This window comes from Panthera onca, chromosome E2 (assembly GCF_046562875.1).
Source record: "Panthera onca isolate mPanOnc1 chromosome E2, mPanOnc1 haplotype 2, whole genome shotgun sequence".
Classification (NCBI taxonomy): Eukaryota; Metazoa; Chordata; class Mammalia; order Carnivora; family Felidae; genus Panthera; species Panthera onca.
Window position 1 is genome coordinate 2310118 of NC_138353.1, and position 121787 is coordinate 2431904.

The 121787-nt window shown below is 43.8% G+C and overlaps 2 protein-coding genes and 1 long non-coding RNA gene across 12 annotated transcripts; 2 read left to right on the forward strand and 1 right to left on the reverse strand.

Moving 5' to 3' along the window:
* The first annotated feature begins 7520 nt into the window (after positions 1 to 7520).
* ZNF583 (zinc finger protein 583) lies at positions 7521 to 24059 on the forward strand. 4 transcript variants are annotated; one of them, XM_060652493.2, is made up of 5 exons: positions 7522 to 7652; positions 9162 to 9258; positions 15404 to 15530; positions 15822 to 15920; positions 21022 to 24059. In XM_060652493.2, the coding sequence occupies exons 2-5, from the start codon at positions 9250 to 9252 to the stop codon at positions 22497 to 22499; spliced, it is 1713 nt and encodes a 570-aa protein (XP_060508476.1). In that variant the 5' UTR covers positions 7522 to 7652; positions 9162 to 9249; the 3' UTR covers positions 22500 to 24059. The 4 variants fall into 4 exon arrangements, with proteins under 4 accessions (XP_060508480.1, XP_060508476.1, XP_060508477.1 ...); XM_060652494.2 differs by lacking the exon at positions 7522 to 7652 and adding an exon at positions 7659 to 7800; XM_060652497.2 differs by lacking the exons at positions 15404 to 15530; positions 15822 to 15920 and having other exon boundaries at positions 7521 to 7652.
* On the reverse strand, positions 13295 to 93078 carry ZNF667 (zinc finger protein 667). 7 transcript variants are annotated; one of them, XR_013552434.1, is made up of 6 exons: positions 59793 to 59923; positions 49988 to 50079; positions 47466 to 47592; positions 46053 to 46145; positions 15917 to 16032; positions 13295 to 14265 (listed from the first exon to the last, which is right to left on the reverse strand). XR_013552434.1 is itself a non-coding variant. In XM_078438658.2 (5 exons), the coding sequence occupies exons 2-5, from the start codon at positions 50045 to 50047 to the stop codon at positions 15968 to 15970; spliced, it is 345 nt and encodes a 114-aa protein (XP_078294784.1). In that variant the 5' UTR covers positions 50048 to 50079; positions 59793 to 59923; the 3' UTR covers positions 15914 to 15967. The 7 variants fall into 7 exon arrangements, 6 of the variants coding, with proteins under 6 accessions (XP_078294784.1, XP_078294783.1, XP_060508442.1 ...); XM_078438658.2 differs by lacking the exon at positions 13295 to 14265 and having other exon boundaries at positions 15914 to 16032; XM_078438657.2 differs by lacking the exons at positions 13295 to 14265; positions 15917 to 16032; positions 59793 to 59923 and adding exons at positions 33977 to 36837; positions 92951 to 93078.
* Positions 60377 to 61947, forward strand: LOC132691247 (uncharacterized). Its single transcript, XR_009615639.2, has 2 exons — positions 60377 to 60828; positions 61171 to 61947. It is a non-coding gene; the product is annotated as an uncharacterized LOC132691247 (long non-coding RNA).
* Positions 93079 to 121787: the final 28709 nt, after the last annotated feature.

The following is a 121787-nucleotide window of genomic DNA, read 5'->3' on the forward strand; positions in this document are numbered from 1 at the left end:
TTTTAATAGTACTCTGATGTGTTGGGTCATTTGGATCTATTTTTTATTCTTTGATGTGGTCTCATAATTTTAATTTCTTTGATGTTTGCATTAGATACCTACTGCTGCATAACATATTACCGTAGAACTTAATGGCTTAAACAATGGTCAGCACTTACCATCTCTCACAGTGTCTGTGAGTCAGGGTTTCAGGAGCAGTTTAGCTGCGTGTAGTCAAGATGTCATTTGAAGGCTTAAATGGGGCCAGAATCTCTGCTTTCAGGTGCTCCATTCACATGGCTGGCAAATTGGCGCTGGCTTTTGACAATAGGCCCTGTTCCATTCCATGTAGGCCTCTCCATATGGCTGATTGTTTGTTATTTAGTTTGTTTGTTTGTGAGAGAGAGAGAGAGAAAGAGAGAGAGAGCCCAAGCAGGGGAGGGGGCAGAGGGAGAGAGAGAGAGAGAGAGAGAGTGTCTTAAGCAAGCTGTATACTCAACATGGAGCCTGACGCAAGGCTCGATCTCATGACCCTGGGATCATGTCCTGAGCCAAAATCAAGAGTCAGACACTCAACCAACTGAGCCACCCAGGTGCCCCTGGCTGATTGTCTTTGTGACATGGTGGCTGGTTTCCCCTAGAATAAGTGATCCAGAAGCTACAATGTCTTTTATGGCCAAGCCTCTTACCGGCTGTCACAGAAGTCACATGCCACCATACTCTGTTGGTCGCATAGACCAGACTGAATCAGTGTGGATGGAGACTACACACTGGCGTGAATTCTAGGAGGCAAGGATCTTTGAGGGCCATCTTGGAGGTTTGATTACCACAATTTTTTCATCTTAAGAGCACATGAATGTCTGTCTGTCTGTCTCTCTCTCTCTACATATAATTTTTTTTCAGAGAGAGCTGGGAAGAGGGGGAGAGAGAGATAGATAGAGAGAGAGAGAGAGAGAGAGAGAGAGAGAATCTCAAGCAGGCTCCACACCCAGCATGGAGCCCAATGTAGCACTCAATCCCACAACCCTGGGATCATGACCTGAGTTGAAATCAAGAGTCAGATGTTCAACTGACTGAGCCACACAGGTGCCCCTACACGAACGTCTTGATGCCTCCCCATTCTATCAAATCCACAGTTGCCATGCCAACCACTTCCCGAGAGATTGTCACTCTCCCTGTAAAGTCTCTTGAACCAAAGCACGTGCCGAAAAACTCCAGCTCCCCTCTCCTCTAAACCCAGCTAGATTCATGCCTTTGCCACCATTCCTTCTCTTCACAAAGGGACCACCAGTTATCACATGAATGGGATCAACTATGGGGAGGCCCTGTCCCATATGGCCAAGCCTCTTGTAGGCAAAGAACAACAATGTGGATTCTAACCCTATCTTAGCTTCTTACTCCTTGCATGACCATGACTTTAGGCACCACCCGTAACTCTTTGATATACAATCTATATAATGAAGGAAACAAAACTGTGAGTGTGTTTGTTGTTTTTATTTTTCATTAATGGCAATTGTCCAGGATTAACCCTGTGTTCTGCTGTTACTACTGACATTTCTCTATACTGTTTTTCTGGTTTTAATATTGCCTGTTAACCAGAAGAAAACTCAAATATATTTTCAGTACTTTGGTATTTTAATATTTCAAATACATATTTGTAAAGAAAGTTTTATAGATAATATATACTTGAACCCTCTAATTATTTAAGGGGTGTTTTAGTTTTTTTCAAATTTTCAATTATTTTACCTAGATCTCTATTCATCTTTGGCTACTGTCTTCATAGGTTTTGTTATTATCTTTGTGTCTAAGTCTATTCACTCTAGGATTGTGTGACCTTATTTCAGAGAACTGTGTATTTTTTTAATCTTTATTTATTTTTAGGGGGGAGGGGCAGAGAGAGGAAAGAGAGAATCCCAAGAAGGCTCCACACTGTCAGCTCAAGCCCAACTTGGAGCTTGATCTCATGAACCATGAGATCATGACCTGAGCCAAAACCAAGAGTCAGATGTTTAACCGACTGAGCCACCCAGGTGCCCTGAACTGTGTGTATTTTTAACCAGACTTATGATGAAGTTGTGCAGCTAAACCACCTGGCAGCACGACTTTTTCATACTAGAAATGTAAGTGTTATCCTTGACTTCTCCCCACCTAATCAGATACCAAAGCCCACTGAGTCTACTTTCCATATAGTTTTTCTCTCCTGGTGAACAGAATTTATTTGCTCAGTAGTATAGATTGAATGTTTATGTCCCTTAAAATTCACGTGTTAAAAGATAATCCCAGTGTGATTGTATTAGAAGGAGGGACCTTTGGGAGATGATAAAGTCATGAAGGTGGAGCCCTCATGAGTGGGATTAGTGCCCTTATAACAGAGGCCCCAGAAAGTTTCCTTGTCTCTTCTACCATGTGAGGGCACAGTGAGATGTCTGTCTATGAACCAGTAAGAGGGCCTTTTCTGTATACTGTGCCCTTAGCATCCCTTCATCTGGATGTTTATCTGTATCCTTCGTCATATCTTTTTATAATAAAAGGGAATGGGAAGTAAACTTCTCCTGAGTTTTGTCAGCCGTTCTAGCAGATTAAGCAAATTTGCAGAGGGGGTCATGGGAACCTCTAATTTATAGCTGATTGGTCAGAAGTACGAGTAACAACCGGGGCTTGTGATTGGCATGGTGGGGGAGGGGTAGTCTTAGGGGACTGAGCCTTGAATCTGGGATCTGATACTATCTTTAGGTAGATGGTGTCAGAATGGAGTTAAATTGTAGGACACCCATCTGGGGTTGCAGAATTGCTTGATGTGGGGGAAGAAAGGTCCCTCACATAATCTGCTGTCAGAAGCATACTGAGATGTTCTGTTTGAGCAGTAAAGGAGAAACACAGGAGGAAGAATATAAGTTGTCTTTACAATAATCTAACAAAATATGTTTGGTGCAGTCAAGGCAGTATCAAGAGGGAACTTTATAGCACTAAATGCTTACATTAGAAATAAGAAAAGGTTGGGGTGCCTGGGTGGCTCAGTCGGTTAAGCGTCCGACTTCGGCTCAGGTCATGATCTCACGGTTTGTGAGTTCGAGCCCTGCTTCGGGCTGTGTGCTGACAGCTCAGAGCCTGAAGCCTGCTTCTGTTCTGTGTCTCCTTCTCTCTCTGTCCCTCCCCAACTTGTGCTCTGTCTCTCTATGTCTCTCAAAAAATAAATAAATGTAAAAAATTAAAAAAAAAAAAAAAAAAGAAATAAGAAAAGGTCTTGGGCACCAGGGTGGCTTAGTCATTAAGCATCTGACTCCAGCTTAGGTCATGATCTCATGGTTGGTACGTTTGAGTCCCACATCAGGTGAGCTTGAACCCTGCTTCGGGTGAGCTCAGGTCCCGCTTAGGATAAAACACAAACCCAGGTGAGCCCTGCCTGCCTCTCTCTCTCTTTCTCTCTCTCTCTCTCTCTCTCTCTCTCTCATCCCTCACTCGCTTGTGCATTCTCTCTCTCAAAATAAATAAATAAATAAACAAATAAATAAATAAAAGGTCTCAAGTCACTATTCTGAGTTCCTACATCAAGAAACGAGAAGAGTAAAAATAAACCCAAGCCAAGTAGAAGAAAATAAAAGTGAGGTCTTTTGTAGACATAGATAAGCTCTTTCTAAAATTTACATGGAAAAGCATAGGCTCTAAAATAGCTGAAATAATTTTGACAAAGAATAAAATGGGAGAAACTCCCCAATATCAATGCTTACTCTATTGGTACAAGACAGTGTAAAAATGGACATGTAATCAGGATCATCTAGCATAGACAAAGGGATATACACACAGGTCAATGGAACGAAAGAGAATCCAGAAATAAACTCACATAAATATGCGGAACTAATTTTTAACAGTTGTATTGAGATATAATTCACACACCATGCATTCACCTATTCAAAATGTACAATTTAATGTCTTTTAGTATATTCACGAGATTGTATAACTCACCACAATCTAACTTGAAAGTATTTTTGTTGCCACAAAGAGAAAATTAGTGTTCATTCTTTATCCCCTCTCATCAGCCCTAAGCAACATTAATATGCTTCCTATCTCTACAAATTTGCTTATTACGGCTATTTCACAGAAACAGTCACATACTATATGTGCCCCTTTGTTACTGGCTTCTTTCACATAGTATGATGTTTTCAAGGTTCATCCACGTAGCATATGTTGGCACTTCATTACTTTTATCACTTTTTATGACTGAATAATATGGGCACTTGGGTTGTTTCCACTCTTTGGCTACTACGAATAACGTTGCTATGAACATTTGTGTACTAACATTGCACATATATTTCCATTTTTCTTAGGCATATACCTAGGACTGCAATTTCTGGGATCATATGGTAACTCTATGTTTAAGTATTTGAGGAATTTCTAGAATGTTTTCCAAAGCAGCTGCATCATTGTAAACTCCCACCAGCAATGTATGAGGGATAAATTTCTCCACTTCCTTGCCAACACTTGTTATCTTTGATTTTAGCCATCCTAGTGCGTGTGAAGTGGTATACCACTGTGTTTTGTTTTTTTGTTTTTTTTTTTTTTCAACGTTTATTTTATTTTTTGGGACAGAGAGAGACAGAGCATGAACGGGGGAGGGACAGAGAGAGAGGGAGACACAGAATTGGAAACAGGCTCCAGGCTCTGAGCCATCAGCCCAGAGCCCGACGCGGGGCTCGAACTCACGGACTGTGAGATCGTGACCTGGCTGAAGTCGGACGCTTAACCGACTGCGCCACCCAGGCGCCCCTATACCACTGTGGTTTTGAATTGCATTTCCCCAAGGACTATGAATGTTGAGTGCCTTTTCATGTGTTTACGCAGCATTTGTATATCTTCTTTGGAGAAATGTCTATCCAAATCCTTTGTCCATTTTTATTTATGTATTATTTTGAGAGACAGTGTACATACATAGGGGAGGGGCAGAGACAGAGAGAGAGAATCCCAAGCAGGCTCTGCACTGTCAGCGTGGAGGCTGATGCGGGGCTTGAAGTCATGAACCGTGAGACAACGACATGAGCCGAAATCCAGAGTGGGTCGCATGACTGACTGAGTCATCCAGGCGCCCCTTTTGTCCATTTTTGTATTTGTATTAGTGTTAATAAGTTGTAAGTGTTCTTTATATATTCTGGATACAAGTCCCTGTCAGATATCTGAACTGATTTTTGACATAGGTACAAAAGCAATTTAATGGAGGAATAGCCTTTTCAACAAAATAGTGCAGGAGCCATTAGACAGTCATGACCAAAAAAGAAAAAAAAAAAAAAAAAAAAAAGAATTTTGAGCTCATATTAAAAAAAAAAAAAATTAAATAGCCTTAAATTTGCTCCAAAACTAAGCCCTAAAACAATAAATGTATTGCATCTTCATTGTGACAATTGAAGGCAAAATAAATGAGTCCTCTGTCTCTGAGGAATATATACTTTATTTCTACTTCTCAAGATTATGTAATTAGATTATTACATTAAACTTAGTTGCTGGGCAGACATCTGTTTGCTGATTACTTATTCAAAATTGATAACTGTATTTATTATGCAAATGAACATAAATTTGATTCATTTAGTGACTACTGCCAAGCTTTTGTAGAGGGTTCTGCCAACAGAAGAAGCTTAGGAAATAATGGCTGAAACAAAAAATGTTACCACAAAATTTCAGGCTATGAATACCTAATCTCTTTATATATTTGTGAAATGTGGGAAAGGCTGCAAAAACCTGGAAGTTAATTGACGTGTCTTAACTTACCAGAGGTTTGTCTGTATGGTCTGCAAAAGCAAAGGAGAAGATAAACACAAAAACAACTACAATTTTTGTGGATTGTGTTCCTTTTACTTTTTAAACAGGAACAGTTTTCCAGTATTGCCACCTTGGTGCAATTGTAACAGCTTAGTTCCTCCTTAAAAAAACAAACAAACAAACCAAAAGTACTTTCACGTATTGCTTCACCATCACACAATTTTTATTAAGTTGTAGTTTTCAAAACGATAGATGTACCATTATTGAATCCTACTTCTACACGTAGCCATATTGTTTACATTCAACATTTTATTACTATAAGCAATTCAATTAATATTTTTGGGAATATATTTGCATTTAAAAAACTTCTGGGGCGCCTGGGTGGCTCAGTCGGTTAAGCGTCCGACTTTGGCTCAGGTCACGATCTCGCGGTCCGTGAGTTCGAGCCCCGCGTCGGGCCCTGTGCTGACTGCTCAGAGCCTGGAGCCTGTTTCGGATTCTGTGTCTCCCTCTCTCTCTGCCCCTCCCCTGTTCATGCTCTGTCTCTCTCTGTCTCAAAATAAATAAACATTAAAAAAAATTTTTTTTTAAAAATCTTCCTCAATAGAAAACTTCCCAGCTCATATGCTTTTTGTCATCGGTGACTTTTGTGAGACGAGTTGCATGGAAGCGTTGGAGGCCTAATTTCGGAAGGGTTGAGACTCGAATAGGAGTTAATGAAATACATTCAAAGACATAGGCTGAAGTATAGGAATAAGTGGGTAGATAGAACTGAATGATCTATAAACTTTTTTTCTTTTCTTTTTTAAAAGTTTATTTTTTAAGTAATCTCTACAGCGAAGGAGGGGCTTGAACTCACCACCCCAAGATCAAAAGCCACATGCTCTTCTGACTGAGCCAGCCAGGCGCCCCAAACTGCTATTTCTCTTTATAAGAAAACTGTCACTTCCCAGTATATTAAAAAAAAATTTTTTTTAATGTTTACTTATTTTAGAGACAGAGCACAAGTGGGGGGAGGGGCAGAGAGAGCCGGAGACAGAACGTGAAGCAGGCTGCAGGCTCTGAGCTGTCAGCACAGAGCCAGACGCGGGGCGCCAAAGTCGGACACCCAACCGACTGAGCCACCCAGGCGCCCCAGTGCGTGTGGGTGTGGGTGTGGGTGTGGTTGTGTGTGTGTGTGTGTGTGTATTTAGTGAGTTTCTCCCGTATTAGAAAGTCAGCCACACGAGGGTGGGGATTCTCTTGCGCGGGTTCAGGTGTGTCCCCAGTGCCTGTAACACTGCCGGGCACACAGGGGACGCTCAATAAGAGCCTAATGAGACGAGGAGGAGAGAGAAGACATAAAAGGAACGGAAGTAAGGACACCCGGCACCCGGCCCACCCGCCCGGACCTGCTGACTTCTCCCCAGCGCTCCGGCCCGCACACCCAGTCGACCAGCTCCGCTTCCGTCCCGCGAACCGCTCACCTTGCAAGCCCAACCAGGGAATCGCGCCCGCGGGTCCGTGCACTGCGCGTGCGCACCTCGACCCCGCCCGGCTCGGGCCCCTACGGGGACAGAGGACGGTGCGCCTGCGCACTCGGAGCCGGCGCGTCCAGGCCGGGGCGGGACTCGGTCGGCCTGACCGGGCTGGGCGGGTCCTGGCTCTGGGTCGGAAAGCCCGGAGTTTCGGGAGAGGGGCGCAGACGCCCAGGGGCGGGAGCAGGAGCCATCTGCCAGCCGTCCCAGGATGCCCAGCGCCGCGCGCGGCCTGGACTCCATTTCCCGGCGGCCCCCGCGGCGGGCCCCGCTGCCCGCCCGCGCGCCGCGGCCCCTTTGTGAGCCCGGCGGTCCGGCCGTGAGCGAGGCCCCGCCCCGGCCCGCGGGCCGCTGGGCTCCCGGCGGCCGACGGCGCGCAGGGAGGTGCCGACCCTCGGGGAGGAGGCGGTGAGGATGTCGGGGATGGGCGCGCGCGCCAGCGGGCCTGCGGGGCTGGAGCGGGCGTGCGAGGGGGCCTGTGACCGTGGGAGACCATGTCACAACGTGCGTGCGCCTGTGTGTGCCTGTGCGAGCGTCTGTGACCATGACAGTGACGGTGAGTGTGCAGCTGTGTGTGTGGTCCTGTGAGACGGCGTGAGGTTGTGTGACCTTCTGTTGGTGTGACAGTGCGACCCACTGTGAGGGGACGGGTGCCAGGCGAGCCGCCAGCAGGAGGACTGTGTGGCTCCTGCGGCGGCCGGGTGGGGGTGTTTGCGAAGATCGGGGGGTCAGGGCGAGCCTGAGTGGGACTGGGATGGAAGGGAACGCTTGAGAGAGGAGAGGGGAGCCCCAGCTTCAGGCCTGGACGGCAGATGAGGAGGCTGCTGGGCCTTAGCCCTCTCTGGCACAGAAGGAGGCTCTTTCCCTTCCTCTCCTGGGCTCTAGAGTAGGTGAGGAATAGAAGAGGAGACCTACTGTGTGCTATTTGTGACCATAAATCACTGACATTTACTGAGCACAAGGGATGTGCCAAGCACTAGGCGGAATGCTTCCTGTGCATCATCTCATGATCCTTCCAGCAACTGATAGGGAGTAGGTACCATTTCACTGATGACGAAACTGAGGTTTGGAGTGGTTAGACCTAAATCATGGAGGTTGCAGAGCTCGTGAGTGGTAGACCGAGTATCTGCCGCCAGGTGTTCTGATCCCCAAACCTGGTGGTTCTTACTGTTACCTTATGCTGCTTCTGAGATAATTGCTTTGCTCTCCAAGGCAGAGAGGTTTGGTAGAAAATAACTCATGATTAGGAGTTTCGGTGACTGCGAATGCACAGCCCTCTCGCCCATCTCTTTTTTGAGGAAATTGCTCAGAAAAGTTCAGAGAATGGTTTCCAGGTAGAATTTGTCATAAGCCAGGGCTACAAGCAGAGTGTTCTGACTCTTTGGTCCAGTGTCTTCCAGACCACATGACCCCTCTGATGCCTACTCTGTATAAAGAAGCTTTCCCTGGGGCACCTGTGTGGCCCAGTTGGCTAAGCGGCTGACTTCGGCTCAGGTCATGATCTCGTGGTTCCTGAGTTCCAGCCCCGTATTGGGCTGTCTGCTGTCAGCACAGAGCCTGGAGCCTGCTTTGGGTTCTGTGTCTCCCCCTCTCTCTGCCCCTTCCACACTCGTGCTTTGCTTTGTCTTCATGTCTTCGTGTCTCAAAAATAAATAAACATTAAAAAAATTTTTTTAAAGATGCTTTCTCTGAGGCATTGTTTGTAGCTTTATCTCATTTTGTAGTAAGGGTGGTAACATACTCCCTTTTACTATCATTATCTGATGGAAAGACTAAAAAGTCAGACCTGGATTCCAGTTGGGCTAACTTATTACTATGAAGCCTTGGATTATTTCACTAATGAACAGATTTCATGGGTGAAGAGAAAAATAATCCTTACTTGACAGTGCTATTTATGGTTTCTTTCTCCCTCTCCAGCTCTGTTTTTCCAGACACTGCCCTTCCATTGAGGAGCCTGAAGGAGGTGGACAGAAGAGCTGTCATAAATTCTTAAATTCTTAAAGCCATGTCCAAGGTAAGGAAGGATTTTTTCTCCCTGAGGTGCTTTGTTTTTCAGGTTGTATATGAATATCTTGCTTTTTTCTTCTGAAATTCCCCAGCTAACAAAGTCCCATTCATTCAGTGACCTGGTCCTCATGTTCTTCAATCCATTAAAAGGAGGTCCCCAAAAGCCCAGTGAGCTTCCTTTGTTCCTAAGCCGGCATTTTCATCTTCGTTCAAGAAATAGCTCTGCTCCTCCTGTGGGTTAGGTGTTCTGTTAGGAGCTCTCAGGAGGCAAAAATGCACTCCTTGGAGGGATATGAAAGCCTTCATTATAGGGATTTGATTCATTGAGGTCAAGGTGTGTTCTGATGTGACTACAAGTGTAAAGCTTTCTCACAAACCCAGGTTTAAGAGGAAGGCAAGACAAGGGCTATTGGGGCAATCTTAGTTATAGTACATGACAAGATCTCTTGCTCAGGGTCATTTTGAAGAGTGGAATGTGTTGCTTTGGAGTGTTAAAGTGTGGGTCAGTGAAGGCAGGGATTTTCCCAGGTAATCAGTGGGCTCTGAAGAATGGGACTCCATGGGGGTAATAAGGTCCTGTTTTAGGGACATACTGAGTTAGTAGTGGGCTACAGCCAGGATATTTTAGGTCATGTAGTTAAAATTCGTGAAATTAGTATGGAAAAAAAACAGGACATTTTTTGAAAAAATGAGAACAGGAGAGAGTACTTGAATCTATATTTTAAAATGACTGTATACATCTATAATAAAAACAGTAAATAGTGTGGAATGGGAGCCAGAAGAAACAAATGAAAAGATCAACATATAATGCCCAGAAACAAATACAAGTAAGAATGGAAAGTATTTATTCATTCACTGAACATATAGTTATTAAAGACTTCATGTATACCAAATGCTGGGAATACTGTGTCAAATAAAAGTAGACACTGTCTTTGTTTTCATAGTTTAATGTTTGCTCATTTGTTTATCATGATAATGTAAGTGATGTTATTTTGTTTTTTTTAATGTTTATTTTTTTTGACAGACAGAATGAGCTGGGGAGGGGCAGAGAGAGAGGTGACAGAGGATCCAGAGTGGGCTCTGTGGTGACAGCAGAGAGCCTGATGCAGGGCTTGAACTCCCGAACTGTGAGATCATAACCTGAGCCGAAGTTGGACACTGAACCAACTGAGCCACCCAGGCACCCCCGTGATATTATTTTAAAGTTTTTTATTTTGAGAGGGCGAGAACATGAGAGGAGGAGGAGCAGAAAGGGAGGGAGAGAGGTAATCCCAAGCAGGCTCCACGCTGCTAGCACAGAGCCTGATGCAGTGCTCAAACTCATGAACCATGAAATCATGACCTGGGCCAAGATGAAGTGTCAGATGCTTAACCGGCTGAGCCACCCAGGAGCCCTGTAAAGTGATATTATTTTAAATCAGTGTAGACAGAATGGATTATTCATTTAGAAAAAAGACTCCTTCCTCACCCTTTGAGGTTAGATACATTCTGTAGGTTAAATGTAAAGAGTAAAACAGGTGAACTGTTGGATGAAAATATAGAACATGGCTGTAAACAAGAAGATAAGCCAGAAGAAATCAATTAGAGCAGCACTGTCCAGGAGAACTCTCGGTGATGACTGATAATAGAAATGTTCTACATCCGCATTGTCCAATACAGTAGCCACTAGCTACTGTAGGAACTGAATTTTTAATGTTAACTGATTTAAAATGAAATAGCCACATGTGACTAGTACCTAGTGTATTGAGTAGCACATATCTAAGCTCATAAAATAATAAAGCCAGGATGAAAATTATGGGTGATCTTGTACAAGTCACTTATTTTACAGATGAGGAAAAACAGGCCAAGTGAGGAAAATGACATATCTATGTCACTAGTTAGTGATTGTATCAGATGTAGGAAGTTGTAGTATATGTTGATTGTCAGTATAAATAGATGATGGTGAGTGATGATTTGAAGACGGTGGTAGAAAATCATAAAGGACACTGTGAACAGTGATAGAACACAACATTTCATTCCTTTGAAATCTTCATTGGCTTCTCATTTTACTTGGAATGAAATCCAATGTCCTCTCCACAGTCTCTAAGGCCCTGCATGGTCCAGCTCCTGGCTACCCCATACCTCATTTTCTACAAGTCTTTTTCTCTGCTCCAGTCACACTGGCCAACTAGCTGCTCCGTAGACTCACCCAGCTCTTTCCTGTCTCTGAACCTTTGTATTTGCTCCTCCCTCTTCTGTAACTCTCTTCTCTTAGGTGTTGGCATGGCTTGCTCTCTCACTTTTAGACTGTTGTTCAAACATTACTGCTTCCTTGAGGTTTACCTTGACCATCCTATCTAAAACACCTTTTCACTCTAAATCACGTTCCCTTGTTTCTGTCATAGTATGACTTTATGTTTAATGTCTTTCTCCTGTGTTAGAATATTAACTCCACAAGAGGAGAGACTGTATTTTGTTCACCATTGTATTTCCAATACTTAGAACATTATAGGGAGTAGGCATTCAGTAAATATTTGTCAAATTAATATATAAATGAACAAAATTGTGAATTTCTCATCTGTGAGTGAGCCCAGAGAGGTAAGAGCCAGCTACCTCTTTTCTCCTGCCACTGAATTGGTAATGGAAAAAGCAAAAAGCAGAGGGTATGATGTGTAGAATAGACAGAGCCCATTGGCCCCCCTGGGACCCCATGAATCAGTCTCTGGTGGGAGGATCCAGAAAACCGCATTTCTATTAAGTCCACAGATGATTTTTTTAATGTGTTTTAGTGTTTGTTTATTTTTGACAGATAGGGTGGGGGGAGGGCAGAGAGACAGGGAGACACAGAATCTGAAGCAGGCTCCAGGCACAGAGCCCGACATTGGGCTCGAACTCATGAACTGTGAGATCATGACCTGAGCCAAAGTCAGATGCTTAACTGACTGAGCCACTCAGGCGCCCCATGTCCAAGGATGATTTTAATGCACATTTTTTAAAAGCCTCTCCTAATGATTATATTCAAGTGTGCCTCTTGTAAACAGCATATTGTTGGTTGCAGCTTCATACCTTCCACAGTCCCTGTGGCTGCCACGATTTGGCTGCTGTAAGTGGCCCTGTGTGCTTCCCATGATTCCTTATGCCTCCCACAATCCCACATCTCCCTCAAAACATTGATCTTTTTAAAGGGATCCAGTCTGAGAATATTTGTCTTTTAATTAGTGTTCACTACATTTTCATTTAATGTAATTACTGATGTATTTGTGTTTAAGGCTAATGCTGATGTATTTGTGTGTATAGCCTTGTAGTTTGTTTTCTACTTACTCCCATCTGTTCTTTGTTCCTTTATTTCTCCTTGTTTACCTTCTTCTGGATAAATCAAGTACTTTTTCTTTATTATCTTGTTAATTATACATTATTTTTATTATCCTTTTAGTGGTCACTCCAGGATATTTACCCATATCATTATGTAATTATCTCCTTTCTTCCTTCTGCAATCTTCCTTCTATAGTTACTACTCTTACTACTTTCTGAACAAGATAAGGCCCCATAGTGATTTAACTCCCATTTATTATTATTATTAATTATATTTATAGTTATTCCTCTGGGACTCTTGATTTCTTCTTGATTTTCCTTTCCATCTCTTTCCATTTTCCTCCACCTGAAGAACCATTAGTATTTCTTTGAGTGCAGGTCAACACTTTACTCCCAGCCTGAATTATTTTTTCAGTAGCTCCAATTCTTGCTAGGTCACAATAACATAATTTAAATTTTTTCTGAGGTTAAGTACGTTTGGGGAATCATAGTCTCCGTGGAGAGAATATCTTCTAGGATTCATTTTAAGGAAATAATTAGAGACCTCTATTGAATCTTTAACATACCGTAGTATTATATGAGAACTCTACTGTAATGTTAAATTAGTGAGAATCCCAATTCTGACATCATAGTGAAAAATTAAGATTCGTATAAATGAAAATAAACGGATTAGTAAATAAGGTACAACATATTTATACCACATTATGTTATCAATCCAACAAAAGTGATTTTATAAGTAAATGAATGCGAATAGATAATCAGACATGTCTGTATAAGGAAACATTTGAAGAAATATATACTAACTAAATTTTTATTGTTTCTAGGAGGTAGGGTGACATGGTGGGTAGATGTGGGGATGAGGACTTCCAATTATTTTAACTTTTATAAAAAGGAAAAAAATTCACTGAGGGTAGAAATACTGGACATTATTTGGTAAGTTTCTTTGATGATTACAAATCATATGAAGTTCCTGTTTTATCAAATCAAAACAAATATTAAAATATTTGCAAGATATTCAGGTCTCATTGGCTGAGAGGAAAAGGACAGTCAGCCAGTTGAAACCTAGACTCCTTTAGGATGTGCAGCTAAAAAAATGTCTTTTAAGAACACTGCCTAGCAAAAGCTGCCTCACCTCTGTTTACAGTAGAAATGTGTGTAGAACACTTTTTTTTGCACAAAATATTAGAGTTTGTATTGAAGTGTTTGAGGTTTGATAGAATTGATGCTTGACAGTATCCAGCCCTGTCTAGGGCAAAATTTTTTCTTTTAAGACCCAACTCATGTTCCTTTCCTTCCTTTCTTGAAGCCTTTACTCACTTCCCATATTTCCCTGTAGTAAGAAGTGTTTTAGAAATGGAAGCATGTAAGAACGAGCTGATGTATGTAACTGATGTTTCTTGGAGGCATACTTCTGCTTCCTGTATAGCTTCCTTAACATTGTTGTCCATTACTGGGGCACTAGCCCAATATCGACTCATTTTTTCCATTAAAAATATTTGCATAAAAGCATTGATGTACTTAAATACATCTTCAGTAGGACCATTACACTGCAGAGTCACATTAATAGGAGTGATGTTCATATCTGATGACCACTAAGGCAAGGGCACACACCAGAACTTACCCTAGATGGGATACTGGAGGCCACTGGAGTGCTGGGTATTCCCCTTCAGTTGCTGGGCTGTGGGGAGATCTGGGATTGTCACCACAGGGTTCAGTGCAGTAGCTGTTTACCAACCAATGTGACAGTATTTCAGTATTTAACAGATCAGTTCAGCTCTTCAGATGTGTACCATTGAGTGTATCTATATATCATCCCAATTAAAGAGTCGGTTTTGCTCTGTGACACGCCAAACCAGTGGAGCATATAGCAAACCATATGCAAGCCCTGGTAAGTCTGGAGTAGATTTACCTCATTAGAAAGAATATCCATTTTGAATTTTTAGGAGGCAGACCAGGTCTTATTCCATGGGATAAAGATCCTTAATTCAACGTAGTATTATTACTTGAGAACTACACTGTAACATTTGAAAAACTCTCGCTCATTAGACATGCACAACTGGGTATGTTCCTCTAGTGAGAGCTGTAGGGGTTTTTCACTGCACTTCATTATTACATCTGAAATACTATTTAACAGTGCTTAAAATTAGTATTATTTTGTTTCTGTAAAGAGAAGTCACCATCTTTGAAACTCACTGGGGTTATCAAGAGCTGTTAGATAATCTTTTATGACCCCAGTTGTTCTGTTATGGCATACATTTCTTTAAGTTATATTTTGCGAAATCACTACAGAACTTATTTAATGTATTTATTACCTACATGTTTAATTTTAAGAAATCAATATTATGAACATCAAATACATTTATATATGTTACTCTATTGACATACCTGGAACATTGGCCATTCCATTGAAGAGTTTGGAAAATGTAGGTTTAGACCACATACAACTTAGAGGGCTTAAGTCATGTTCCTGTCTCTTCCTTAAAGTCTTCTTTCACTGTCCTAGTCTATCCTGATTTTCCATATTGAGAAATGCATTAGCATTTAGTATGAATAACATATTTTGCTCTTGTTTATAGTGTTCTGTTATTGCCCATTTTTGTGCTATTAATCTTTTCACCATCAGTAGAGACTATAGACTATGCTAGAAATTGTATGCTTTCCATGACAGAATATTAAAACCAAGCAAGAGAAATCATCTTAGCAAGTGTTTGACATGTGTTGCACAGAACCCAAGATATGGCCTGAAAATTTCACTATATGCACTATTTCTCTCTAAAAGTACAACTTAACTTTTCAAACTATGCCAGTCTGACGTTAGGAACACTAGTTGAGCATAAAAGAATATGTTTATGTCATTTCAGGATTTGGTGACATTTGGGGATGTGGCCGTAGATTTCTCCCAAGAGGAGTGGGAGTGGCTGAACCCTGCTCAGAGGAATTTGTACAGGAAGGTGATGTTGGAGAACTATAGGAGCCTGGTATCACTGGGTAAGGAAGTCTCGCCAGAATTCAGAATCTGCACACAGGGCTGCTTTCCAATGTTTAGGAAGCCTCTGATGTACTTCACTAAATTTCTCTTTCTTGTGCTTCCCAAAATGGGTTGAGTTTTGTAGAACTGGCAGCTTCATTGGATTATTTCTACCACTTCATTTTCCCATTCTTCAGAATACTTCACATCTTCCTATCCTCCCTTCTGTAATGCCCTCATCAACTTCCTGATGACCAAGCAACTCGATCTGCCTTACAGATCTGGCTAATTCCCCTTTTATTTCTTGTAAGCAGGAGTTTCAGTTTCTAAGCCAGATGTGATCTCATTATTGGAACAAGGAAAAGAGCCCTGGATGGTGAAGAAGGAGGGGACAAGAGGCACATACCCTGGTGAGTGAGAATTAGGAAGGTAGAGTCCATTGCAGGGAAAAGCTCAGCTATTCTGAAAGCTTCCAGCGTATAATTGATGTTTCCTGGGTAGCTTTTCTTAAAGGCTGAAGGCCTGGGAAGAAACAGTGAGGTGTCATTAGCGTGAGCTAACTTACTCTTCTTGTATATATTCTCTCATATGTCACTGCATTCTCTAATAACCCTCTCCTGTTCTCTGAGTCCAAACTGGCACTGTCTGCTTGCCCTTCTTTTTTAGTTTTGGCACAAGTTGCTTCATCACATTTAAAAAAATCCAGAGACAACAATGACTATTTTTTTTTCCCCTTTTTAGTCACTCATTCCTTTATATTGAAGGATTCACTGAATTTTTACTTTGAGAAAATAATTCTGCTAACTTCTTGGGGTTATTCAGAGGTTTATTAACCATCAAGGAAAAAAGAAATAATTCCCAGTTACGTTTTCAAGTCTGGGCGACTGGATGGTGACACCATTTAATAGAAATAAGCCAGCAGAATATGTTGGTAGGGGAAAACATGATAATTTGACTTGGGACAGAAGAGTTATTTTTATGAGATGGAGAGACTTTGGAGTGAAGAAATGCAACATGCCACTAGAGTGGGACAGAGGCTTAGAAGAAAAAGTCTGGCATAGAGATGCTAGTATGAATGAATGAGGTCACTAGTCTTATAGCTTGAGAGAGAAACCCTGGTCCTGAGGCCTTTGTGAGTAAGTGGATCTTTGACAACTTTCTCAGTGTTCTCTTTGTGATAAATGGTCTCTACAGTTTCTGCCTTGGGTGAAATTTTACAAATTTTTCTTTTTCTTTTTTTATTAAGCGGTCATTATTGCCCAGCATAGGGCTGGAGCTCATGACCCCAAGATCAAGAGTCGCATGCTCTTCCGACTGAGCCAGCCAGGCACCCCTAAGTTTTTATTTTTATTTTTTAAAGTTTATTTATTGGGGCGCCTAGGTGGCTCAGTCAGTTAAGTGTCCGACTTCAGCTCAGGTTATGATCTGTGGTTGCTGAGTTCGAGCCCCACGTCGGGCTCTGTGCTGACAGCTCAGAGCCTGGAGCCTGCTTTGGATTCTGTGTGTCCCTCTCTCTCTGCCTCTTGCCCACTCACAGACTCTGTCTCTCTCTCAAAAATAAAAAATAAACATTAAATAAATAAATAAAGTTTATTTATTTTGAGAGAGAGAGAGAGAGAGCGTGAGTGAGTGGGGAGGGGCAGAGAGAGAGGGAGAAGGAAAGAGAAAGAGAATACCAAGCAGGCTCTGTGCTGTCAGCATCGAGCCTGACGCAGGGCTCGAACTCCCAAACCACGAGATCGTGACCTAAGCCGAAATCAGGAGTTGGACACTTAACTGACTAAGCGACCCAGGTGCCCCAAATTTTTATTTTTCTAAACATCACCTTTTCATTCACGTTATCAAATTTATTTTCATGAATCTGAACAAAATAATCTTGTAACCCTTTTTATTTTTAGTATCTATAGTTTCCAATTTTAATTTATTTTGTATACCTATTCTTTTTTTAAAAAAATTATTAGGTAGCTAGTTATGAATCAATTTTATTTTTAAAGTCCAGTTTAAGGATTTATTAGTGTTACCACTCTTCTCCAATTCTTTATTTTTTGCTTTTCACTAATTCCATTGTTCTAGTTTTCTGAGATTTATTTTCTTCTCTGTTTTGCTGAAATAAATGCTTAATCATTTCATTTTCTTTTATTCACTAAATGATTAAGGGCTATGAATTCTCCTTTGAATATAACTTTAGCTGTTTTCCAGAGATTTTGATTTTTAGTTTTTGTTATTGCTGTTTCCTAAATAACCTACTTTGAAAAAATTTCTTTTACACAAGAGTTGTTTAAAAGAAAGTTTCTAGTTTTATTGTATTTTGATCAAATTGTTTTATATTTGATCAAATAGGAATTAGTACTAATTCTACTTTCTAACTTTAGGATTTTGTATGGCCAAACATATAATTGGTATTTGTAAATATTCCATAGGTTCCAAGGTTTAAGTCTTTATTTTCAGTGTAAAGAGCTTGTTACATAAGTTTTACTCTTTTTATTATGTTATTAAAGTCAGTCTTTACTTACCTATTTCCATCTTATTTTTTTCTTAATAACTTTATTAAAGAATTACATACAGTAAGTCACATCCATATACATTATACAGTGTGAGGAGTTCTGACTGTTGTATAAACCCATGAAACGATCATTATTATCAAGACATACAGTGTTTCCATCACCCCAAAAGATGGCCTATGCCTCTTTATGTACCATTTTTTCTCTACTGCTGGCTCCAAATGCTATTCTGATCTTGGTCATTTTAGATTAGTTTCCATCTAAGCTAAATGGAACCATACAGTATATATTATGTCTGGCTTATTTTACTCATAATTTTGAAAATCATTCACAATTTTATGTAGATCTCCCACATTTTGTTTTTCCATTCACCTGTTCACAGACATTTAGGTTATTTCCAGTTTTTGGCTATTACAAAGTGTCTCTGAAGCTGTCATTTATAGGACTTTGTATGCATGTATGTTTTAATTTCTCTTGGGTAAATATCTAAAAGTGTAATGAGTCAGACAATAGGAGTATGTTTAACTTTTAAAGAAACTGCTGGTTTTCCAGTGTCTGTACCATTTTCATTCCCAGAAGCAATGTCGAAGACTTGCAGTTGTTCCATATACCTTGGTATTGTCAGCTTTTAATTTTATTCATTCTAATGGTTGTGTTGTGGTATCTCATTATGCTTTTAAGATGCATTTCTCTGATGACATAATGTTGAATGTCTTTTCATGTGCTTACTGACCATATATCTGTTGTAAAGTGTTCAAATCTTTTGCCCATGTTTTATTATTATTTTTTATTCTTGCTGAATTGTAAGACTTCTTTATATAGTCTTAATACAAGTCTTTTGCCATTTATATGTATTGGGATATATGTATGCTAGTTGTGGCTTGTGTTATTGTTTTTCTACTGCTGCCTTTTGAACATCCAGTTTTCAATATTTGTAAAGTCCAATTTATTAATTTGTCGTTTGGTGGTTTTTGTGTCATACCTTAGAAATTCTTGCTACCCCTGAGTCACAAAAATTTTTTTCTGTGTTTTCTCCTATAGTTTTAGCTTTTACATTTACATGAGCTAAATATTGTGTCTTATATGAGGTAAAGAACAAGGTTTTGGTCCTCTCCCCCAACTATTTGGATATACAGTTGCTTGAGTATCTTTTTTTGAAAAGACTTTAACCATTATACTGCCTTGCTGGTAACTTTGTACCAAAAGCAGTTGGTCATATCTACATGGGTCGAGTTCTGAACTCTATTCTATTCCATCTATCTATATATCCTTTCATCAGTACTAGTCTAATTACTATAGCTTTATAGTAACTTTTGATATGAGATAGTTCAACTTGTAAAATCACTTTATTTAAATCCATTTGCATTCCCAAATAAATTTTAGAATGAAGTTAAGAATTTCTACCCCAAAAGCCTGCTAGGATTTTGATTGGGATTATGTGGAATCTATACATCAATTTGGGAAGAACTGATATTCTAATTAATGTCATTTGAGTTTTTTAGTTCATGAGTATGGTGTATTTAGCCATTTATTAGTCTTTTTAATATTCTCTTATCAATGTTCTGTAGTATCCGGTGTAGTGGCTATATATATGTATTTTTTTCTGAGTCTTACGGTAAGTTTTAGTGCTATTATAAATAGAATTCTTAAAAATTCCATTTTCCAGTTGTTTGTTGCTAGTATGCAAAAATGTAAACTGATCTTTATATTTTCTATCTTACGATCTTGCTAGATTTATTTAGTAGTTCTAGTAGTTGTTTGTAGGTTTCTGAGGATTTTCTGCATAGACCATCATGTTACCTGCAAATACAGTTTATTTCTTCCTTTCTGATCTTACAGCTTCTTTTTCTTGACTTGCTGCAATAGCAAGGACCTCCTATATAATGTTGAATAGAATTGCTAAGAGTAGACATACTTGGATTATTTCTAATCTTAAGGGAAAACCTATTCAGTCTTTCACCACTAAATTCATGTTTCTTAGATGCCCTTTATCAGTTTAAGGAAATTTTATATTCCTGGTTTACTAAGAATTTTTATAATAAATAGATGTTACATTTAGTCACATACTCTTTCTGTATCTTTTGAAATGATCACATGATTTTTCCACCTTTAATCTATTAATGTGGTGAATTACATTGGTTTTCATATATTAAGCCAACCTCGCATTGCTGGGATCAGCTATGAGTGGTAATGATTATGCTTTCATATTTTCTTGGATTTGATCTTCAGTAATTTTATTAAAGGTTTTTACATTTATGTTCATTACTACATTGATTTTCTAAACCATAATAGGAATTTTGGTTTTATTATTAATATGGTGAGAAACCACTGGAAAATCTTGAGAATAGGTGATGGGGAAGGTGGCAAATTAAGGCTTGTGGCAGGTTAATAAAATCAAGCAATTTAATACAAAATTACTTTTACGTGACGGCATTTTAGCTTTGGGAGCAATTAAAAATTTAGATTTGGTTGGAGCACTTGGGTGGCTCAGTCGGTTAAGTGTCCAACTTTGGCTCAGGTCATGATCTCACAGTTCGTGGGTTCGAGCCCTGCATTGGGCTCTGTGCTGACAGCTCAGAGCCTGGAGACTGCTTCAGATTCTGGCTCTCCCTCTCTGCCCCTCCCCAGCTTGCACTCTCTCTCTCTCAAAATAAATATACGTTAAAAAAAATTTTTTTTTTAAAATTTACGTTTGGTTGAACTATATCACATAGAAAACTACTGTCAAGAAGACATTTTTTTTAGGCTACAAAAGTTTAGCTATAGCTGCATGTATAACCTAAGGCAACTAACAGTACCTTAGGGTCTGGGGATCTTATGGAGGTGTTTTAAGCCACATTAACATTATGAAATTGGCTTTTTAAAGATAATGGTTGAATGCAAGATAGCCTAAGGCAAGAAAGAAAGGGTGTTTGGAGACTAATATTAATATAACTATAAAATTTTTGTTTCAGAAGTTATCTTCTAATGAACAAATACAAAAGACATTTGTTTTCTTGGTATCTTTTAGATTGGGAGGATGCATTTAAAAACAATGAATTTTCATCAAAGCAAGTTATTTATGAAGAATCATCCAAAGTACTGACAATGGGAAGAAGCCATCTTAGTTATAGCCTTGACTGCCCCAGTTTGAGAGAAGACTGTAGATGTGAGGACTGGTTTAAGAACCAGTTAGGCAGTCAGGAGGTACATTCTAGACAACTGATCACCACTCATGAAGAAATCCTCACTGAAGACAAAAGTAATGAATATACTAAATCTTGGCAAACTTTCCATCAGGATGCAATATTTGATATAAAACAGAATTTTCCCACCAAAGAAAGAGTACATAAGCATGAGCCACAAAAGAGAAACTACCGAAAAAAATCTGTTGAAATGAAACATAAGAAAGTCTGTGTACAAAAGAAACTTTTGAAATGTAATGAATGTGAGAAAGTTTTCAACCAGAGCTCATCTCTTACTCTTCATCAGAGAATTCATACTGGAGAGAAACCCTATGCATGTGTTGAATGTGGGAAAACCTTCAGCCAGAGTGCAAACCTAGCTCAACATAAGAGAATACATACTGGGGAGAAACCTTATGAATGTAAAGAATGTAGGAAAGCCTTCAGCCAGAATGCACACCTTGCTCAACATCAGAGAGTTCATACTGGAGAGAGACCTTATCAGTGTAAAGAATGTAAAAAAGCCTTCAGCCAGATTGCACACCTGGCTCAACATCAGAGAGTTCATACTGGAGAGAGACCTTTTGAATGTATTGAATGTGGAAAGGCCTTTAGTAATGGTTCATTTCTTGCTCAGCATCAGAGAATTCATACAGGAGAGAAACCTTATGTATGTAATGTGTGTGGGAAAGCCTTTAGCCATCGTGGATACCTAATAGTACATCAGAGAATTCATACCGGAGAGAGACCTTATGAATGTAAGGAATGTAGGAAAGCTTTCAGCCAATATGCACACCTTGCTCAACATCAGAGAGTTCATACTGGAGAAAAACCTTATGAATGTAAAGTATGCAGGAAAGCGTTCAGCCAGATTGCATACCTTGATCAACATCAGAGGGTTCATACTGGAGAGAAACCCTATGAGTGTATTGAATGTGGGAAGGCCTTTAGCAATAGTTCATCACTTGCACAACATCAGAGAAGTCATACTGGAGAAAAACCTTATATGTGTAAGGAATGTAGGAAAACATTTAGCCAGAATGCAGGCCTTGCTCAACATAAGCGAATTCATACTGGAGAGAAACCTTATGAATGTAACATTTGTGGGAAAGCCTTCAGCTACAGTGGATCTCTTACTCTACATCAAAGAATTCATACAGGAGAGAGACCCTATGAATGTAAAGATTGCAGAAAATCTTTCAGGCAGCGTGCCCACCTTGCCCAGCATGAGAGAATTCATACCATGGAGTCGTTCTTGTCTCCTTCCTCTCCCTCACCCTCTATGTCCAGTCAGTTGCCAAGACCTGTAGGTTTTATCTCCTAAAAATGCCTTGAACCAGACTCCTTTAATCCATTTCCCTTCCATTATCTTTGTCCAATACACAGTAATCTATTTCATATGGACTATGGAAATAACTTTCTGATTGGTCTCCCTGTATTTACCATTTCCTTTGTCAGTTGCCTACACTGTAGTCAAACTTGTACTTTAAAAGTTTGACGATATCACTTCTCCTTCATTGGTATCCCATAGTTCTTAGGTTAAAGCACACATTCCTCAAAATAGCGTAAAAGACCCCCTGCCCCAGATACCTTGTTCCATTTATACCTTACAAAGTACTGTTTTGTGTCAAAATCCATCTAATTCTTTGGACAATTAAGAACGCCTATTCCAGCATCAAACAGATCTGGGTTCTAATCCTTGCTCTTCCATTTTCTAGCCCTCTAGTTTTAGAGAAACATTTTGTCCTTTGTAAGGTTCAGTCTTATTTATATTATGGGAATAATAATGGTACTACCTCAAAAGTTGATGGGAGAATTAAATGAGAGAATGCATGTAAATTGCTCAGAGTGCCTAGCATAAAGTAATCACTTAATAAACATTACTGTAAAATGAAGAGATATTGTGGTATACAAAGAAGACCTGATCATCTTAGCAGGGATCATCTGAGAAAAGCAGTAGCAGCTCAACACTTAAGAGATTATAAATATTTTTGATTAAGAATAGCAGTCATTGTTCTAAAGTGGTTGATAAGGGCATCTAATACAGTAGCATTGGTGTTAAAGTCCATGATGATACAGAGTAAGATCTGACTTTGTTGGTAAAAACTTCATTAGATATTCAGCAGTTCTAAGAAGCCAGATTTTAAAAATCACTAGTAACAAGTAGGCTTTACTAAGATATATTCAACATTTACACTTAGACAAAAGCAAGATAGGTATTTTTTAAAAGACAAAAAGACCAATAACCAAAGAAGAATAGAAAATAAAATGGAAGTTTGATCCCTCTCCTAATTCCAGGTGGTTGAATTGTATTAAATCTATGTCATTTAAAACTGAAAAGGTTAAGCTAGCTCTCCAAGCTGTAATTCTGAAACTAGAGGGGAAAAGAAAATTACAGATCAGTACTCCTAAACTGGCTGCCCACAGACATTTGATTTGGTAGTCACCGAGTTTAACATGAGTACAAAATAATAATAATAATAATAATAATAATAATAATACCTTTATGTGGGCATGTTTTCCAGTTCTCCACAGTTCAAACCACTCCTTCTTTACATCTGATTTATTGTACACTTTATATTACTTCCTGACTCCTGGAGGCTTTGAATATGCAATCAATTCAGAACCAACTCACACAGCATTACAGGTACGCAGAAAATGGATGAAAAGGAAGACTTGAATAGACACTTTATACTTTTGCAGGGGGAAGACTATTCTAGAGATGTTAGAGGCCCAAAATTAATTTACAGACTCTTTGTAACTAATAGAATCCTGATTTTTTTTTAAGGCTTGAAACACTGTGTGCATGTCAACGCACACACATATACATTCACACAGGGAAACACATAAATATACAAATAAAGGTACTACGTCAGTGGCTTAACAGTATTAATAACATTAATTCTGCTCTACAAAACCAACTCATCCTTTTATCTGAATGTAAAAGTTATTAAAGGACGCTGTAATTTATAATCACAGTGAAAACAATCTTCCTAAACAAGACATGAGATCCAGAAGCCACACACACACGCACAGATTCCAGGTTTTACTGCATAGGAATTTTATTAAGCCTTTATATAGTCAAAGACAGTATAAACACAAAGTTTTTTATTATCAGTATTGTAGATATTACAACATATATGAAATTCATATCCTTAACATAAAAGTGCTCCTACAGATCACTTAGGAAATGACACTACTCCCATGAGCAAAGGATATAAAGAAGCAACAGGTGACTGGTAAGTGACAGAATCTCACTAGAATAAGAACAAGTTAAACGAACTATCCATTTGTCAATATCAAACTGATAAAAAAAATCTGCATTGCAAAAGCACAGAAAAGGAAATACTTCTATGCAGTGATATGAGGAAGTATGAATTTGTACAAAATTTCTGAAAGGTAACTAGTCAATATCAGAATTTTCACTGGGACAATCAGAATTTTCTTTACAAATTTACTTTATTTCCTTATCCCATTAAACAGATAAAACAATGTAAAAGGTACCAAACAAAAAAGATCAGAAAAGAGGATCATCAGTGGATGAGAGAGTTGAACAAATAATAGACAAAAGGGAAGAAAGTGTTCATTCATGAAATGTAGCAGAGGCTGCTGCTATCTGAAATGTTTGAATGATAGGGATGTCAGTAACAAAAGCCACTCTACAGAGGCTGGGGATAATAAGAAACAGTGACAAGACTGTTCAGTGCCTTTCTATGTGGCAGTCAACAGCTTCCTCACTTCACCCTCTGTTCTATAAGTAAATTGAATAGGATCCTTCACACCATCCACAAAAATGACTTCCAGTTAAATAAATTCTTAAATGTAAAATTAGCAAGTATTATAAGAAAATATAGTAGGATATATTTACGAACTGGGATTGAACATATCTTTCTAAAAAATGCTTTAAACAATTTAAAAACAACAGAAGGGAAGAAATTATTTATAATATATAAAGGGAAAGATGTGAGAACACCTATAAGTAAAGGACAACTAAACAAGTATAAAAATGGACAAAGTATAAGAATAGGTAAATCATAGAAGAAATCGGGATGGCTGATAAAGGAGTCCCTGCTTAACCTCACTAGTATTGAGATACAGATTTAAATAATAATATCAAAAAGTGGCAGCTGTTTGGAGAAATGAGTACTCCTCATTGCCATTTTGGAGGCAGTGAAGTTTTTAACATGTTCACTCAAGTCCCTTTGGAAGGCAGTATGATTAGTACATGAAACACTGGAAACAATCTAGAGTTCCATGGGACTTGACTAGAAATATTAGCAGCAGTTTCAAAGAAGGGACCAATGATATAGACATGGATGGATTTGTCTGAAGGACACTGAAGCAGCAAATTTTGCAGATTTGCACAGTATTATATATTTTAAAAACATTTCTAACACATTTAAATAAGTATGCAAATATTTAGAAAGGGTCTGGAGAGACACCCAACTAATAAGTGTTCCTTCTAGGGAGGAGACTGGGATTGGATATTCTGGTCAAGAGGAGATTTTGTGTTCTCTGTAGTATTTGAAGTTCTAAACAACAATGTAAGAAATTTTACCTATGAAAAAGTGAACTTAGCATGAGGGAAAGCTGGCAGGTAAATTAGAACCTTTTTGGAATTTAGAGAATATTAGCTCATCGACTTGCCAGTCCTTCCCAAGCATACAGAGATCCCAGTAACCTTTCCCATCCAGGGAAACTGATATACAGCTACCTGGAATAATCAAGCCATAATCAGATTTTTTAAAAAGTAATCTCTATACCCAACATGGGACTCAACTTACAACCCTGAGATCAAGAGTTTTATGTTCTACCAACTGAGCCAGCCAGATGCCTCAAGCCATATCATTCCTAAATGTTGAACAGACAGTTAAGGATCATAACATATGAAAACTATCAGAATAAGAAGCAAGAGACCGAAATAAACCTACAGTGGGGAAAGTTATGTAATAACAGAAGAAAACAAAATTTATATTAAATTTGAACCTAAGTATTCCCATATTTATGGGAATCTATATTAAAAAAATTAGGTAATACTGTACACCTGAAGTGGATGCAACAATGTTAACTGTACTGGAGTTAAAAATTTTTTAAATTGTTTTAAAGAAAAAAATAGTACAGAAAGAAATCGTCTGTTTTGTAGAAAAAAACAAATCCGAACTCCTAAGAATGAAAAAAATGTTATTGCTGTAATAAACCTAACAGAAGTTTTTAAAGAAAATTCAGGAAACTTTCCAAGCTCATAAATTATAAACAAAAAGGGACATTCAATTAATAGGAGTTCCAAAGAAGTTTACAGAGAAAGGATATCAAATGATTGAGAACCTTTATAAACTGAAGAAAGTTATGAATGTTCAGCTTGGAATAGTTCACCAAGTGTTGGGCTGAATTGGCAAAAACAATTACAATGGGAAAAAAATACATCCAGAAATATGCTTGTGAAATTTCAGAATACTGAAGATGAAACCATCCTTTTCAAAAAGCTTTAAAAAAATGTCAGTGTCTCTAAAAAGAACATTCGAGATACCATTAGCCTCCTCCCTGTCAGCAATATTAGATAATACAGAATGTGCTGCACCTTCCAAGTTACAAAGTAAAATTACTTTGAATCTAGAAGTCTATACCCAAACAACAATAAAGCGTGAGACCAAACACTGATATTCTGTATGTGTAGTTTGCTTCAGTTTACTCTCATTTATCCTTTATTAGGGTACTAAAGGATTAGCTTCAGCAAAATTTGGATGAAACAGGAAGGCGGCAGCAGGAAAAACTTCAATAAACACATGTGATTGGGAAAGCGGTGCTGAGGATGACTAGGATGATGGTTCTACAACAATCAGACCAAATCACTCTAGGCTACAAATCCAGGAACTCAATGAAGAAAATCTTCAGGAAGATTGAAATAGGTTACATTAAGTAGGTACGAAGTTGGAGGATTATAACAATACGGTGAAGAATAAAAGTTTGTTCTTAGGAAGACAGGCAATTATTGGCTTTGAAAAACCATACCAGTTATCAGGTCTGAATATAAAGTCCCCATGAAATGCGGTATGATTTTGGAAAACAGATATGAAAAAATAAAATCCATTTGACTGATACCAGGAAGAGACTCCTCTAAGTGCATACTGGGATAACATCAGACCTATAGAGGAGGAAATGTAATCTTCACACACTGCTTGGCTCCAACTCTTCAGAGAATATTTACACCATGATAATGATTGAGTGCTATTTTATTTCCAACTTTACAATATATAGACAAGTCACTTAAGTTTGTCTCTGCATGTATGTAGGACTATTTACTGTCTACTTAATGTAACAGGCAAAATGTAGCTGACAGATTGGATGGTGGGCGGTTGATGGTAATAATGAGAGATTGAGGAAGGATGAGGGGCAATATTCTCATAGAGGAGATTCAGAAGATCTAATTAAAGTCAACAGAATAAGAAACAGGTTACCTGTATTTCCAGGTAAAATACAACAGAGGAGCTAATATGGTGGGATGAGTTAAATTCTTATCTTTCCTAAGAAATATTACTAAAGAGTCTATAAAGTTGATAAATGGAAAAGCAGCAATTTAGGATTAGGATTCTGACAGAAACCTAATTCCAATTAGCTTGGAAAAAGGAATTTTTAGGACCTGAAATTGAAAGATATAGTGTGTATATGGTGCAGCTTTAGGTGATCACTCAGACTATCAGAGATTAGTTGTTTCATTCTCTGGCAGGCTCTCTCTTGGTGGGGGAAATAAAATGGCCTCTTGATATTAGACTTAAAAGGTCCTGCCAGCTTTTAATCTCAAAAGGAAAATGATCTTTCTCTTAGTCTCCATGTCAGTCAGAGAAGAAAAATAGAATTTGTTCTAAAACAGAATTTGGTTCTCTGGACCGCTCACTAGGTCCATGGTATGGGATACTCTGGCCAGTCTGGGTCAAGTGCACATGCCTCTGGTAGTGGGACTGGATCACTGGATTGACCAGTTCACAAAATTCCCATGGAATGGGGACAAGGTGGAGGGAGGTTGAGAGTCACTTCCCATAAAGAAAAAATTTGGCCTGACAAGGACATTGATCGATTCACTAAGTGTGCGAATATTCCAATATTTGCTGCAGAGTGTGTTTGATGAGGTGGTGCTGCCTCAGACCCTGTAGCAAGGGTTAAGTTAAATTTCCATGGGTGGACTGGACTCGGTACACTGTAAGCTTGTAATTTAGCTGTCTTGCCAGTAATCTTAAAATGGCTGCATGCTAGACAGGACAACCTCAACATCAAGAGACCAGGGCTTGGGTGACTAGTGGTTGAGCCTCATCTCCTGGACCATTCATGCCAGACTTCAGGCGAGTTCCTTTTAAATCCTTCCAAAGAAGGCTTCCTTCACAGGTGTCAGAGGCAACCAACAGCAAGTAAAGCTGTTTACATAAAGGACAGCAGACCTGATCTACAAAGAGGGTTGCCTTCAAGTAAAGAAACTTCATTTCCGCCTCCCCACTCCCCACCCTTCCACTGTGTCTGTGAGTGGTCGAGTGGTACATACCCTTAAGGAGGCAAAATCATACATATTTATGAGGAGACTTTAAATGTATTTACTAGCTCCTGAATATAAAAAGGTGGAACCAAGATGTGTCTCTCCCTTTCTCCTTTCTGAAGCCAAATTAAAGCAACAAGAAACATACATGGGAGCTCCATCTTTGATGAAGTGAAGAAATATCTACAATCCTGAGCCTCAAAATCCATAAGGAAATGTGGCTAAATGTGGTAAGAATCCTGAGAGGAAACTGATGCTGTAATATCAAAGAGTAAAAAATTCTTCCAAAGCAATGTCCTATCTGGAAGGGCAAAAGAAAAGTGTCTTGATTAGGACCACAGTTTTACTTCAAAAAGTCTCACTTTAGAAGCCTCCCTAAATGGTTTACAGTTGCAGAGTGGAAGGGTGAGTAGCTGAAGGGTTTAAGGAGGAAACACTTGGGTTTTGAAAAGCTAACCTATCATATGTCAGAGGGGAGAGAAACTGCCAATGATATGCAGGACTGTAAGGTAAAGAAAGGCTAAATACTTACTACTGAAAGTGTGGGCTACAGACCAGCAGCATCACTTGATAATTTCTCACAATTCCAGAATATTGGGCCCTAATCCAGACCTAGTGATTCAGAATCTGCAGCTCTACAAAATCCCCAGGTGATCTGAATACACAGTAACATCTGAGAATCACCGGGCTAAAACAAATTTCTTGCCAGTCTGGAGCACTGCCCTTGGAAAAATAGCTAGATCAGGAAGAAATCTATTCATTAAAAAAATTAAAAAAAAATCTTTTTTAGTGTTTATTTTTGAGAAAGAGAGACAGAGACAGAGCATGAGCGGGGGAGGGGCAGAGAGAGGGAGACACAGAATCCAAAGCAGACTACAGGCTCTAGGCTGTCAGCACAGACTCTGATGCAGGGCTGGAACTCACCAACCGTGAGATCATGACCTGAGCTGAAGTCGGAGGCTCAACCGACGCTCAACTGAGCCACCCGGGGGCCTCTATTCAAAAATTTAAAAGTCTTTCAGAGACCCTATGGAACAGAAGATTCAGACTTAACAGAACTTCCTTCTAACAAAATTGAATGAAATGACAAAAGAAAAAAGCCAGCCCCATTGAAAAAGTAAAGGGAAGGGCGCGCCCGAGTAGCTCAGCTAGTTAAGCTCTTGATTTCAGCTCAGGTCATGATCTCAGTTGTGAGAGCAAGCCCACATTGGGCTCTGCATTGGGTGTGGAGCCTGCTTAAGAACTTTTCTCTCCCTCTGCCCCTCCCCCAGTCACACTTGCTCTCAAAGAAAAGAAAAAATAAATCGAGACCATCTCACATCACACACTATGAAAAGTTTAATACAGAAACAACAGGGCCACACTAAATGAACATGCCAGGATCTCTGGCACCCTCTGCCCTCTCATAAGACTGGCATAATGGAGAAAAAGTAGGTAGAAGAAATTTTGAAAAACTATACCAGTATATCCCAACTTGCTGAGCAAGATGTAGGCAGCACTGAATGAAGGTACATAAAAATTCATCCAAAAATCCTTCATTCTAGAGTGTTGGTAGTTTGAATAGAAAGGGCAAGTTAAAGATCTATTAGAATTTGCCTATCTTTTTGACCCAGGAACTTCTCCAAAAATACTGGTGAAAGTTTTCAAAAGCATGTACACAAGAATGTTAATTGCAGTTTTTTTTATTCCTACATCCATAGTCATTCTGTTCTTGTTAAATGTGAATTTGAGATATAAACTTCCAGTGAAGATGGAATTATGGGGGAGGGGGGAGGAGGATAGTTTATCATCTCATCTGAAACACTTAAAACTGGACAAAATATATGAAACCTTGGTATCCAAGACACTGGACATCAGGCAATGAGACAGAGATCCCTGAAAAATGGGAAACAAATGAGGTGAGTACTGTGATTTCCCCCAAATAACTGCATGGAGAGTTTCCAGGCTATGGTCTCCCTGAGTTGAGATGGGTCTGGGAGCCAGGGAGATTGACTGAGGTGGCTAGCGTTCTTAGGATGAAGTGCCTGAGAGCTCTTAGAGGAAAAAACACCTAGACATCAGAATCTTTTGTGTAAAAACTCTAGTTTTTACCTGAACACTGATCCAGCATGCATGTGAGGAAACCACTTGAATTACCTGGGAAAAGAACTGATAGAATTACAAGGAGAAATGGACAAATCCAAAATTATAAGAGATTCTGACACACATCTGTCATAAGAACAAGTAAACAGAAAATCAGTAAGGATACTGAAGACCTGAACTATACTATCCAACAAACTTGACCTGACATTTTAAAAACCTTTCACCCAAGAATAGAATATAAATTATTTTACTGCATCCAGAATATTTATCAAAATAGACCATATTCCAGGCTTTAAAACATATCTCAATAAACTTAAAAAAACTCCAGTCATATAAAACACATTTTCTGACTAGAAAGGATTAAATTAGAAATCAGTAACACAAAGATACTTGAAAAATCTCCAAGTAGTTGGACCTAAACAGTAATCCATGAGTCTAAAGAGAAATCAAAAAGGAAAAAAAGGAAGTATTTAAAATTGAGTGAAACTTAGAACACACCATGTCAAAATGTGTGGGATGCAGCTAACACAGTGCTTAGAAGGGAATACACTACACTAAGTTATAAAATTTTGAAAGCTCCCAGTGACTTCAAATTAACACAATTTCCACCTTAACAAATTTCCACATTAGCATTAGCATGTAAATAATAAAATCAATGAAATAGGAAGCAAAAACAGGTCAATAAAACTAATAAATCTTCAGACTGACTACTGAAAAAGGAAAATACACAAGTTACCAATATCTGGAATAGCAGAGGTGACATCACCACAAATTCTACAGTTATGAAATGGTTACAAGAATGTTGTGGACTTCATGGAAATGATTTGAGAACTTAGATGAAATGGGAAATTTTCTTGGAATGATCAAAAGTTTTCTCAAGAACAATCTGAACAGGTCTTTTTAACAAAAAAAAAAAAAAAAAAAAAAAAAGGGAGGGGCGCCTGGGTGGCTCAGTGGTGAAGCGTCCGACTTCAGTTCAGATCGTGATCTCACGGTCTGTGAGTTCAAGCCCCGCATCGGGCTCTGTGCTGACAGCTCAGAGCCTGGAGCCTGCTTCAGATTCTGTGTCTCCCTCTCTCTCTGCCCCTCCCCCACTCACACTGTCTCTATAAGAAAAATGAATAAACGTTAAAAAAAAAAAAAAAGGAATTTGTAGTTTAAGCTTTCCAAATATTTTCAGGTATCTTACGGTTGTTGCTAGTTTAGTTCTGCCATAGTCAGGGAATACAATTTATACAACCAGTTGTTTAAAACTTAAGATTTGTTTTATGGTTTTGGTAAAATGCTTCATGTGTACTTGAATGTATTCTCTTATGTTTTATAAATGTCAACTAGTTAATTTGGTCAATTTTGTTGTTCAGGGGTTCTATATACTACTTGTTCTATTAATAGCAGAGAGACAATGGTGAAATCTCCAGTAATAGTGGATTGAGCCATTTACCCTTTCTGTTCTTTTTTCATTTGTGTAATTTCTACCTCTGTAGTTTGATACATGTACAATTAGGACTGTTATGTTTACCTGGAAATTGATCCTTTTTATGTCTCTTTATCCCTGATTACATTTGTTGTTCTAATGTCTGCTTCATCTGACACTAATATCGTGATTCCAACTTTCATCAGTGTTTGCGTGTTCTATCTTTTCCCCCACTTTTAATTATGTATGCCTGTATATTTAAAGTTTCTGCTAGCATATGCTGGGTCCTGCTTTTCAATTCAGTTGTTTTGCCATCTCTTAACTGGTGTGTTTAGACCATTTGCATTTGCTGTAATTTAAGAAATATATTTGGATTAAAAACCTAACTTCAAGGTTCACTTATTGTTTCCTTGGCTGTGTCAAGCATACTTAAGTATACTGATGAACCTGTTGAAAAGTGTTCATCTGTGTTCATTTCTATTATTTCCATGATTCATATAGTTCCACCTCTGCTCAAATGACCCATGTAGTTTGGCTGCTGTGCATCTTTTTGGTTACAGCCTTGAACATATTATAGTTGTTTAAAATTTTGTCAGTCCAACAGCTGTCACTTTGAGTAGTTCTGGAGTGCTTTGTCACTTGGTGGGGATGGAAAGTGTAGATTATTCTTGTTTTGCATGCTTTGTAATTCTCCCCCCATCCCCGACCCCAAAAGCTAGGAATCATGTGTAGAACCAACACAGGTAAATAGATTTCTGGAAATGGTCATGTCATTCCTTCTGTTAAGCCTTGGATGGGGTGGGGGGAGGGAAGAATTCATTAATACAGACAAGAACTGGACTAGGTTTAAGTCTGGTTGCTGCTGTGGTTACTCTGAGTTCACCAGAGTCTTCAAACATCACTAGTGATTCCTTAGCCTATTTTCCCAAGGGTTTTATCTCAATGTCTGAGTCACCTTCAGATTTAAGTGTTCCCTGACAACTATGGCTCAGAAAATCCAGTTATACTGAAACATTTTCATTCATTTATTCACTCAAGATCTCACTAGTACTTACCACTTCAATGTGCCAGTCACTATACTAAATACTGGAATTTGCCACTCCTCTAATACTCTACAACCTCCTGCCACTATCTTGTGCATGTGTACTTTCTCTCTTTGCCTTCAATAGCCTTCCAACTCTTAAGTGCCTAGTCAGCCTGAGTCCTGTTCTTCCTTTAATATGGTCACTATCTCCAAGTAATCCCTGTTCCCATGTCCTCCACTCACAGTGGAGTTCACCATCTTCTTCTTGGTTATTATCTGTGTCTTTTATATATGTTTGCACATTTTAATATTATGTATTCCCTAGAAAACTCTAAACGTCTGCAGGCAAGTACAATGTCTTATTAGTTTATATTATATATAGTAGGTTTGTGACCATTGATTTGGAACCAATCTCTATGGCAGGTTGGCAAAGAAATTAACAAAGCCAGGGGTGTGGAAGGGGAGGAAGAATAGACCTGCCTCTCCATGAGCATTCTGTTAATTTGTTCACCCATTTGCTCCAAATGTTGGAGATATTTTATGTTTTTACAGTACTATGACAAGTGTAAATGAAAAGTTAACTGTTCTATTATCCTATATGCATGCTTACCCTTCACAAATCTGGATGTTATTTTCTCAGTTGTGGTCAAAGTTAGAATGGCGTAACTCTCATGGTTATACATTTCGCAGTTATCTTAGCAAGATATGGGTGTTTACAAACATGGTTTTTGCAGAATACTCCAACCGTATATAACCCAATAACAAAAAGAACTCTGATTTTATTTCTTACATACTTTGTACAAGCGGGAAACAGGGACTGAAAGCTGTTACATATGGTGATTAGCTGACAGGAAAAGAGACTGGTACATAAATCCAGAGTTTCCTCCCATGTATTAGTCAGCTTGGGCTGCCATAACAAAATACCATATCCTGGGTGACTTAAACAAAAGAAACTTATTCTTCAGTTCTGGAGATCAGGGTGCCACATGGTTGGATGGTAGGGAGAGCTAGCTTCCTGGCTTGCAGACAGCCACCTTCTTGTAGTATCTTCTCATGGCTTAGAGCAAGCTCTCTGGCATCCTTTCTTTTAAAGACACTAATCCTATCATGATGTACCCTCATAAACTCATCTATCCCTAATTATCTCCCAAAGGTCCCTATCTTTAGAGGTTAGGGGTTTGACATATAAATTCTGAGAGGACACATTTAGGGAATGGCGTCTCATTCTCCACCAGTCACTTATTGCACACCACTGTTCTTACATGAAAATACCACTGTTTATTCATATAAATATAAACAAATTTCTTTTCAAATAAAATAGTAACAAATAATTTCTCCCTGCTCTTAAGTTCCCATTCTTCAGTATATCCTGGCTTCTTTTTTCCCATTAGCCTCTCTCAGGCTTGTTAAGATTTTTCATACCATGAAGATTATGTATCTTCATATTCATGGAGACAGTATGATAGTAACTCTACTGATTCACACACATTATGAGTGTTATCTTTATCCACTTGAAGATTCACTCTACTTTTTTCTCACCCACAATTTTCTGTCAGCTGAAAGTAGTACCCTCGTTTGCCCAGGAAATCTCTTATACATGATAGTCTAGTTCTAAGGGACAAACTTAAAACTCTTTCTTCATGTGACCTTAAATAAGGCTCAAAGCCCCATCTATAAATATGGGCTTTGTGGTTCCACTTTGTTGTATGTCACTAATGAAACAGCTTTCTAAATTACACTGCAAATAAAACATCAGTGTCTTATGGAATGAAGAGTGGTCTTCATTAAAAATGATCCAGTCATCTGAACTTGCTGCTTTGAAATTAAGACCTATGGTAACATCACTGCCTCGGTTGATTACAAACTGTCTGGTCAAAGTCACCCTAATGACTTTTGCTCTTTGGCTTTCAAAGTGGGACACATCACCAAGATGGTCCCATTTTTACAAAATTTATGTTATAGACAAAGGCATTTTTCCCATGCCTTGGTCTCTGCTACTTTTATAGCCTCATTCTACGCTTTCACATATTTAAAACAAACTTAGGCTTTTTCCTCAGAATGTGTATTCTGATGTCGAATCAGAGATGAACTCCGACTATATGCCTTCCCACATTTACTACATTCATATGGTTTCTCTGAAGAATGACTTCTCTGATGCCGAATAAGATCTGAGCCACTACTAAATGCCTTCCCACATTCATTACATTCATAGGGTTTCTCTCCAGTATGACTTCTTTCATGTAGAATAAGGGATGTGCGTTGACTAAAGGCCTTCCCACATGTTTTGCACGTATATGGTTTTTCTCCAGTGTGAATTCTTTCATGTTGAGCAAGGTGTGCACTCTGACTGAAGGCTTTCCCACACTGATCACATTCATAGGGTCTATCTTCAGTATGAATTCTCTTATGCCGAGTAAGAGATATTCGATGACTGAAGGCTTTTCCACATTCCTCACATTGATAGGGCTTTTCTCCAGTATGAATTCTCTGATGTTCAATAAGAAATGACTGACGACCAAAAACTTTACTACATTTATTGCATTTGAAAGGCTTCTCTTCAGAATGAATGTTCTGATGTATTTTAAGGTTGGCAGTTCCAGAAAACATCTTCCCACATTCCTTACATTCAAACAGTTTCTTTTTCCTTGTATGAACTTTCTGATGTTGAATAAGGGATGAATGCCGATTACAGACCTTTTCACATTTACTGCATCTGTAGAGTTTCTCTCCATTATGAATTCTTAGATGTAGAATAAGGGTTGAAAGGCGCCTGAAGACCTTGTCACATTTATCACATTTGTAGGGTTTCTTTGATGTGTGAATTCTCTGATGAAGCAAAATGGATGAAATCCTATTAAAGGATTTTCCACATTCTCTGCATTTATAAGGATTCTCTAAATGGTGACTTTTCTGCAGTAGACTCTGACTTAAGGTCTTCTCACTTTCATAGGTTTTCTCTCCAGTGTGAATTCTTTTATGTATAACAAGGGCTGATTTGTTTTTGAAGCCTCTCCCACATTTATTGCATTTATGTAATTTCTTTTTGCTGTGAATCTTCTTATGAAGTAAAAGGGATGACTTTCGAATGAAGTCTTTCCCACACTTTCCACACTGGTGGATATTCTCAACAAAGTGAATTTTCTGGCCCACAGTGAGAGTTGGGTACTGACTCAAGGCCTTCCCACAGTGAAAGGTTTCTTTTCCATTATGAACTTTCCCATGTAGAATAAGAGATGTTCTTTGAATGAAGTTTTCTCCACACTTATCACATTCATGGCTTTTCCTTCCATTGTGAATTTTCTGATGAAGAATGAGGGATGAGATCTGTCTGAAAGCTTTTCTACAATTACTGCATTCATAAGGCTTCTCTCTAGTATGAGATTTCTGATGAAGTTTAAGAGATAAACTTTGACCAAAGGTTTTCCCACAGTCATTACATTTTAAAGATTTCTTTCCTGAATGTACTTTCTTGGGTTTTACTAGGACTGAACTTTTCTTGCAGCCTTTCTTTCCTATGGCAACTTTTTGTGATGCAGAAACTGGTTTCTGATAGCTGCTTTGCCCAGATTTGTTGCACAGAGATGTTGGTAACTTCTTGGTCTCATATTTAGACCTTGAGTCTGAAAGACACCAAGAAATTCAATATTTGTTTTCCTATGCTGGAAAAATGAAGTTTCTGTGCAGTTATTATCAATGATAATTACAATATCAATCATCATCAAACATAATAATAATGATGATAACCAGAAGAAAAACTTTGTGGTATCTTACTGTAATTTTAACATGCCAAAAGGCTTTATAGAAATATTTAGTAATTAAAAATCAGGAAAGCTTGTGATTTGAAATTAATAAATCAAAGTTTTATTTGTAGGATAAATTCATACCACATACCATATTAAACTCCATAGGTTATTCATTAGATGAATGTACTTTTATTACATGAAAGGTCCAAAAAAGGCAGAAGGTAAACTACAAACAGAAGGTAAATTAGTAGTTGCCTGGGGCTGGAGGTGGGACTAGGGTTTAATTGTAAATGGACATGAAGAATTTTATTAGGGTGATAAAAATATTCTAAAACTGGATTATGGTGATGGCTACACAAGTTGTCAACTTTATTAAAAACCACTGAATTATACACTTAAGTGAATTTTACAATATGTACATTACATCCCAATGAAATTGTAAATTTTTAAAATGTATTCTTAAAATCCAATCTTAAAAAAACAAACAAACAAAACACTGGAATTCTGGTTTGCGGTTCTTCATGTAAGAAGCTTGGAAAGCACAACTTTATCCTAACAAGTAAAAAGCTAAACAGATGTTAAAACCAACAACTCTTCTTGGATCCATAAGACAGGGGAGAGTACAAACGGTTGCCTCCAATTTCAGCGGCCTCTAGCCATCCTGTCCCTCCTAAAGGGATAGGGTTTTGGTCGGGGGGGCACTGAGAAACTGAAGACATTCACATTCCAGAGGCAAAGGCTCCCTAAAAGACACACCTCACCCATCACACATCACTAAAGGGCTGTTTACAATAGTTCCTTTTACCTGGTACATCACCGCTGGCAAGTAAAAAAAAAATTACAAGGCATACCAAAAGGCAAATAACACAATTTGAAGAGAAAGAGCAAGCATCAAAATCAGACTGATATGGCAGGGATGCTAGAATTCTCAGACCAGAAATTTAAAATTGATTAATATGTTAAGGGCTCTAATGATAAAGTATACAGCGTATTAGAACAGATGGGCAATGTAAGCAGAGAGATGGAAATTCTCAGAACCAAAACAAAATGTTTGAGATCAAAAACACTTTAACAGAAATAAAGAATGACTTGGACAGAATTCGACACAGCTGAAGAAAGATTCTGAGAGCTAAAGGATTTATTCTATTGGTAAATTAGAATTCTTAAAAATCAGGGGCTCCTGGGTGGCTCAGTCGGTTCAACATCTGACCCTTCATTTTGGCTCATGTTATGATCTCACAGTTTGTGAGTCTAAGCCCTGTGTCAGGCTCTACACTGATGGTGTGGAGCCTGCTTGGGATCCTCCCTCTCCCTCTCTGCCCCTACCCTGCTCATGCTCACGTGCTTTCTTGCTCTCTAAATAAAAATAAACTAAAAAAAAGAAAAAAAAAGAACCCTTAAAACTTGGAAAGCACAGTAAATAAAGACTGAAAAAAAGAGAACAGAATATCCAAAGACCGTGGGACAACTACAAAAAAGTGACAAACGTATTATGAGACTACTAGGAGAAAGAAGAAAGAAAAGAAGAGCAATGAAGAAACAATAAGTGAAGGGAAAAAAAAAAAAAAGAAAAAAACCTTTATTTTTCTTATCATTTTCATTTTAAAGTTTGAGAGACAGAGAATCTCAAGCAGGTTCCGTGCTGTCAGCCTAGAGCTCGACGTGGGGCTTGATCTCACAAATTGTGAGATCATGATCTGAGCTGGAACCAAGAGTCAGACACCCAACAACTGAGCCACCCAGGCACCCCTATTTTTCTTATTCTTAACTGACCTAACAGTAATAGTTTATTCAAAATAATAGCATCAATGTATTCAAAAATGTTTGGTCATCTTTTCATCTTATGTATGTACATGTAATATATACATGCTTATCATATTTATATATAAATGAAATGAATGATAACAATGATACAGGTGATGGGAGGAAGAAATTAGCATTATTTTGTTATTATAAGACACAGTCCCATGAAGTGATATACTGGTACCTGAAAGTGGACTTGGATAAAGGTATACTGTAAACTCTAAGGCAACCACTTAAAAAACAAAAAAGTATAATTGATAACACTGGAATCATATGAAATGCTCGTTTAAAAACACAATAGGCAGAGGGGCGCCTGGCTGACTCAGTTGGTGGAGCATGCAACTCTTGATCTCAGGGTTTGAGTTCAAGCCCCACACTGGGTGTAGAGCCTACTTAAAAATACATAAACAAAAAACAAAATAAAACCACAACAAGCAGAAAAAGAGAAAACAAAAGCAGGAATAAAGACAATAAAAAATACTTATTATGTATAGAAGTAGATATCAATCCAACTATATGAGTAATCACTTTGAATGTCAACAGTATAATTACTGTAACAATTAAAAGAGACTGTCAGGGTGAATTAAAAAACATGGCCCAATTGTGTGTTGTCTGTAAAAAACCCACTTTAGATATAGATTAGACATAGATTAAAAGTAAATGAATGGATGGATAAAGAAGATGTGGTATATATACACAACACAGTATCACTCAGCAATCAAAATGAATGAAATCTTGCCATTTGCAACTATGTGGATGGAACTAGAGGGTATTATGCTAAGTGAAATTAGAGAAAGACAAATATCATACGAGTTCACTCATATGTGGCATTTAAGATACTAAACAGATGAACATAAGGAAAGGGTAGCAAAAATACTATAAAAATAGGGAGGGGGACAAAACATAAGAGACTCCTAAATGTAGAGAACAGAGGGTTGCTGAAGGGGTTGTGGGAGGGGGGATGGACTAAATGGGTAAGGGGCATTAAGGAATCTACTCCTGAAATCATTGTGGCACCATGTGCTAACTTGGATGTAAATTAAACAGTACATTAATAAATTTTTTAAAAAGTAAATGAATGGAGAGAAATATACCATGCCAACACTAATCAAAAGAAAGCAGGAGTAGCTATATTAATTCTAGACAGAGCAGACTTAAAAGCATGGAAAGTTATCATGGATAAAGAGGGGCATTACATAATGAAAGAATCAATTCTTCAGAAAACATAACAATTCTTAATGTGTATATGCCTAACAACAGAGCATCAAACTACAATCAACAAAAACTGTAAAACTGCAAGGAGAAATATATGAATCCACTATCATAGTTATTAAAACACTTCAACATCCTTCCCTCATAAATGAACAGATTGAGCAAGCAGAAAATTCAGGGGAACTCAACCACACCATTTTCAATTGAATATAACTGGCATCTACAGACCACTTCATCCAATGACAGTAGTAGTCACATTGTCCCCAAGCTTACACAGAATATTCCCCAAGACAGACAACATTCTAGGCCTTAAAACACACCTTAACAACGAATAGAAATCACACAGTGCTCTCAGACCACAATGAAATTAAACTAGAAATCAGTAACAGAAAGATCAGTGGAAAATCCCTAAATACTTGGAGGTTAAATAATACATTTTCAACAACACATGAGGGGCATGTGGGTGACTCAGTCAGTTAAGAATCAAACTCTTGATTTTGGCTCAGGTCATTATCTCATGGTTTGTGAGATAGAGCCCTGCATGAGGCCCTGTGCTGACAAAGCAGAGCCTGCTTGGGAATCCCTCTCCCCCCACTCTCTGCACCTTCCCTGTTCATGCACCTGCACTATCAAATTAAAAAAACAAAAAAACAAACAAAAAAAAAACTCTCAAAAGAAATTTTTAAATATTCTGAACTAAATGAAAACAGAAACACAACTTACCAGAATTTGTGGGATGCAACGAAACTAGTGTTTATCCTAGGGAAATTTATAGCACTATATAGCACATTAGAAAAGAACAAAGATCTAAAATGAGGGGCACCTGGGTGACTCAGTCCATTGAGCATCCAAATCTTGATTTCAGTTCAGGTCATGATCTCACAGTTCGTGGGATCACGCCCTGCATCAGGCTGTGCGTGGACGGTGTGGAGCCTGCTTGGATTCTCTCTCTGCCCCTCCCCTGCTGGCGCACACTCGGTCTCTCAAAAAAATAAACTTAAAAAATAAATACATAATATCAGTAATCTAAGTTTCCTTCTCAGGAAAACATTAAAAGAGCAAATCAAATCCAAAATAAGCAGAAGAGGGGCACCTGGGTAGCTCAAGTTGGTTGAGCGTCCGACTTTGGCTCAGGTCATGATCTTACGGTTAATGAGTTTGAGCCCCAAATTGGGCTCACTACTGTCAGTGTGGCGCTCACTTTGGATCCTCTATCCCTCCCCTGCTCTCTCTCTCAAAAACAAACATTAAAATAAGCAGAAAAAAGTAAGAATTACAGCAAAACTCACTGAAATTGAAAACAAGAAATCAATAGAAAAATACAATGAAACTAAAACCTGGTTTTTTGAAAATCACTAAAATTGATAAGGTTCTAGCTAGGCCAAGAAATAGAGAAAACACAAACTACTAATATCAGAAATGAAAGACACGACACAAATACACATTTCATGAAAATTAAAAGAATAATAAAGGAAAACTATGAACAACTTCTATGCCCTTAAATTTGATAACCTAGATGAAAGAGACCATTTTGTTGAAAGGAACAGTATTCCAAAAGTCACACAAGAAATCAGAAAATGTGAATAGGCCTCTATCTATTCAAGAAATTGAATAGATAGTTGGTTAAGCATCCAACTCGGGCTTGGCTCAGGTCACGATCTCATGGGAGTTCAAGCCCTGAATCAGGCTCTGTGCTGACAGGCTCTCTCTCAGCCTCCTGCTCTTTCTCTCCCTCAAAATAAACTTAAAAAAAAAAAAAAAAAAAAAAAAAAAAAAAAGAACCAATAACCTTCCAAAACAGAAAGCACCAGGCCCAGATGCATCTGCTGATGAATTCTAACAAATATTTAAAAGAACTCATACCAATTCTCCATCATCTCTTTCAGAGGACAGAAGCAAAAATAATACTTGATAACTCATTATATGAGGCTACTTTTACCTTAATACCAAAATCAGACAAAGGCAACACAAGAAAAGGAAACTACAGATGAGTACCTCTGATGCATATTAATGCAAAAATTCTAAACAAAATACTAGCAAACTGAACTTAACAGCACATTAAAAAGATCACACACACGAGCAAGTGGGATTTACACCTGGAAAGCAAGGACAGTTCAATATGGGAAAATCAATCACTGTTATACGTCACATTAACAAAATAAAGGACAAAAGCCACATGATGATCAATTGATACAGAAAAAACTTTTGACGAAATTCAAAACCCTTTCATGATAAAAACACTCAACAATCTACAAATAGAAAGAAACTACCTCAACATAATAAAATCCATAATTGAAAAACCCACAGCAAATATCACAGTAAACATGGAAAGACTAAAACCCTTTCCTAAGATCAGAAACAAGGCAAGAATGCTCACTCTCACCACTGCTATTCAACATAGTACCAGAAGTTGTAGCCAGAGCAGTGGGGTTGTTTTTTTAAAATTTTTTAAACGTTTATTTATTTTTGAGACAGAATGCAAGCAGGGGAAGGGCAGAGAGAGGAAGACACAGAATCCGAAGCAGGCTTCGGGCTCTGTGCTGACAGGGGTCAAACTCATGAACCGTGAGGTCATGACTTGAGCCAAAGTCAGACACCTAACCAACTGAGCCACCCAGGTGCCTCAAAAACCAGAGCAGTTTTTTAAAAAAAGAAATAAAAAGCATTAAAAAAAGGAAAAGAAGTGACATTCTGCCTGTTCACAGATGACATGATCTTCTTTGTAGAGAAGCCTAAACATTCCACACAGACATACAAAATGTTTGAACCAATAAACAAATCCAAGCAAATAAAACAGCAGGATACAAAATTAAGACTCAAATCAGTTGTGTTTCTATACACTAACAATGACCACTCAGAAAGGGAAACAAGAAAAACAATCCCATTTACTATAGCATCAAAAAGGATAAAATATTCAGGAATAAATTTAACTTAAGCAATTTGTACATGGAAAACTACAGAGCACTGCTAAAAGTCATCAAAGGTACAAATAAATGGAAAGCTATCCTGTGCATGTGGACTGGAAGACTTAATATTCCACCCAAAGCAATCTACAGATTCAATGCAATTCCTATCAAAATCCCAATGACATTTTTTACAGAAATAGAAAAAAAATTCCTAAAATTCATATACAATGTCACGGGACCCCAAATAGCCAATCTTGAAAAAAAGAAACAAAGTTAGATGCCTCACACTTTCTGATTTCAAAACATACTAAAAAAGCAGGGCCTGTGGCGCCTGGGTGGCTCAGCTGGCTGAGCATCTAACTCTTGATTTCGCTGCACTTATAATCCCAGGGTCATGGGGTCGAGGGTCCTATCAGGCTCTGTACTGAGTGTGGAGCCTGTCTGGGATTCTCTGTCTCTCTCCCTCTGCCCCTCTCCCCAGCTCATGTGCTCTCCCTAAAAGAAAACAAATAAATAATTAAAAAAATCCTTCAAAACACACTACAAATCAACAGTAATTAAGATGATATGGTAGTGGATAAAAGATAGATATAAAGACTAACAGAACAGAACAAAAAGTCAAGAAATATACACTTGCATATCTGGTCAAATGATTTTCAATAAGGAGGCCAATACCACTCAAGAGGAAAGGGCAGTCTCTTTCACAATCAGGGCTGGGAAAACTGGGTATCTACATGTGAAAGAATGATCTTGGACCCTTCCTTACACTTTATATATAAAGGTGTAAGTGGCTCAAGGGGTTGAGTGACAGACTTGATTTCAGCTCAGGCCATGATCCCAGGGTTATGGGATCAAGCCCTGCATCAGGCTCTGCACTGAGCATGGTGGAGCATGTTTAAGATTCTCTCTCCCTCTGCCCCTCTCTTCTGCTCACTCTCTTTCTCTCTCCCAAAAAAACCCTACAAAACCCAAGTAACAACAACACAAAAACTTCAAGGGGGGGGGGGGGCACCTGAGTGGCTCAGTTGATTGGCATCCCACTCTAGATTTCGGCTTGGATCATGATCTCACTGTTTGTGGGTTCGAGCCCCACTTGGGCTCTGTCCTGACCGTGGGGAGCCTACCTGGGATTCCTTCTCTCTCACTCTTCCAAAAGCAAAAATTTTAACTCAAAATAGATTAAAGACCTAAACGTAAAATCTAAAACTACTGAACTCTTGGGGTGCCTGGTGGCTCAGTCGGTTGAGTGTCTGACTTCGGCTCAGGTCATGATCTCGCGATTTGTGAGTTCAAGCCCTGCATCAGGCTCTGTGCTGACAGCTCAGAGCCTGGAACCTGCTTCAGATTCTGTCTCCCTCTCTCTGCTCCTCCCCTGATTGCTCTCTCTCTCTCGTTCTCAAAAATAATAAACATTAAAAATAAATAAATAAATAAATAAATAAATAAATAAATAAAATAAAACTACTGAACTCTTAGAAGAAAACATTGGGGAAAAAGATTCAGACATTAGATTTGGCATTGATTTCTGAGATATGACACCAAAAAACACAAGCAACAAAATAAAAAAATAGGACTACATCTGCATGTCAAAAGGAACAATCAAGAGAGTGAAAAGGCAATCTATGAAATAAGAGAAAATAATTGCAAATCATCCATCAGATAAGGGGCTAATACACAGAATAAAGAACTACAACTCAACAACAGATGACAACCCTATTTTAACAAACAAGCAAAAGACCTGAATAGACACTTATACACATGGCCAATACACCCATGAAAAGATGCTCAACATCACTAATCATTAGAGAAATGCAAATCAAACCCACAGTATCACCTCACACCTGTAAGGATGGCCACTACCAAAAAAACAAAAAATAACAAGTGTTGACAAAAAACTGGAACCCTTGTATACTATTGGTGGAAATGACAAATGGTGCAGCCACTATGGAAAACAGTACGGAGGTTCCCCAGAAAATAAAAAATAAAATTATCATATGATCCAGCAATCCTACCTCTGGGTACATAACCAAAAAAACTGAAATCAGGATCTTAAATACATATCTGTACTCCCATGTTCATTGCAGTATTATTTACAGTAGCCAAAAGCAGAACAACCCAATTATCCATTGATAAATGGATACAAAGAATGTGATAAATATAATGAAGTATTATGCAGCCTTAAAAAAGAAATATCCTGTCACTTGTAAGCTACAACATGGATGAACCTCAAGGACATTATGCTCAGCAAAAAAAAAACCAAAACAAACAAAAACCAAAAAAAAAACCAGTTATAAAAGATCAAATACTGTATGATTCCATTCATACAAAGTATCCATGGTAATCAAAATCAGAGAAATATAAAGAAAGGTGACTACTGAAGGCTGGGTGGAGGGGTGGAGGGAAATTAGTGTTTAGTGAGTATAGTTTCAGAAGTTATTAGAAGATGAAAAAGTTCTTGATACCTGTTGCACAACAATGTGAATACACTTAACTGTACATTAAAAATGGTTAAAATGAACTCAATATTATGAATTTTTTTACAACCAAAAAATTCTTATAAAACTGTTTAAGTAAGTAAAAATAACCTGATAAAAAAAGAATCTATCAGAAAAGAGAATGAGCTCTTGGAAAGTAGTCAAAGTGAACAGTTGTGGAAAAAAAAATTTTTTTAAAAGAATGAAGGAACGATGTGAGCTTGAACATTATCATTAGAAACACTATCATGAGAGAAGGTGGAATATGCTTTCTCTGAAGGGAAATGCTGAGGCAGGGAAGGCTGGGATGAGGGCATTAAGAACTGAGCTTCTGAGACCAGAAACTGGGGTTCAAACCTAGCTCTAATGCCACTTCCTAGCTGGGTTACCGTAAGCAAGTCACTGAACTCCTCTGATCTTCAGTTTCCTCATATATAGACCAGAAATAATAATACCTACCTTAGAGGACTGGGAGGAACCTATACTTAAAGTATGTCTGTTACCTACTAAAGGTTTATTAAATGTTGGTTATTCTCCTTCTAGAGCTTGCACAAAAGAGACTGGAATTTTCTTCTCAGGCCTGGGGCCTTTAAGGTAAGGAAACTGGGAGCTCTCAAATATCAAGAGGTTGCCCCCTCAAAATGCAGGGTGCTCTTACACACAATGGCAATGTACAGGCTTTGGTTCTGTCACTCACCCAAGCCCCGGCGTTTTCTCACTGGCTCCACCATCCAAGGTGCTTTCCCTTTCTCCAATAAGGTGATCACATTTGGTCTCCGAAAGGAAAGTCCTGCATTTGGGAAAAACATCAGAACTGAGCAGGATGTGGATGCCACAGATGCCAGGGCCAAGCCCCATGTCAATGGGAACGGGGGTTTATGACCACAAAGGGTACACAGAAGACGTAAAGGGCAGGCGGAAAAGGAGGATGAAAGTTCAGTTACAGTGAGAGGTGGTGCTCATTTCTAACTCTACAAAGCCAACTATGGTCTTGAAAAGTCAGGCCAGAAACTCCTGAGTCTATTGCCTTTAGCTCCCACTCCCACCTTCTTTGATCTGTTTTGGGTCGAGGGGCTGGGGCTCTGCAATCCACACTTCTTCATCAGCAGCTCCCTATCAGCATCCACCAGCAACTAACCAGCAACCACCACCAGGGGCTCTGCTGGTTTTCATTCTTGTTTTTCCTGCACTCTCAGAACAAGCCTCAGCCTGACTCTTCATGACTGTAACAGACTAGTCAGCATACCTCTCTCTTCCTTCAGAAGTGTGAGTCCCTTCAAGTCCTAAAAACCCCAAACTCTCCCCTTTGTATGCCTAGCCCAAGGACGGTGGTGGCTGCAACCTACAGTTATCATCTATGAATCAGCTGTGTCCACTAGTTACCTTTTAACAGTACCTGCTGATTCCTTTTATTAAATTCTCTCAAAAATTTTGAGGGTGCCCTCAAAAGGTTACATATATAGTTACCATATGATAGCAATTCCACTCCTAGGTATATACCCTGAAGAAATGAAAATACATGCCCACAAAAATATTCATACACGAATGTTCACAGCAGCACATTCATAATAGCTCCAGTTAAAAACTGCCCAAAGGCCCATCAACTGATGAATGGATAAATAAAATGTAGAATATTATTGGCCATAAAAAGAAGGGGGCACTGATACATGCTACAATGCAGATGAACCTCAAAAACATTACGTTAAGTGAAAGAAGTCAGGCACAAAAGTACCACATACCTATGATTCCATTTCTATGAAAAGCCAAGAATAGGCAAATTCATAGAGACAGAAAGTGGATTAGTGTTTGCCTAATCTAAAGGAATTAGTGGGCAAGGAGAAATGAAGAGTGGTTGCTAATGGGTCTGGGATTTCTTTTGGGGTAATAAAAATGTTCTAAAACTGACTGTGGTGATGGATGTACAATTCTATAAATACATTTAAAACCACTGAATTCTATACATTGTATATATATGTGAATTACACATCAACACAGCTGTTAAACAATAAAACAAAACTGTAGTGGCTTCTGTTTTCCTGACTAGACTAATTTATGTCCCACAATAGGCTGGTTGTGGATTATGGTGGTGGGGGGCGGGGGCAGGCCTTACCGAGTGAGACCAGATTCTGGTAGTTTTCCAACATGACGTCTTCATACAGATCCTTCTGAATGGGGCTCAGCCACTCCCACTCTTCCTGGGAGAAATAGATGGCCAAATCCCCAAATGTCACTGGCACCTGAAACAGAAAATCACATGTCCTTTCATCATGGGCTTATGCTTCCACATGGCTAGAGACAACAAGGAACTTGTTCCTAAAAGGGGACATAAATGGTGCCAGGAATCTTTTCAGGAAACATTTCAGGTTCTGAGGCCAAGAGGGGCAGGTATATTAAATAAAATTAAATACAACACAATATGATATGATTTAGCTATTATCAAAGACTGTGTCGGAGCGCCTGGGTGGCTCAGTCAGTTGAGCATCCAACTTCAGCTCAGGTCATGATCTCATGGTTCGTGGGATTCAGCCTATGTCAGGTGGTGTTGACAGCCCATAGCCTGGAGCCTGCTTCAGATTCTGTGTCTCCCTCTCTCTCTGCCCCTCCCCTGCTCTCACTCTCAAAAATAAGTAAACATTAAAAAAAAAAAAAAAAAAGACTGTATCACAGGGGCACCTGGGTGGCTCAGTCAGTTGAGCATCCGACTCTTGATTTTGACTCACATCACGATCCCAGGTTGTGGGATCAAGCCCAGCATCAGGCTCTGCTCTGCATGTGGTGGATCCTGCTTAAGATTCTCTCCCAGGGGCGCCTGGGTGGCTCAGTCAGTTGAGCGTCCGACTTCGGCTCAGGTCGTGATCTCACAGCTTGTGGGTTCGAGCCCCGCGTCAGTCTCTGTGCTGACAGCTTAGAGCCTGAAGCCTGCTTCAGATTCTGTGTCTCCCTCTCTCTCTGTCCCTCCCATGCTCATTCTGTCTCTCAAAAATAAATAAATAAACATAAAAAAAAAAAAACAAAAAGATTCTCTCCCCTTCTGTCCCCTTCCCTGACTCATACACTCTCTAAAAAATAAAGACTGCCACATAAAAAGCATAGCAACTTGGATTTACTGGGCACTGACAAAGGCAAAGCATTTTTCTCAGTACCCTACAGGTACTGACTCATGTTAGCCAGTGACTGGGGCACTGCTGAGAGGATCACAGCAATGTTACAGATGAGTAAACAGGAGGCCCAGAAGGGGAGGTGATTTATGGAAAATCCACAACCAGTGAATGGAGGAGATGGAATTCAATCTGAGCAGCTGGCTTCTGATTCATGCTCCTAACCACATACTCTCTAAAGAGCATGTGACTAAACTACACAGGGCAAAGATTCTTCGTAGATGTAATCAAGGTTACTAATCAGTTGATCTTAAATAGGGAGATTATCCTGGATTATCTAGGTGGGTGATGTAATCACAGGAGCCCTAACAGTGGGGAATTTTCTGTAGCTGGAAGAGAACAGAAAGGAAGTCAGGGATCTCTGAAGCCTGATTTGACCTGCTATTGCTGGCTTGAAAATGGAAGGGGACCACGATGAAAGAAGGAACTGAATATGCTAATAACCAATGAGTTTAGAAGTAGACCCTGAACCTCAGATGGGACCACAGAGCCAAGCGACACCTTTATTTCAGCCTCGTGAGACCTAAGACAGGCCAAGCTGCACTCTGCCTGACCTCTGACCCATGCACGAACTGTGTGCCATAAATACATGCTGATTGAGCAGCCAAGTTTGCAGAAATTTGTTATAACAACAGAGTACAAACACACATAACTAATAGGGCAAAAATGTTTGTTAGAGAAATTGCGTTCAAGGTGTTTACTGTAGAAAATCAGTTCATCATCTAAAGTGGTGAAGCACTGGGGCGCCTGGGTGGCTCAGTCGGTTAAGTGTCTGACTTTAGCTCAGATCATGATCTCATGGTTCGTAAGTTCGAGCCCCACGTCGGGCTCTGTGCTGACAGCTCGTAGCCTGGAGCCTGCTTCGGATTCTGTGTCTCCTCCTCTCTCTGCCCCTCCCCTGCTCACGCTCTACCTCTCAATAATAAATAAACGTCAAAAGAAAAATTTTTTTAAGTGGTGAAGCATGTTTTTTAATAGGAGGCTGACTCACTGGCCTGATTCCAACAAACCCAATCTAAATATAAGATTATGTGGAATTTCTTACACACAGAGAGATTTCCTCCTTGTATATATGGGTTGTACAAGTGAAAACAAAGCAACATTAACAGATTAACTCTAGAGCACAACCTCGAATCTTCCTCTGCCTCAGAGGTCTTGCCTGGGCACCCAGGTCTACCTCGAGAAATCATGGTGGCTCCCCTCTTCTGTCTGAGGAATAGCGCTGGCAGACACCCTGAAGATGCCGAACAAATAGGTGAATGGCCATGGGTACACTGAGAAAAAAGGAGAGGCAGGCACTGAGTGGGTTACATGGGGTGCTAGAGCTCTTATGCTCCTACCCTCCATGGTGATGGGAGGAAACAGAAACAGGTCTTGGATGGGATTCTGTCAGGTAAGACGTTTCCATGGAAGGAAAGCAAATGACCTATGTCTTATAAGATGAAACTTCCCCCCAAGAAGAATCGCTATTTACCTTGGACTTGGACTTCCCTCGTGCAGCAGGCATCCTTTCCTCCCCGCTGAGGGTTCGCATTTGAAGAAGGGCAGAGGGCTGAGAAGGTGGGGCTGGGGGAGAAGAGAAATCATGAGGACGACAGGTCCTTTTGGGTGTTCCCAGAGTCTTTAGGATACAAATCCCCTGGCCCCTCCCCCTGGTTACCCATGCACGTACACGCGCGCACACACACACGTGCATAGACACACACGGAGGGATGACAGAACAATTTCTGCGGCATTCCTGCCCCTTCTCAGGGTTGGGAAAGGGCAATGGCCAATGCTATCTGCTCCTAAGACAACAAAAGTTTCCAGATCAGGAGGCAAATGAGACACGAAGACACCTATCCATTCATTTGGCAAGCATTTGTTCAGTTTCTACTATGTGCCAAGCATGTCCCAGGTGTTGGGGAAAAAGGAGAGTTAAAGCAGAGAAATACCAGCTCCCATGTACTTTACTCCAACAGGAATGGGCAATACAGAACAGTGGGACATACAGAACAGTGTCAGCTGAGATCATTGCTATATTTGGAAAAAAAAAAAAAAAAAACCAGAGGAAGGGGTAGAGTGATGGAGTGGTTGGGAGAGGCCTCTCAGAGGATGCAACATTGAGTTAAGGTTTGAATGTAGTGCGTGAGGCACTTGAAGAAGAACATTCTAGGTAGAGATACAACAGGTGCAAAGACCCTACAGCAGGCACGTGCTTGGTGTGTACAGGGAAGTGAATGGTGTGCTGAAGAATGAGGCGGAGAGTGGTGGCCTAGGAGATGGCTGAGGTCAGGAGAGAGCCATGTCATGAAGACGGTCAGGAGCTCTTGGAATTGATCCTAAGTGTGATAAGACATCACTGAGGGAGCAGGGGTCTGAAGAGTGATAGATCCGACTTAACATTTAACAAAATTTATTGGGTGGCTATGTGGTGAATGAACTGTGTCTGCTGGTGAGGGGTGGAGGGGACACAGGAGCTGAAGAAGGAACTCATTAGGCAGGTATGTGTAAACCCAGCAGAGACTTCAGTGGCCTGGATTAGGCCCCCTCTATCACTCTGAACCTGTTTTTCTACATGTGTGTCATTAGCCACTGGTGACAACTGAGTTCTAGAAATAAGGCTAGTGCCATTGAGTGTTTAATGTTATTTAATTTCAGTTAATTTATTACTAAAGTCATAATAAAATAATAAATATTAAAATAAATGAATTAAAATTTAGTTATCTAAAATTAAACACTGGGGCGCCTGGGTGGCTCAGTTGGTTAAGCGTCTGACTCTTGATTTTGGTGCAGGCCATGACCCCGGGGTGATCAAGTCCTGCATCAGGCTCCACACTGAAAGTGGAGCCTGCTTAAGATTCTCTCTCCCTCTGTCCCCATTCCCCACTCATGCTCTCAAATAAAATTTAAAAAAAAAATTTTTTTAATTAAAAAAATAAATAAAGGGGCGCATGGGTGGCTCAGTCAGTTAAAGCATCTGAGTTCGGCTCAGGTCATGATCTTGCCTTTCATGGGTTCGAGCCCCATGATCTTGCCTTTTATGGGTTGACAGCTTGGAGCCTGAAGCCTGATTTGGATTCTGTGTCTTCCTCTCTTTCTCTGCCCCCACTGTCCCCACTCACACTCTGTATCTCTCTAAAATAAACATTAAAAAATAACAATTAAAAAAATAAAAAATAAAATTAAAAACTAATCTTCAATTTACTGTAAAACTTTGAAGGATGTTTGAAACTGGCTGTGTGAATCTACTTTTCCAATGGTAAGTTTTATGAAGTTTAAATACAGATCAAATAATGTAAATTATGTATCTGAATTGAGGTGCACTGCATGTATAAAAAACACAGATTTCAAAGACTTAGTATGAAAAGAATGTAAAATATCTCATTGGTAATTGTTTATATTGATTACAAGTTGATGCTTAGAATATATTAAGTAAAATATGCTAAAATTAACTGTAATGATTTTTTTAAATTTTTCCAATGTTGCTGCTGGAAAATTGAAAACTGTATGTCTTGCATTACATTTCCACAGGACAAATACTCTCTACTAGAGTCTACACCATTCTATTGCCCCATTTCCTTCATAGCACAAGCTGCCTCCTGAAAACGGCTTGTTTATGTTTATGTAGGAACAATCTCCTTCACCTTAACTTGGGCTCCATGAGAACAAGCACTTTGTTGCATTCACTGTTCTGGGAGCTAATAACATGCCTGGCACAGAGCAGTGCTCAAGAAATTCTTGTTGACTGAATCAATAACCAGTCCAGAATGCTTCCTTGCATGCTGAAATTGGGAGTGGAGTGTAACCATTTTATGCCAAAATCATCTTACAGAGAAACACTTCTAATAGCAGTCATTCCAAGCCCTCTAAACTTGTCTTTTGGAGAAGGCCAGGGTCTAGAAAAGGCAGAAATGGGAGTATAATTTCCATTTTGAAAAATTTGAAATCTAGGAAAAAGAACAATAAAATGAACACCTGATTACTTTTTACCAAGTGTTAACATTTTCCTTTTTTTCTGAAATCATTTCAAAGTAACAGACATGATAGAAGTTCACGCCTAAATGCTTCAGCACACCTGAAGAATACCATCATCACGCCCCAGTGCCAACAATAGGGGATACGTCACAAATTGTTTTTTTCTATGACAAAGGAATAGCAGCATACGGTCTGGAAGACGGAAATAGGAATGTTTCTCTCTACAGATGTTCTTTTTTTTTTTCTCCCTTGAGGGTGGGGTTAGGGAAGATAAATGAAACCAAGGCCATAATTAAGTTTCTAGTTTGAAAATGGTCATGTTTTGATTCAAAATCCAAGTCATTGGGGAGCCTGGGTGGCTCAGCCAGTTAAGTGTCTAACTTCAGCTCAGGTCATGCATGATCTCATGGTTTAAGACTTCAAGCCCTACATTGGGCTTTCTGCTGTCAGCACAGAGCCTGCTTTGGAGCCTATGTCCCCCTCTCCAGATCATTCTCTCCCCCTCTCTCTCAACAAATAAAAAAAACTTTAAAAAAAAAATTACAAAACGCAAGTCAGAAGATGACCTTGTACTGTTTAAGGGAACCTAGCCAGAAGAATGTTTGGTTATTACACTTCTTTTTTTTTTATTTTTATTTTTTTTTATAATTTTTTTTCAACGCTTTTTTATTTATTTTTGGGACAGAGAGAGACAGAGCATGAACGGGGGAGGGGCAGAGAGAGAGGGAGACACAGAATCGGAAACAGGCTCCAGGCTCCAAGCCATCAGCCCAGAGCCTGACTCGGGGCTCGAACTCACGGACCGCGAGATCGTGACCTGGCTGAAGTCGGACGCTTAACCGACTGCGCCACCCAGGCGCCCCTACTCTTCTCTCTTTAAAAGAGAAAAGCAGGGCACCTGGGGGAGCTCCGTCAGTTAAAGAACCAACTTTGGTTCAGGCCATGATCTCAGTGCTCGTGGGTTCAAGCCCCGCATTGGGCTCTGTGCTAACAGCTCAGAGCCTAGAGCCTGCTTTGGATTCTGCGCCTCCCTCAGTCTCTCTTAAAAAATAAACATTAAAAGAGAGAGAGAGAGAGAGAAAAGCAGTAATAAGCAAGAGTAGCAATACTAAGATGAATAAATACAGGGCACTTTTGTGAAGATCATCATTTAATCCTCGCTCCTAACTTGCTGGGGCAGGTACTCTCATTAGTGCCATTTCCAGACGAGGAAAATGAAGCACAGAGAAGTAGGGATTACTTGCCCAAGGTCATATAAGGCTGGGAACTGGCAGAGCCCAGATTCAAGCTGAGGGTGATCCAGATATCCCACTAACCACTCTGGGTCAGAGGGAAGGGCTGTGTCAAACATCACTCTGGAGTCAGACCACCCAAGTGTGATGACTATTTTCATTAGCTGTGTTACCACGGCCACGTTACTGAACCTCTCTGCCCTTTTTCTCCCGTTAAACAAGAACAATACAGAACTACTGAGGTTGTCCTGAGGCTTCACAAAACTTGAACTCAGATCCTACATCTCTCTCCTTCCTCATGCAGGCCTCCTTGCCAGTCCCAGAATTTGCTACCACAGCCCTGCCTCACTTCCTCACTCCTTTCTCTCTTTGTTCCAATCTCACTCTCTACCAGTCTCACCCTAACCTGTCTAGTAACACTGCAACCTGCCTCCCACCCTCCTACCTACCACTCCCAGTCTCCCTTGCCCAGCCCTGACTTCTCTTTTCTCCCCAGCTCTCATTGCTAATGCACTAAGTGTGAGAGAACTAAAAAGGCATACACTGGTCTCTGCCTTCCTCCTTGGTACCACGGAACTCCTAAAACCCTTGTAAATGCTTAAGTGATAAGAACACTAGGAATGTTTCTGGTTTCAATGAGGTGACTCTGGGTGGGCTCCTGGACAGGGTGTGGTCATCAGAAAGACCAAGCCATGAAGAGAAGAAGCCTGAAATTTTCAGCCTCAGACAAGGGGGCCTACCAAAAGTCTTAGATGCCTGAATTCTCTCTGCATTAGACTCCAGGGCAGGGGTGTGTTAAGTGATTTGTGGCCCTTGCCAATTTCCATGGTGTAAACACTCCCATTAGGGCCCCACCGTAAGCTACCAAACTGATGTCGCTGAGCTTACAGCTGGGGAAAGGTGCACAGAACAGGTCTGTGAACGGGTGTGAGCCAGCCCCAGCACTCCGCAGCCACACAGCCTGAAAATAAAGCTCAATTCTTTGCCTGGGAGTTCTCCTACTTTTAATTATCATTCCCAAAGCATAGAGGTAATGCCTAGCTCTGTGGGACACACCCCAAGGCAGTTTCCTCATTATAGAAAACTACTGCTGGTTGGTTCTATTTCGTTTTGAAACATCCACATGACTTTGGCATCCTATGTCATAATAAACCTGAGCCTGTATTAACGTAATCATACTTTAAACTATTTACCAGATCAGTACATCCCTTGGCTTTTTTTCCCTTCCAATTCCTCAAGTACAACAGATTACTGCAGGAAGTGCATCATGTCCATCCTGTGGTTTCTCATAGCTGCCTGAACTCAGCCATGCAACCCAATCTAGAAAAGCACAATCCTTGTCCACAAAACCATTTTCTGTGAGGAGCCCAGCACTGCTGGAGAAGAAAGAACAGCAGTTTGGTATTAGATTATTCCAGATTCAAAGTCTGCCTCTGCCGATTACTGGAGTAAAGAAAACCCACCTCACCATTAGCTGTTAGAAGTTTACATGAGCTACCTTTTTAAGAGTTATTTTCAGCCACAGGCACATGGTAATTTCTTCCCTTCCTTCTCCTCTCACTTTTATCTCAGTTTACACCAAGCATCCCAAAGACCAAGGAAGCCTGAGATCCACTGAAAAGGCTGTGGGTAGAATTCTCACAGAGTGCTGACTGGAGAGAAACTGCCACCACCTCAAAGGAGGATAATTTGGCAACATCTTTGAAAACTGAAGGCACACACCCCCTCAACATAGTAAACCTCATTTCTGGTATTTGTCTTTGGAAGTCCTTGCATGTGGATAAAACGACACACAAGAGCATCCAGTGTGGCAAGACTTATAGGAAGAGGCAGTATGGTCCTGCGGTGAAGGACTTGTGTCTGGAAGCTGTCTGGGTTCAACTTGTAACTCTGCTACCCTTCCCTAGTGTACTCTCTGGGCCTCTGCTTCCTCCGCTGGCAAATGACGCAAGCAACTGACGCCACAGAACTGTTCTGAAGACTAAATGAGTGAAAGCACATAACACACTTAAAACAGTGCCAGTGCTGAACAAACGTAAGTTACCAAGAGATTGGAGACAACCAAATTGCCCATCAATAGGGAAATGGCTAAGTGAGTGTTACGTGAACATGATGCGACACCAGGTAGATCTTAAAAGGAACAAAGTAACACCACATCAGTGCTTCTTCGTTGAGGACAATTTTGCACCCAGGGGACACTTGCAATGTTTGGGGACATTTGTGGTTGTCACAGATGGGGTGGTGGTGGTAGTGCTCCTGGCATCTAGTGGGTAGAGGCCAAGATGCTGTTCAACACCCTACATTGCACAAGATAGCACCCCAAAGCAGAGAACGTCAACTGTGCCAAGGTTGAGAAATTTGCTGTACACGAATTGCGTGAGATGATCTCCATGATGTGATGTAATGACAGTGAAAAAGGAACAGAAAAACCACTTAGAGAAAATGAAATATTGAAAACATAATATATATGTTTGAAAAGGCAGACATGTTCTGGAAAAATAATCATGACATTGGCAGCAGTGACCGTCTCTGAAGAGAGGACCTAAGTTACTTGGTATGGGAAAAGAAAACTCAAAAATTCACCATCTCCCCACCCCATCTGCACTTTGGCATCATGTTTCATGCACATATAACTACTTCTTCAAAGCAACACAAATAAAATCGTGTAAATCCCACACTACCTCAGGGGAGAACAGTACACCTAGCCTGTCTTCTGAGACTCAAACATAGTGTGGAAAGGGCTTGGCAATTTAAATTTAATACAAAGCTAACTTTTTTTTTTTTAACATTTATTCCTTTTTTGTGAGACCCAAAGTGCAAGCAGCAGAGGAGCAGAGAGAGAGGGAGATACAGAATCAGAAGTAGGTTCCAGGCTCTGAGCTGACAGCACAGAGCCTGATGTGGGGCTTGAAAACCACGAATCATGAGACCATGACCTGAGTCAGACAACCAACTGAGCCACCCAGGCGCCCCAATACAAAGCTAACTACTTGATCCTGAAGTGAGGTTGGCAAAAACCAGGATGGGAACAAGTTTCAAAGACATACTGGGCAGCGGCCATGCCTCTCCTCAGGAGCAGACAACTAGGGTTCTTCCTCTCAGCCCCAACATCTCTGTGATCCTGGGGGGCTGTGCTGAGCACTGAATTGGCGGCAGGTCCTAATGTACCTGAGAACCAGGCATTTAATGAGCAATCTCATTGCTTCCCTTCAAAGTCAGCTTTTGCTGTACCAGCTATGAAATATTTGACGATCACCCCTACTCTGATCCTGCCAGTCCCAGAGGCCAAGATAACAAGATACCTTCCTTAAGGACCCTAGTCTAACTGTAACAGAAAATATGGGCTTCGCACAGGAACAGATTTCCTCACTTGTAGGACGGGGCTAGGAACGTCCCTAATGCAGGAAAGCACAGCTGTCAAGACTATCTTGGATAAAATATTGAAAGCACTTGTCACTCATGTCTCCTCCTCTTCCTCTACCAAATTAACTTACCTTATTACTCAAATAAGCTCTCGGAGCTACAGCTCTCAACCTTGTTTGCACATTAAAATGTCTCAGGAGCTTTGTAATAAATATTGATGGCTGTGCCCAACGGCAGACTAATTAAATCAGAATCTCTGAGAACCAAGTCTGGGCACTTCTTTTTATTTTTAAAAAAATTTTTTAATGTTTATTTATTTTTCAGAGAGACAGAGTGCAAGCAGGGGAGGAGCAGAGAGAGAGGGAGACACAGAATGGAAGCAGGCTCCAGGCTCTGAGCTGTCAGCACAGAGCCCGACGCGGGGCTCAAACCCATGAACCATGAGATCATGACCTGAGCTGAAGTCTGGCGGTTCAACCAACTGAGCCACCCAGTTGCCCCCTGGGCATTTCTTTTTAAAGGAGATGCTAATGGGAAGCCATAGTTTAGAACCCTTACCCCAGTGTCTACGAGCCTTGGGGCGGGGCTGAAGGTCTGACCTCTCCCGTAGAAACCCACACCTCAGTGTTGAAGAAAAGCCTATGATGACCTCAAAGCCAAACTCTTGGATTCCCCAACCAAAGGATACCACCAAGTCACTGATGGTGGCCTCTACTGGCTTTGGGACCGAATGAGATGCCCATGGGAAGCCTGGGTATTGATCCTGTGCTTAGTCCCTAATCCCGTCACCCTGCTTTACCCAACAAAACGCTTGCCACTGCTTATCGTAAATTGAACCGTCTTCCTCCCGAATGCCAGTCCCAGATGGAGGGTAACCTGTCTTGTCCGTTGACTAGCACAGCGCCTGACCCATGGCAGCCGCTGGACTACGGAGTGAGTGACTCGGGCAGGCCACAGACACATTCTCTTCTCGGGCAGAGAACATCATCCTCATGTCTTCTCTCCTCCAGCCCCTCGCCCTCTTTCCTATCTGCACACCTTGAGGGAGTCCATGGTGTGCCTTCATCACAGCTCTGACGATCCTGCCCTCCAGGGGACACCCCGCAACGCAGGGACAGGTTTTTGCTTTCACGCGTGGGGGAAAGGGGGCTCTGCTACGGCCATCTGATGGGTAGAGGCCAGAGATAATGCTAAACATCCTACAGTAGGCAGGGCAGCCCCCCTCCCCCCACCGCCCCTACACAAAAATTATCTGGCCCGAAGAATCCACAACTCAAAGAAGGAAGACGCCTGGGCAGACACGGAAAAATCTCCAGACCCCTGTGTTATCAGCAAATCCTGCCCCTCAGGCTCTGCCACCTCCGACCCAGGTTATTGACCCCACAAGCTCCCCCATGGGAGGGACATGTCCATCCTGGAAGACCCTGAGCCGCTGGTCTCCCCTCACACACCCTGCTACTGCCCTCCCAAGACCCGACTATTAAACTCCGGACCTAAGCTCCAACCTGGCCTTCAAGGTTACTTTCTGGGTGGGCCTGAAACCTCTACTCCGAGGCTCAACTTCGGATTTTCCTCCCTCGGATTTTTTCCGGGTGTGAGACCCCTGGGGTGACTACGCTAATCATTAAGCAATTATCGCCCACTGCGGCTTACTTGGGCCAGGCACCCTTCTACTCCAGGCTCACCCCAAGCCCGGCATTAAGAACCGTCCCTGTTTTACAGATGAAACTGAGGGGCAGCGGAGGGACCTCTCCCGGGGTCACACGACTAGGGAGCGATGGAACCTGGAGCCCCAGGGCTGCTGCAGAGGAGACCGGTCCCAGAGGCCAGCAGGGCTCTGCCCCCCACTTCAAATACACACGAAGGCAGGCTCGCAGGCTCGGCTACCGGGGGCGGCGCCCCTCAGCTGGGAAAGGCCGACCGCGCACCCCCAAGCCACCGCACCCCTACCTCTGCCCCGACACGGCGCTCACTTAAGCGGCGCCAAGCCGCGGGCGGGGTGTCTCCCCTGCGTGACCGCGGGGAACCCTCCCACAGGGACGCCTGCACAGGGAAGGGGGAGACGACGGCACACGCACTCTCACCCGCCCAAGTCGCACAGCCGTCGGCGAGAAACGACCCCGTCGGTCTGGGGCGCACACAAACGCGCCCCACCAGCACGAGGCCTCGGAGCAGCACCCACGCACCCACATACCCACTCCCGGCTGTCCAAACATCTTTCCCGTCTTACAAACGACCACCGCGCACGGCGGTCCTCGGACGCGCGCCCACCTGCCCACGGTCTGTCTCTCTCTCTCTCTCTCTCTCTCTCTCTCTCTCTCTCTCTCTCTCTCTCACACACACACACACACACACACACACACACACACACACACACACACGACGCAGAACGCCGACCACCTCACGTCCCAGACCCGGTGCTCCCCTCAGCGCTGCCACTGGCGCGCGCCGCCCCGGGCTCGCGACCGACCCCGCGCCGCTCCGGACCCGCAGCCTCACCCCACCTCAGGCCCCCGCGTCCCCTCACGACCCGCGCAGCCCCGCCAGAACCCACACTGCGTCACGACCCTGCGCCGCCCCAGGCCCACGACCCCTCACGACCCCGCGAGGCCTCGTCAGGAATCCACACTGAGTCATGACCCGCGCAACCCCCGGCCCGCGCCCCCCGCGCCCCCTCACGACCGCACGCAGACACACAACCCCACAGTCTTACAGACACACGCTCACATTCAACTCAGTCCTCCCGGGTCGGGTTCCGGCGGAGCCCACTCCGACAACTGCTCCGCACCCCGCGCCCCCAGTGCCCCTCCGCGCCTGCGCACTCCCCTCGGAGACCCCAGGCGCAACCGCCGGCCCCGCCCCCTCACACGCACAACACGTAGCAGGCCGCCGCCCCGCCCCCGGACCTCCCCGAGCGCGCCGGGCCCCGCCCCTAAACAAAGCCACGCGGCGTGCACGCGCTCACTCTCCTCGGGCGGGGGCGAGGGGACTCCCCACACGCTGAGCCTGAGGCCCGCCCCCTCACATGCAACAGACACTTACGCAAGCACGCCCCGCAACCCCTGCACCGAAGCGAGCGCCAGGCCGAGCCCCGCCCCCGCACGACCCACGGAGCAGTAGAGCCGCGCGCACGTACAGAGTGTACCTGGAGCTCCCGGGGCCACGGTTCTCCTGTTAAATCATGTGGATGCCCTGAGGCGCGAGGGGCTTTCTGCGAGCCAGGGAACCAAACCCAGCCTCCGCAGTTGGCCTCCCTCACCGGCTAGCACACCCCCAGGTTCCCGTGCATGGGCTTGCACTGCGGCGCTCGGCGGTACTGGGAGCCGGGCTCCCCCGCGGTTGCGCGTGCGCACTGCGACCTCAGTCCGCAACCCCCAGCAGCCTCCGGGGCGCAGCGGGGCCAGGCCCAGAACGAGGGGCAGACCTCCCGGTCTGCGCGTATCGAGATCTGTACGGCCCGGAGTCGAAAAGACCGGGGAGAGGGGCCCAGGGACGGTGCTCAGGCCAGAAGTAGAATCTCGTTCGCGCCAACGTAGAACGAAGGTCCCCAGAGTCCCTTGCGATACGCCTCTCTGGCCCGCAGCCTACATTTCCCGGGAGCCCCTGCGACGCGTGGGGACGCGGCGGCGCGCGGAGAGGAGCGTCGGGCGGCCGCGCGCGCAATGGCTGCATCTGAGGTGACCGCCTCGTCCTCCGGATTCTCTGAGAGGTGTGCGGTGTGGACCCGCCCCTGGCACCTGGGCGTGAGTCCCGGGTTGTGACGGTACGTCTGAGTCCGTGAGGCCCATTTTGTGCCATTGTATCTTCTGAGGCCCTGTGTTTGTGATTGTGTTTTGCGTGTGTGAGGGGGAAACACCGGGGTTGAGTGTGTATGCTCGTGCCCGCAGGTGTGTCGTCTCTGGCTGCTTTGGCACCACGGCAGAGGTGAGCCTACAGAACCTTAAATTACCGTCTGACTCTGGATGACTGTGTGTGTGTGTGTGTAGGGAACCACAGAAACCGAATGGGTGTGTGCACAGAAACCACCGTTTGTGCAAGCGTATGTTTGTGTGCGTGACACCACGGTGACTAATTTTGTGGAGACTCTGTTTTTGCGTTTTTATAGGCGTGTGTGTACAATCCTGACTGCAGTCGCAGTGTGGACTCTCCCCGCCGTCGAACAATGACCCCACTGGCGTGTGCTACGATCCGCCCTGATTCTGACCCTACCTCGCTGGCGACGGCTCAGCCCCCAGGACGGCGCTCACCCCCCTCCCCCACCGGACCCCAGCTCCAGGTCTGTAGGTCAGAGTTTCTGGGGACCCTCCTCCGAGGGCTTAATATGCCAAGAGCGGATCACGGACCTGGGAGAGGCGTCTTACTTACCGGTCACCAGCGTTACAAAAGGACGTAACCCAGAAACGGCCCTGGAAGAGGTGCACAGGGTGAAGCTTCCACTCTTCCAGCGCCTCCACGCGTTCACCGACCCGGAAGCGCTCTGAACCGCGTCCTTTTTCGGAAGAGGCTACACCGCAAAGGCACGGTGGATGAAACCTTTGGCCAATGGTGATGGAACTCAATTTCCAGCCCCTCTCCCCTGCACCGAGGTCAGGGGGTGGGATTAAAAGTTCTAACCCTCGCCCGCTGGCTTGGTTCCCCTGGCAACCAGCCCCACCAAAGGAGTGTTCCTCGATTTCCTGTTCGTTAACATAACAAAAGAGAGCCTTCCCTCTCAGCACTTAGGAAATTCCTAGGGTTGGGGAGCTCCAGGCCGGGAAGGGGCGAAGAACGAATACCTGTTTCTTACTACACAGCACTACATCGCGCCACGTGCGGGGGAAACCCTGGGTTTGTGGCGGTGCCCTCTGGGACTAGGTACTAAGAATAAATGTGTAAGGCACTAGTTTCTGCATTCCCAGTTGTGTGACAAGGTGGTGGTGATCATCAAAATAGCAGCTAACGGGTATGAGGACTTTCACTACCACCGCTGCTAGCAGCTGGCACATTGCTGCCCCAGGTCAAAAGTGTCATTTCCACTTAAAGTTTTATTTAATCCTTTTAACCCTACTGTTGTTTCTACTGAGCTCTCCGGTCTCCAGGTGCATAAACGGAGGCACAGGGAGGTCAGGTTAACTCACCCAAGGTCACACAGCTAGTAAAGATCAGAGCGTGTTTTTGAACCCGGGTCTTGCTGACTCCAAAACCCCTGCTCTTTGCACCCCTTCGGGTTTTTTTTTTTTTCCCTGGAGCAAGCTGCTTCTTGAACTGGGAGATTCGTCAGTACCTGGTGGTGCTGGCGGTACCTCTGCTGACACCTGGAAGCTAGCACCTGCTGTCTGGGAAGGTGCTTTCCCTACGGAATTCACTGTGGGGTGGGCATCCACTGGCCAAGAGGCTGCTAACTGAATTCAGGAATGAATGCATGGATAAATGAATACTGCTAGTTTAGCCATACAGAACTGAGGCTCGAAGACATTACACTGTTTCTTGACAAGTGAAATTTTGGGAGCCAAGGTTCAAACCAGAAATTTCTGACGCAAAGTCACAATGATATTCCAGAGCTTTATCTTAAGCCATTTTTGTCTATTTCATTTCACTTATTCTTTTATTTATCCAATATTTTAGTTTCTATTACGTACCAAGTATTTTGCCAAGTTGATGTAAAATGATAGAATCATAACAAAATAGAGGTGGTCTCCAAAGTCATGGAGATCACAGTAAAATAAACGACCCTTACAGTAAATAAGCAAATAGAAGTAGAGTACATTCATATAACACACTGTAATTTAAGAATATTCTGATAGTTTATCCATTATGTCATCACATAGGATGGTTTGAAAGAATTTCATGCAACTTAGATAATGTGGGTTTTTGTTTTTTAGAGAGAGAGAATATCTCAAGCAGTCTCTGTACTGGGAGTCTGATGAGGGTCTCAGTCCCATGACCCTGACACCATGACCTGAGCGGAAATCAAGAATCGGATCCTCAACTGATTAAGCCACCCAGGCGCCCCTATAATTTTTATGTTCATTTTTAACTTTGTTTTGAAATTGTACAAATTTCATAATTTTCATTCATGTTTTCCTTTTTACCCTAGAATTGTTTAATGGAAATGTTTTATAATTTCCTGTTGTAAGCATCCTTTATTTAGGTTTTCATGTTCTCCTTTAAATCTCTTCATTTCTTGCATTGTGAGCATAAATGACACTTGTAATTTCAATTTTTGGACATACTGATGCATTCTTTGTAACCTAACCAAATATATGGTCATTTAAAAAAGATTCTGTTCCTCACCCTGAATAGGAAAATTTTGAAGAAATAAAGGCTGAGATAGGCTGTCCCAAAGGTTTCCCTGGGAAGGCTATTAATCCTTGGTCAGAATCCCGGGAAGTCAGGATAAATCATGGCAGCCCAGCCAGGCTCCACCTTTTGGCCTACACGAACATCCTTCAATATAAACTTGCTCAGGAAAGCAGAACTGAGAAGAAACAGACCAAGTTGTTAACAGTGGCCATCTATATAGAATATCAATTATTTTCGGGGTGCCTGGGTGGCTCAAGTGTCGGTGGCTCAAGTGTTGGTTAAGTGTCAGACTCTTGATTTCAGCTCAGGTCAGGATCTTGCAGTTTGTGAGACCGAGCCCCACATGGGGCTCTGCACTGACAGTGAGGAGCCTGCTTGGGATTCTCTTTTCCTCTCTCTCTCTGACCCTCCCCCACTGTCTCTCTCAAAATAAATAAGCTTTTTTAAAAAAATCAATTATTTTCAATATTTATCTTGATAACTTACATTACCCCCACTTTTCTAAAATAGCCAGTTATCTGGGTGGCTCAGTTGGTTAAGCCTCCAACTCCTGGTTTTAGGTCAGGTCATGATCTCACGGTTCGTGAGTTCAAGCCCCACATCCGGCACTGCACTGATAGCACAAAACTTTCTTGGGATTCTGTCTCCCTCTCTCTCTGCTCCTCCTCTACTCGCTCTCTCGCTCTCTCTCAAAAATAAATAAACATTTAAATAAAATAAGCAGTTATCACTCTTCCCAATGGTAAACCCAGACCACATTAATAAGGCTAAATAGTGGGAAGTCACACTTACCCATTTACCACAATTCTATCTGATAATAAATAAATTACCTTTCCTCTAAGTGTAATGACTTAGCAGAAGCAAAAGTGATTGGAACCATTTAAGAGCTTTGGGTCCCCTAATCACTGATGGTTCAGTTCCTCCAGTTGGACTCCCTCCTACAGAAACCAAACACCAGGCACAGACCTGGGCTTCTCCCAAGCCTAGCCCTGCTGGAGCAATCAGGGTGACTTCCCAGCTGCTCCCACGAAAGCAGCCCCAGGGAAGGAGCCACACTTATTGGAGAAAGTGGTTAAAACTGCAACAGCAGCAGCTCTGGGGAGTGCAGGGCAAGTCAGCAGGTGGCAAAGGAGGCATGACACCCCTCCTTCCAACCCACTGTCTGTGGGGCAAAGCACGGGGAGAGGAACTGTGCTCATAGCCCAGGAAACCCATCATTCAGTGTCATCCTCAGATGTTACCAGAACATGCAAGCAGACAACTGAGTATTCAGGAAGCATGAGATCCTCTCTCTGGAACTTGAAAGAGATGGCCCATTTCCCCAGGCTCCCCAAAGGAGAGATTCAACAATAGCACCCTTTTCATCCAGAGGGATAAAATGGATTCTGGAGAGAATGAACAAGCATAGATGGTATTTGCAGTACTGTTTTCCTGATGGCAGGAATAATGGGCAGTTTGCATCTTGTTGCGCATAGTTGAATAACTGACTTCTTATTCACCATTGCCATTTTCACGTGTGTGATGCATTACTAGCACATTACATCACATTACTAGTCCTAGACTGACTCCTGGCTTGTGGTTGGCGCTCAGGAGCCAAAGTGGATGTATAGATGTATAGATACACCAGTTGTTCTAAACCTCAGGGGCCACAAGGCAACATATGAAGATACTTTTGCTTGACACAGTTTGGGGAGGGGTTCTATTCTACAGCCTCTAGTGGGTGGAGGCCAGGGGTACTGCTAAACATCCCACAATGGACCTGACAGCTCTCTCCTGAAGTTACCCTGCCAGAATCTCAACAGTGAGGAGGCTCACAGCCCTGCTTTACATATATAAACTTATGTCCCACAAAACTTTTCAATGGATTCACAGTTCTGCATTTTGCAATATACTCTAATTTAGCCAATCCCCTTAACCATTCGTGCCTTTTCTCTTTTAAATATACTGGCATTACCTCTTGTGTGTTAATCTGGTAAGCAGCTGCCATCTCTGTTTCTATTTTCTTCTTGGGTCTACCCAGGAAGAAGGTGGAGGTCACAGGCCTGCAGCACGTTTTAATGTCCTTGGGGTTTCAGGGCTCTCCCAAATACATAGATGCCCTAAGTTCAGCCATTTTCTTGGGGTTTTATGCTTCACTCAAAGCTCATGGCTATGGGAACAGACACTCCACCCGTAATTAAAACCTCTAGGAGAGCGTCAGGGGGGTTCAGTCGGTTAAGCGTCTAAGTCTTCAGTTTGGCTCAGATCATGATCTACGGTTTGTGAGACCGACCCTGCATTGGGCTGTGCAGTAGCAGCACAGAGCCTGCTTGGGATATTCCCCCCGACCCCCCTCTCTCTCTGCCACTTCCCTGCTTGAGCTCTCTCTCTCTCTCAAAATAAACAAACAGGAGCATCAGTCATCTGGTTCTTCAAAGCCGATGACTACAGCAAGGACCCAAGAGAAAGACACACTGTGTGGTGTGACTCTTCACAAAAACAGCAGCCACTCCAGTTTTGCTTTCAGAAGCTTCCTCAAGGCTGAAGGGAGCACCAGCCTCCTTGAGAAAGGATGCCTCACCTGCTCTGTGGGGTGAGGGGCAGATCCTGGAGGATGCCCCTTGAGGCTCTGCTGTGTTGTCTTGTGGGCTCTGCGCCTGCCTTCAGCCCACCTGAGCAAGGGGCTCTCAGGCTTCACTTTGACAGGCCTGCTGATGTCGTTATGGTGGCCATCTTTGACCTTACGCTCATCAAAAACTATTCCCTCATTCACTTTACCTGGAGACCACCTTGCAGAACTCTGCTAAGTGAATCGGGAAGAGGGGCACAGGAGAAGGGGATGAGATGACAGGGGGCTAGGCATGTCTGCACCAACATTTCCCATGCCCTCTTACGAAACACAACTCCTGGTCAACTTCCATGATTGTCTGCTACGTCTTACTCATGACTCTGCCTCCTACCTAAATTTGGAAAATGCAAATTTGATGACATCTGTATAGACGGTACTAATTAAGGATCACTTTTCCAAAATAATTGCAAGAGTGTGCTTCCCACACATTAAAAATGTGCATCCAGGCTGCAGCAACTTCTTACTCAACATGTCTTCGGAGGCAAGGGAAACAAAAGCAAAAATGAACTACTGAGACCTCATTAAAATAAAAAGCTTCTGCACACCGAAGGAAACAATAAACAAAACTAAAAGGCAACCGACAGAATGGGAGAAGATATTCATAAACAACATATCAGATAAAGGGTCAATATCCAAAAATCTATAAAGAACTTATCAAACTCAACACCCAAAAAACAAATAATCCAGTGAAGAAATCGGCAAAAGACATGAATAGACACTTCTCCAAAGAAGACATCCAGATGGCTAACAGACACATGAAAAAATGTTCAACATCACTCATCATCAGGGAAATACAAATCAAAACCACAATGAGATACCACCTCACACCTGTCAGAATGGCTAACATTAACAACTCAGGCAAAACATGTTGGCAAGGATGCGGACAAAGAGGATCTCTTTTGCATTGTTAGTGGGAATGCAAACTGGTGCAGCCACTCTGGAAAACAGTATGGAGGTTCCTCAAAAAGCTAAAAATACAACTGTCCTACAACCCAGCAATTGCACTACTAGGTACTTATCCAAGGGATACAGGTGTGCTGTTTCGAAGGGACACATGCACCCCGATGTTTATAGCAGCACTATTGACAACAGCCAAAGTATGGAAAGAGCCCAAATGTTCATCAACGGATGAATGGATAAAGAAGATGTGGTGCATATATATACAATGGAGTATTACTTGGCAATCAAAAAGAGTGAAATCTTGCCATTTCCAACTATGTGGATGGAACATGAGGGTATTAAGCTAAGTGAAATTAGTCAGAGAAAGGCAAATATCCTATGACTTCACTCATATGAGGACTTTAAGAGACAAAACAGATGAACATAAATAATATAAAAATAACATAAAAACCGGGAGGGGGACAAAACATAAGAGACTCCTAAATATGGAGAACAGAGGGTTGCTGGAGGGGTTGTGGGAGGGGGGATGGGCTAAATAGTTAAGGGGCACTAAGGAATCTACTCCTGAAATCATTGTTGCACTATATGCTAACTCATTTGGATGTAAATTAAAAAAAAAATTTTTTTTTAAATGTGCATCCAACACCTCATAGGTCAGTGATGCCGCTCTGAGTAACATGCACCCAGTGTTCTGGAAGTGAGCACACCATGGTGGATGAACTGAGATTGTGGCAAACATGTATTCGAACCGTGGAGAAGTCCTACGAGCTAGGAGTAGTTTGGGTTCTCTAGAGGTGCACCCCACACACTGTGATGAAGGGCAACGGAGGAGCCTGCCTGTGTTTGCAATGGGAAATCACATCTGCTGACTGTCATCCCAAAAAGTCTACTGGGATTGGGGCCAATCTGTGCTTATATATTCACTCAACACTTTTTTGGTGACTGTCTACATGCTAGGGTCTGTGTGAAGGACCAAGGCTTACCTGTTAGGGGTCAGGCGGTAGCACATTGGTCAGGAATGCAGGCTTTGTCTGTAGACTGCATTCAAATCCCACGTCTGACTTGTTGATATAGTGGCTCTAGCAATTAGTAAGGACAATGCCTGTGATTTTTCATTCACAAACTATGGGTAACGATAACATCTTCCTCACTGGGTTGGGATAAGGTAAACAAGTTAATACACATTAAGTTTTAAAGACTAAATGAGCTCATAGCCTTAATGCTGGAAAGTGCTGTCATGCTCTGCCCTACAGACAATTGTTGACAATGCATCAACATGGGAAGATTTTGAAAAATCAATGTATGAGATTCCAGAGAGAAGGTGACCTGGGGGATTATGGGACTTCACAGAGGTGGGCAGAAGGGGATTTTAGAGTGGGCACACCTCATTTGTGAAGTCAGTTTTAAGGATCCTCCATGGTAATTCCTGTGCTAGGCCTGTGATAAACCTTTATTTTTTTTTTTTTAGTTTTATTTAAGTAATCTCTATACCCAACATGGGGCTCGAACTCATGACCCTGAGCTCAAGAGTGGGACCCTCCTCCCACTGAGCCAGCCCTGTAACAAGCCCTTAGCCCTCTGAAACCCTTTGTGATGCATCAGAGTCATGAGGAATGCTTTCCTCAACACCCCCACCCTCCAGTGATGTGACATTGGGCGAAACAGTCTCATTGCTTGTTTCTGTTTGGTTCACTCTCATATGAGATCATACAGTATTGGTTATAAAGATTAAGGAGAAATGACATAATGTGTGTAGTGCCTGTCCCTGTGCCTGGTCCTCAGAGCAGTCCTCCACCCATGGAAACACCCCATTTCCTTGCTCGGTTTTGTCATATCATTGTCTTCCTCAAAGACATTCTTGCCCTGAGGTGCCTGGGTGGCTCAGCTGGTTAAGTGTCTGACTTCGGCTCATGATCTCACGCTTTGTGGATTTGAGCCCCGCGTTGGGTTCTGTGCTGACAGCTCAGATCCTGGAGCCTATTCAGATTCTGTGTCTTCCCCTTTCTCTGCCCCTCCCGTTTACACTCTGTCTCTGTCTCTGTCTCTCTCAAAAATAAATAAACATTAAAAAAAATTTTTTTTAAAGATGTTCTTGCTGAGTAATTGGGACAATGTGACTTTGCATTGTGTCTACAAGAATATACTCCTCTGCGAAATACAAAACAATTTTTTTTAATTTATTTATTTATTTTGAGAGAGAGTGCACGAGCAGGGGAAGGGCAGAAAGAAAGAAGAGAATCCCAAGCAGGCTCTATGCTGTCAGCACAAAGCCTGATGCAGGGCTTGAACTTACAAACCTTGAGATTATGACCTGAGCCGAAATCAAGAGACAGACGCTTAACTGACTGAGCCACCCGGGTGCCCGAGAAATACAAATTTATATAATCATCCAACAAATGAGCTTTACAGTACTAACAGTTCATGATCTCTATGTCACAATGAATAATAAACATTTTCTCAGTGTTGCGAAATTACTTGTAAATATCACAAAAAGCAATGATAATCATCTTTGAAAAAGTCTGTACCTGAGATTCTGACAGCCTGAGGCCTCGTCACTAATTTGGGGGATTGAGGAAGTGACTGCAAAGGTCTGTCCTCTTCTGGTTTCCCTGGCTCCTGGGGACCAAGAAAGGTGACTCCAGCTCCCTCCTTGTCTGGGACCTGGATTCCAATTCTTTCTCTAGATATCTGAGGCTATCAGAAACTCAACTCAGCCTCTGGACTGCCTTTATTGAATTTAAAAATGTCCAGGGACACCTGGGTGGCTCAATCAGTTGAGCGTTCCACTCTTGATTTTGGTTCAGGTCATGATCCCAGGGTCATGGGATCGAGCCCCGTGTTGGGCTCCATGCTGAGCATGGAGACTGCTTAAGATTCTCTCTCTCCCTCTGCCCTTCACCCTCACTCACACACTCTCTCTCTAAAATAAAATAATAAATATAAATAAATAAATTAATTAAAATGTCTATTGGGTTTTGAAAAGCTGCCCTAAAATATCATGAATAATCTCCTATGATCCTAAAGGAATAGGACCAGTAAACACTACTTTACTCTTTTGTTAGTGTTCTGATTCCACCAAATAGAGTTGTTCTAAATGACATTTTGGACATAATGGAAGAAAACCAATCACACTCTGTCTCTGAATGCTTGCTGATTAAGCAGGAGCATGCTTTTATTTTCCCGTTCTCTCTCTCGTTTACTAATCTTGCTCCAACCTACCTGCATGTATGTTCACCCTCCTCACATCTGTCAAATAGCATCCCCAGATATCAGCAAGACAACCCATCCATGAGAAAGCCAAGCTCCCTCCAATCCCAGCATGACAGAGCACTGCCTCAATGATGTCTCCTAGCCTCTGCGTGAAGGGGGCAAGTTGGGACCTTTTCTTTTGTGATTTGAAGGTGGTTTAAGTGGAAATTTCAATGCAGAGTTTTCCTAAGGATTGAGTAGGAATCATGCATGATACAATGATTTTGGAATGATGAGACAAAGTGATGACAAAGTCAGTCATCTGAGGTAAGGAGTTCAAAGACTCTTGACCTCTAAACTGTTGTATAATGATTTCTGTCAAAGAGATGGACCTTTCAGACAGTTCCTAAAATGAACGAAGGTTACTTGCAACCTTTGTTATGTTGTGTCCCACTCACAGCACAACGATAGCAAAGTTGTGCTGTGAGTAGAACTGTACAATCAAACAGGAGTCAACAATGAACTGTGTGTGAATGTTGTAGTAAGTACACTGTATGTGTGGATTTATCCACTCTGATGTTCCGTGAATTTTTATAGGTAAGAGAGAAGTAGAGGGTACTATAAAAACCACAGGTGAATAGTAGCAAGTTTTACAAAAGGCTAAATGGCCACTGGACAGCTAGATGACCACTTATTTAGCTATCAGAACAAAAGAGAGTGGAGGGTCAGTTCTCCCAACTATGCTATTTATCTTTATGGGTAATACACAAATATAATATAATGGATGCTAGTCCAAGACTCATCAGACCAATAAGGTGAAAAGGAAACCATAATTAGATTCCAAGTAAGCATAAAAGTTTAAGAAAAAAATCTATGGAGTAAAAAATAAAAATAAAAATAAAAAGACAAAAGGTTATATCATCGAGAACCAAGGTATTAACAATACTATTGAAAGACACAGAAAGCCCCAGAAATTCCCAAGAATAAAATTGTATCTTTTTTTTTAAGATTTTATTTTTAAGCAATCTCTACACCCAACATGGGGTTTGAACTTACAACCCCAAGATCAAGAGTCACATGCTCCACTGACTGAGCTGGCCAGGGGTCCCTGTCTTCAATGTCTTATATCAGTGTCTTATAGTTTTCAGCATACAGACCTTTCATCTCCTTGGTGAAATTTATTCCTAGATATATTATTCTTTTTGATGCTATTGTAAATAGGATGGTTTTCTTAGCTTCTCTTTTTGATAGTTCAGTATTAGCATATAGAAATAACTGATTTTTGTATATTGATTTTGTATCCTGCAACTATACTGAATTTATTATTCTAATGGATTCCTGACTAGTTCTTGATGTTCCTGTTCAGATTTTTGGAGACAACATTTGAAGGGGCTGGATGCTTTGCGCTGGCCATTGAGGAGATCACCAGAGATGCCAATCTGCTTCCCAACCTCACCCTGGGTGTCTCCCTTTGGGACTCCAGGTGTCCCTGGCCCTTCAAAAGGTAGTGAATCTGCACTCAGGTTACAAGGGCTGCACTCCTAACTACAGGTGTTGGGGCAGCCCCCCTCTGGCTGCAGTGGTTGGAACAACAAGTTCAGCTCTTTCTAGTCCCATGGCAAAACATCTGGGGCTTTACAAAATTCCTCAGGTGAGTAGTCCTGAAACCCCCATCATTATGCTTAATTACATCTCTATTACAAGCATCATGGACTTACTTATTTATACAAAGTCAAATTCTTTTTGAGCCTCCTTATCCTAAACTACAAAATAAAGAAAACCATAGTCTTCTCCTTGTAAGTTGGGGGAAGGACTGAAGAATAGATGTGAAGGGTGAAAACAGACTAAGTCCTAACGTGGTATTATTGTCTTGACTCTTACCCTCTTCCTCTTCTTCATCCTTCTGCTCTTCTTCAATTTCCTGTTATCATTGGCAGTTTTCTTATCACATAGTAAAACATCAGAAATTGTTGGGGCGCCTGGGTGGCTCAGTCGGTTAAGCATCTGACTTCGGCTCAGGTCATGATCTCGCGGTCCGTGAGTTCGAGACCCGCGTCGGACTCTGTGCTGACAGCGCAGAGCCTGGAGCCTGTTTCAGATTCTGTGTCTCCCTCTCTCTCTGACCCTCCCCCATTCATGCTCTGTCTCTCTCTATCTCAAAAATAAATAAACGTGAAAAAAAAAATTAAAAAAAAAAAAAAAAGAAATTGTATTAAGGTCTCATACCCTGTGGTCATCATGTACCAAACCAACCTTTCAGATTCTTGGATGACAGTCAAATCTTGTCTCAGAGACATTATTTATACATCGCTACCACAACAAAAACAACCACAATAGTAGCATCCACTTAAGAAGGAACTCTGATTCTCCTGGAATTTTTCTAAGAAATTCTCATTTTGAGGAATCTGTGGTAGCGAGGAATTGTGCCTTCATTCTTGCCTGGGGATTTCAGAAGCCGTGAGTCCCACCCCCCTGTACCAGCCAGGAGAGGAGAATAGAAAAAGTGCACGGAGTATTCTCAGAAGAAAGCCTTATTGGACTTTCCATTCTTTTATGTGTGGCTGTCAGACAGAGGTCTGTCTGGGGCACCTGGGTGGCTCAGCTGGTTGAGGGTCCAACTTTGGCTTAGGTCATGATCTCGCAGTTCATGAGTTCAAGCCCCGCATGGGGCTTGCTGCTCTCAGTGCAGAGTCTGCTTTGGATCTTCTGTCCCTCTCTCTCTGCCTCTCCCCTGCTTGTGCACATGTGCTCGCGCTCTCTCTCTCTCTCAAAAATAAAGTTAAAAAAATGTTGAAAATAAAAATGAAAAAATAAAGGGGCGCCTGGGTGGCTCAGTCGGTTAAGCATCCGACTTCAGCTCAGGTCATGATCTCACAGTTCAAGCCCCGCACGGGTTCAAGCCCCGCATGGGGCTCTGTGCTGACAGCTCAGAGCTTGGAGCCTGCTTCGGATTCTGTGTCTCCCTCTCTCTCTTCCCCTCCCCCACTTGTCTCTGTCTCTCTGTCTCTCTCAAAAATAAACGTTAAAAAAATAAAAAATTAAAAAGTTAAAAATAAAAAAAAAAGATAGAGGTCTGTACCTATGGTGTTTCCATGCTTCGGGTTGGATTTAAAAACAGCTTTTAAAAAGAAAGATGTACAAGTAGACACCAGAAACAACTGTCTGGCCTTCTGAATTACTCAGTGACGTAACGTATTTCAACAAATGCTACGGAAGGATATTCTCTCTTCCTATTTAACCTAGCTGTGTTCAGTGCCAGATAAGTGGGGCAAGCCAACCAAGAATGGAGATACATTGTTGATTTTAAAGTATGTCCATCCAGCATGGTAAAAGGTGGGACGAAGGCACAGTGGTGTGGGTGGTTGTCATAGAAACGGAAGCACGTTCCAATTGAGCAGCTTTCTCAGAAGGGTTATTAGTGGGATTTGAATTTTAACTCAGAGATGAGATATTTAACCACCACAGCATGTCCTGCTGCAAATGACACCCTTTGAACAAAAGAGAAAAGACAAAGGGTACTGGGAAATCTAGGGGATCTATTACATTGGTGTCCAAGCATTCAAGAGGTTTTATTACATGCTCTCCCTGGTATCCATGTTTTCTTTCACTCCTCCCTAACTGTTGTACCCTGCATCCTTCTTGACGCAAAGAAATGTCAATTTTATTATAAATTTAAAAAAGAATAATCCATAAAAATAAAATATTAAAAAGCGTTATTTGAGAGAGGGGGGCAGCATGCGTGCAAGTCGGGGAGGGGCAGAGGGAGAGAATCTTTTTAAAAATTATTTAATGTTTATTTATTTTTAAAATTTTTTTAACATTTATTTATTATTGAGAGACAGAGACAGAGCATGAGTGGGGTAGGGGCAGAGAGGGGGGAGACACAGAATCCGAAGCAGACTCCAGGCTCTGAGCTAGTCAGCTCAGAGCCCCACACGGGGCTCGAACTCACGGACCATGAGATCATGACCTGAGCTTAACGAAATGAGCCACCCAGGCACCCCTAGACAGAGAGAGAATCTTAAGCAGGCTCCCGCTTGTGCTTTCTCTTTCTCTCTCTCTACAAAAGAATAAAAAGAACAGTCTACAAAAGAGAAAAACCATCAAACCTGGGTGGTGGGGGTGAGAGGGCTGGCTATCGGCATCGTATCAAATGCGCAATGCCCCGTCTTGGAGAGAGCGACAATCTGTTTGTTCCTTCCAGACACAAACAGTGCAGGCTCTGCCCAAGGGTCATTATCCAAATAAGAAAGGGGACCACTGCCTTCCCAAAACGGAGACTTTCCCAGCCTGACTCCAGCATGTCTCACACTGTCCTTAACTGCCCTCTCCATTCTGACCTTGGTGGTGTTTGTGAGGCATTGAAACCCCCCTGGTCAAAGCCAACAAGCGGACCCTCAGCAATGCCCTCCTGTCTCCCCCATGCTCTGCTTCCTCTGCCCCTTGCTCTTCCTCAGCTGCCCCACTGCTGCCACCTGCCTCATCCATCCGACAGACCACATCTGCAGCTGGGTTCATGGTGGCCCTGTCCCCCATCTCAGTCAAGACCATCACTGTAGTCAGGGTCAACAAGCAGGGTCCAGAGGTGAGCGGGTCCTTGCACAGCTCACTCCTCTGCTCCTCGTCCAAGGGGTCCTCTTGGGGTCGGCCTGGGGGTATCTCCCCCCTTCCTGGACAAGGACCCTCAGTCTTCACTTGGCCACATCACCATCCAGTGTAATGAGGGCTCTGATGCCGCCTCCTACTGTGTCCACCTTCTGCCCTGTTACCTGGGCTTCTTGATCCTGGGACCCCTGCTATTGCTTTCTGGGCAAGAAACCTGCCTGACACCTTTGGTGAAGTCAAGTTCCTCACCTTCAGTATGCTGGTGTCCAGCAGTGTCTGGGTGGCCCTCCTCCCAAGTCGCCACGGCGCCCAGTGCAAGGCCACTCTGGCTGTGGGGATCTCCTCCATCGTGGCCTCCAGCGCCAGGCCACTTGGCTGTATCTTTGTCCCCAAGTGCTGTGTGATCCTCCCTCATCCAAAGGAACACCCTTTGGTCTTTAAAGAAAAGGCCCAAGAAACCAGAAAAAAAAGGACCCCATCAGGATCGGGTTAAGATGGTGGAGCAGGATGGAGGCCCTGAGCTTGTCTTGTCCCTGAAATGCAGCTAGATCAGCACCAAGCCATTTTGAACACCTAGGAAACTGATCTTAGGATTAACACAACAATCTGCATAACCGGAGGCACAGAACTTGGCTGTCCGCGGTGCAGAGAGGTGAAATGGGGGAAAGAAAAACCGTGGAGGGTAGGAAACTGTTTTTGCAGAGAGAAGACAGAGAAAGAGAAAGGGGAGAGTGTGGCGCATTGGGGATTGTGCAAGAAAAGCACTCCCCTGAAAGCAGCTGGAGAGAAAGAGACAGAAAGAGTGAAAACACTCAGAGGGGACTGAACAAGAAATCTGTTCCCCAAAACCATTGAGGAGAAGAAAGGAGAGGGTTTCGATGCCACCAGCATTCTATAAACAGTGGAGCACAGAGTCTGAAGTTCCAGATTTCAGTGCCTGGCAGTGCTCTGGCAAGGAAATAGGACAAATCGCCAGGAGCAGGCAGTGGGGTCTGAGGGATCTGTGTGCCACACAGGGAGAAATGGTTCCCCTACTTGTAGTGCATTTGGTAGAAGCCATACAGCCTGGCCTCATCACAGGCAAAGGTCCCAGAAGACCCTGGAGAGCAGCCGCATTTGTTGGTATTGGGACAAACACACCAGAGTGCAGTGACAACTGGTGCCAGCTGTGTGTTATGATTTGACTTAATCTCTGAACCTCTGCTGCTACGTGATTGCATGAACATTTTCTGGGGCAAGCTGGCACCTGGCCATTGATCTGTAAGACCCTCCCCCAGAGGGCTGGCACGGGTCCAAGCCACAGGGGTCTGTGGGGGTTTTCAAACACAACCCCATCTAAGATAAAACTCTGGAGGGAGGTGCCACCTAGCAGGCAGAGCTTGGACACTGACAGGGTAGAGGCAGGAAGTGAACGGAGGCCTGAGACAAAGGTAGGGAGCTTGATCATGGGGTGGTGAATGAACCAAGTTCCTGTGCTGGAGACTAGGGAGTTGGGTGAAGTCATTTCCACCTCTCCCTCCCCCAGCCCGCATGTGCATCACATTGATCCACCCCAGTAAGCCAAGCAGCGCCACCTAGTGGAAAATGGGGCCATTACACCAACCCCCACCCCCCCCCCCCCGACCCCCCACCCAACTGCGCCCTCCAAGCACATCCCCTAGAAGACCACCAAAGTCACTCCACCCACTTAGAGTATGGACTACAGAACCCTTCATAGTTTCAGTCCTAGGGGAAACTGGATGTAACGTCATTCAAGTTTCATTCTGTTTGCTGGCTCGTTTATTCGTTTTCTTTGCTTGTTTTTGCTTAAATTATTTTTTTCCTTTTTTTTTTTTCTTTTTCCCCCCTTTTTTTCTTCCTCATTCTTGGATACAGAAAGATAAATTTTTATTTTTGTTTTTGTTTTTCTTACATTATTTTTTATTTTTCAAATTTTTTATTCTATTTCATTTTACTTCATTTTATTCTATTTTATTATATAAATTTTTTTAATTTTAAAAATTTACTTAACTTTTTTTCTTCTCTTTCCCTTTTTCCTCTATCATATTGAGCTTCTTTCAATAAGCTTCTTTCAAAACACACCTAAGATCTAGCTTCCTTTATTCAATTTTTTGTTTTGTTTTTAATTTTTTAAATTTATTTTATTAATATTTTTTTCTTTCTTCAAAATGACAAGGGACACCTTGGTGGCTCAGTTGGCTGGGCATCCGACTTCAGCTCAGGTCATGATCTCAGTCTGTGGGTTTGAGCCCCCGCATTGGGCTCTGTGCTGACAGCTCAGAGCCTGGAGCCTACTTTGGATTCTGTGTCTCCCTCTCTCTCTGTCCTGCCTCCACTTGTGTTCTGTCTCTCTCTCTCTCTCAAAATAAATAAAATGTAGGGGCGCCTGGGTGGCGCAGTCGGTTGAGCGTCCGACTTCAGCCAGGTCACGATCTCGTGGTCCGCGAGTTCGAGCCCCGCGTCAGGCTCTGGGCTGATGGCTCGGAGCCTGGAGCCTGTTTCCGATTCTGTGTCTCCCTCTCTCTCTGCCCCTCCCCCGTTCATGCTCTGTCTCTCTCTGTCCCAAAAATAAATTAAAAATAAATAAATAAATAAATAAAAATAAATAAAATGTAAAAAAATAATTAACAAAATGACAATATGAAGGCATTCACCCCAAAGAAAGAACAGGAAGAAATGACAGCCAGGGACTTAATCAACACAGATATGAGCAAGATGTCTGAACTAGAATTTAAAACCATGATAATAACAATACTAACTGGGGTTGAAAAAGCATAGAATCCCTTTCTGCGGAGAGAAAAGAAATAAAATCTAGTCAGGACGAAATTCAAAATGCTATAACCAAGATGCAATCACGACAGCAAGGATGGATGAAGTAGAGCATAAAATCAGTGATTTAGGAGATAAAATTATGGAAAATAATGAAGCAGAAAAAAGAGGGAAACAAAGGCAAAAGATCACAATACAAGACTTAGAGAACTCAGTCACTTATTAGAAAGGAGTAACATCCAAATTATAGAAGTTCCAGAAGACAAAAAGAGAGAAAAGGGGGCAGAAAGTTTATGTGAGCAAATTATAGCAGAAAACTTTCCTAATCTGGGGAAGGACAGAGACATCAAAATTCAAGAAGCACAGAGAACTCCCATTAGATTCCACAAAACCAACCATCACCAAGGCATATTATAGTCAAATTCACAAAATACACAGACAAGGAAAAAATGAAAGCTGCACAGGAGAAAAGTCCTTAACCTCTAAGGGAAGCAGATCAAGGTTCATAGCAGACCTATCCACAGAAAACTGGCAGGCCAGAAAGGAATGGCAGGATATATTCAATGTGTTGAATTGGAAAAAGTGCAGCCAAGAATCCTTTATCCAGCAAGGCTGTCATTCAGGATAGAAGGAGGGATAAAGAGTTTCCCAGACAAAAACTAAAGGGAGTTCATGACCACTAAACCAGCTCTGCAATAAATTCTAAGGGGAACCCTTGAGTGGAGAAAAGACAAAACAAAACAAAACAAAAACAAAGCAACAAAGACTAGAAAGGACCAGAGAACACTGCCAGAAACACCAACTCAACAGGCAACACAATGGCACTAAATTCATACCTTTCAGTACTCACTCTAAACGTGAATGGAATAAACACTCCAATCAAAAGTCATAGGTATCACAATGACCCATTTTGAAAACAAGACCCATCTATATGCTGCTTATAAGACACTCATTTTAGACCTAAAGAAACCGGCAGATTGAAAGTAATGGTATGGAGAACTATCTATTATTCTAATGGTCATCAAAAGAAAGCTGGAGTAGCCATACTTATATCAGACAAACTAGATTTTAAAACAAAGACTGTAACAAGAGATGAATAAGGGGATTATATTGTAATTAAGGGGTCTATCCACCAAGAAGATCTAAGAATTATAAATATTTATGCCCCCAATGTGATAGGACCCAAATATATAAATCAATTAACCACAAACATAAAGAAACTCACTGATAATAATACAATAGTAGAGGACTTCAACACCCCACTTACAACAATGGACATATCATCTAAGCAGAAAATCAACAAGGAAACAATGGCTTTGAATGACACACTGGACCAGATGGACTGAACAGATATATTCAGAACATTTCATCCTAAAGCAGCAGAATACACATTCTTCTCAAGTGCACATGGAACATTCTCCAGAAGAGATCAGATAGTAGGTCACAAATAAGCTCTCAACAAGTACAAAAGTATCAAGATCATATCATGCACATTTTCAGACCACAATGCTATGAAACTCGAAATCAACCACAAGAAAAAAACTGGAAAGACCATGAATACTTGGAGATTAAAGAACATCCTACTAAAGAATGAATGGGTTAACCGAGAAATTAAAGAGGAAATTAAAAAGTACATGGATTGGGGCGCCTGGGTGGCTCAGTCGGTTGAGCAGCCGACTTCAGCTCAGGTCATGATCTCGCGGTCCGTGAGTTCGAGCCCCGCGTCGGGCTCTGTGCTGACAGCTCAGAGCCTGGAGCCTGTTTCAGATTCTGTGTCTCCCTCTCTCTGACCCTCCCCCGTTCATGCTCTGTCTCTCTCTGTCTCAAAAATAAATAAACGTTAAAAAAAAAAACTAAAAAGTACATGGAAACCAATGAAAATGAAAACACGACAGAACAAAACTTCTGGGACACAATGAAGGTGGTCATAAGAGGGAAGTATAATGCTTCAGGCCTTCCTAAAGAAGGAAAAAAGGTCTCAAATACACAGCCTAACTTAACACCTAAAAGAGCTGGAAAAAGAACAAACAAAGCCCAGACCAGTAGGAAAAAAGAAAGAAATAATAAAGATTAGAGCAGAAATCAATGATACCGAAATCGAAAAACAAGAACAGATCAATGAAGCCAGGAGCTAGTTCTTTGAAAGAATGAACAAAACTGATAAACCCCTAGCCAGATTGATCAAAAAGAAAAAGGACCCAAATAAATAAAATCAAAAATGAAAAAGGAGAGATTACAACCAATACCGCAAAAATACAAACAATAATATGAGAACATTATGAGCAATTATATGCCAACAAATTGGGCAATCTGGAAGAAATGGACAAATTCCTAGAAACATATAAACTACCAAAACTGAAACACGAAGAAATAGAACATTTGAACAGATCCATAACTAGTAAGGAAGTTGAATCAGTAATCAAAAATCTCTCAACAAACAAGAGTCCAGGGCTGGATGCCTTTCCAGGGGAATTCTACCAAACATTTAAAGAAGAGTTAACACCTATTCTTTTGAAGCTGTTCCAAAAAATAGAAATGGAAAACTTCCAAACTCATTCTATGAAGCCAACATTACCTTTATTACAAAACCAGACAAAGACCCCACTAAAAAGGAGAACTACAGACCAATTTCCCTGATGAACATGGATGTAAAAATTCTCAACAAGATAATAGCAAACTAGATCCAACAATGTATTAAGAGAATTATTCATCACAATCAGTAGGATTTATTCCTAGGATGCAGGACTGGTTCAATATCCACAAATCAATCAATGTGTTACATCACATTAATAAAAGAAAGGATAAGAACCACATGATCCTCTCAATAGATGCAGAGAAAGCATTTGACAAAACACAGCATCCTTTCTTGATAAAAACCCTCAAGAAAGTACGGATAGAAGGATCATACTTCAAGATCATAAAGGCCACATATGAAAGACCTACCGCTAATATCATCCTCAATGGGGAAAAACTGAGAGCTTTCCCCCTAAGGTCAGGAACATGACAAGGATGTCCACTCTCACTCTCACCTCTGTTATTCAACGTAATGTTGGAAGCCCTAGCCTCAGCTCTCAGACAACACAAAGAAATAAAAGGCATCCAAATCGTCCAGATGGAGGTCAAACTTTCATTCTTCACCGATGACATGGTACTCTATGTGGAAAACCCAAAAGACCACCAAAAAAAATGTGCTAGAACTGATCTATGAATTCAGCAAAGTTGCAGGATATAAAATCAATGTAAAGAAATCGGTTGCATTTCTATACACCAATAATGAAGAAACAGAAAGAGAAATCAAGGAACCAATCCCATTTGCAATTGCGTTAAAAACCATAAAATACCAAGGAATAAACTTAACCAAAGAGGTGAAAAATCTATACACTGAAAACTACAGAAAGCTTATGAAAGAAATTGGAGAGAACACCAAAAAATGGAAAAATATTCCATGCTCGTGGATTGGAAGAACAAATATTGTTAAAATGTCGATACTACCCAAAGCAATCTACATATTCAATGCAATCCTTATCAAAATAACACCATAATTCTTCACAGAGCTAGAACAAACACTCCTAAAATTTGTATGGAACCAGAAAAGACCCCGAATAGCCAAAGCAATCCTGAAAAAGAAAACGAAAGCTGGAGGCATCAAAATTCCAGACTTCAAGCTGCATTACAAAGTGTAATCATCAAGATAGTACGGCACTGGCACAAAAACAGATACTTAGATCAATGGAACAGAATAGAGAACCCAGAAATGGATCCATAAACGTATGACCAACTAATCTTTGACAAAGCAGGAAAGAATATCCAATGGAATAAAGACAGTCTCTTCAGCAAGTGGTGCTGGGAAAACTGGACAGCGACACACAGAAAAAATTAACCTGGACCACTTTCTTACACCATACACAAAAATAAGCTCAAAATGGATGAAAGACCTAAATGTAAAACAGGAAGCCATCAAAATTCTAAAGGAGAAAACAAGCAACAACCTCTTTGACCTTGGCCGCAACAACTTATTACTTGACATGTCTCCGGAGGCAAGGGAAACAAAAGCAAAAATGAACTACTGGGACCTCATTAAAATAAAAAGCTTCTGCACAGCGAAGGAAACAATCAGCAAAACTAAAAGGCAACCGACAGAATGGGAGAAGATATTTGCAAACGACATTTCAGATAAAGAGTCAATATTCAAAATCTATAAAGAACTTATCAAACTCAACACCCAAAAAACAAATAATCCAGTGAAGAAATCGGCAAAAGACATGAATAGACACTTTTCCAAAGAAGACATCCAAATGGCTAACAGACACATGAAAAAATGCTCACCATCACTCATCATGAGGGAAATGCAAATCAAAACCACAATGAGATACCACCTCACACCTGTCAGAATGGCTAACATTAACAACTCAGGCAAAACAGATGTTGGCGAGGATGCGGACAAAGAGGATCTCTTTTGCATTGCTGGTGGGAATGCAAGCTGGTACAGCCACTCTGGAATGAAGGTTCCTCAAAAAATTAATACTAGAACTACCCTATGACCCAGCAATTGCACTACTAGGTATTTACCCAAGGGATACAAGAGTGCTGATTCGAAGGGGCACATGCACCCTAATGTTTATAGCAGCACTATTGACAATAGCCAAAGTGTGGAAAGAGCCCAAATATCCATTGACTAATGAGTGGATAAAGCTGTGGTATGTATGTATATATGTGTGTATATATGTATATATATAATGGAATACTGCTCGGCGATCAAAAAGAATGAAATCCTGCCATTTTCAACTACATGGTTGGAACTAGAGGGTATTATGCTAAGCGAGATTAGTCAGAGAAAGACAAATATCATATGACTTCACTCATATGAGGACGTTAAGATACAAAACAGATGAACACAAGGGAAGGGAAGCAAATATAATATAAAAACAGAGAGGGAGACAAACTATAAGAGACTCTTAAATAAAGAGAGCAAAGTGAGGGTTGCTGGCAGGGTATTGGGTGCAGGGAAGGGCTAAAAGGGTGAGGGGCATTAAGGAGTGCACTTGTTGGGATGAGCACTGGGTGTCATATGTAAGTGATGAATCACTAAATTCTATTCCCAAAATCATTATTAGAGTATATGTTAACTTGGGATGGACGGGTTGGATGGATTGGATGGATGGATGACCCCATCATACATAGCCTGTTTGTTGCAGAGAAATTGTAACCTGATTATACAAAATACCCCCCAAAATCAATAAAAAAAAATGACTTATTTGAAAAAAAAAAAGAAATGAAAATGAAAAATGAAAAAATGAAATACAGACAGGCAATTTACAGAAGCAAAACCTGAATCATCAATGATTAGTAAAAAGCTGCTAAGTTTGATTAGAAATCAAAAATAAATTTAAACCACCATGGAGTACTCCTCATGACAATGCCAAAAACTACAAGTCTGTAATCACTGTTGACCAGGATGTAGACACACACATACACACACACACACACACACACACACACACACACACACACAGAAAGGATTGGATAAACTTGGCACCTGTTAAAGAATATTTCCAGAATGAATTCTTAAGTAAAATTAGGAAGGTATAAATGAGTGTCAACTGGGGTGCTTGGCTGACTCAGTGGAGCATGTGACCCTAGATCTCGGGGTTGTGAGTTAGAGCCCCACGTTGGGTGGAAGGATTACTTAAAAAAATAAAAAAAATTGTGACTTTTGAACCATGTGGACATTTTACATGTTCAAACATAAAATTTAAAAAAAAGGTCAAAACACCACCTATAAAAATAGGGAGGGGGGCATTCAACTTCTCTGTGCCTGTCTCCTCCTTTGCAAAATGTGGAAAACAACAGAATCCACCTTAAGGACTTGGTATAGAAACTCAATGAAGTCATCAATATATTGCACTTAGCAAAATCTCTAACATGTGCTCAGAGCTAAATAAAGGTTCCTATTATAAATTGATGATTTTAAAGTTGAGCTAATAATCACTATCCTTTAAGTTGCAGGGAAAATTATACGACAATAATGCAGGTAAAGCATGGGGCACATAATAGTCAATTAATAAATAACCACTACAACTTAAGATTCTCTGGAGAAACAGACCAATAGGATATATATAAAGAGATTTCTTTTTTTTCTTTTTTTAAAATATAATTTATTGTCAAATTGGCTAACATACAGTGTGCTCTTGGTTTTGGGAGTAGATTCCCGTGATTCATTGCTTACATACAACACACAGTGCTTCTTAGGACCAATCGGCTCATGTGTTTATGGGGTCTGAGAAGACCCACAGCTTGCCATCTGCTCGCTGGAGACCCATGAAAGCCAGTGTTGTAAATTCCACACCAAGGGGTCAGCCTGAGACAGAATTTGCCCCTTCCTCAGCCTTTTTTGTTTTATTCAGGCCCACAGTGGATTGGGTAATGGCAACCAGGAAGGCAGGGTCTTTGGCTTTACTCAGTCTACTGATTCAAATGTTAACATCTTCCGCAAACACCCTCACAGACGCACAGAAATCACCTTTTTATTTTTTTTCCAGAGTTTATTTTTAAGTAATCTCCACCCAACGTGGGGCTTGAAGTCACAACCCCGAGACCAAGAGTCACATACTCCAGTGCTGAGCCAGTCAAGAGCCCCTCAGAAATCATCTTTAACCAAGTATCTGAGCAGCCCATGATCCAGTCGAGTTGACACATAAAATTAACCACCACAATCACCAAAAATGGGGGTGAGGTTAAGATTTATTTTAAAAGTCATACATGACCATATAACTAGATGTCACAAAAATGATGGGTCATGGGCTATAGTCAGACTCCGGATGTGTCTGGCCAACACAGTGTTTGCAAAACAATTTCTATCAGTGCCCATCTCTAAAAATAGAGACGCTTTCCACATGAATTGGCGTTCCTTGGGGTGAAAAAAAATCACAGTTTAGGGGAATTCTAGGTAAGTCTGCATCCCCACATAGCAGCACTCTGCTGGAGATGTGGGATGGATTCCGTCCACAACTATCCCCATCGCTCTCTATGTCTCACACCCTGCCAGCACCCCTCACTTGCAGCATTTGCCTGCCCCGCACGGGGAGCCGAGTTTGAGAACGCCTGCGTGCAAGCAACACCCCTCAGCCCGGCTGAGCAATTGCGGGATGTGGCCACCAGGTGGCACCATGGCTGTGTGCTGCTCAACCACTAGATGGCACTCGATAGCTTTAGGAAAAGCAACTACCATCTGCTGAGCTCCTACTGTGTGCTGGGAGCATCAGATGTGACTTCCTGAAATCCTCACAAGTGTACATAGGGAGTTGTGCCTCCTATATGGTGGCGGGGGGGGGGGGGGGGAACTGAGGCTCAGAGAGAGGCCCCATTTATAAGACCGGACAAAGCATCTCTCTGGGTGGCCAGAAGGGTTCAAGGCCATACTGGGTGTCAAGCGTTCAGCCTAACTTCTGCTGCACAGTGTGTGCTTGGCAAATGGCACTTAGTTGCTATATTATTACCACAGTTGCTTGGTTATTATTACCAGATGCATCTGACCGTCAGTTCTGCTCGTTGCTCCCAACAGTGAAGGAACCCTGACATTGAGCTGGTCCATAGCCACCCTGAGTCAAGGCTACCCTTCTTAGCCTCCCTCACAGCCGGTGTTAATGGAACACGGGCAGAGTGATGTATCCCCTTTATGCCCACTTTCACCCGATCTCTCCCTTCCTTTAGATTGCACGGCACTTCCTCCCAGAAATCCTCCCTGGGGTAACCCCCACTCTGCCTCCCCTCTCCCAGCTTGGGTGGAGGAAGCATTTATTAGCTTGTGGTCCCTCAGGATCCTATACTTTTCCTCATCTCAGAGCTTTTCACACTCACGGCTGCCCATTCGTTTGTCTGCCCAACCTCTGCCCACACCACCTCACCCCAAAGGACTCTGAGGTCAAGGAACGAACGAGGAAATTCTTCTTGGGGTAGAAGAATCTCTACCCCTGTGGTTCCCAATCTGGACTGAGCACCTGAGGAACTCTTTCTTCTTTCCAGCTTGATTATCACTGACACATGATACTGTGTAAGTTTAAGGTGCACAGTGTGTTGACTGGATACAATTATACTGCAAAATGGTTAACACCACTGTTAGCTAACACCTCCATCTAGTCACACAAATACGATTTCTTTAAAAAAATTGGAGCAGCACCACCTGGGGCCAAATGAAGCCCAGTGTCTGGGATGGAGCCCCCCACGTGATTCCAAACTGCGTGAGGTAAAGGAAATGTTATAAGGGTGCTGTGCAGACCCTTGGTTATTCTGTCAAGGTCTTGTTAGAGTCAAAAGAAAGAAGGGATCTTTCTTGGGGGAATGGGGCCCCAGGAATCTAGAATGGGGTTACATGTTCCAATTAACACCAATTGTAATGCCTTTTGGGTTTTTTCCCCACTTGCCACCACAAGCAGTTCTCTGACACCAGCTGGGGGTCCTACAATTTCAACTCTTTTTTAAAAAATTCCTTTTAATGTTTATTTATTTTTGAGAGAGAGGGAGAGAGACACAACGCGTGAGCAAGGGAGGGGCCGAGAGAGAGAGAGAGAGAGACATAGAATTTGAAGCAGGCTCCAGGCTCTGAGCTGTCAGCATAGAGCCCGATGCGGGGCTCAAACTCAGACCACGAGATCATGACCTGAGCCGAAGTCAGACGCCCAACCAATTGAGCCGCCCAGGCGCCCCCAATTCAACCCAATTCTAACACCTTACCAGAAATAGCGTGACATCCCACAGTGAAGGACTCAGTCCTACAAGACTGGCCCCCCAACCTTCATACACCAATCCAGGTTGTCTCCTGTGCTTCTGGCCAACCGGCTGTCAATCAGAGGTTCCCACGACGCCCCCCTCAGGTTCAATTAATTTGCTAGAGCAGTTCACAGAATCCAGAGAAACATTTTACTCACTAGATTAGTGGTTTATGATAAAAGCACAGAACTTGAGAACAGCCAGATGTAAGGGATGCTCAGGACCAGGTACGGAGAAAGGGTGTCTGGGTCTCTCCCACATCTCCACACGTTCACCAACCTGAAAGCTTTCAGAACCCCATGCTTTTGGGGTTTTAGGGTGGCTCCATTATATAGGCATGATCAATTAAATCACTGGCCATTGGTGTTTGATCCAACCACCAACTCCTCTCCCCGCCCAGAGATCAGGGGGGTGGGGGCTGGAAGTTCCAACCCTCCAGGACTTGGTCAGTTCTCTTGGCAACCAGTCCCATCCCTACGTGCTTTCAGAAAGTTACCTCATTAACATGTTCAAGGCACCTTCATCACTCAATTCCAAGGAAATTCCAAGGTTTTAGGAGATCTGTGCCAGAAATGGGGATGAAGACCAAATAAATTATTTGTTATTATAAATCACACATGTATATCGCTATGTAATCACTGTAACATCGGAGGTAGAAAAGAGCAAGGCTCACGGGAGGTTCTGACATTCAGCGGACGAGCAGGCTATACACTTGTTTTGTGGCCCTGCCCAAGTGGGACAGCCCGCTCTGGGCTGGATTTTCTTGTTGATGAAACGGGGATTGTCGAGAGTAAACTACATTCTTGGGGCTACGGCGCAGGTGCGGTAACGTAAGTGCTTTACCCACTTTGGCACATAGTGAATATTCAGTACATGGCAGCTACTATTAGCAATATGAATTGTATTAAACAGATACTATGTGTCATCTCGCTAAGCAATTAGGCCCAGCCACTTCACATTTACTATCAGAAGAAAAACAACTGAAACCACCACCAACGGTTATTGGACTCGTGTGGCGGGCACTGTTTTTAAGAGCTGTAGTCATTAGCCTGTTTACTCTGTGATAATCCCGGGAGGTGACATAACCCACCGTCCTGAACAGGAGGACTGCTCGCCATCACCTCCGTAGCCAGGTAGCTACAGAGCCAAGATCCTGACGCAGGTCAGGTCGGCAAGCACTGTGTGGACTCACAACAGGATGCATCAGATCAAGCGGCAGGAGGGGAAAGACAGCACAGAAGGCGGTAAACGACGCCACTTCAAGATGTGCCTCCTTGACACGGCAGACACAAGACAAGCTCTGAAAACAGAGTAGAGGCTACCCCTTTTTTTTTTTATTTTTTTTTAACCTTTATTTTTGAGACAGAGAGACAGAGCATGAACGGGGGAGGGGCAGGGAGACAGGGAGACACAGAACCGGAAGCAGGCTCCAGGCTCTGAGCCATCAGCCCAGAGCCCGACGCGGGGCTCGAACTCACGGACCACGAGATCGTGACCTGAGCTGAAGTCGGACGCTCAACCGACTGAGCCACCCAGGCGCCCCGAGGCTACCCCTTTTTAATCTCTAGGAAACCCTGGACCAATGGGAAAGGCTGGACTTCAGTCTGCACTACAAGCCACTCTTGCTTACTGTGCTTTCCCTGGTGCCCTCCCGTAACTAACGCCCAGGAAAATCTTTTTTCTTCAGTTGAAGATGGTATTGAAGGCAATGGCTTCTACCATTTCGCAGTTACTGTTTCCCTGGGTCTCTCCCGTGTGCACAGGAGGTGTGTATGTTATTAAACTTTTGTTTTCCTCCTGTTAATCTGTCTTATATCAATTTAATTATTAGACCAGCCAAAGAACCTACAGGGGAGGTTCCGCCTGGGAGTGAAGTGAGGTCCAGGTCTCAGTATTTTGTTTGGTCTATGAGAAACACTCCAAATGGCAGCTCACATCAGCATTAATAAAGCAGGAGCATGGTCCAGATCACTGGTCAGTTTGTTTTTTTAAGCAGCCCAGCTATTATTGGGGTACATGGGTAGCTCTGTTGGTTGAGCATCTGACTTTGGCTCAGGTAATGATCTGGTGGTCTGTGAGTTCAAGCCACACTTAGGGCTCTCTGCTGTCAGCGAAGAGCCTGCTTCAGATCCTCTGTCCCCTCTCTCTGCCCCTCCCCTGCTTGCATCCTCTCTCAAAAAAAAAAAAAAAAAAAAAGGTAGCCCAACCATTATCAAATGACTTCTTGCCTAAGTGAGGGGGGGGGGGGGGAGGGGCGGGTAACAACAGGCTCTTTCAATACCTTCCCCAGCCCACCCTCCACAGGAGTGCTGTAGTTGGAACACTACCAGCCTAATTCTAGATCAGACCTAATGGGGGGTGGGGAAAAATCATAATAGCATTAGAGGGAATTAGATTATTTGGGGTTGGGGGTCATAGGTTGAAGGCACAACACAGCCCCACATCAGGGCTCCTGGCTTCTGCACAAGTTGGCTACAAATTCAGAGGGTCCCACTCGTATGGGGCTAGTGGGCTCCCAGAACTCAGGAAAGCACCATACTTACAGTTACAGTTTTATTATAAAAAATATGTTGGGGAAGACAAAATTTCCTTTACCCTTCAAAGGCTTTTCTGGCTGGTCTAAGAATTAAACTGACATGAGATAGATTAATAGGAGAAAAACAAATTTAACTTTGAACACACGGGATCCCCACATACATAAAAGAGAGAGGTTTCAAGACAGAAAGGTAAGATGAGGTACCCATGCCATCCTGAGCTAAGGAGTGGGATCGGGGGCTGGGGCTTCAAAGGGGAGCAGGGCAATGAGAACAGATGTTTGGTAAGTAGATGTTTGCCCTGCCATACAGATGGGTCACTCAGGTAATATTTATCTCTGGTAATAACGCTTATTCTGGAAAGACCCCCAATTTAGATTCTTCTAGGCAGTTAAGGGAGGGGTAAGTTTCTCCTGAGCCTGCAGGATCTTGACTGCCTTCAACTCAAAATAGTCCACATGCCAAACTGGCACCTTTTGGGGAGCCTTGCAAGGAACACCTTCACAATTATTTAGATGAAGGGGTTAGTTACTGAATGAAGGAAGGCAAAGTAGGCAAAGACCTCTTTAGGACTTAGGAATGAAAACATTAATGACAGTTAGAGCACAACAGACCTTTATAGATGACCTGGTCAGTGTTTCTCCAACCTAATACGTTAGAATCTTCTGAGGAGTTTTAAAACACAATGCACTGGGTCACAACCACCACAATTTGAACTCATCTCCAGAGGTGGATCTGAGCACAGTATTATTTTTTAAAATTTATTTATTATTTTGAGACAGAGAGAGAGACACACACATACACAGTGTGCATGTGCAGGAGAGACAGAGAGAGGGAGAGACAGAATCACAAACAGGCCCTGCACTGCCAGCATGGAGCCTGATGCGGGGCTCGAATTCATGAACTGTGAGATCATGACCTAAACTGAAGTTGGACACATAACCAACTGAGCCACCCAGACGCCCCGCACAATATTATGTTCTTTAACAGCTCCCAAATGGCTCTGATGTAAAACCAAGACTGAGAACCAATGAATGTACAAAGTTGTGGGTTTTTTGAAGATTTTTTTTTATTAAAAAAAAAAAAAATTTTTTTTCATGTTTATTTATTTTTGAGACAGAGACACAGCATGAGCAGGGAAGGGGCAGAGAGAGAGGGAGACACAGAATGTGAAGCAGGTTCCAGGCTCTGAGCTGTCAGCACAGAGCCCGACGCGGGGCTCAAACTCACGAACCGTGAGATCATGATCTGAGCCGAAGTCGGACGCTTAACCGACTGAGCCACCCAGTAGCCCCGAAGATTTTATTTTTAAGTGCTCTCTACACCCAACATGGGGCTCACACTCACAACCCCAAGAACAAGAGTCACACGCTCCACCAACTGAGCCAGCCAGTCACCCTGTACTGTTTGTTTTTAAAATCTTTTTAAAAATCTTTTTAACTTTTTTTTTTTTTTTTTGAGAGAGAGAGACAGAGGAGAGAGGGGGAGGGGAAGAGAGAGAGGGAGACACAAAATCCGAAGCAGGCTCCAGGCTCTGAGCTGTCAGCACAGAGCCAGACACGGGACTTGAACTCACAAACCACAATCGCTTCTCGGCCTTTTGGCTAAGATCAAGTGTGAACTCACAAACCACAAGATCATGACCTGAGCTAAAGCTGGATGCTTAACCCACTGAGCCACCTAGGTGTCCCTGTGTACTAAGTTCATTTTTTTTTTAATTTTTTTTTAACGTTTATTTATTTTTGAGACAGAGAGAGACAGAGCATGAACGGGGGAGGGGCAGAGAGAGAGGGAGACACAGAATCTGAAACAGGCTCCAGGCTCTGAGCGGTCAGCACAGAGCCCGACGCGGGGCTCGAACCCACGGACCGTGAGATCATGACCTGAGCTGAAGTCGGACGCCCAACCGACCGAGCCACCCAGGCGCCCCCTAAGTTCATTTTTAAGATGAAACTTCATATACTGCCCCAAATGGAAACCCAGTATCACCTGCCATAAAGATAGTCTTAACAGTAAATACAATGAAAACAGATATAACCTGATAAAAGGGATTGGTAAGCGTTAAGGTGCTACAGATAAACTTACCTCTTCACTGAGAAAGCCTGAAAGAGAAATGAAAAAATAACTTCCTGACCACAGGATTTGGGCCTCCAGAGGTCATGAGGGGCACTGACCTAGTTAAACCCTGATTTCAGAGACAGGGCAAGGGAAACATGACTTAGCCCAATTTTGCTAGACAATTAAAAAAAAAAACAAAACTGGAGCGTCTGGTTGGTTCAGTCGGTTGAGCATCAGACTTCGTCTCAGGTAATGATCTGGAGGTATGTGGGTTCGATCCTGGTGTCGGGCTCTGTGCTGACGGCTCAGAGCCTGGAGCCTGCTTTGGATTCTGTGTCTCCCTCTGTCACTGTCCCAGACCCACTCACACTCTGTGTGTCTTTCTCAAGAATAGATAAACATTAGGGGCGCCTGGGTGGCTCAGTCGGTTAAGCATCTGACATCAGCTCAGGTCGTGATCTCATGGTTCGTGAGTTCAAGCCCCACGACAGGCTCTGTGCTGACAGCTCAGAGCCTGGAGCCTGCTTCAGATTCTGTGTTTCCCTCTCTCTGACCCTCCCCCAATCACGCTCTGTCTCTGTCTCTCTCTCAAAAATAAATAAACATTATGGTGCAGCCACTCTGGAAAACAGTGTGGAGGTTCCTCAAAAAATTAAAAATAGACCTACGCTATGACCCAGCAGTAGCACTGCTAGGAATTTACCCAAGGGATACAGGAGTACTGATGCATAGGGGCACTTGTACCCCAGTGTTTATAGCAGCACTCTCAACAATAGCCAAATTATGGAAAGAGCCTAAATGTCCATCAACTGATGAATGGATAAAGAAATTGTGGTTTATATACACAATGGAGTACTACGTGGCAATGAGAAAGAATGAAATATGGCCCTTTGTAGCAACGTGGATGGAACTGGAGAGTGTGATGCTAAGTGAAATAAGCCATACAGAGAAAGACAGATACCATATGGTTTCACTCTTATGTGGATCCTGAGAAACTTAACAGAAACCCATGGGGGAGGGGAAGGGAAAAAAAGAGGTTAGAGTGGGAGAGAGCCAAAGCATAGGAGACTCTTAAAAACTGAGAACAAACTGAGGGCTGATGGGGGGTGGGAGGGAGGGGAGGGTGGGTGATGGGTATTGAGGAGGGCACCTTTTGGGATGAGCACTGGGTGTTGTATGGAAACCAATTTGACAATAAATTTCATATATTTAAAAAAAATAAAAGTTATAAAAAAATAAATAAACATTAAAAAAAAGGCAATGAAGGCATATCTGAGACTAAGAATAAGATGTTGGATACAAAGGGAGGGTAAGGTGGGGTGAGGAGAGGGACACCAGACCTTCTGACTGTAATTCAAAGTGACCTCCAAGTCAACTGAGCTCCCCCTGGTTATTTTACAGATGACGCGAAAGATGGACAGGACAGCTTGCCCAAGCAAAGTTAGGGCCAGTGCTTGGACCAGAGTGAGAATTAGAAGTCCGTCCCCATAATTTTCCACTTGAGGAAACTCAGAGCTCCTCAAGGACGAGAACTGACCAGGGTCGTGCAGCAGTGGACGTGACAAGGGCAGATTTCTGGAATTACAGGGTCCTACCACCAAACCCCGTAGCATCCCACCGGTTAGACAGTCATTGGCTGTGTGCTGAGGAGCAAGATTAACGTTCACAAAACCCACTACGCCCATTTCTTAAATCAACACACCGAGACTCCAGAGTAGGCGAGGGACTTGTCCAAATCCCCAAACCAAAGATGACGACGATGACAATCAGACACTAACACTTGAGAGGTCACGGTGTGCGGGGCACTGTCCTAAGGTTCCATTAGAGAGTCAAATTCTATCATCCCCCTCAATTTGGGGGAAACGGAGGCACAGAGTGTGTGCACCTTGCCCGGGGTCTCAGAGCTAGTAAGGGGCAGAGTAACTCCAAAGATCATTTCACAAAAGGGGAAACTGAGGCCTACAGAGGACGAAAGGGTCCCAACCCAAACTCCCCGTCGCAGAAGGGGTGGGGGGTGGGGGTACAAGTGGGCGACTCAGAATCTACGACACCTTCAAATTTGCCCTCTTCCCCTCGATGGGAGCTATGACGTCACATGTCGGTGAGTGGGGGCTGTTACTAGGAGCTTGGGCATTGCATTCGGAAACCCGGGGGTAACCGGGGGTCGCACTCACCTCCGGAGGCACTTCTTTGGAGCCGGCACTTCTGGACTCCTGATCAAGGGCCGGAGCGCCCCGCCTGCGCAGACTCGGCGTCCCTCCACCAGCGCGACCTGCGACACTGCCCAGGCAACCGAGGCTCACGGACCGCGAATGCGCGCGGCCAACTCAACGCGCATGTGCGCCCCCGACCTGTCGTTCAAAGCCTGCGGTGTGGCATCTCTGCCAGTCGGAATCCTCCTTCCAGCCTGGCCCCGCCTTATGCGTCAAGCTTCCGGCGTCTGGCTGTCTCCAGGGCAACCATCAGACTGACGGCCTAGGAAAGCGAGGCCCAGAAACTTCTGGGTGTCGTAGACTCAAAGGGGCAGAGAAACAGGAGGTGCCTGGGAGTGAGAAAGGTCTCCGACGCAGGAGTCCCCGCCTCCTTTCCCTGGCCCAGCTTGCCAGGTCCTGCCACAGTGCCGACCCGTTCGCGAGCCTTGGGGTGGGTTGCAGGGGGCTCTGCCCTCACAGCGGGCATCGCCGAGCGGGCCGCGGTCGCCATGGTAATACCTCTGGCTCGCCGCCCGCCCCTTGCGTGGTGACGTCATGCGCCGAGGGAAGGCAGTGGGCGCATGCGCCTAAGATGGGAGGTGTGAGGTTGAGCGGTGGGCGGGGCCGGGGAGCGGGGCGGGGCCGGGGAGCGGGGCGGGGCCGGGGAGCGGGGCGGGGCCGGGGAGCGGGGCGGGGCCGGGGAGCGGGGCGGAGCCGGGGAGCGGGGCGGAGCCGGGGAGCGGGGCGGAGCCGGGGAGCGGGGCGGAGCCGGGGAGCGGGGCGGAGCCGGGGAGCGGGGCGGAGCCGGGGAGCGGGGCGGAGCCGGGGAGCGGGGCGGAGCCGGGGAGCGGGGCGGAGCCGGGGAGCGGGGCGGAGCCGGGGAGCGGGGCGGAGCCGGGGAGCGGGGCGGAGCCGGGGAGCGGGGCGGAGCCGGGGAGCGGGGCGGAGCCGGGGAGCGGGGCGGAGCCGGGGAGCGGGGCGGAGCCGGGGAGCGGGGCGGAGCCGGGGAGCGGGGCGGAAGGGACTCCTCTGACCGGTCAGTTTAGGGTGCTTTCTTTTCAGAAAGTGCTCAGAGACTTCGCTGCAGGTTGTTCACTCGTTTTTACTTGCTCCCCATTTGTTTTGTTTGCTCCGCACTGGTTGGAAACCTAGACTTTCCATGTCAAGCCTGCCTCCAGGCAAACTAGGTCCCTTTGAGCTCTCAGGAGCATCCCACCTCCCCCTGCCTGCTCTGGGCCTTGATGACAGGTTCGTGCTATCCGTTGATTCATCTAACAGGTCGTTATTAAATGTCTGATAAATGCTGGTGCCAGGGAGACAGCTATGACCAAACAGGGAGCTGGCTGCAGACTTCTTGTTTTGAGCAAGTAGAGAAAAAAGTGAACCCATGTTTTTCAACCTCGGTATAATTGACATTTGGGTCTGATTATTCCTTGGGGTGGGAGCTGTCCTGTGCATTGTAGGGTGTCAAGCAGCATCCCTCTGCCCACTAGAGGCCAAGAGCAACACCCTCAGCCCTCCCACTAGTCTTGACAACAAAAAATGTCTCCAGACACAGCCAAATGTCCGCTCGGAGGCAAACTCAGTCCCGTTGAAGAACCACTGCTTTTTAAGGGGGTTTCCTAGGGGTACCTGGGTGGCCAGTTGTTTAAGCATCTTACTTCGGCTCAGGTCGTAATCTCATGATTTGTGAGTTTGAGCCCCACATCAGGCTCTGTGCTGACAACTCAAGGGCCTGGAGCTTGCTTCAGATTCTGTGACTCCTTCTCTCTCTGCCCCTCCCCTGCTTGCATTCTGTTTGTGTGTCTCTCTCTCAAAAATAAATAAACATTAAAAAAAAATTAAGGGGTTTTCCCAAGCACTGGTCCTATTTTCAAATAACTTGGGCACCTCATAAACTCTCACCAGGTGATTAAAATCTGATGTCTGGGTATTTGAGGGTTGCTACCAGAGTGGATCTTTAAGGTTCGCATCACAAGAAAAAAAATATGTAACTACATGTGGTGATGGAGGTTAAGTAAACTTATTGCAGTGATCATTTTTCAATATATACAAATACCAAATCATGTTGTACACCTGAACTAATAGAAGGTTATATGATAATTATACCTCAGTAAAACTTGGGGGGGGGGGGATCTGATATTGATTGCTGAGATGAGCTGGCATATTAACAAAACTCAGTTTAGATCAAGTTTAAGAGAGCCCCACTTCACCACCACCAGCACCACCATCAAAGGGAAGGTGATTGGGGGCGCCCAGGTGGCTCAGTCAGTTAAGTGACTTCAGCTCAAGTCATGATCTTGCAGTTCGTGAGTTCGAGCCCCACATCAACCTCTGTGCTGACAGCCTGGAGCCTGCTTGGGATTCAGTGTCTCCCCTCTCTCTGCCCCTCCCCTGCTTGTTCTCTGTCTCTTAAAAATAAATAAATGTTAAAAAAAATTTTTTTAAGACGGGAAGGTGACTGGATGTACAAAGGTCATAAAGATACGCGTTCTTTTTATTAAGGTAGCAACCCAGTCCGTATGCAAATTGCTGTAAGAAATGATGACAGCTTCCTTGAGCTCAGACACAGTTGTGCCAACCCAGTGACACCCCCACCCCCTTTAATTCAGGACTTTAGTTGACTTGGAAAACTAGTTTTACATGCTCAAGTAGTCACTGGGGCTCAAGGATGTGAAATTACCCTCAGTGTGTGCAATCACCCTCTGAAGAGTATAGTCAAGCCTTTGTTTCCTTATTGACTGCCTTCCCACTCTTCCTTTAAGTGGATTTCCCACCAGGGGGCGGGAAAGGTGGCATCCTATTTGCCAAGAACAAACATAATCACATTTTGAGATAGAGAAACCGAAGAACTCCATAAAAACCTACTTCTTGCTCCTTTTCTATTCTTGCTAGGGCCTGCTAGGGCACCCCCAACTTCACACATGCTTCATATTGCAAATAATGTATGTCCTCCTTGTAGGGGACAAGGAGTTAATGATTTCTTTGGAACTGGCAAAATCTAATGAAGGACCAGGGGAAAATGACCCAATAAAGCCGCCATATGCGCATTCTAGATCTCCACCACTGGGGCTAGACCTCTCTACGCCAAGATCTGGCTCCAGGGAATAACACCTGAGCCCTGGTCTTTGCTCTAACCAGTTCCTGGATGCCTGAGAGGACCTGTAGTCCAGACCACAATCCTCAATAAAAAACCCCAGACCTCAAGCAAAACCGAGGCTCTCACCTTCCTGAGTCTCCTGCACACTGTGTCTATACCTGCACTCTCTACCTTCAATAAAGTCTGCTCTCACAGCCTGCCAGCTCACATTTGGTTTCTATCCTGTGCACAGCCAAGGTCCCTCGTGGCTGGTCCTGGAGGACCCCATCTGGGTCCTCAGACTGGCCTGCCGGCAAGTGTCTCATCATACTGGACAAGACCCAACTGACCGTGAGATCATGACCTGAGCCAAGATCAAGAGTCTGGTGCTTAATGGACTGAGCCACCTAGGCACCCCAATCAGATTTTTTTTTTAATGTTTATTTTTGATAGAACATGTGAGCAGGTTAGGGGCAGAGAGAGAGGGAGACACAGAATGGAAGCAGGCTCCAGGCTCTGAGCTGTCAGCACAAAGCCGGATGTGGGGCTCGGACCCACAAACCCACGTGAGATCATGACCTGAGCTGAGTTGGAGACTTAGCTGACTGAGCAACCCAGGTGCCCCAGCAGACACGAGTTTTAAGTGACTCCTGGGGTCACTGATGTTCCCCATCCTCTCTCTCAGAAGCACTGGCTGGTGTCCAGGGCATTGGAAAGCCCATGGCAGGCACAGTGCTTTCTAAAATGCCTGAACCAGGGCTCCTGGCTGGCTCAGTCAATGGAGTGTGTGACTCTTGATCTCAGGGTTGTCAGTTTGAGGCCCATGTTGGGTGTAGAGATTCCTTAAGATAAAATAAAATCTTAAAAAAAAAGCAGAACGACAAAAATGTATTAAATTCGAATGGGTAAGACAGCTGTAAGAATGGACTCTTTCACTTGTTTTAGTCTAGAAAATTTCTACCTTCCAACCGCTCTGCAAGAATGCTTGTCGCTTTGCTCCTCCTTGAAAGGACAAATTGAACATTGTAGGTCTGTAGACACGTACTAACAACAAAACAAAAAAATAAAAATAAAAAATAAAAATAAAAACAAAACAAAGCTTCGGTTCCATCAGACCAAATGAGTGTACATTTGTATGTCTTAAAGTAGTTTTTTTTTAATGTGTATTCATTTATTTTGAGAGAGATAGCATGAGTGGGGAAGGGGCAGAGAGAGAAGAGAGAGAGAATTCCAAGCAGCCTCCCCGCTATCAGCGTGGAGCCCAATTTGGGGCTTGATGCTACGAACAGTGAGATCCTGACCTGAGCCGAAATCAAGAGTCAGATGCTTAGCCAACTGAGCCACGCTGGTGGTAGTTTTAATTAGTCATTTTAATGAACTTTGTGATGAACAAATGACTGGTTCTGATCATGATAATAAGAGGGCTTCTACTCTGTCAGTACCCCCATTTTGCAGATGACAAAATGAGGTACAGGGAGACAATAACTTCCCCAAGGTCACAATCCAGTAAGGGGTGGCCCCGGATCTGCACTCAAGAAACCCGTCTCCTCCTTAGAGCCCAAGCTCTCAACCAGGACGATGGACATCCTCAAACATGGGCAAAAGTCCACGCAGGTGGGACAGTTGGGACATAGCCTAGTCTCGAGATCACTACATCTTCAGATGCCTATTTCTTCATTTGGGAGACCTAAATCTTTATACCAAAAAAAAAAAAAAAAAGACTGGAATGAGTCAAACCTGTCATCTGTGTGACCTTGGACAAGTTATCGATCCCTCTGGGCTATAGTTTCTTCACCTGTAACAGGGACAGCATAACAGAATTCTTCATGGGGTGATTGCCAGAATTAAGGGGTATACATGATTCTTGGCCCCCTTCCCCCCCCCCCCCCAAGGTATTAATTCTCAGTGTCGCGTGAATGGAAGAACTGAGCCCTCAGGTCTCAATTAGTGTACATTTAATTAGAGAAACAGTGGGGGAGGTGGGAAGAGGCCAGGGACAGCGGTGTGGAAAGCCCCCTGAGGGCCCTCGCTCGCCCTGGGTCCACCTCCTCAGGACCCTCAGGGACACCTTCCTGCAGAGACAGGTGTCACCCCTCAGAGGACCCAGTCCGTCACTCTCCAAACTGGCGGTCCCGGGCAGACAGGACCCGCCTTCATGGAGGCGAGATTAGCGGGCATATGAAGGACTGGCGACCGCCCAGAGGGGACAGAGCAGGGTCGCTAGAAAGAGCAGCAGGGGTCGTTCCTGGGGGAGGGAAGAGGGCGGGGAGAAAGGTAGATGTGCCTCGCTCTGCGCCGCCGCTCGGTGGTTCCACCGACTGGAACGCGCGTCCCGGGGTCTGAGCCGCGGGGGGGGGGGGGGGGGGGGGCTCCACCTGGTCACTCCCAGCAGGTGCCTCCCCCTCCGAAGGGTTCCTGCGACCACGCGGAGGAAGGAGGCCGCCCCTCCAGTTCCGTCTGTCACCGTCCGGCCTTCCAGGACACTCACTTGATTGCCAGTCACCCTCCAGAGGGCGCTCTCCTTGACCTCGAGGACCTCCCCTGCCGCAGCCCGTCTGTGCCCCGGCAGCTCGGTGACCCCGCCCCTCCGTGACCCCGGCCCCTCGGGGTGCTCGCCCCTCGAAGACCCCGCCTCTCCGTGACCCCGGGCCCTTCCGTGACCCCGCCCCTCCGTGATCCCGGCAGCTCTGTGCGCCCTCCCCTCTGTGACTCCGCCCCTTGATGACCCCGGCCCCTCGGGACGCCCGCCCCTCTGAGACCCCGCCCCTCCGTGACCCCACTTCTCCGTGACCCCGGCCGCTCTGCGCCCCCGGCCCCTCCGTGCCCCCTGCAGCACCGCGCCCCCGGCTCCGGTACCCCCAGCCTGGCACAATGGAGCCTCGCCAGGGTGGGGCAGGGAGCGAGTGTACAGGGTATGCCGTGCGTGCTGGGGTCCCCGGGGTACATCCGTCCGGTGGACTTGCTCCCAGAGGGTCTCGCAGCGCAGTGCGGGGGTCCTCAAACTACAGCCTCCCCCACTTTTTATAGGTTTTTAAAACAGGTAACATCCACATGGCATAAAATTCACCATTTAGCCGTTTTAGCTACTCAAGGGTCCACCATAGAATCGTCGCTCAACAAAAGCTTGCTGAGCTCCTCAATCAAGTTCAACAGCAGCAACCCCGCGGCCGAGTGTGTACCCGGAAGAACTGAAAACAAGTGTTCAGACAGAGGCCTGGACACAGATGTCCACAGCAGCACTATTCACAGCTGTCAAAAGGCGGAAGACACCTCAAATGCCCTTCAGCGGGACGTAGAACGAAATGTGGTCCCGCCGGCCGATGAGGTGTACCCAGACTGCTCGGCCACCGTAAGAACGGACACGTGACCCCTGCCACCTCCTGGATGAACCTCGAAAGCGCAAAGCGTGACACGGGTCACGTGGTGTGTGGTTCCACGTCTATGACACTATCCATCCAGAACGGGCCAAGCCATGCGGACACAGAGAGTTGAGTGGTGGTTACCAGGGGCTGGGAGGAGAAAATGCCCTTCTGGCCGTCACGTACCTGATGTCCACTTCCGTGCTACAGGAGTGACAGTAACACTTGGGTGGTTGAGGAGGAAGTGAACCGGAAACAGAGAAAGAAACAGGAGGGGTGAGGTACCTCAAGTTCCTCCCCTGGCTTTCTCCCCTTCCTTGTTGTTGCAACACCCTGAGGGCCTGCTGGTCTATGGCCCTCACCTCCCACCTTCTGTCCCATCTTCCAGCCAGCTCTTCCCATCCTCATCAGTAACACCGTCCTCTCCCCTGGGGTTTCTCAGCTTGATCGCTACTGACATTTTGAGCTGGATCACTGTTTATTTGGGGGTAGCTGGCCTATGCAATGCAGGATGTTGAGCAGGATCCCTGGCCTCCTCCTACTAAAGGCCAGTAGCACCCCGTCCCCAGTCATGACAGCCAACAGTATCCCCAGATGCTGCTGTGCCCTCTGGGGGGCAAGGTTACCCCACTGGAGAACCACCGGTCTAACCAAGGGCCCAAGTCCAAGCCTGAGGCTCATCTCGTTGGTGCCGTTTTCCTCGTCCCTCACATGCAATCCGTTAGCATTTTTATTTTATTTTTCAGAGAAAGAAAGAGCGTCAGCAGGGGAGGGGCAGAGAGAGAGAGAGGGAGACACAGAATCCGAAGCAGGCTCCAGGCTCTGAGCTGAGCTGTCAGCACAGAGCCCTACGAGGGGCTCAGGGGCTCGAACTCAAGAGCCATGAGGCATGAAGTCATGACCTGAGCTGAATACTGACGCCCAAAGGACTGAGCCGCCCAGGCGCCCCCCATTAGCACTTCGTATAGAACCACCAGGTGGTCTTCCTCATCTCCACTACCTCATCACCAGGTATTCTGCCGGCCACTCGGACCTCATTCTCTCATCTCTCTGCTTCCGCTCTTGCCCTGTCCTCATTCAGCACCCAGACCGACCCTTTCCTACTTGACGTCAGATCTTGCGGATGGCTCTCCACCAAACTTAGAATAAAACTTCCTTCTCGCCACGGTCTATGGGGCCCCTTTGTGACCTGGACGCCCTCTGGCTCTCCCAACTCATGCAGACTTTCCTTTGGTCCCTCAGAGGCACACAGTGCAGTTCAGCCTCGGGGTCTTTGCCTTGCATGTTCCCTTTGCTCAGGACGGCTGTCCCTGCAGCTCTCAAGGCAGGCTGCTTCCGCCAGCTCAGCTCGCCTTTTCCAGTAAAGCAGCCCACCGCTTTGCGTGCTCTGACAGATCCCCTGATTCGCTTCCTTTCCTGGAGCTCACTGTTTGTTTTGTTTCCGTCCTGCCCCTATCCTGTGAGCTTGTGGGGTCCAGGGACCTTGTGGGGTCTTGTAGTCCCGGCATCCAGCAAGGGACCTGCTGCATGTGTAAATATTTGAGTTTGAGGATGAAATGAATGATTACTGGCCATTTCTTGCAGATAATATTCCCATGCCTCCGCCCCCCTAACCTCTACCCCCAGACCTCTACTTACTGCTTGGTAAATGACTTGGTCCTTAAGAACCTACCTTATTTACATGGAGAGAGAGAGAGAGACAGAGAGAGAGAGAGAGAGAGAATGAATGAATGGTAGTATTTCAGAGGAGACTCTGAGGCCGTGTTAGTGCAGAAGGGAGTGTCTCCTAGCCAAGCCTGGTGGTGGAGGGATGGAGGTAGGGAGTGGAGAGAGACAGTGAGGGAGGAGTGATTCGAATTACAGAGTGGGGGGTCTTCCTTCCTACCCCTTCCCTTGCTTGGCACCTCCTTCACTCCCTCCCTTCTCTGTGCCCTCCGTCTCTGTCTCTGCCATCCTTCTTCCCTTTTCCCTCCTCCCTACCCCCTCCCTCCTCCCTTCCCCTCCCTCCTCCCTCCTCCCTACCCCCTCCCTTCTCCCTGCTCCTCCCTCCTCCCTGGTCCCCCTCCTTCCTGCCCCCTTCCTCCTCCCTCCTCTTTGTCCCTCCCTCCTCCCTGGTCCCCCTCCTCCCTCTTTCCTGCCCCCCTCCCTCCTTCCTGCCTCCCTCCCTCCTCCCTCCTCCCTCCTCCCTCCTCCCTCCTCCCTGCCCCCTTCCTCCTCCCCCCTCAAAGGTAACAGGCTCCTTCTTACCCAGTCTCCTTTGTTGTAGGACACAAACAGGAAGGTGACCATCATATAAGTGCATTTCAACAAATTCCATCTGGTCTGTTTCGTGGGTGGTTTCTTAATGGAGGTGGCAGTGGCTAGGGAAATCTTCCCTGGGAGAAGCCGGTGGGAAGGATGCACGCTGAGGATATGCCCGTCCCCATCCAGAAATCCCTGCCCTTCGGAAATCTCTGTTCCCAGCACAAGTCCCCTCCTGACCTCTCTGCACCACATCTCCACCTGACGCCCTGAACTGAAATTTTGGTCTCCTGCTGCCGGTTGCCATCCCTCCTGTCCACCCGACAAGCAGCCAGCTACACGTGCTGTCCTCCCCGATTACTCACCAGCCTCCTGCTCACCTTTCTGTCCCTCAAGCCTCCTCCAGCCTCCATGAGGGTGCCAGGAGGGTCTTTCTAACACCCAGATATGAGCATGCGGCCTCCCCGCTTCAGACCTGATGTGATTTTCACCTCCCCAACGTCCTTCCCTGCCCTTGTCATCCGAAACATCTTGTTCAAGTATTACATACAGAAAGCTCCAAATTTTTGCAATAAGCATTTTAGGATCCTGTAGGTACAAAGTAACATCTATGTAAAATGAGTTTCCTTTCTGACTTTCAGGTCCTTTCTCTTGCCTGGATAGGACGTGCACAGGATGGAACACCCAGTACGATGGGCAATAGAAGTGGTGACCCGGAAAGCCGTCCATTCACGAGCTGGGGGCTGGGAAATCTGTCACAATGTCCGCATCGAACAGGTTGTTCCCTGTGAGTTTGCGGGGGGGCTTCTCTTTGTCATATGGAGATGTTCTCTCCATCCCTGGTGTGCTGGGATTTTATTCTGTAATCAGGAATGACTGTTGGATTTTATCTTTTTTTTTTTTTTTCTGTATCTGTTGAGATGATGATATGATTTTTTTCCCTCTTTATATTGTTTTTTATTTATTTTTGGGACAGAGAGAGACAGAGCATGAACGGGGGAGGGGCAGAGAGAGAGGGAGATACAGAATCGGAAACAGGCTCCAGGCTCCGAGCCATCAGCCCAGAGCCTGACGCGGGGCTCGAACTCACGGACCGCGAGATCGTGACCTGGCTGAAGTCGGACGCTTAACCGACTGCGCCACCCAGGCGCCCCATCCCTCTTTATATTAATAGGGTGGGGATTCCAGGGGTGCCTGGGTGGCTCGGTCAGTTAAATGTCCAACTTCGGCTCAGGTCATGATCTCACAGTTTGTGGGTTCGAGCCCCACATCGGACTCTGTGCTGACAGCTCAGAGCCTGGAGCCTGCTTCGGATTCTGTGTCTCCCTCTCTCTCTGCTCCTTGCCCACTCATGCTCTGTCTCTCTCTCTCTCGTTCTCAAGACTAAATAAACATTAAAAAAAAAAAAAAATGTTCCCTGTGTGGTTTTAAACTATTTTGTGGCAGTGTTCCTAGAAGTGGTTTTCTTTATATTTATTCCCTTTCGCATTCTCAGAGCTTTTCAAATCTGTTGCTTGATGGTTATTTTTTTATCAGAACACAAAATTCTTAGCCATTAACTCTTGAGCTATCACTTCAGCTTCATTTTCTCTTGCTTTTCCTTCTTAAATTCTCATTTCACATGTGTTACAAATTTTCACCAATTCTCATAAGTCTCTTATTTTATGCTTTTTTCTGTTTTCTTTAATTTTTAAAAAACTGTTTATTTATTTTGAGAGAGAATGAGAGAGAGAGAGCAGGGCAGGGGCAGAGAGAGAGGGAGACGGAGAATCCCAAGCAGGCTCCACAATGTCAGCACAGAGCCCTGCATGGGGCTCGAACTCAGGAACCGTGAGATCATGACCTGAGCCCAAATCAAGAGTCAGACGCTTAACCTACCGAGCCACCTAGACGCCCCTTTTCTGTACTTTTCTATTCTTTTATCCGTTGTTCTGCACTTAGAATAATTTCTCTTGACCCATTTTCTAGCTCACTAATCGTGCTTTCTGCTAAGCTCAACCCCTGAACTCTTCATTTCAGTTACATATTTTCAATTCTAGAATGGCCATTTGACTTTTTTTTTAAAAAAACAAATTATAACTCTCTGGTGAAATGACTCATCTATTTTTGTGAACTTAATAATCATAAGCTTTTTTAAAGCGCTTATGGCCAAACTCTGGGTCCCCTGGAGGCTCGCTCTTATTGCCGGGTTTCCCCTCTCTTGGTTTTTTGGCCACGCAGCCCTGACACTCGGGACTTACGTGTTATTTCCAGGGGGAACAGGAATGTTTCCCACACCTACCTCAGTGGGCGGGGCCTCCTGGGCACCCACGAGTGGCAAAAAGGAACAGAAGGCTTTGGATGCCCTTCTGAAGGACACCTTCACAGGTACTGGAGCTGTGCCTGCGGCTACCTGGGGTCTTCTCCACGGGGCTGTTGGATTTTAGCGGATCCATGACTTACCTTCTTCCTTGCAATCATTTGTTTCTTCTAAAGATGAACATGGAGGAGGAGGAGGGGGAGGAGAGGAAATCAGTAAGGGAGCTTGAGATGGATGGATATAGTGCTTCTAGTGCCTGGGGAGGGAGGGGGATGCAGTGACCTCCTTGGTCTCCTTGCTGTCCCTCGGTTCCCAGCCACTCTCCTCCCTCACGCTGTTCCCTGCGCTGTTCCTAGGCACTCTCCTCCTTTGTGGCCTGTGCACATGCTGTTCCCTGTGCCTGGAGCACTCTTGTGCACTGGACTGGCTCCCTCCTTCAGGTCTTTGCTGAAATGTCACTTTCCATCATCACCCTGTAAATGCCTGTCAACCTGTCCCAGCTCTATTTCCCTCTTCCTTTCTCCAGTGTTTTCCTAAGACTCATCAACATCCAACAGACTCTTAACCCCCTTCTTTTTTTTTCTTTTTTAACGTCTATTTTTGAGAGGCAGAGCACGAGCAGGGGAGGGGCAGAGAGAGGGAGACACAGAATGGAAGTAGGCTCCGGGCTCCGATCTGTCAGCACAGAGCCCCATGCGGGGCTTGAACCCACAACCCGTGAGATCATGACCTGAGCCGAAGTCGGACACTTAACTGACTGAACTACCCTATTTATTTGTTTTCTTTCTCTTCTCCCTGGAATGCAGGGTCCATCCAGGCACAGATTTCTGTCTGTTTCATCCCCTGCTATCTCCCCAACACCTAGAACAGGACTTAGCACAAAGGAGCTAATATTAACCAGCATTTGTTGGATGAATGACAAAAATGTTAAACCATTTATGATGGTAACGATGAGGAGAGAGAGCGTAGGGTTTGGTGGTATCTAAAGGCTCTTCCAACACTAATTAAAAAAGCAAAGAGCTCTGTGTTTCTGTGCACAGGAGTGAGAACAAATAGTGGGACCCAAACAGCACAGTCACTACTTACCGCTTAGCACCTGGAGGCTCAGCAAACCTAAGGAAGACAACACACAGACTGAATTACAAAAAGCAGCATGATGAGTGCTCTCGGGTCAACAGGTTCAACAGGCTCGCCACAAGCTAGCTCTCCTCCGAGAAGCCCTGCTGGGTTGCGGGCACCTTTTCTCCTTGCCACCATGGGCAGGACGTTGATCCATATTGCATAATAACCACCTGTCCCCCAGTAGACTATGAGCTCATGTACAAGTCTGAGCATGTCAGATTCATCTTCGGGGTTCCCACCGCCCTGCATGGTCTTGGCACATACTGAAGTGTCAAAGAATATTCTCACCAGACAAGATATTCTCACCAAAATCCCAGGGCATGCATGGAGTGAGATTCTTACCTAGGATCTCTGAGGTCACTCATCCAGGTAAAAGGGTGGTCCCAGGAGGCAAGACCATGGTGGCAGACAAGGTCCAGAGTGTTGAGTCCATGGGGTCATGAGCGAGGAGGCCATAAGGAGGAAACAAATCACCAGATAAGAAGATGGGGAGACTGGGAACGCATGAGGACAGAGCCCAGGTGGCTTGTGGTGATCAGTTAGGACTTAGCAGTGAGCAGGGGAGACCTTTGAAAGCCTCATTGTCTGGGTCAGAGAGGAAATCAAATGGCTTAAGGGACTTGCATTGGGTCAGGGTTAGGCTGGGCAGGCAGCCACCATCCCTCTCCATGTGTTTAGTGTCCCCATGTTGTTGGCACCTTGCACACTTTGGGTGAATAATGCCTACTTTGTGAACAAGTTGTGGGGAGCCCTGATTTGGTTCCCAGAGGATACCCCACCTTTATGAAAGTCAAAGTAGTACAGCTAGTTTTTCAAGTCCCTGGTTTAAAAAAAAAAAATTATCCAAGAGATGATCCCTGGCTAGGAATGGACCCTTTAGCAGAGATAAGAAAGGGAACAAAGTGGAGGATGGGGGAGCAGTGTGAAATAAGAATCTTACGTTTCAATACTGTTGAGATGTGAGCAGCAAGGAGAGAATCCAGAAGGGGTCATTGGGCAGCGACAGAAACAGAGAAGACGAAGGAGGTGTTAATGGTTCCTTCTTAGCTCACCCCACCCTGATGGTTCTCAAAAGAGGAGGGAAAGGAGGGTATCCCCCAGATTTCATGGGATGCTCTGGGGACCAGGGTGGGTTGCTTTGACTTACGCTTATCCCCTTTGGAGACACATTTATCCAGGTGGCCAGAATCCCTGGGTACCATTTTCCTTGAGGATTCATCCCCCAGAAATTAAGAGGATTAACAGCAAAGGATCCCCTTGACCCATTTTTTATCTCATCTCTCTCCTGAGGGTCAGATGAGAGACAGGTGGAGGAAAGAGTAGGCTACACTCTCAAGATCTCTTTATCCAGTACCTCTTTGCACACATACACAAAACTCAATACATCCTTGTATTCTATGGCAGTGGTCGTTGGCTTTTGAGAGTCTGATAAAATCTGGGGACCTTACATGCATATGTGCTTCCATACCCAGTCACACCTGCAGCCTCAACCCACCTGAGTCCCAGACACCCTCTCTCAGTTTTCCCTGCAGCCTCAGGGGTCATGTGGACCCCTACAGTTCGTCCCGTAGGGGTGGGGCAGTGGATTGTGGGGCAGTGGATTGTGACCTCCCTTAGCAGAGGGTGTCTCTCAACCTGGTCCCTGAATCAAAGAGAACAAAGATCCCCTTCTCATTCTTGTTTTCTATACTTCATAGCACCCAAATACATCCCAGTTACCCCTAGAAAAGGGAAAACTAACTTACCTTTCACTGTAGGGCACCACAGAACCAGAAGTCAGGACGTCAATATGGAAAAGAGAGAGCAAGAGAGTAGGATAACATTAATACCTCCCCAAGTACACTCCATTATTCCTTCATTAAGTAATCTTAAAGTTGTGTTTAACTTTTTATTGTGTACTATTTATAGACTCACAAAGTATTGTAAAAATAGTACAGAGGGGTCCTGTGTAACCACCATCCAACTTCTCCCAATGGTGGCATCTTACATGACCGTAGTACTTTATCAAAACCAGTAAGTTAACATTGGCACAATATCAGTAACTGGACTGTAAAACATACTCAGATTTCATCAGGGTTTTTTTGTGTGTGTGTGTGTACTCCTTTTTGTTTTAATTGTATTTTATGAAATACCTAGCTATCTCACAGTCATAGGGAAGCTATCTTAAAATAATAAGGATATCATTACCTTGCTCTATAAGTGAAAGAAGGGAGATTCATACAGTTCCTAGGGGTCTCTAGGAGAGCCAGACAGTGACCCAATGCAGGTGGGTACCAGTGAATAACCGCCTCTCATTCTCAAGGGGCGAGTAGAAGCGGGACTTGAGGCTAATACTGGAGATGAAGGGGGGAGCACTACTTCTTTATTTGTCCACTTCACCCCCATAAATCATGATGGGCCCCACCTAAACAATCTGCTTGTTGAGTTGAAGTTGGTGGGTCCATATGTGTATTAAGAATCAACACCTGGGAAGCTTATTACAAACAGGGAGCCTTAAGCTCCGCCCCAGATGTCCTGATTCCTTAGGTAGATTTGAGATGGGCTCTTAATTTTAAACAAAATCTCAGAGGTCAACAAACATCTTCTGTAAAGGGCCAGATAGTATCTATTTTAGGCTTTGCAGGCCACACAATCTGAGTATGACTACTCAACTGCTTTGCCAACCAGAAACCAGCCATAGAGGATACATAAACGAATGTGTGTGACTAGGTGTCAATAAAACTTTATTTAAAAAAAAAAAACCCAGGCAGCGGGCCAGGTGGTAGTTTGCCAACTGCTACTTTAGCTCAGTGGTTCCCAAACCATCTGAATCACATCACCTGAGAAACCTTTTGAAAGAACAGATTTCAAGATCCCTTTCTTTGGTATTCTCATGCCAAAATTGCAGGTGGAATACAGAAATTTGTGTTTTGTTCTTTCAAGTTTCTGATTATCAGCTCGTTTGGGGAACCACGTCTTCTAACCTAGGCTCCATCTGGCTCACAGTGCCATTATGAGACAGAGATAGATGCTCCAATATTATATCTCTTTGACTCCTTCCAATGAGCAAAAGTACCACACATTAGCAGTTGTAGGGAACATTCTTTTCCTTTAAGAAACATTTGTGTAGCCCAACTGTGTCCCAGACCTTTCTTCTAGGGCAAGTCTTTGCCTCGGAGGAGCAGTAGACATGTACCCTTTCCCACCTGTCCTTCTCCCCAAGAGGCAGTTGCTAAACATCTGCCAGGACACTGCAGCTTAGATCCTTCGGTGGAATCTGCCTGTACTGATTATGCTCCTGACCCCAGGCCAATATCTAAACACCAGGGTCTGCACCCACCCTTGCCCACAGAAAGTTACGAGTATGATCTCAAGGACACAAAGTCAAAATGGTCACAGTACTCACTTTCTTCTTCTGTCCTATCTGGAGGGGAGAATGCAGGCAGCCAGGTTCCGAGGGAGGTGTAGGGTAGAGAGAGACATAGGCATTAAGAGTGGGATCCTAGGGGCGCCTGGGTGGCTCAGTCGGTTAAGCATCTGACTTTGGCACAGGTCACGATCTCATGTTTCGTGGGTTCGAGCCCCACATCGGGCTCTGTGCTGACAGCTCAGAGCCTGGAGCCTGCTTCGGATTCTGTGTCTCCCCCTCTCTCTGCCCCTCCCCTGCTCATGCTCTGTCTCTCTCTCAAGGAATAATAAACATTAAAAAAAAAAAAAGACTGGGATCCTAGACACCAGCAAAGGAGTGTCCCTGACTGGTCAGAAGAGAGCAGTGGTGGAAAGACCACTGGGGATGAGACAGATGAAGACTCAGACTCCACCGTTTGCTCCATCATTCCCTCCCACAAATCTTTTTTTTTTTTTATGTTTATTTATTTTTGAAAGACAGAGGGCGAGCAGGGGAGAGGCAGAGAGAGAGGGAGACACAGAATCCAAAGCAGGCTCCAGGATCCGAGCCATCACCACAGAGCCCGATGCGGGGCTCGAACTCACAAACCGTGAGGTCATGACCTGAGCGGAAGTCGGCGCTCAACCGACTGAGCCACCCAGGCGCCTCATCTCCCCCACAAATCTTGGCGGAGCATCTACTATGTGAGGACACACGAACAGCAAAGCTGGCAAGGTCCTTATGCTCAGGGAAGCAGTGACAAGGGTCATCTATGGGGTACAAGCAGGGTGAGTGTGTTTGGGTAAACCTGCAGGGGGCAGGGGGAGCCTGTAAGCCAGTGGTGGTGGCTGACCTTGTGGGGGTGCCAGGGAAAGCACCCTGGAGGCATCGCTGCTGTGCCTGAAACCTGAAACGTGATTGGGGTTAACCATGTGATGACGCTTGGAAGCAGGGAGAGAAAAGCATCCGGGCAGAGGGAACAGCATGGGCATGGTCCTGGGTGGGGAGGAGCCCAGGGCTTTGGAATGATAGCGAGAGACCCCCCCACACACACTCACATAGGGACACGATGATATAAGACGACCACGGCACAAGTGTATCTGGAGCACAGACTTGTAGGCGATTTGAAAGCCCTCAGACTTCATCCTGAGAACAGCCATGCAGCACTGAAAGGCTTGGACACGTGTCCAAATCTCGGCTGTACAAACACTAGCTTTGTGATCTTTGGCAACTTACCTCACCTCTCTGTGCCTCAATGTCCTTGTCCTAAAAATGGAATTCTAACAGGATGACCAGGCATTCAGGCTTGCCCGGGACGGAGGGGTTCCCAGCAGAGAGTGTTTTCATGCTAAAACCAGGAATGTCCTGGGCAAACAGGGTCACTCTAGATGATGATGGCGTCTACCTCTGTTCTAAGAGCTAAAGAAACAATGCAAGCGGAGCCCTAAACACACACCGGCTTTGTTAAGGTGCTTAGTGAAACTTTTGTTAGTTGCCAGTTGACTCCTGATAGTCTGCTTCTTTGTGGACCTCAGTTTCCCCAGCTGTATACTGGGTCACATGATCTCCAGCCCAGTGAGCCTATGACTCAGGTTGAGGGTATTACACCTAATAATGGCTTTATTACATTGATCTTCTGCTTCCCGACAGGTGCTTGGCACTTGGAAGAAGAAAAAAATTTTACTTTTTTACAAAGTGCAGCTGCCCTTCCAAGGAGGGTGGTCTGGTCCACAGAGGGCTGACGTGAATGGATTATCTGAGGACGGGAGTCAGGGAGAGCTGAATTATTTGCCCCGCAGGCAACGCAGGAGGAAGGGAAGGAGAGAGGGAAAGAACCCCCACTGATGTCCACTCTCTCCATTTGTACAAAATGGGTCCCCATTTTCTTTCAGCCATCCCACCACTGAAAAATCAAAAAGTTATATAATTCCCTGTGTGACCAAACGTGTGGAGACATAAGCATTCTTGTTGGCTGTTGATGGGAGTGTAAATCTGTTTATCCTCTGTCCAAGTTTTTTATTTTATTTTATTTTATTTTAATTTATTTTAATTCTATTCTATTCTATTTTATTTTAATGCTTATTTGTGTATTTATTTTTGAGAGAGAGACAGCACAAGCAGAGGAGGTGGAGAGAGAGAGAGAGAGAGAGAGAGAGAGAGAGAGAGAGACAATCCGAAGTAGGCTCCAGGCTCCGAGCTGTGAGCGCAGAGCCAAATGCGAGCTTGAACCCATGAACCATGAGATCATGACCTGAGCTGAAACCAAGAGTTGGATGCTCAACCAACTCAGCTACCCAGGTGCCCCTCCTTTGTCCAAATTTTAAATGCCAGTGCCCTTTGACCCAGTCGTTTCCGTTAGGAGTGTATCTCACACATAAGTACATGCAAACATGAGAAAATCCAAAAAGTGCAAGGATATTGTTGTAGCACTGCTCACAATGGCATAAACATGAACTGAAGCAAAACTGAAATGAAAATAAGAGGTAAACAAAAGTCCCGTAAACAGAAAAGACCCATTAAATGACGTGAGTCAGTGAAATATCATTCAGGTATCTGAAGGAAAGAGACGAGTTCTGCCACTGAAATGCATACCCTCTTTAACCCAGACAGTTGAGGATATCCACACATATGTGTTACTCTTTCTGGTTAAAAATAAACCAGAGACTACTCATAGCTGTTTCTAGACAGACCTGGGATGGGATGAGGAGGAGATTCTGACTTTTATTTTTTGTCCCCTTGACTTCTTCCACGTGCATATACTATTTTTTTTATATAAATCTACAGCATAACAATTACCAGGGAAAGTTCCAACTGTGCCATACGGCAAGAAAAATTTCTATCACCTTAAAACTCAGAGAAACAAAATGGGACTGGATGCTCTCTGAATGGTTCTTCCCAAATGAATAGGACATAAAATAAACAAGTTGATAATTACATACTTATTTTAAGTAAATAAATAACAACCTCAATGACTCTGTTAAGTCTGCATGTCCTTGTAGACAAGAGAAACACCGTAAGGATATAGGCTCCCTACTTACCGTCCGTTGACAACCTGCTCATCATACCTGAAGAGGAAGATATACCACATGGTATGCAAATACAAGACAAAGAAATATTCCTAATTAATGGATTTCTCCAACTCAACAGATGTAACAACCTCTCTTCTTTGGGAAGTATGGCTACGGTGGCTCAGGCATGATTTAGGGTGTCCCCCAATACCCACCACTGTCCCTTTTCCGCATCTTCACTAGCCTGCATGTCTAATATAATCTGTTTATTTGCGTCTCTTCTCTACCAGCGTCTGAGTTTCTCAAGGACGAGCATCTCTGATCCATCTCTGGGTTCCCATCACCCAAGCATGGGTCCAGGCTCATAGTGGATGCTCGGAAATTCATGCTCAAGGTTCGCCCATCAAAGTTCACAGTCCAAAGCCATCACGAATGTGGCATGGTATTTACCTAGGATTCCTGGCAGCAGCCCATGCAGAAGAGGAGTTGGCAGCCAAGGTCACAGACGCGGTACAGAATGGCGGGATTGCAGAGATGGCACCACAGACCAAACATAAGATGAGATACTGAGGGTCAGGAACGGGCTGGGGAGCAGGGTCGACCATGGGTCGTGGTGGGCGGTTAGAGGCTGAGACCCAGACCTCTGTGAGATGCTGGAGTCTCTGCATTTGATTTTGGAGGGAGCTTCAGTGAACTGGGGAGGGGAGGGACCATTCCTCCACCATGGTAGGAAGAGATGGGGGAACAAGCCGTTACTGACTCCAGAAGGAAGTGCCCAGTCTTTACTTCTGGTGACTTCATGCCACCCCCTCAGATCAGACCATTGGCCCCATGTTGCCTGTGAAGATCGCTCAGGAGAAATCATGGGACTTTTGACACCTCATGCAGCTGGTAAGTGAGTGCAAGAATTCAACCTCAGGAGCTCTCCGACCTCCTCTGTAAACCCCTACATCCTCATCTGCAAAATGGGGATGTTAACACTCATCGTGGGGTTGGGGTGAGGTTTCCTACATACCAAGGACTTCTGCTGTTTGTTGGGGGAGGCTTCTGTATTCTGTATTCACAAAACCACCCTCCATATCACTTAAAGTAATCAGGTAGTAACTTGTCGTCAGGAGTATTGGCATGGGAGTTGAATGTGACATCCTGGTTGTATGTGTTACTAACTGGGTGATCCTGGGCCGCTCACTGAACTCACAATGCCTCTGCAAAATGCAGATATTATGTCCCCTTTGGAGCTGTGGCAACAATGAAGGAAGAATGCATACAGAGGGTCGTGGAACTTAACCTAATTCCTGGCCCAAGGCATGTTAGAAATAATAATATGTTGTAAGTGATAATAATAATTGCATTTGTATTTAGAGATGATTGTGTGTGTGTGTGTGTGTGTGTGTGTGTGTGTGTGTGTGTGGTTGGGAGAGGGGAGGAAGGGATATGGTATTTTGTTTTCCAGATATTCTATCTAGTACTGGAGTTGTTATGTTTCTAGATTGGGAGCTGCGCTGCAGCCAGGAGAAAAAAGACAGCAGAAATTACCCTCCCTCTGACATGGGCAATCAAACCGAACTGAGAGAGCTGGAACGAGAGTCTTACCTTTCAGCACTGTTGATGTTCAAGCAGTGGGAAGGAGAGGTCCGATGGTGGCGGGCAGGGGTCATTTTCCCAATAAAGGTTCAGAGAGAATACGAAATCAATCAAGTCGTCCTGTGTACCTCATGGCACCCCATAGGTCCCAAGATGGGATAAGGAACCAGAAAGAGAAGCTGTGACCCATTCTAAGAGTCCTGGACCCCTTTGGAGACACATTTATCCCAAAGTCAAAACCCCCCAGGGATCCCATCTGCCTGGGGCATCCAAATTCTCCCCCTCCATCTGAGTTTTGGGAGGTTGGCCGAAGGAACCAATTATCATCCCCACTTTTCAACTGGACACCAGGAGTGTTAATACTTGGAAAAGAGGGAAGCCTGGCCACCCTACACCATATTTTTCTTGTCTAAAACCCACCAAATGAAAACATGCAATCCAACCCAATTCGCTTGTACTTTTTGGAGCATGTCACTGATCCTACTGAAAATTTGATCAAATCTATGAAGTACACATTCCCAGAAAACCACACCAGTTCCCTGCCCTCTTTCTCTCTCTCACACACACACTCAGTTTTATGCAAGATTACAAAGGCTCTCTGAAGTCCATCTATTTGCCCCCTGGGATCTGCAGATTCTGGGTTTGGAGCTTGAGTTGGGACCAAGAGCATCTCCCAGAATCTGCCTTGGTTGAACATGGTGGTCAGAACTTTTGTCTCTTCCTTTCGCCCCCTTCTCTGGGTTGAAGGGCTCCCTAGTGAGGTAGAGAGAAGGAGATGGGACTTACTTACGTTTGACTAGAAAGGCAACAGAACCAGGAATCGATGAATTGACATGGAAAATAAAAGCAAGGGAGAGAATAGGGTAAATGCTAACATTACTTATCTCAGTTAATTTATTTATTCCTTCTTGGAGCATTTATCTGCCTTTACCACTTAGAGTTATGCCCTGCCCCCAAGACAAAGCCTGTGTGGCAGACCCGAGTCCCACCTTTCCCCAGAATTCCCTGAGGGGTCTTGACATCAGAAGGAATCTGAGAGGAGTTAGTTAGCTGTGGGAATACAAACTTGGGGGTTCACACAGCTCTTACTTTTTTCTTCAATGGCCACTGGATGCAAAAGTGTCAGCCATCCAGATGCCAACAGGAGCAGGAAGCTGGGAGATAATTTGGTGTTAGATCACTGTCATGATCAAGAAGACAGATAACCCATCCACTACTCAGGTCTACCCACCATCCATCCATCATTCACCCAACCAACACTTATTTGGCACAGACTCTGACCACTGCCATATGCTTGGTGTTGGTGATGTGGGTGACTCAGACTCAGCCCCTGCCCTGTAGGCATTTGCAGTACCGCCTGGGGAGAGAGGTGTTGGCCCAGAGTTAACAAGATATCTCAAGCCCTGCTCTCACAAAACTCGTGACCTATGGATTTCTTTTTTTTTTTTTAACGTTTATTTTATTTTTGAGACAGAGAGAGACAGAGCATGAATGGGGGAGGGCCAGAGAGAGAGGGAGACACAGAATCTGAAACAGGCTCCAGGCTCTGAGCCGTCAGCACAGAGCCCGACGCGGGGCTCAAACTCACAGACCGCGAGATCATGACCTGAGCTGAAGTCGGACGCTTAACCGACTGAGCCACCCAGGCGCCCCGTGGATTTCTTGAACTTCCTACGGACTCTTCCAACATAGCGTGTCCCAAAGAGAACTTGTGGTCATCACCCTCCCGCCCATCAAAAAGTGATGTTATTTTTTGTTAATTAAATATCCATGTGTTCACAATGATATAAGTAACTACTCGAATAAATAAAGAGAACATATGGGTCAGCTCTTTCTTACACAAGAATTCCAATTAATACATGTAGAAGGAATACCGGAAATAGAAAATCACCACGGCGCAACTACCACCATGATCATTTTTGCAGGCAAGATCCACAGGTGGATGCTATAATTGGTGGACAAATGTTTGAGGAGAAACAGGATATTGCGCATAGTCTCCCACTATCCCCGCCCCCCACGATGTTCATTAATTACAACGAGGGAAGTAGTTACTGGACTGTGGAGAACCCTGGCAGACACCACCTCAACCAAGTGATCAAGGTTAACATTGCAGGTAATGACACACATCAACATCCTTGAAGAAATGCATACGGAAGGGCATAGCACCACTTCTGGGACTTTCCTGCCCAAACTGCATAACCTCAATGTGATCGTGAGATAACCTCGGACAAGCTCAGAACGGCACACTCTTCAGAGTGTCTCACCAAGACTCTTCTTGGGAAGGGTCAAGGTCATGAAAGATTGGCCAAGTCAGCCACGAGTTCTAAGGACTAAAGGCGAGATTGGGGAGACGTCATGACTTAGTGAGATGTGGGCTCCTGGCCTGGATCCTCACTTGTGGGCAAACTAGTGAAATTTGGTAGTAGTTTTGCAGTGGTGTTGAGCTCCTGGCTTCGATCACTATACTAGTTTGGGTAAGATGGTAATATTAAGGGAGGTTGGGAGAAGGCTGTTTAGGAACTCTAGTTGTGTGACTTTTCTGTACGTCTAAAATTACTTCAAAATAAAGTTTAAAAAAATCAGTTGTAGGGGCGCCTGGGTGGCTCAGTTTGTTGGGCATCTGACTTCGGCTCAGGTCATGATCTCACGGCTCGTGGGTTCGAGCCCCACGTTGGGCTCTGTGTTGACAGCTCAGAGCCCGGAGCCTGCTTCCAATTGTGTGTCTCCCTCTCTCTTTCTTTCTGCCCTTCCCTTGCTCATGCTCTGTCTGTCTCTCTCTCTCTCTCTCTCTCTAGAATAAATAAAACATTAAAAACAATCAGTTGTGGTACATCTTGGTTACGGGTAGCCTCAATTATCCAACTGCAAAACTGAATGAATGAATGAACGAACGAATGAATGAATGAATGAATGAAATTATTGGAGTCTTTCTTCTCTCTTTCTCTAACCTCCAGCCTCATCTATCATTCAGTCTTATATACCCTTGCTCCTAGACACCTCCAACTCCTTCACCTCCACCCTGAGGATTGCAACCATCTCCTACCTGGTGTCCTTGCTTCCGTTCTGGTTCCCGACCAATCTGTTCTTCAGGACCAACACTGATCATTTAAACACACACACACACACACACACACACCTAAATATGACATTCCCTTTCTGAAAGCCTTTCAGCAGCTTCCTGTGGCACTTATAATATCCACATCCCTGATCTGACTCACAAGACTCCGTGTGTGCTAGTTTCTGCCTTCTCTCCACTCTTATGTGTAACAACCCCCACCCACCATGCCCCTCTCCCTGTCCACCTTGCTCCAGACACACTGGCTTCTCTTAGATCCAGGAATGGACCCAGTGCCCTCCTGCCCTAGGACCTTTGCATGTGCCAATTCCCCCACCCTGAACCATCTCCCTAACTCTGACGTTAGCTCCCACCCACCATCAACATCTTGCCTCAAATGTCACTTATCCAAAGAGGACTTCTCCCACTGGCCACACTGTGATGTGCTTATTCGTGTAACATGCAAATTCCATGAAGATGAGACTATGTCTGTCTTTTTCACCCACTGCGTTCCCAGCACTGAGCACAGGGAACGAACCAGGCACTCAACGAATATTTGCCGGACAAATGAGGCAATAGGAACTCAGCTTTGTGACAAGACTCTCAAGTCCTCTTTCTAACATATGGTGTCTTTATATTGTAAAGATCTGGGGTCTTGGTGCACCTGGGTAGCTCAGTCGGTTAAGCGTCCGACTTTGGCTCAGGTCATGATCTCACATATCGTGGGTTTGAGCCCTGCACTGGGGATGTAAGGGCAGAGCCTTCTTGGGATTCTCACTCTATCCTCCCTCTCTCTGCCCCTCCCCTGCTCATGCTTTCTTTCCCTTTCAAAATAAATAAATAAAAACTTTAAAAAATGAAAAGATCTGTGGTCTTGGTACAACTCCATAGCCATGATAATGTCAACTCCCAGGCACTATGCAAATGTAACCTTATCAATGACACACAGAAATCCAATGGACTGGAGATTTTCATGATGCCCATTGGTTCAATGAGGACAGTCAGGCTTATTCAGGCAATGTCTCAACCCCAAAGCCACCAAGAGTCCCTGAGGAAGCCAGGATTCACATACAAGTCTGTCTCCGAGGCAGGGCTATGGTCGGTACTCAGGACTCAGGCACCGACCATCTCCACCCAAGAAGAGAGAGAAGGGATGCTAACACCTGAAGCAGGGAGTCTGGCTGGACCGCAGGAAGCTATCCAGAGCCAGCCACGGAACCTGTCCACTGTAAGCAGAAATGGAGAGGAGACGGGGAGTGGGTGCAGGCATCACCTTCACGGGGAATGCAGGCTTCTGCCAGTCCCAGGAAAAGCAGAATCAGCAAGGGCATCCTCAGAACCAGCTCGGATCTGCACATCGTGGGGTGGGATTTGGGGCGGACGTTCTCCTTCCAAGGCAAACGGGAACTCTGGTCACCCTCTGTCCTCCCAGACTCCCAGGGCAAAGCTAACTGCCCACACCTGCCCTCCAGCTGGTCCGGAGGCTGGCAAGTACCCACACCTGGGCCCCTGCCGCCAGCTGCTGATGTAGGTGCTGCTCTTCCTGCCCACATTGCTTACTTATCTTAAAGCAACAATCTAGATAAAATGCTGGGCATCCTGCTTGCTATCCCTTGACCCGCAAGGCCAAATCCTGCCTGTCTCCTGTTATCATGGGGCCCATGAGCTAAGTGTCCTTTTATATTTTTAAGTGGTTGGGGGTGGTGGAAGGGGAGACAAAAGAATATTTCATGACAAGTGAAAACTGTGTGGATTGGGAATTCTAGCATCCAGAAAGAACATTTTATTGGAACACAGCCCACTTATTTAGATACTGCAGGAGGACTGTCCTGCTCCAATGGCAGAGCTGAGTAGCGGTGACAGAGACCGTCTGACCCACAAACCCTAAAATATTTGCTACTGGATTCTTCACTGAAAAGTTTGAAACCCTGTCCTAGACAAATTGTAATTTTCAGAAAACCAAGCAAAAACGCCTGTCATACTTTTGCTCAGAGGTAAATATTATTTTCACATTCTTGGGCATATACGTGTTCCAAACACTTACTAGCTATGTACCCTGCACAAGTTACTTAACCCCTTTGTGCCTCAGTTTTCTCATCTATAAAATGGGGATAATGGTATTTCCAATCTCATAGGTTGCTGAAAAGCTTAATTGTGTATATATCTATAAAACACCTGGAACAGTGCATATAGTGTCTCTGTATGTATATCAAGAATGCAGGGGCATCTGGGTGTCTCAGTTAAGCGTCCGACTTCTGCTCAGGTCATGATCTTGCGGTCCGTGAGTTCAAGCCCTGCACTGGGCTCTGTGCTGACAGCTCAGAGCCTGAAGCCTGATTTGGATTCTTTTTTTTTTTTTTAATTTTTTTTTTTAATGCTTATTTATTTTTGAGACAGAGAGAGATAGAGCATGAACAGGGGAGGGGCAGAGAGAGGGAGACACAGAATCGGAAGCAGGCTCCGGGCTCTGGGCTGATGTCTCAGACCAGAGCTCAGCCCAGAGCCCGACGCGGGGCTCGAACTCACGGACTCACAGACCGTGAGATCGTGACCTGAGCTGAAGTCGGACGCTTAACCGACTGAGCCACCCAGGCGCCCCAGCCTGATTTGGATTCTGTGTCTCCTTCTGTCTCTCTGCCCCTCTCCCCCTCTCTTTCTTTTTCTCTCTAAAAAAATAAATAAACATTAAAAAAGAATGCAATATATGGACATATCATGATTGTACATACATTTAATACATGATATATGTGGTATCTTATGCATGCAGATCTTAAGAAGTGATCATGTTGTGCATAAAGTATTTAAAGTACTTTATCATATATGCACATTGTAAACTGAGCATTTCTCCAAGGCTTCAAATATTCATCAACTGCAAAGTATTACGGGCAAAACTTAAAAGTTTTTGTCATAGAGGCACCTGGTGGCTCAGTTGGTTAAGCGACTGATTCTTGACTTCAGCTCAGGTCATGATCTCATGGTTCGTGGGTTCGAGCCCTGCATTGGGCTCCGCACTGACAGCACAGAGCCTGCTTGGGATTCTCTCTGTCTCTCTCTCTTTCTGCCCCTCCCCCACTTGCTCTCTCTCTCTCTCTCTCTCTCTCTCAGAAGAATAAATAAACTTAAAAAGAACATTTTAAGTGTGGGAAAATACATTAAAAATTTCTCAAAATAGGGGCGCCTGGGTGGCTCAGTCGGTTAAGTGGCCGACTTTGGCTCAGGTCATGATCTCGCGGTCCGTGAATTCGAGCCCCGTGTCCAGCTCTGTGCGGATAGCTCAGAGCCTGGAGCCTGTTTCAGATTCTGTGTCTCCCTCTCTCTGACCCTCCCCGTTCATGCTCTGTCTCTCTCTGTCTCAAAAATAAATAAACGTTAAAAAAATTTTTTTTTAAAATAAAAAATAAAAAATTTCTCAAAATAGCAACCAAATATAATCCTGTATTACAAAAAAAAAAAAAAAAGTGCAGGCCCAGTGACTGCTCATGTTAAAGCTGACCCAATTTAGGGGCTGCCTGAGTGATTCAGTCCATCATGCGTCCGACTTCCACTCAGGTCATGATCTCATGGTTTGTGAGTTCGATCCTCTGTCCCCTTCTCCCTCTGCCCCTACCCGCTCACGCTCTGTCTCTCTCTCAAAAATATAAATAAACATAAAAAAAAAACTAACCCAATTTAAAAATTAAATCAGCAGCAGCAGCCCCCCCCCCTCCCCCAGCTCTTTACAGGGAAATTAATGAAAACAGTTCAATCCTTCCATGCAGTTCCTGAAGCAATCCCAGAGCTTGGTCACGGTGGGAGGGATGAGCACTGTGTCCCCATCACAGGGGCCGTTACTCCCACAGACTACACCCACACGGGTGGTCACGTCAGCTAGTGTGACCTGCTTCTGTCACCGGGCAGTCTGGCCTCCTTACCCCAACTTCCAAAGAATCTCAAGCCAACGGCTAGGTCCTGCCATTGACAACCCACTTCCTAGGCTCGGGCTGGCTCTCTGCTCAGTTTCCACACACCTGTCCTGGATGGTGGGTCCATTGGACTCTCTTGTCCCCCCCACTGAGCATACGAGGGAATGATGAGTTTAAGAGATTTGCCCGGAAGGGACTTGCACTGTGTAATGGTAATGAGCCAAACTGTGGAATCAGAAAGCCGTAGGACCAAGCCTCAACTCCTCCACCTCCTGGTCTGTGAATTTGGACATATTATTTTTCCTTTTTCGTCCTCAATTTCCCAAGAAGTAGAAATGGAAGCATCACAGGAATAGCTAATGCTTTTAATTTTTTTTTTAATGTTTATTTATTTTTGAGACAGAGAGAGACAGAGCATGAACGGGGGAGGGGCAGAGAGAGAGGGAGACACAGAATCGGAAGCAGGCTCCAGGCTCCGAGCCATCGGCCCAGAGCCCGATGCGGGGCTCGAACCCACGAACCGTGAGATCGTGACCTGAGCTGAAGTCGGACGCTCAACCTACTGAGCCACCCAGGCACCCCTCTAAAGATTTATTTTTGTTTACATATATTTGTTTCCTTAACTGCTGATGGAAATGACTTGATTTTTTTTAATCTACAAGGGTTTTTTTTCACCTTTATTTATTTATTTTGAGAGAAAAGGACCATGTTTGAGCAGGGGAGGGGCAGAGAGAGACAGAGAGACAGAGAGAGACAGAAGCAGAGAAAATTCCAAGCAGGCTCCACACTGTCAGTGCAGAGCCCGACTCGGGACTTGATCTCACAAACTGTGAGATCGTGACCTGACCCAAAACCAAGAGTCAAACGCCTAACCACTGAGCCACCCAGGTGCCCCCAAAGTCTACGAGTTTTTGAAGCTACAATTTAAAAACTTTCTTCCAGCAGAACAATGTCTGTGCCTTCGGAGCAGATAGGAGGTGACAGGATTCTTAAAAAACCTTAAAAAGGCCTAAAATACCATTTTGTAATATTTGTTTATATTCATATTTATTTATGATATTTTATGATCCAAAGTCACCAAGCCAGTAGGTGAGGGAGGCAGGATCTGAACCCATCCTCCACTTTCAGATCAACTGTTGGGCACACACCCCAAATCCCAAATATGAAAATCCTTACAAAGACGCTTTTAAAAAGCCCCTCAGACGTGTGAATTTTCAGACGCTAAAATTTGGAACTCACATGGCTTCGTGCATTTTGTGTGTTCCTCTCACAAACAGGAAGGGCGGAGGGCAGATTCGAGGAAGGATAGAGGAGAGCCTGGAATAAACAGAGACCAGATCCGAAAGAGAATGTCCTCTGGACTGTGCAGATGAACACCCTTGGGGGGACCGTTGGAGGACAAAGCAGGGACAGGGCGGGGTCAGAAGTGCAGGGTGGAAAGATGTGACGCTGCTCCAGTTACCTGTCACGGAGGAACGGGTCACCCCAAAACTCAGTGACTCAAATCAGCAACAGTTATTTGAGTACCTCTCGTAGCTTCTGAAGGTCAGGAATTCAGGGAGGACCCCACTGGGTGGTCTGGCTCAGGCTCTCTCACAGGGTGACTGGAGCCAGAAGTTCCAGTGACAGGTGGTTGGTGGCCACCTCTCTCTCTCCGTGTTGTCCAGGGCGTCTCCAGCGTGGAATGGGCCAGTTGGGTCTTTGTCACAACATGGCAGCCTCAGGGCAACGGGACAAGGGAGGCCAGCTTGGGCCTTCTGTGCAAATAAGGAACAGGGGGAATTATCCTTGCTGCCACTTTCT

Bases quoted from the DNA above. Each gene is read 5' to 3' on its own strand.
- ZNF583 (XM_060652492.2), top strand. From the start codon at position 15,386: ATGTTTATGTCATTTCAGGATTTGGTGACATTTGGGGATGTGGCCGTA. The intron at 15,531-15,824 runs GTAAGGAAGTCT...TCTTGTAAGCAG, and splicing joins TAGGAGCCTGGTATCACTGG to GAGTTTCAGTTTCTAAGCCA. The intron at 15,921-21,021 runs GTGAGTGAGAAT...GGTATCTTTTAG, and splicing joins GACAAGAGGCACATACCCTG to ATTGGGAGGATGCATTTAAA.
- ZNF667 (XM_078438657.2), bottom strand. From the start codon at position 50,047: ATGCGAACCCTCAGCGGGGAGGAAAGGATGCCTGCTGCACGAGGGAAG. The intron at 47,593-49,987 runs GTAAATAGCGAT...TTTCTGTTTCAG, and splicing joins GAGGGAAGTCCAAGTCCAAG to GTGCCAGTGACATTTGGGGA. The intron at 46,146-47,465 runs GTAAGGCCTGCC...TCCCAAATGCAG, and splicing joins CCAGAATCTGGTCTCACTCG to GACTTTCCTTTCGGAGACCA.